Here is a 144,179-nt window from a genome sequence, read left to right as displayed (position 1 = left end):
TACTTAGTAACTCTGCAAATAGCACATCCTGGCTGACTTTACTTAATAATTTACTTAGTAACTCTGCAAATAGCACATCCTGGCTGACTTTACTTAATAATTTAATTAGTAACTCTGCAAATAGCACATCCTGGCTGACTTTACTTAATAATTTACTTAGTAACTCTGCAAATAGCACATCCTGGCTGACTTTACTTAATAATTTACTTAGTAACTCTGCAAATAGCACATCCTGGCTGACTTTACTTAATGACGTAAGACAAGGAAAAGTGAACAAACACACTGTAGCACAGCGAACGCAAAAATTGAACATGCGACATGCGCGAAGCAACGAATGAAGGAGTAAATTAAGTTAGGCTGTTGGCAAAAGGAATCCGTGGTGACCTGAAAGCAGAGGCATGTCAGTGCTGAAATGTAGAACATAATTATGAATAAGGGCAAGGCATGTCGCGAGATGTCTGCAAGTACAAAATAAGAAACCTTCCACATAAAGTGTGTGAAAATCTTAATTTACATTGTCTTAGAAAGGCAAAGAATGGGATATCATTAAATATACGACGTTCCCGACGACGCTTCGACGCCGCCATCTGCTGGAGGGTACTGTGCCCCAGGCAACTTGGGGGCCACCCCCCTGTCCAGGGCACTGCCCCTGGAACTGTACGCCGAGGACTTAACGAACACCGAGGGAGACGAGTCATCCTGGATTGCCGGCGGCAACGCCGAACCCAGGGCCTGTGGTGCGTACCGTTAGACGTAAACCTGCAGACGTCGTCGTGCTGATCTCGGGTCCGTGCTTACAACGCCAGCGTCTCCCTCCGACGTTGAAGAACAACCGACGACACAAGGCGGACGGGCAGGCGGACGAACGCTGAACTTGCAACGTAGGAGGAATCCCTGCTACAACGGACGGGCAGGGCGCTTAAGACAAACACACCGGGCTACACCGGCCAGGCGGGAACGCCTGGGAATCAACCTGCCGGGCAACACCGGCCAGACGGAGTACATGGAGTAACGGTCCTGGCTACCCCCCAGGCAAGCAGGACACGTGCCTGAGGGCCTGGGCGACGGAAAGCTTTAAATAACACACCGGGCTACACCGGCCAGACGAACGTCTGGGTACAACATGCCGGTCTTACACCAGGCAGATGGACGTCTGGGGACAACTTGTTCGGCGACAACTCCGGGGAAGACGTACCTGGGGACTCCGGGACTCCAAAGGGGCCTGGGACTAACTCCCCGGGCAACACGGCCGGGCGAGACGTCCGAGGGCGACGTGCCTAGCTGAGAACACACCACACACGCCAAGGACCCCGCGGCCTACCAACCAAGCGCTGCCACACGGCATGCTCAGGGCCTAGACGAAAGGGAGGGGAGGGGGGGGGCCGCACACAGGCGCGCCTGTACGGGCGCAAGGCAGCCCGAGCCCCGATGTGGGGAAGCCGTGGCGCAAAGCCACGTGGATTAGCACCCAAATAAGGGAACAGGAAGGGCAGAACACAGCCCAGCCGTGCGCTCCACGGAGCGCCGTGCCACGTGGCAGCACGACCAGGCGTGTGCCCCATAGCAGGCCCGGGCGAAGGGCCGGAACCTGGCCACGAGTCGTCGCCAGCGGCGACGCTTGTCCGCACAGGGAGACCCGACCCCTGGGGACAGCCCAGGGAACCCGGCAGACCGGCAACAGGGAACACCCAAGGGAAAACAGGAAAGTCGCAGAAGCACGCCCTGCCGGCAAGGCACGTGACGCCCCAGCAAGGCATGGGCCCCAAGGCGGGGCCCGCCAGAGGGCCGCCCACGCCTGGCCACGTGTCGCCGCCGCCAAGAACATGCGCCCCGGGCGTAGGACCGAACCTGGCCACAAGCCGTCGCCGACGGCGACACATGTCCTCGGACAAGGAGAAAACCTGGCCCCCTGGGCCGGCCCAGGGAACCCGGCGGGCCGGCAGCGGGGAGCCCCGAAGGAAAGGCGGGAAGGACGCCGACGCACGCCCAAACGACCAGACACGTGGTCGATGGCGGCGAGGCATGGGCCCCAAGGCAGAGCACGAAGGGCGTAGGGCCCTTCACGCCTGGCCACGTGGCGACGCCGGCAAGGGCACGCCTGGCCGCCGACGGGGCCCCGGCAGGGCGCGCGCCTGGGCACGCCACGCTGCGGGGGCCCCTGGACACGTACGGGCGCGGCTGGACGGTGCCCCACCTGAGAGGAGACCGAACGCAGGCCCCTAGGGACGCGGCCCGGCGCACGCCGACCCTAAGCCAGCCACGCGACCTGCACGGCACGGGGGCGCCAGACACGGGGCCAAGAAGGGCGCCCCAGCTCTCCCGGGAACTAGCAGCAGAGAGCCCAAAGGACTAACTAAGTCGGCACACACGTACCGCGAGGGGATGGCGCTTGGCACACGCCGCACTGGGGAGGTCCTGACTAGAATTGAACAGAAAACCTCACCTTGGGGTTAAAAGTGTAGGGCAGGAGGCCCCTGCCGGATCGGTCTGGGGTGTCGAGGGCCCCAAGATGTCCGTGAGAGAGAGGCCAGGTACCGAGGCAGCTGGCGTGATGTCCATCTCGTGCGAAGTCGGGCGGCCGGGGAGTGGTTGCGAGGGCAGCGGCGGGGGCAGGCGGAGTGAGGGCAGAGCCCCTCTGTGCCCCCGTATTTATACGGCCCCAGACTGCCCGCGCAACGCCGCGGGACGCGCTGCGCAAATGTTTCTTTCTCCCCCATCAGAAACATCCCCGCTTTGCAAAGCAGTGGCCATTTCTCTCTCCTACATAATGTAACTTAACCTAAGAATCATCTTATTCTCTCTGAAACATAATTTTTTCATTTATTTTCCCAGAAATTCATACAACTCTGACAAAAACACGAGCAACCTTACACAAACTTTATCAATAATCCTTTATATACAACCTCTCTCTCTCCCCCCCCCCCACCGCCACAACAACCACCTCTCCCACCACCACCACCACCACTACTCCCCACTACTGAGAGGTTATGGTGGAGGCCAGATGTGGACAAACTCAGGCACCATGCAGGGAGGTCAGATGTGGACTCCCCTAGGCACCATGCTGGGAGGCCAGATGTGGACACACCCCAGGCACCATGCTGGGAGGCCAGATGTGGACACACCCCAGGCACCATGCAGGGAGGCCAGATGTGGACACACCCAGGCACCATGCAGGGAGGCCAGATGTGGACTCCCCTAGGCACCATGCTGGGAGGCCAGATGTGGACACACCCAGGCACCATGCTGGGAGGCCAGATGTGGACACACCCCAGGCACCATGCAGGGAGGCCAGATGTGGACACACCCAGACACCATGCTGGGAGGCCAGATGTGGACACACTCAGGCACAATGCTGGGAGGCCAGATGTGGACACACCCAGGCACCATGCAGGGAGGCCAGATGTGGACATACCCCAGGCACCATGCTGGGAGGCCAGATGTGGACACACCCAGGCACCATGCTGGGAGGCCAGATGTGGACACACCCAGGCACCATGCTGGGAGGCCAGATGTGGACACACCCCAGGCACCATGCTGGGAGGCCAGATGTGGACACACCCCAGGCTCCATGCTGGGAGGCCAGATGTGGACACACCCCAGGCACCATGCTGGGAGGCCAGATGTGGACACACCCCAGGCTCCATGCTGGGAGGCCAGATGTGGACACACCCCAGGCACCATGCTGGGAGGCCAGATGTGGACACACCCAGGCGCCATGCTGGGAGGCCAGATGTGGACACACCCAGGCACCATGCTGGGAGGCCAGATGTGGACACACCCAGGCATCATGCTGGGAGGCCAGATGTGGACACACCCAGGCACCATGCTGGGAGGCCAGATGTGGACACACCCAGGCACCATGCAGGGAGGCCAGATGTGGACACACCCAGGCACCATGCTGGGAGGCCAGATGTGGACACACCCCAGGCACCATGCTGGGAGGCCAGATGTGGACACACCCAGGCACCATGCTGGGAGGCCAGATGTGGACACACCCAGGCACCATGCTGGGAGGCCAGATGTGGACACACCCAGGCACCATGCTGGGAGGCCAGATGTGGACACACCCCAGGCACCATGCTGGGAGGCCAGATGTGGACACACCCAGGCACCATGCTGGGAGGCCAGATGTGGACACACCCCAGGCACCATGCTGGGAGGCCAGATGTGGACACACCCCAGGCACCATGCTGGGAGGCCAGATGTGGACACACCCCAGGCACCATGCTGGGAGGCCAGATGTGGACACACCCAGGCACCATGCTGGGAGGCCAGATGTGGACACACCCAGGCACCATGCTGGGAGGCCAGATGTGGACACACCCAGGCACCATGCTAGGAGGCCAGATGTGGACACACCCAGGCACCATGCTGGGAGGCCAGATGTGGACACACCCCAGGCTCCATGCTGGGAGGCCAGATGTGGACACACCCAGACACCATGCTGGGAGGCCAGATGTGGACACACCCAGGCACCATGCTGGGAGGCCAGATGTGGACACACCCCAGGCTCCATGCTGGGAGGCCAGATGTGGACACACCCCAGGCACCATGCTGGGAGGCCAGATGTGGAATGAGCAATCCGAAAGAAGAGAGGCGAGACCAACCGCCGAAGATCCCGTAGTACAGGAGATACTAATATATACACACATATATATATATATATATATATATATATATATATATATATATATGTATATATATATATATATATATATATATATATATATATATATATATATATCGTTCTCTGTGCAACTCGGTGGCAGCGAATATAACAGGTAGAGGACGGGTTCTCACACCAATAATTTATAATTACAGGTGACTGGAGTTACGGGATGGAACCTGAGCCAACTCAAGCCAACATAGAATGATTAAGTACCAAACTAAATAAGGGGAGCGGGGCGGTACTGGAGAATGACATAAAGGCTTGTGTAAACAACATGACAATTTATTCAACAAACTTATTGTCTACTTCACAGTCCCACACTTTACGTTAAGCCAAGAGTGTCACTTTACCTCTGACAAACACCACTGTTGTAGCAGGTGTCCTTGACCCACCACCTGACAGGTGTGTAGTGACACAAGGCCTCGACCCACTGTTGTAGCAGGTGTCCTTGTTCCACCACCTGACAGGTGTGTAGTGACACAAGGCCTCGACCCACTGTTGTAGCAGGTGTCCTTGACCCACCACCTGACAGGTGTGTAGTGACACAAGGTCTCGACCCACTGTTGTAGCAGGTGTCCTTGACCCACCACCTGACAGGTGTGTAGTGACACAAGGCCTCGACCCACTGTTGTAGCAGGTGTCCTTGACCCACCACCTGACAGGTGTGTAGTGACACAAGGCCTCGACCCACTGTTGTAGCAGGTGTCCTTGACCCACCACCTGACAGATGTGTAGTGACACAAGGCCTCGACCCACTGTTGTAGCAGGTGTCCTTGACCCACCACTTGACAGGTGTGTAGTGACACAAGGCCTCGACCCACTGTTGCAGCAGGTGTCCTTGACCCACCACCTGACAGGTGTATACAGACACAAGGCCTCGACCCACTGTTGTAGCAGGTGTCCTTGACCCACCACCTGACAGGTGTGTAGTGACACAAGGCCTCGACCCACTGTTGTAGCAGGTGACCTTGACCCACCACCTGACAGATGTATACAGACACAAGGCCTCGACCCACTGTTGTAGCAGGTGTCCTTGACCCACCACCTGACAGATGTATACAGATACAAGGCCTCGACCCACTGTTGTAGCAGGTGACCTTGACCCACCACCTGACAGATGTATACAGACACAAGGCCTCGACCCACTGTTGTAGCAGGTGTCCTTGACCCACCACCTGACAGGTGTGTAGTGACACAAGGCCTCGACCCACTGTTGTAGCAGATGTCCTTGACCCACCACCTGACAGATGTATACAGACACAAGGCCTCGACCCACTGTTGTAGCAGGTGACCTTGACCCACCACCTGACAGGTGTGTAGTGACACAAGGCCTCGACGCACTGTTGTAGCAGGTGACCTTGACCCACCACCTGACAGATGTATACAGACACAAGGCCTCGACCCACTGTTGTAGCAGGTGACCTTGACCCACCACCTGACAGATGTATACAGACACAAGGCCTCGACCCACTGTTGTAGCAGGTGACCTTGACCCACCACCTGACAGATGTATACAGACACAAGGCCTCGACCCACTGTTGTAGCAGGTGACCTTGACCCACCACCTGACAGGTGTGTAGTGACACAAGGCCTCGACCCACTGTTGTAGCAGGTGACCTTGACCCACCACCTGACAGATGTATACAGACACAAGGCCTCGACCCACTGTTGTAGCAGGTGACCTTGACCCACCACCTGACAGGTGTGTAGTGACACAAGGCCTCGACGCACTGTTGTAGCAGGTGACCTTGACCCACCACCTGACAGATGTATACAGACACAAGGCCTCGACCCACTGTTGTAGCAGGTGACCTTGACCCACCACCTGACAGATGTATACAGACACAAGGCCTCGACCCACTGTTGTAGCAGGTGACCTTGACCCACCACCTGACAGGTGTGTAGTGACACAAGGCCTCGACCCACTGTTGTAGCAGGTGTCCTTGACCCACCACCTGACAGGTGTGTAGTGACACAAGGCCTCGACCCACTGTTGTAGCAGGTGACCTTGACCCACCACCTGACAGATGTATACAGACACAAGGCCTCGACCCACTGTTGTAGCAGGTGACCTTGACCCACCACCTGACAGGTGTATACAGACACGAGGCCTCGACCCACTGTTGTAGCAGGTGTCCTTGACCCACCACCTGACAGATGTATACAGACACAAGGCCTCGACCCACTGTTGTAGCAGGTGACCTTGACCCACCACCTGACAGGTGTGTAGTGACACAAGGCCTCGACCCACTGTTGTAGCAGGTGTCCTTGACCCACCACCTGACAGGTGTGTAGTGACACAAGGCCTCGACCCACTGTTGTAGCAGGTGTCCTTGACCCACCACCTGACAGGTGTGTAGTGACACAAGGTCTCGACCCACTGTTGTAGCAGGTGTCCTTGACCCACCACCTGACAGATGTATACAGACACAAGGCCTCGACCCACTGCTGTAGCAGGTGACCTTGACCCACCACCTGACAGATGTATACAGACACAAGGCCTCGACCCACTGTTGTAGCAGGTGACCTTGACCCACCACCTGACAGATGTATACAGACACAAGGCCTCGACCCACTGTTGTAGCAGGTAACCTTGACCCACCACCTGACAGATGTATACAGACACAAGGCCTCGACCCACTGTTGTAGCAGGTGACTTTGACCCACCACCTGACAGGTGTGTAGTGACACAAGGCCTCGACCCACTGTTGTAGTAGGTGACCTTGACCCACCACCTGACAGATGTATACAGACACAAGGCCTCGACCCACTGTTGTAGCAGGTGACCTTGACCCACCACCTGACAGATGTATACAGACACAAGGCCTCGACCCACTGTTGTAGCAGGTGACCTTGACCCACCACCTGACAGGTGTGTAGTGACACAAGGCCTCGACCCACTGTTGTAGCAGGTGACCTTGACCCACCACCTGACAGATGTATACAGACACAAGGCCTCGACCCACTGTTGTAGCAGGTGACCTTGACCCACCACCTGACAGGTGTGTAGTGACACAAGGCCTCGACCCACTGTTGTAGCAGGTGACCTTGACCCACCACCTGACAGGTGTGTAGTGACACAAGGCCTCGACCCACTGTTGTAGCAGGTGACCTTGACCCACCACCTGACAGATGTATACAGACACAAGGCCTCGACCCACTGTTGTAGCAGGTGACCTTGACCCACCACCTGACAGATGTATACAGACACAAGGCCTCGACCCACTGTTGTAGCAGGTGACTTTGACCCACCACCTGACAGGTGTGTAGTGACACAAGGCCTCGACCCACTGTTGTAGCAGGTGACCTTGACCCACCACCTGACAGATGTATACAGACACAAGGCCTCGACCCACTGTTGTAGCAGGTGACCTTGACCCACCACCTGACAGATGTATACAGACACAAGGCCTCGACCCACTGTTGTAGCAGGTTACCTTGACCCACCACCTGACAGATGTATACAGACACAAGGCCTCGACCCACTGTTGTAGCAGGTTACCTTGACCCACCACCTGACAGATGTATACAGACACAAGGCCTCGACCCACTGTTGTAGCAGGTGACCTTGACCCACCACCTGACAGGTGTGTAGTGACACAAGGCCTCGACCCACTGTTGTAGCAGGTGACTTTGACCCACCACCTGACAGATGTGTAGTGACACAAGGCCTCGACCCACTGTTGTAGCAGGTGACCTTGACCCACCACCTGACAGATGTATACAGACACAAGGCCTCGACCCACTGTTGTAGCAGGTGACCTTGACCCACCACCTGACAGGTGTGTAGTGACACAAGGCCTCGACCCACTGTTGTAGCAGGTGTCCTTGACCCACCACCTGACAGGTGTGTAGTGACACAAGGCCTCGACCCACTGTTGTAGCAGATGTCCTTGACCCACCACCTGACAGGTGTGTAGTGACACAAGGCCTCGACCCACTGTTGTAGCAGGTGTCCTTGACCCACCACCTGACAGGTGTGTAGTGACACAAGGCCTCGACCCACTGTTGTAGCAGGTGACCTTGACCCACCACCTGACAGATGTATACAGACACAAGGCCTCGACCCACTGTTGTAGCAGGTGACCTTGACCCACCACCTGACAGATGTATACAGACACAAGGCCTCGACCCACTGTTGTAGCAGGTGACCTTGACCCACCACCTGACAGATGTATACAGACACAAGGCCTCGACCCACTGGACAGGTCATCAACAACAATGAACTAACCTGAGACACTTGGTGTACACTCTGGTCAGGTCAAACACCAACACATGACAGGAACACGTGAAATAAAACAACAATGTCACCAGGACAATTACCTCAGTAATTACTTTATTATCTCAAATGTCACTAAGACACTCGCCACAGTTACTTTAACACTCAATGTCACCAAGACAATCAACTACGTTACTGCACCTCACTTGGACGCCATTCAAACATAATTAACAAGTTAATTACTCAATTAATTTACGTTAATAACACACTGCCCCACAGTGGTGAATCATAGAGTTACGCTAATAAACAAATCCACAAGGGCCGTGACGAGGATTCGAACCTACGTCTGAGAGCATCCCAGACGCTGCCTTAATCGACTGAGCTACGACATGGTCAAGAGACCATGACATAGCTCGAGTGCATGGGGGGAGTTGTGTAAAATCCTGGTTTGTGTCTCGGGGAGGCTGCAGGATCCCAGTAAGTTCAGTAGTACTTCTGGTTTCAACTCTTTTGACCATGTCGTAGCTCAGTCGATTAAGGCAGCGTCTGGGATGCTCTTAGACGTAGGTTCGAATCCTCGTCACGGCCCTTGTGGATTTGTTCACTGATGCATCACGCTATTGTGATTTCTGTGTGTAGTTACGCTAATACACTGTCACCCTGACAATTAGCAGTCACTTCAATACGTTAAATTATTGTTTATCACAATAGATGAAACAATCAATTAACAACTCAATACAGTGTCAAACTGATAGCTAACAATCAATGACAATAACGACTTCATTAAATACGTTAGATGGCTTTAAATAATTAATCTGAAGGATTAATTATCTGGTGTCAGCAGACAATTAAGCCACTAACAAGAGTATCGCTCTATACCACAACACAATCAGCACACACACACATGAGAAATAATCTAAAGAGAAACAATGAACAATCAATGACTTAGTCTTACTGGTCCTCTGGAATGAGATAGAAACACAGTGTCACACGGACATTAATGATCAATCAAGTCATTAACTACACTTAGACGTTAACAGCCTAATTGTCAATGTGTTATAGTTCACTTGTACACACACACAACACGTCACCTGTCCCTCTCACTAGTGACAGGTCAAGGACGGTTAAGAGCTGTCACCAGACACATTAACAACCCCATAATCCCTTTGGACTACTGACACAGAGGTCACGTTACGAGCACACTCTCATAAATCCCAGATTGAGTGCTTTACTGTACCACCAAAACGATTGTGCACAATAGAATATGAGGAATAGAGGAATCTTATCATAAACAACAACCTCAACAAAAATCCCATAGTTCTGGGAGGTGACTTCAGTATTGACCTCAGGCAACAAAATAGCCCTCAAGTAGACTATTTCCTTAACAGCATGAATTCCTGTATGCTCATCCCCACAATCACCAGGACCACCCGAGTCACTCAACCATCGGCCACTACCCTGGATCACTTATGGACCAACATAACAGCTCCCCTTACATCTGGTATAATCACTGACACAACAACTGACCACTATCATACCTTCCTTGTAGCCGACGTGGACATAACACCTCCAGCCAACAAGAAACTTACCTTTAGGTTACACAGTGAAGCAGCAATAGGTAATCTCACAAATGCCCTCCACAATATAAACTGGGAATATGAATTTAACAATACACAGGATATAAATTCGTTAACTAGCCTCTTCCTTTCCAAAATACTAAGCCTTTACAATACTTATTGTCCTCTCCTCACCAAGCAAGCAACTGGCAAAAGGTTAAATAATCCCTGGCTCACTAATGGCATACTCAATGCAATCGACAAGAAACATGAATATGAAATAAACTTAGGATTGGCCTAGTTACAAAGGAAGTAGTTAAGAGGTACTCGTCAGTGCTTACCAGTATAATAAGAAGAGCAAAGCGTTCCTATTACGAGAATAGATTCAAATAAGCAAAAGGCAACATGAAAAGCACATGGAGAGCCATCTCTAACATCCTAGGAGCTAAACAACATTCACATAACAAGATAAAAATCTCCAAGGATGGTTATACACCTGCAACACATCTTGAAATAGCAACTGAATTTAATATCTTCTTTTCGTCGATTGGTGCTAACCTTGCCCGTAAAATCCATAGACTCAGACACGTGTTACCACATATCTTTCCAGACAGCTACCCAAACTCTCGTCTCCTCTTACCGGTCAGCCCTACAGATGTTGTGTCCATCATTCACTCACTAAAAACCAAAGCTGGGAACATTAATGAAATACCGTCGATGGTATACAAGAGTGCCTCCCATACCCTTGCACCGCCCATAGCTTTGCTGTTCAATAAATCTCTAGAGTGTCATACCTTCCCTGACATCCTTAAAAAAACAAAAGTATCGCCAGTTCATAAAGAAGGTACCACGGCAGACATAAATAATTACAGACCATTACCAAATCTACCTATATTATCAAAAATATTTGAAAAAGTTATTTACAAACATCTCTACTCCTATCTCGTAAAATTCAATATGCTAAGTCTCTGTCAGTTTGGCTTCCGCTCCCAAAAGAGTACCAGTGATGCAATTGTTAGTCTGCTTGACTTAATCTACTCAGCCCTTGACAAAAGTGAGCTTCCGATTGGACTCTTCATCGACCTGAGCTTTTGATACTGTTAATCATGACTACCTCTTACTTAAACTCCACCATTATGGAATCCGTGGCCTTGCCCTGAACTATATCCGATCCTATCTTAGTGACACACCAATATGTAGCCATCAATGATATAACCTCTCTTACTCTACCACTAACGGTAGGGGTGCCACAGGGCAGCATCCTAGGACCCTCCTGTTTCTTATATGCATTAATGATCTGCCTAATTTCTCTAACATGTTTAAACCAATATTGTTTGCTGATGATACTACTCTCATTTACTCTGACCCCCAACCCACACACATTAATTAATGTTGTAAACAATGAATTAAAAAAGTCCAATGTGGATGTCAACCAACAAACTCACACTAAAAATAAAAGACTTACTACATCTTATTTTGATGCAAATCAACAAATGCAATTCAGCTTCAGATAGATAATGTAAACATTAGCAATAAAAATGATGGTAAGTTCCTTGGCCTCCACTTTGACAAGAGACTAAACTTTAGCACCCACATTCAACATATAACTAAAAAGGTTTCTAAAACAATTGGTATACTCTCTAAGATCAGATATTATGTACCCTACTCTGTTCTCCTCTCACTCTATTATACACTTATCTATCCCTATCTTACTTATGGTATCTGTGCTTGGGGTTCAACCTCTGCAAACCACCTCAAGCTCATCATCACCCAACAAAAATCTGCTATCAGGACAATAACAAACTCTGCTTTCAGACAACACACAGTTCCCCTGTTTAAACCCCTAAACATGCTAAACATAAATTCACTCCATACATTCTCTTGTGCCAATTACATTTATAAAACCCTTTTCTTAAGTGCAAACCCTGTTCTGAAACTCTTCCTGGACAGATGAACACATACTCACCACACCAGACATAAATATGTCTTTGACAACCCCAGAGTCAAACTTAATCTTTGTAAACACTCTATGCAAATAAAAAGACCCAGTCTGTGGAACTCACTCTTTAATGAATTGAAGAGCTGTCCAACTTTTGTGTCATTCAAAAATAAAACCAAAAAGTACCTAATTTCATCTTCATAGTTTCCTACCTAGTGCTGTAACTCGCTCTGTATCTAGTGCTACCAAATCCCCCAATATATGTACCTAAGCCATATTACTTTAACACTGTAATCTTTGATATCATCTGATATCATGATTGTTATATTGAGTGCAAATTCTACTGCATTAGTTCCTGAAATGATGCTCAAATTCTGCTACAGTGAACCAATGTATAACCCAAAATTTTACCGTAATGTACCTGGTAATCCTTGTTCATTATAGTGTATTGTTATTATTGTGTACTAATCTAATCTTGGTTTATTTGTGTCAACATTTCTTACAGTGTACTTGTAAACATTTTTTTTGTCAATTTTACTGTAAATTATCTACTTAAAATTACCTATACCTGTACCTGTATCATGAGATGATTTCGGGGCTTCAGCGTCCCCGCGGCCCGGTCCTCGACCAGGCCTCCTTCTTGTTACACACACCCAGGAAGCAGTCCGTTGCAACTGTCTAACTCCCAGGTACCAATATACTGCTAGGTAACAAGGGCATCAGGGTGAAAGAAACATTTTGCCCATTTGTCTCCGCCTCCACCGGGGATCGAACCCGGGACCTCAGGACTACGAATCCGAAACGCTGTCCATCCAGCTGTCAGGCGCAAAGTAAAGCTGTAAAGTACCTGTAATTTTTTGTTTTCAATTTTACCGTAAATTATCTACTCCAAATGATGTGTTAGTTTAAGGACTTGCCAGAAACGCTAAGCGTGCTAGTGGCTTTATAAGAATGTGTTAGTTTAAGGACTTGCCAGAAACGCTAAGCGTGCTAGTGGCTTTATAAGAATGTGTTAGTTTAAGGACTTGCCAGAAACGCTAAGCGTGCTAGTGGCTTTATAAGAATGTGTTAGTTTAAGGACTTGCCAGAAACGCTAAGCGTGCTAGTGGCTTTACAAGAATGTGTTAGTTTAAGGACTTGCCAGAAACGCTAAGCGTGCTAGTGGCTTTACAAGAATGTGTTAGTTTAAGGACTTGCCAGAAACGCTAAGCGTGCTAGTGGCTTTACAAGAATGTGTTAGTTTAAGGACTTGCCAGAAACGCTAAGCGTGCTAGTGGCTTTACAAGAATGTGTTAGTTTAAGGACTTGCCAGAAACGCTAAGCGTGCTAGTGGCTTTACAAGAATGTGTTAGTTTAAGGACTTGCCAGAAACGCTAAGCGTGCAAGTGGCTTTACAAGAATGTGTTAGTTTAAGGACTTGCCAGAAACGCTAAGCGTGCTAGTGGCTTTACAAGAATGTGTTAGTTTAAGGACTTGCCAGAAACGCTAAGCGTGCTAGTGGCTTTACAAGAATGTGTTAGTTTAAGGACTTGCCAGAAACGCTAAGCGTGCTAGTGGCTTTACAAGAATGTGTTAGTTTAAGGACTTGCCAGAAACGCTAAGCGTGCTAGTGGCTTTACAAGAATGTGTTAGTTTAAGGACTTGCCAGAAACGCTAAGCGTGCTAGTGGCTTTACAAGAATGTGTTAGTTTAAGGACTTGCCAGAAACGCTAAGCGTGCAAGTGGCTTTACAAGAATGTGTTAGTTTAAGGACTTGCCAGAAACGCTAAGCGTGCTAGTGGCTTTACAAGAATGTGTTAGTTTAAGGACTTGCCAGAAACGCTAAGCGTGCTAGTGGCTTTACAAGAATGTGTTAGTTTAAGGACTTGCCAGAAACGCTAAGCGTGCTAGTGGCTTTACAAGAATGTGTTAGTTTAAGGACTTGCCAGAAACGCTAAGCGTGCTAGTGGCTTTACAAGAATGTGTTAGTTTAAGGACTTGCCAGAAACGCTAAGCGTGCAAGTGGCTTTACAAGAATGTGTTAGTTTAAGGACTTGCCAGAAACGCTAAGCGTGCTAGTGGCTTTACAAGAATGTGTTAGTTTAAGGACTTGCCAGAAACGCTAAGCGTGCTAGTGGCTTTACAAGAATGTGTTAGTTTAAGGACTTGCCAGAAACGCTAAGCGTGCTAGTGGCTTTACAAGAATGTGTTAGTTTAAGGACTTGCCAGAAACGCTAAGCGTGCTAGTGGCTTTACAAGAATGTGCTAGTTTAAGGACTTGCCAGAAACGCTAAGCGTGCTAGTGGCTTTACAAGAATGTGTTAGTTTAAGGACTTGCCAGAAACGCTAAGCGTGCTAGTGGCTTTACAAGAATGTGTTAGTTTAAGGACTTGCCAGAAACGCTAAGCGTGCTAGTGGCTTTACAAGAATGTGTTAGTTTAAGGACTTGCCAGAAACGCTAAGCGTGCTAGTGGCTTTACAAGAATGTGTTAGTTTAAGGACTTGCCAGAAACGCTAAGCGTGCAAGTGGCTTTACAAGAATGTGTTAGTTTAAGGACTTGCCAGAAACGCTAAGCGTGCTAGTGGCTTTACAAGAATGTGTTAGTTTAAGGACTTGCCAGAAACGCTAAGCGTGCTAGTGGCTTTACAAGAATGTGTTAGTTTAAGGACTTGCCAGAAACGCTAAGCGTGCTAGTGGCTTTACAAGAATGTGTTAGTTTAAGGACTTGCCAGAAACGCTAAGCGTGCTAGTGGCTTTACAAGAATGTGTTAGTTTAAGGACTTGCCAGAAACGCTAAGCGTGCTAGTGGCTTTACAAGAATGTGTTAGTTTAAGGACTTGCCAGAAACGCTAAGCGTGCTAGTGGCTTTACAAGAATGTGTTAGTTTAAGGACTTGCCAGAAACGCTAAGCGTGCTAAGTGGCTTTACAAGAATGTGTTAGTTTAAGGACTTGCCAGAAACGCTAAGCGTGCTAGTGGCTTTACAAGAATGTGTTAGTTTAAGGACTTGCCAGAAACGCTAAGCGTGCTAGTGGCTTTACAAGAATGTGTTAGTTTAAGGACTTGCCAGAAACGCTAAGCGTGCTAGTGGCTTTACAAGAATGTGTTAGTTTAAGGACTTGCCAGAAACGCTAAGCGTGCTAGTGGCTTTACAAGAATGTGTTAGTTTAAGGACTTGCCAGAAACGCTAAGCGTGCTAGTGGCTTTACAAGAATGTGTTAGTTTAAGGACTTGCCAGAAACGCTAAGCGTGCTAGTGGCTTTACAAGAATGTGTTAGTTTAAGGACTTGCCAGAAACGCTAAGCGTGCTAGTGGCTTTACAAGAATGTGTTAGTTTAAGGACTTGCCAGAAACGCTAAGCGTGCTAGTGGCTTTACAAGAATGTGTTAGTTTAAGGACTTGCCAGAAACGCTAAGCGTGCTAGTGGCTTTACAAGAATGTGTTAGTTTAAGGACTTGCCAGAAACGCTAAGCGTGCTAGTGGCTTTACAAGAATGTGTTAGTTTAAGGACTTGCCAGAAACGCTAAGCGTGCTAGTGGCTTTACAAGAATGTGTTAGTTTAAGGACTTGCCAGAAACGCTAAGCGTGCTAGTGGCTTTACAAGAATGTGTTAGTTTAAGGACTTGCCAGAAACGCTAAGCGTGCTAGTGGCTTTACAAGAATGTGTTAGTTTAAGGACTTGCCAGAAACGCTAAGCGTGCTAGTGGCTTTACAAGAATGTGTTAGTTTAAGGACTTGCCAGAAACGCTAAGCGTGCTAGTGGCTTTACAAGAATGTGTTAGTTTAAGGACTTGCCAGAAACGCTAAGCGTGCTAGTGGCTTTACAAGAATGTGCTAGTTTAAGGACTTGCCAGAAACGCTAAGCGTGCTAGTGGCTTTACAAGAATGTGTTAGTTTAAGGACTTGCCAGAAACGCTAAGCGTGCTAGTGGCTTTACAAGAATGTGTTAGTTTAAGGACTTGCCAGAAACGCTAAGCGTGCTAGTGGCTTTACAAGAATGTGTTAGTTTAAGGACTTGCCAGAAACGCTAAGCGTGCTAGTGGCTTTACAAGAATGTGTTAGTTTAAGGACTTGCCAGAAACGCTAAGCGTGCTAGTGGCTTTACAAGAATGTGTTAGTTTAAGGACTTGCCAGAAACGCTAAGCGTGCTAGTGGCTTTACAAGAATGTGTTAGTTTAAGGACTTGCCAGAAACACTAAGCGTGCTAGTGGCTTTACAAGAATGTGTTAGTTTAAGGACTTGCCAGAAACGCTAAGCTTGCTAGTGGCTTTACAAGAATGTGTTAGTTTAAGGACTTGCCAGAAACGCTAAGCGTGCTAGTGGCTTTACAAGAATGTGTTAGTTTAAGGACTTGCCAGAAACGCTAAGCTTGCTAGTGGCTTTACAAGAATGTGTTAGTTTAAGGACTTGCCAGAAACGCTAAGCGTGCTAGTGGCTTTACAAGAATGTGCTAGTTTAAGGACTTGCCAGAAACACTAAGCGTGCTAGTGGCTTTACAAGAATGTGTTAGTTTAAGGACTTGCCAGAAACGCTAAGCGTGCTAGTGGCTTTACAAGAATGTGTTAGTTTAAGGACTTGCCAGAAACGCTAAGCGTGCTAGTGGCTTTACAAGAATGTGTTAGTTTAAGGACTTGCCAGAAACGCTAAGCGTGCTAGTGCCTTTACAAGAATGTGTTAGTTTAAGGACTTGCCAGAAACGCTAAGCGTGCTAGTGGCTTTACAAGAATGTGTTAGTTTAAGGACTTGCCAGAAACGCTAAGCGTGCTAGTGGCTTTATAAGAATGTGTTAGTTTAAGGACTTGCCAGAAACGCTAAGCGTGCTAGTGGCTTTACAAGAATGAGTTAGTTTAAGGACTTGAGTAACGTGTGAGGAAGCTACGGTAGTAACGTGTGAGGAAGCTACGTGAGTAACGTGTGATGACCCTACGTGAGTAACGTGTGAGGACCCTACGTGAGTAACGTGTGAGGAATCTACATGAGTAACGTGTGAGGACCCTACGTGAGTAACGTGTGAGGACCCTACGTGAGTAACGTGTCAGGACCCTACGTGAGAAACGTGTGAGGACCCTACGTGAGTAACGTGTGAGGAAGGTACGTGATTAATGTGTGAGGACCCTACGTGAGTAACGTGTGAGGACCCTACATGAGTAACGTGTGAGGACCCTACGTGAGTAACGTGTGAGGACCCTACGTGAGTAACGTGTGAGGACCCTACGTGAGTAACGTGTGAGGACCCTACGTGATTAACGTGTGAGGACCCTACGTGAGTAACGTGTGAGGACCCTACGTGAGTAACGTGTGAGGACCCTATGTGAGTAACGTGTGAGGACCCTACGTGAGTAACGTGTGAGGACCCTACGTGAGTAACGTGTGAGGACCCTACGTGAGTAACGTGTGAGGAAGCTACGTGAGTAACGTTTGAGGACCCTACGTTAGTAACGTGTGAGGAAGCTACGTGAGTAACGTGTGAGGAAGCTACGTGAGTAACGTGTGAGGACCCTACGTGAGTAACGTGTGAGGACCCTACGTGAGTAACGTGTGAGGACCCTACGTGAGTAACGTGTGAGGACCCTACGTGAGTAACGTGTGAGGACCCTACGTGAGTAACGTGTGAGGACACTACGTGAGTAACGTGTGAGGACCCTACGTGAGTAACGTGTGAGGACACTACGTGAGTAACGTGTGAGGAAGCTACGTGAGTAACGTGTGTCTGGGAACCGACCTGTGAGATTTATATGAATTTATATAGAATTTATATTTACATTAATTTATATATTTCGATGGCAATTTGTATGATGTTAAGTGACGGTATTTCTGCAATATTTCTCACAAATCGTTCCTTACACATTAGGGGGTTTATATTAAATTTATATATATGCAGCCAATCAAACTACAGTATTAAACTACATATATTAGTATATAAATTGAGGAGGTGTCTTATGTTATTGTAGAGCAGGCTTAGTCCACCAGGTATAACTAGGATGTAGACACCAAATTATCCTCGTGAGAGGCGAGCTTCCATCACCCAAGTAACTGATGTACCAAGATTAATTCTTGCTTCCTCTTCCTCTTCCTGTCAAAGGGCACTAGCTGTAAAGCCGGAATCCTAATATATGACAGCTATATCAGAGAAAACACTGTATATTATTAGATAACGACCAAGGCTTAATTACCTGTGTTGAGTCCATCGTTTGTGTTCTAACAGGAAATAATGCTATCTAACATAACATTACTGGCCAATAATGACTTAGATAAGATTTCTGAAAGACAGTTCCCTTGTGGTTGTTGACAGCGTGTTGATGATGGTAGAACACTTTGATCTCCATAACACTTCGTCCAAGGGAAATAAAGGAGCAGAATTTGCTGCAGACGACTCTGGTCTTAACAAACAATGGGTGAACTCCTTCACCACTCTGACGCTACTCCTGGCTCACTTTGTCCACATGTCAATATGTGCTACATGGCTCACATTTACTCTATTTTGCTACTGATAATTAACTTAATTCAAATAAGATGTTTTTATGATATTATAAATCCAAAGACTACAGTATTTAAGAATAATTCCCAACAAAATAGCTGGTGAATTTATAGTACTATGTGGCAATGATATCCCGTTTTCTATTGACGGAAAATTCCACTACAAGCAACATTTTCTATGGATTAACTTGTGTATACAACACAGCAGCAATATTATCTGACTATTGTATGTAATATTAGTAAATGGTGTCGCATTTTCCGACAGTGTGAGGAAGCTACGGTAGTAACGTGTGAGGAAGCTATGGTAGTAACGTGTGAGGAAGCTATGGTAGTAACGTGTGAGGAAGCTATGGTAGTAACGTGTGAGGAAGCTATGGTAGTAACGTGTGAGGAAGCTACGGTAGTAACGTGTGAGGAAGCTATGGTAGTAACGTGTGAGGAAGCTATGGTAGTAACGTGTGAGGAAGCTACGGTAGTAACGTGTGAGGAAGCTACGGTAGTAACGTGTGAGGAAGCTATGGTAGTAACGTGTGAGGAAGCTATGGTAGTAACGTGTGAGGAAGCTATGGTAGTAACGTGTGAGGAAGCTACGGTAGTAACGTGTGAGGAAGCTATGGTAGTAACGTGTGAGGAAGCTATGGTAGTAACGTGTGAGGAAGCTACGGTAGTAACGTGTGAGGAAGCTATGGTAGTAACGTGTGAGGAAGCTATGGTAGTAACGTGTGAGGAAGCTATGGTAGTAACGTGTGAGGAAGCTATGGTAGTAACGTGTGAGGGAGCTATGGTAGTAACGTGTGAGGAAGCTATGGTAGTAACGTGTGAGGAAGCTATGGTAGTAACGTGTGAGGAAGCTATGGTAGTAACGTGTGAGGAAGCTATGGTAGTAACGTGTGAGGAAGCTATGGTAGTAACGTGTGAGGGAGCTATGGTAGTAACGTGTGAGGAAGCTACGGTAGTAACGTGTGAGGAAGCTACGGTAGTAACGTGTGAGGAAGCTACAGTAGTAACGTGTGAGGAAGCTACAGTAGTAACGTGTGAGGAAGCTACGTGAGTAGCGTGTGAGGAAGCTATGGTAGTAACGTGTGAGGAAGCTACGGTAGTAACGTGTGAGGAAGCTACGTGAGTAGCGTGTGAGGAAGCTATGGTAGTAACGTGTGAGGAAGCTACAGTAGTAACGTGTGAGGAAGCTACGTGAGTAGCGTGTGAGGAAGCTATGGTAGTAACGTGTGAGGAAGCTACAGTAGTAACGTGTGAGGAAGCTACAGTAGTAACGTGTGAGGAAGCTACAGTAGTAACGTGTGAGGAAGCTACAGTAGTAACGTGTGAGGAAGCTACAGTAGTAACGTGTGAGGAAGCTATAGTAGTAACGTGTGAGGAAGCTACGGTAGTAACGTGTGAGGAAGCTACAGTAGTAACGTGTGAGGAAGCTACAGTAGTAACGTGTGAGGAAGCTACAGTAGTAACGTGTGAGGAAGCTACAGTAGTAACGTGTGAGGAAGCTATAGTAGTAACGTGTGAGGAAGCTACAGTAGTAACGTGTGAGGAAGCTATGGTAGTAACGTGTGAGGAAGCTACGGTAGTAACGTGTGAGGAAGCTACAGTAGTAACGTGTGAGGAAGCTACGGTAGTAACGTGTGAGGAAGCTACAGTAGTAACGTGTGAGGAAGCTATGGTAGTAACGTGTGAGGAAGCTACAGTAGTAACGTGTGAGGAAGCTACGGTAGTAACGTGTGAGGAAGCTATGGTAGTAACGTGTGAGGAAGCTGCGGTAGTAACGTGTGAGGAAGCTATGGTAGTAACGTGTGAGGAAGCTACGTGAGTAACGTGTGAGGAAGCTATGGTAGTAACGTGTGAGGAAGCTACGATAGTAACGTGTGAGGAAGCTACGTGAGTAACGTGTGAGGAAGCTATGGTAGTAACGTGTGAGGAAGCTACGTGAGTAACGTGTGAGGAAGCTACGTGAGTAGCGTGTGAGGAAGCTATGGTAGTAACGTGTGAGGAAGCTACGATAGTAACGTGTGAGGAAGCTACGTGAGTAACGTGTGAGGAAGCTATGGTAGTAACGTGTGAGGAAGCTACGATAGTAACGTGTGAGGAAGCTACGGTAGTAACGTGTGAGGAAGCTATGGTAGTAACGTGTGAGGAAGCTATGGTAGTAACGTGTGAGGAAGCTACGTGAGTAGCGTGTGAGGAAGCTATGGTAGTAACGTGTGAGGAAGCTATGGTAGTAACGTGTGAGGAAGCTATGGTAGTAACGTGTGAGGAAGCTACAGTAGTAATGTGTGAGGAAGCTATGGTAGTAACGTGTGAGGAAGCTATGGTAGTAACGTGTGAGGAAGGTATGGTAGTAACGTGTGAGGAAGCTACGTGAGTAACGTGTGAGGAAGCTATGGTAGTAAGGTGTGAGGAAGCTACGATAGTAACGTGTGAGGAAGCTACGATAGTAACGTGTGAGGAAGGTATGGTAGTAACGTGTGAGGAAGCTACGTGAGTAACGTGTGAGGAAGCTACGTGAGTAACGTGTGAGGAAGCTACGGTAGTAACGTGTGAGGAAGCTACGTGAGTAACGTGTGAGGAAGCTACGTGAGTAACGTGTGAGGAAGCTACGTGAGTAACGTGTGAGGAAGCTACGGTAGTAACGTGTGAGGAAGCTACGTGAGTAACGTGTGAGGAAGCTACGTGAGTAACGTGTGAGGAAGCTACTTGAGTAACGTGTGAGGAAGCTACGGTAGTAACATGTGAGGAAGCTACGGTAGTAACATGTGAGGAAGCTACGTGAGTAACGTGTGAGGAAGCTACGTGAGTAACGTGTGAGGAAGCTACGTGAGTAACGTGTGAGGAAGTGTTGGAGGAGGAATTGTGATGGTCTCGTAAATAGTGGCAAGGATATAGGGGCGACCTGAAGGCAGTTGGGCGTCTGTGGATAGTTAGCTGTAAGACTGTGGATAGTTAGCTGTAAGACTGTGGATAGTTAGCTGTAAGACTGTGGATAGTTACCTGTAAGACTGTGGATAGTTACCTGTAAGACTGTGGATAGTTACCTGTAAGACTGTGGATAGTTACCTGTAAGACTGAGGATAGTTACCTGTAAGACTGTGGATAGTTACCTGTAAGACTGAGGATAGTTACCTGTAAGACTGTGGATAGTTACCTGTAAGACTGAGGATAGTTACCTGTAAGACTGTGGATAGTTACCTGTAAGACTGTGGATAGTTACCTGTAAGACTGTGGATAGTTACCTGTAAGACTGAGGATAGTTACCTGTAAGACTGTGGATAGTTACCTGTAAGACTGTGGATAGTTACCTGTAAGACTGTGGATAGTTACCTGTAAGACTGTGGATAGTTACCTGTAAGACTGTGGATAGTTACCTGTAAGACTGAGGATAGTTACCTGTAAGACTGTGGATAGTTACCTGTAAGACTGAGGATAGTTACCTGTAAGACTGTGGATAGTTACCTGTAACACTGTGGATAGTTACCTGTAAGACTGAGGATAGTTACCTGTAAGACTGAGGATAGTTACCTGTAAGACTGAGGATAGTTACCTGTAAGACTGTCGATAGTTACCTGTAAGACTGTGGATAGTTACCTGTAAGACTGTGGATAGTTACCTGTAAGACTGTGGATAGTTACCTGTAAGACTGAGGATAGTTACCTGTAAGACTGTGGATAGTTACCTGTAAGACTGTGGATAGTTACCTGTAAGACTGTGGATAGTTACCTGTAAGACTGTGGATAGTTACCTGTAAGACTGAGGATAGTTACCTGTAAGACGGAGGATAGTTACCTGTAAGACTTAGGATAGTTACCTGTAAGACTGAGGATAGTTACCTGTAAGACTGTGGATAGTTACCTGTAAGACTGAGGATAGTTACCTGTAAGACTGAGGATAGTTACCTGTAAGACTGAGGATAGTTACCTGTAAGACTGTGGATAGTTACCTGTAAGACTGAGGATAGTTACCTGTAAGACTGAGGATAGTTACCTGTAAGACTGAGGATAGTTACCTGTAAGACTGTGGATAGTTAGCTGTAAGACTGAGGATAGTTAGCTGTAAGACTGTGGATAGTTACCTGTAAGACTGAGGATAGTTACCTGTAAGACTGAGGATAGTTACCTGTAAGACTGAGGATAGTTACCTGTAAGACTGTGGATAGTTACCTGTAAGACTGAGGATAGTTACCTGTAAGACTGAGGATAGTTACCTGTAAGACTGAGGATAGTTACCTGTAAGACTGTGGATAGTTAGCTGTAAGACTGAGGATAGTTAGCTGTAAGACTGTGGATAGTTAGCTGTAAGACTGTGGATAGTTACCTGTAAGACTGTGGATAGTTACCTGTAAGACTGAGGATAGTTACCTGTAAGACTGAGGATAGTTACCTGTAAGACTGTGGATAGTTACCTGTAAGACTGAGGATAGTTACCTGTAAGACTGAGGATAGTTACCTGTAAGACTGCGGATAGTTACCTGTAAGACTGAGGATAGTTACCTGTAAGACTGAGGATAGTTACCTGTAAGACTGAGGATAGTTACCTGTAAGACTGAGGATAGTTAGCTGTAAGACTGAGGATAGTTACCTGTAAGACTGAGGATAGTTACCTGTAAGACTGAGGATAGTTACCTGTAAGACTGAGGATAGTTAGCTGTAAGACTGAGGATAGTTACCTGTAAGACTAAGGATAGTTACCTGTAAGACTGAGGATAGTTAGCTGTAAGATAGTCCTTAACATCAGTACTGGAAGATGGAATATCATTTGCAAGGGATGACCCAATGGAAGAGAAGAACTTCAAAAGGTCAGATATAACAACAACAAGGAGCAGCGGTTTCAAGCTCAACATGCCACAATGTAGGACTTAGAACAGGAGATGCTTGTTCACCCATAGAGTTGTAAACCCGAGGACATGCATACCCACCAAAGCCACAAACGCCTAAACTCTGCCGGGTTTTATAATACACCTGGAAAACATCAACAGGATAAATGGGGGGACATTTGACAAGCCGCCAGCTTCCTGTCCTCATCGAGGCCACTAGTATTAGTGGTCACTAGTATTAGTGGTCACTAGTATTAGTGGTCACTAGTAATAGTGGTCACTAGTATTAGTGGTCACTAGTATTAGTGACCACTAGTATTAGTGGTCACTAGTATTAGTGGTCACTAGTATTAGTGGTCACTAGTATTAGTGGCCACTAGTATTAGTGGTCACTAGTATTAGTGGCCACTAGTATTAGTGGTCACTAGTATTAGTGGTCACTAGTATTAGTGGTCACTAGTATTAGTGACCACTAGTATTAGTGGTCACTAGTATTAGTGGTCACTAGTATTAGTGGCCACTAGTATTAGTGGTCACTAGTATTAGTGGTCACTAGTATTAGTGGCCACTAGTATTAGTGGCCACTAGTATTAGTGGCCACTAGTATTAGTGGCCACTAGTATTAGTGGCCACTAGTATTAGTGGTCACTAGTATTAGTGGCCACTAGTATTAGTGGCCCTCAGGTAAATTCTGGTAAATATTGTGCCTCTTTACATGTTCAAAACGGCTGAATCTCTTCCCACACTTTGGACATTTTTTTTTTTTTTTTTTTTTTGGATATATAGAAGAGTTGTTACATTGTTGTAGAGCCACTAGTACGCGTAGAGAATTTCGGGCAGGTCCCTGGAATACGATCCCCGCCGCGAAGAATCGTTGTTACAACCAAGTACACATTTTACTGTTGAGTTAAACAGAGGCTACAGTTAAGGATTTGCGCCCAGTAAATCCTCCCCGGCCAGGATACGAACCCATGACAGAGCGCTCGCAGAACGCCAGGCGAGTGTCTTACCACTACACCACGGAGACTAATGACATTCATGAGGTTGGTCACCTGAAAGCACTAACATGTATGTGCTTTATTATATTTCCACATGCTCTAAATTTTTTGCCACACTTGGCATATTCAAAAGGTATTTCATCCACATGCACCTTCCTGTGAGTCTTCAGACTTCTATGTCAACTTATTTATTTATTTATTTATTTATTTATTTATATGCAAGAAGGTACATTGGGTTTGTGAGAATACATAGCATAGTATTTATAGTCTTGTAAAGCCACTAGCACTCGCAGCGTTTCGGGCAGGTCCTTAATCTAATATGTGCCTTCTCATATATCCAAAACTCTTGAATCTCTTCCTACACGCTGGACTCTCACAAGGTTTGCCACCTGAATGCACTAACATGAGTCTTCACATGTTCAAGCCGAGTGAAACTCATCCCACACTCTCGTCACTCATGACGTTTGTCACCAGAATGCACTATGTGCTTCAAATAATGATGGTCAGCTTTCAGCCTCTGACACTGCTTTTGCGTTCAATAGGTTCTTCTCTTCCATTGGGTCATCCCTTGCAAATGATATTCCATCTTCCAGTACTGATGTTAAGGACTATCTTACAGGTAACTATCCACAGTCTCTGTACCTAATGCCTACTAATTCCACTGATGTTACTGACATAATCCTTTCCCTTAAAACCAAGTCTAGTGCCCTTGAGGAGATACCAACTTTAATTTACAAAAAAACCTCCAGATTTTTAGCTCCTGCCATTGTATTGCTCTTCAACAAGTCACTTGAACTCCAAACCTTTCCAGATATTCTAAAAAAAAGCGAGAGTAACGCCTGTCTACAAATGTGGTGATCTCACTGATGTTAACAACTTCAGACCTATATCAATTCTGCCAAACTTGTCAAAAATATTTGAAAAACTAATCTACTAGCAGCTTTACTCTTATCTAGCCAAACTCAATATACTTAGCTCTTGTCAGTATGGCTTCAGACCCCCAAAAAGCACTAACGATGCACTTATTAGTATGATTAACTTGATACATGCAGCTCTTGATAAAAATGAGTTCCCTGTTGGGTTATTTGTGAACCTGCTTAAGGCTTTTGACACTGTCAACCACCAAAACCTTCTTCTTAAATTACAACATTATGGAGTCAGAGGTCACTCCCTGCAGTACATTAAGTCTTACCTTACTGACAGGCTCCAGTATGTTTCTGTGAATAATTCAATTTCTCCCACCCTACCCATCAACATTGGTGTTCCTCAAGGCAGCATACTTGGCCCTCTCCTCTTTCTCATCTACATTAATGACCTTCCAAATGCCTCCCAACACCTCAAACCAATTCTATTTGCTGACGACACGACCTTCATTTACTCCAACTGTGTAATTACTATATGAGTACTGGAACACTTGATGATATATTGGACTTGTACCCAAGATTAACCATGTAATGTATCAATTATACAATGTATGTATTTGATGTAACTATATAACCTGAGCTTGTAAAAAGCACCTTCAGTGATTAAGTGCTTAACTGCACACTAACCCTGTCAGAGTAAAAGAGACAAATGTATGTGAATGCATGTGTGTGTGTGTATATGTATGTATATATGTATATGTACATATACGTGTGTGTGTGTGTATGTATTTGTATGTGTATGAAGTATATATGGAAGCTGATCAGAATTACATTTCACCTTTGTAAATGCACATTAATGACACTATGTAAAAGACACATCGAACACTTTATGTAGGGCATACGTAAATCTGCATATCTATGTATTTACGTATGTAGGTTAGCTTAGCATTTTAAAAGCACCAAATCACCTTTCGTGGTTGATTGTTCAATAAACCCTTGAACTATATGTTTAACACATCTCTAACCCTGTCCATGGAGGACAGAAGAAAATGTATATATGTTGGTTAGCATTGTAAATGTGTGGCCACGTCTGTGGTAGAAAATAATAATAATAATAAAAAAAACTCCAGTCCTGACCCCCTTGCTCTAAATGTCACAGTGAATACTGAGCTAAATAAAATCCATCTTTGGCTAACTGCCAACAAACTCACCCTCAATATTGACAAAACTTTCTATATTTTGTTTGACAATAAATTCTCAAATCAAATAAATCTCAGGATTAACAATACCCAAATTTGTAACAAATTAGATGGCAAATTCCTTGGCGTTCTCATTGACCAGAACGCTGAGTTTCCAGGGACATATTCTAAATATATCAAAAAAAGTTTCAAAAACTGTTGGCATTCTTTCTAAGACCAGATATTATGTACCTCGCCCTGCCCTGGTGAATCTCTATTACTCTCTCATCTATCCTTATCTCAACTATGGTATTTGTGCTTGGGGTTCTACTACCCAAAATCATTTACGTCCTCTAATTACTCAACACAAAGCTGCTATTAGGACAATATCCAACTCTGGCCCCAGACATCACTCGGTACCCTTACTCAAATCTCTGAATATGTTAGATATTAAGTCACTGCACATCCTCTCAATTGTATTTTATATATATAAAACGTTGAACTGTAATGTCAGTCCTGACCTTAAAAGCTTCCTTGAAGGTTGTAACAGATCCCATGAGCACCACACCAGAAACAAATACCTATTTGATATTCCAAGAGTACGACTTAGTCAAACTAGAAATGCTTTACAAATCAAGGGACCTCGAATGTGGAATGACCTTCCCAACCATGTTAAAGACTGTACCTCTCTCAACCAGTTTAAGATAAAAACTAAGTACCACCTAATTAACTCAATGTAACCTACCTCGCCCCCAAAATGTCAACCCATGTCTTCTATTTTAAACAATGCTGTTTGTTGACCAAATTGTATTTTTGCTTTTTTTCTGCCATGTTTCCCCCCTTTTTTCATTTTTTTTTCTTATTTTTTCTCAACACAATTTATACTTTAATCTCAATTAGTATGAAGTTTTAGTCTTAGTGTTTTTCTTGCCCGAAACTCGGGCAGGAAAGGAAATTAATACACTTTCAGCCTCCCGGCGAACAAGGAAAAATGTTAGCGCAAAGTGCTCTCAGCGTTTCGGGCCATCGAGCGGAAACACTGAAAAGTGTTAACTCTTTTCACTGTCCTGATCTTAATTTTCGATGTACACATTTCATTTTTGTACCAATGTGTTCGCAATAGAATATTCTAGAAGAACATATGTATAAAATGTCCCCAAACTGTGATTTAAACCACTACCAATAAAGAAACTACCTGGATCACTAGCCGTGAGCTCCAAACACCGACGAGATGTTTCCATTCTTTTCACGGTTGTCAACTCCACACTTGTCCTACAGCGTTAAATTTGGTATCTTTGAGATTGCAATAAAATTCCCTACACGGACACATGCATATAAATGAAGAATGATGATCACGGCCCATCCGCAAGAGTGTGGGAAGTGGGTGAAGTGTTATCTGTTACTGCACATCGGCGATCTACAATAGTCTTACCACGAAGATACAAGACAATGCCGTCCTCCCAAATAGGCTATATGGCTACAAAAGAAAACGTAAATTTTATGGCAAACATGTTCATACTATCCGCAAGTCGATCGGATAAGAATTGAATTTTATAGAAATATTTGTTCGTCGGACATAAAAATATGTCCAACAGTAAAATATGGGCAACTTCAAGTGACCCCCGGCGGACACGCTCTTGTGTCCACGGGGGAGGAAAGTGGCAAACAACAGCCGTGTCCGGGATCCAGTATAACAACAACTCCATAGTGAACGTCCTTCACGCAGCAGCTGGGGACGAAGGATTGCACAGTTCTCTCCGTCAACGGACACGCGGCTCGGCAACTATTATTTCCTTTATCTTTTTATGTGGCCACAGTTAACATTTAGGCTAGTTGTCATTACACCGAATGAAAAATAACAAAATCTAGTATGTTTCTTCTCTAGCAGTTTTTATAATTTATTTAGGAAATTATATTCATTATTTTCTGTAGAAGAATTATACAGTGCTGGATATATATCAATTATTTTCTTGGGGAAGAATTCTGCAGTATTGTATAAATCTATTGTTCATCACGTAGAAGAATTCTACATTGTAATTGCCTTCCAGGTCCCGAGTCGACGTCAACCGAGGTGTTAGGCTTCCTCACCGACATGTGCAACAATTTGCCCGATGGAACACGTCGTCGGTGGAGCCTGGCAACTGATTATACCTCTCTAAGTTTTACAGCTAAGTTGGTAATGTTTATTTGCAGAAATAACCATATAGTTATATTAATGATCTCCCAATGAGATCAATATTACTAACCCATTGCTATAGTAATATTAGTCTATATTACAGTAGTATATTGAGGTACAATTGCCTCTAATTAGTCTTATATAATCAATTTAATTTACATTTATATTATAATTACTCTAGCGAGGGCCAGCGCTAGAATAATGCTAGGGATGTATTAATCTTTTAGCATGTAACCCCCTATTTTGGGTGAGTGAATTTGACTCATAATACAGTCCCTTTAATATTCAATGTAATATTAATTAAGAACATCCATAGGACTAGTTCATGGATTTAATTTCAATACACTTGCTCGCCTTAGTTTTCCACTTTTTCACAAAAAGTGGTGGTCCTTCGTAGCTATGGAAATATTATCAATTTATATGATTTACATGAGTCAAGTTTTTCCCACAGCATTGGCCTCTGGGAGTCGGGTCGGGGAGCTTCATGCTCTCCTCCGGCACACGGGTTTCTGCTCCTTAATAATTTGTAATTGTATTTGTGCTGCTTTTTCAAAAAATGTTCCCCCCTCTTTTACCTCTATTTTTTATATGTACTCATCACATCTTTTCTTTTTACCCATTAGTTTTAAGCTTTAGTCATTAATGTTTTTCCTGCCCGAAACGCTTTGCGTAATAGTGGCTTTAGGCATTGTATGTACTAGCTCTATCTATAAAGCCAACAAACTTTGTAAAATCTCTTTATGTATGTACCTTACCTAAATAAAAATTATTATTATTATTATTATTATTTGGGCCTGGGGGTCGTTTTGTTCCCTTGCAGCCGTCTCCTTCTTTTCTGGCGAAGAATGAGACGGCGTCGTTCCGGAGGGAGGCCTTGAAATTGAAATTGAAATAAGTTTATTGAGGTAAAATACACACAAAGGGATGAGGTAGCTCAAGCTATTCTCACCCCATTCAGTACAACGTGTTAATATATACATAGACACACATCACAAATAAACACATTACCAAACATTCTGAGAGGTAAACATATACATTTCCTCCTTCACAAGTAGTATGTTATCAGACGTACACACAAATACTTTTATGACCTAGGTATACTGTATAGACAATTTGCAAGAGACATGCAGATAATTCAACAAAATATTACAATCTTGGTGCAAAATTCTTATATCTCTCAAGAATATCATCAACCTTTCCTTTGTGACACATCCAGGCTATTTGTTCAGGTACAGTCCTTATCTCAGTGTTTCTATATACACTAATCAACGGACAATCAAGAACATAATGGGCCAGGGTGTGAGACCTTAACATACCACATAGTTTACACTTCGTGTCATTATCATGAACACCTATCCCATATTCCCAGTAATATTTGTACCCAAGCCTGAGCCGCATGTACACAGAGTCACTCCAAGCATTTCTCCTTTTACCATAAGTGAAATGGGTGTTTTGACTCACATACATGTAGTGTTGCATGGTTAGACTTCTCTCATACATTATCTCTCTCCTCTCCACTCCCGCCTGTGCCTGAATATTTCTGATTTTGCTTCTTATTTGCCTCATCGTGAATTCACATTCAATGTCAACTTGTGGTTTTGATGTGGCACGTTTGGCCAAGTCATCCGCCACCTCGTTGAGCACTATTCCAACATGAGATGGAATCCACATGAATTTCACACTATGACCTTTCAGCTGTATCTCAGTTATTCTTCTCTTACAGTCCTCAACTATAGACATGAAGACTGGGTTTCGACTGTTTAAGGACTCCAGTGCTCCTCGGCTATCGACAAATACAAAAACATTTTTGTCGTCATGACGTACTTCCTCCAAACACGCCAGAATGGCCTGCAGTTCAGCTTGTGTGGATGATATATAATTACTAAGTCGGAGTTCAATTATCCTGTCCACAGTCCCAAACTCCGTATATTCTCTTATTAGGACACCACACCCGGCCCTGCCATCCTCCGCCACCGACCCGTCACAATATACATGTAAACTGTTGCCTCTTGGTAACCGAGATATCATGCTTCCATACAAACACCGTAATTGTCCCGGTTCATGATGAATCTTTTTCACCTTGAGGGGTACAATTTCGACGTCTATTTTCTGTACTTTCCAGGGAGCAGACATATTACACTGTCGAGAGGGTTTACAGCAGTCAAGTACGTCGTATTCCCTGAGGTCATGAGCTAATCCCCTCGTGTAGCGTGTCTCCCTCAGTTTCCTGGAAGTGTGTACGTCACTCAAACAGGTCTGAACACTCTCAAACAGCTTATCCCCTCCTTTTCTCCGCATGAAACGAATAGATACTCTAGTGTTAATGTCACGGACTCTATCACACATACTCTGTAAATTTAATTTCATTCTCATTATTTCAATCATTGCATTTCTTTGACATCCAAGAATAATCCTCATAGCCTCGTTCTGTATCAGCTCTATTTTTTTAATTCTGCCTTGGCCTGTGTAAGACAATACGGGTGCTGCGTAGTCTATCAGGGACCGAACAGTGCTTATGTATAACATCCGCAAGATAGGTACCCCAACACCTTTACCAGAAAAAGCCAGTGCTTTCAGAGGATGCAGACGGGCTTTACATAAGGTGCTGATATGATTTATTTCAGCATTTTTACTCTCACATTTGTATCCAACATACATGCCCAGATACTTGTACTTCTGAACACGGCTCAGTTCCACACCATTTAGAGTAAGTGTTATATTTCTTCGTTTCCTATACTCGTATTTGGTTTTATCTGCATTTATAACTAAGCCTAACTTGTGACAGGTTGTACCAAGTATGTTAAGAGCAGTTTGAATTTTGTTCCCAGAAGTGCCTTGTATAAGAATGTCATCAGCATATATGATCGTCGTGACCCCTGGAGGATACATCTCTGATGCTAATCTGTTCATTAATACATTGAATAAGGTGGGACTTAATACTCCCCCTTGTGGGGTACCTAACTGAAACATCCGTTCCTCAGACATGTATCCCTGGTAATACACCTGACCTTTTCTGCCCTGTAGATAATCCCTTATCCAGTGTAGCAATCTCCCTGTTATTCCCAGATTGGCTAATTCGTATAAGATTACTTCCCCATTGGCTTTATCAAATGCTTCTTGTAGATCAACAAAAACTCTACAATTGTCATCCACATTAGACAAACACTTTAAGAGACAATCCGCAGTACTTTTGCCTTTGATAAAACCAAAGAGATTACTGGACATGTTATCACCTACAAGGTAGAGTAGCCTATTTAACAAAATCCTTTCCATCATTTTACAAAAGCAGGATATTAAGGAGACAGGTCTGTAGCCTCCGTTTGACTTAGGGATAGGAATGATGACAGCCTCTTTCCATTTTCTTGGTAACTTTCCCTCTCTATAACTCATATTAAACAAATCAAGTAAGGGACTAGGTTTCATACCGGCTAAATAATTAAGTATGTCATACGTTACTCCATCTTTTCCCGGAGCAGTAGAGCTGCCACTTTTTATAGCATCCAGTAGCTCATCGTGAGTTATCTCAGTGCATGTTATAGATCTTGTATTTAAGGCACATAAAGTTACTCCATTTCTAATATTTTCCCATGACTCAATGGTGACCCTCGTGTCTGCAGGTAAGGACTCCATACCAGCAGCACTTGCCCATTTATCTACTAACTCATTAGCAACTTTCCCTGGATCTGAGTGAGCAATGAATTTGGTCTTACAACCCCTGACTTTATTTACTGCTCTCCATATGTCTTTAAGGTTCTTAGTATTACCAATGGACTGAGCAAAGTCTTGCCAGTATCTGTCCCGCGCCTCCTTCCTCACCTGACTGCATTCCCTAGCCACTTCCAACATTGTATTTTTCTCTTCATCCCTCATTCCATTTTTTAACCATTCTTTATGTGCACTCCGTAGCATTCTCTCCCACCCCTTGACTTGCTGATCATTGGAATATTTAAATTTCTTAGGTCCATGCGTCTTGCTTCCCCTGCCCCCATTATTTTCCCTCTGTATTAATTTCTCTATGTTCTCGACCATGTCCTCGTAAAAACTATCAACGCAGAGCGGCGTGTAATGTTAATACCAATCTCCCATATTTTGAATAAAATAATTGTTCATATCTTTATTAATATTTAGCCTTTTCCTTTGAAAGTGGACTTGTTTTTTCCCCAGTGGTAATTCAACGTTCAAGGCAAAGTGGTCACTAAGTAGGTCCCGAACAACCCGAGCCTCCCCCATAATCCCCTGAGAGTTTAAAAGGCAGGCATAGTCAAGCCGTCCTCCCCTGATGTGAGTTGGTTCATTGTTTCCCAAGAGACAGGTATCTGGATGATCTTGTAGAAACTGTAACCACTTGACCCCATTAACATTAATACTACCCACTGTCCCAAGGCTTGTGTGCCGAGCATTAAGGTCCCCAATGACCAGTGAAGGATTAGTATAAATGCAGTTAGGTAGATAGTGAGGGACGAAGCAGTTCCTGGATACATACAAATTAACTACAATAAATTCCCCTTCCCTTAATGATAATTTAACACAGACACTCTCTATACCTTGCGTTTTTGATGACGGCTCTACTAACTCTGCTGGTATGGAGTTCTTAACATAAATCGACGTCCCTCTGATGTTATTTGTGGCGAAGAGGTGAAACCCTTTATAGCCATTTAATTTCAATAATCCTTCATTCCTATCCCCTGTCTCCTGGAGAGCTACAACATCAATATAATTTCCCATCACATAACAATGAACATCTGTAACCCTGTTTCTTAAACCATTAACATTCCATGACAACACTTTCAGTCTAGGGTGATCCATTATTAATCAATTCACTGCCTAAGTCATCCCCAATAAGTTCACTAAATGATAGCCATACCTTGTATAACATCTCCCACCTCCTCCCAAGTTCACCAGTAAAAGCCACATTGCGTTTCTCAAGAGATTTTTTCAGTCCTGTGACGTCCATTATTGGCCCAATTGATTCCTTCATTTTATGTGTAATTATAGGGTTCTTCCTTTCACTACGACTATCATCATTCACACACACTTCACTTTCCTTCATTTCATCACTCAATATTTCATTATTGCCCTCAACCACTATATCCTGACTTTCCTTCACTGTTTTGTGATTTTCCTTGACCTCCTGAACGTTTAATTTCGCCTCGATGGACTCGATTCTCTGCCCAAGATTTCGGAGGAACTCACCAACTTTTCTTAGTTCAGCCCACACCTCCTTGACCATACCATTATGGCCCTCTTTCTGAGCCACAGTAGCCACTTCACTCACCGTTACACTGTCACTGCCGGAGTCCTGAGTGGTGGCGTGGCTGCCTGTTGCTTGAGCCTGCCTAAGTAAAGGTGACTCCTTTACCCACGCATTCGTCCGGTTCACTGGCACTGTTTGGGGCAGACTGTTTTGCTGTGCTCCCGGTGTCTGGGTAAGAGCTCTTGCTTGCTCTGTAACATTCACCGGCCGGGGAACACCCATACTCGGCCTCTTGCTACACACAGCCGAGCTGGCATTGTGAACACCTCCACAGTTGCAGCATCTGGGAACTATTTTCTCACCCAGATTAAGTCTGTTTCTACACACATTAGAGAGGTGAGACTTTCCGCAGAAACGACATCGTGGATCATGTTGACAGCTCCAGGATTTATGCCCCCATCTGCAGCATTTCAGGCATATTATGGGCTCTTCCACATACTTTGCTACATGCCTGTAGCCAGCCCCGGTGATGAACACTCTCTCGGGTACTTCACCTCTCACTAGAGCCACCACCTGACTCCTAGCTTCACCTTTAATAAGGTGACGCTTGGCCCACACAAATCGTTGATCGTCGAGGATGAATTTGGGGTCTAGAATCTGAGGGTATTTATAGATAATTACCTTCGTCAGCTTCTCGTTCCCCTCCGGTATTTCCATAACAATTCCTTCATATCCTTGCTGGGTAAGAAATACAACTGCCTCCATGGAACCTGCCGTTAAGAAAGGTCTGTTCACACCTTCCTTCAGCAGGGGCTCGAACTTGCGGTGTTCTCTTCCAAGTTTGACTGTCCACAGCAGCTTGTGATGATAGGCCAGCGTGCATGAGGCAGGGAAGAGAAGCCACCATCTCCGCTGACCCTCACCTTCCTCACATCGTTCCGTCCTTTCGTCGACATCAGTCTCGGCGTCGTTCTTCATTCTCTTGTCGTTTCCGTTATGTGTACTCTCACTGTCAACACTACGCCTTACATCCTGTCTTCTCCGTTTCTTCTGTTGCCTGGTTAGAGCTTCTTGAAACTCACCCTCCTTGGCTGACTGGCTGCTTTCTGAGTCCATGTGAATATTGCCGTGGGAAATAGCCAGTTCTTCTGATGACTGAGTCTCCATTTCAGTACCCAGCATGGGGGGAGATGTGTAGAAGACGATTAATACTAGTCAGTCTCCTGTGTGTAGACTGTTTTTTTTTATCTTAAACTGGTTGAGAGAGGTACAGCCTTTGATATCCTGGGAAGGTCATTCCACATTCTGGGTCCCTTGATTTGTAGAGCATTTCTAGTTTAGTTAAGTCGTACTCTTGGAATATCAAATAGGTATTTGTTTCTGGTGTGGTGCCCATGGGTTCTGTTACAACCTTCTAGGAAGGTTAGCTTCCTAGAAGTTGCTTAATTTAGTTGCTAATGTCAGTTGCTTAATTAAGAAACTGTACTTGTGTCAGTCTCGAGCCCATTGTCGATGTAACGATGTGCATTGAATTTTGTAACTAGATAATCAAGATTGTAACTTGCTTAGCTAAGTGAATTGTGGGGTTCAGTCCCTGAACCCATTATGTTCCTCTTTAACCCTTTCTACTACCGCCGATGAATGGGTATGAGGTGCATAATAAATGAACTAAACTAACTTTATTACTAAAGAAATGCAACTTTCTCAGTATAATTTATTCTATCAATTAATAATGAAGTTATTATGTAGAGTTCAAATGTTGTTACAATGGAGGTATTATTACATTTATTGGTTTGCTTAAGGCCGTGCTGGAGACCCTGCGCGTGCTGGGGCTTTACCAAGAATGTAACACTCAATCACCAATGTTGTGCTTTCACAACCCACTCTACCTTCTTCAATATAAATAAATAAATATAAATAAATACATACCGGTAAATAATAACTAAATAAAACACAACATTAGACATAAGTGTGGGCAAAGATCAGTAACCAAAGAAAATGGAAGAAGGAAGGTGGCGGGGAAGCGAGCGAGTGACGTCATCACAACAAAGGTTCCACTATTGGACGTGTACACGACCCGTGAGATAACACTGACGCTCCTCGCCTATCTTAAAGACGGTCTCCTGTGTCCAAAATACCCGCCAAATTGTCCCTCCCACAATACTCACAAGACAGTTGTGGCAGTGTAAGTGTGTGGTGAGGGCACACCACTGAAGACATTGAGGATATACCACGAGGAAGAGACAAAACTGTTGAAGAAAGGAGTCACTGGCTCCACCTGACCACCTTGGGCCACATTCACCAAGGTACTTACCAATGGTTTTCTTCTTAGCTACCAATGTTTTTCTTCTTAGCTACCAATGTTTTTCTTCTTAGCTACCAATGTTTTTCTTCTTAGCTACCAATGTTTTTCTTCTTAGCTACCAATGTTTTTCTTCTTAGCTACCAATGTTTTTCTTCTTAGCACCTTCGTGGCGACTACGTCGGTATTCAGGTAGCTACACTAAGAAGAAAAACCTTCGTAACTTTGGTCCGTCATCTAAGTGTACTGTCGACCACTCGTAACTGGATATAACTCAATTTTTCTCTACTACATAACACTGGGATCGATTTTAATATAAACAAAAGATTATTAGTTGGTGAATCTCGTGAAGAGGAGTCCTTCGTGTTAGTTATATATGCATTCTCTGCTTGAAACTTGAAGTAAATATGTCTTTTATGATAGGAGAATTAGTTTTATAATAGCAAGATATTATACCAGTAGTTATTAAGTAAATAAACACTGGTGAACATGAAATATGAGAGAAGGTTATGAGCCCTGCCTGATGGGAGCATTTACTATCACCAAATGCCCCTGTTCACCTAGTAATCAGTAAGGGTGTACCTTAGCTATACATACACAGTTTTAATTTATTTTGTTTGGTTTTATTTTGAAATTAAATCATGGGTGAGACAGAAGAAAAATATCCTGCACAAAGATGTTAGGTTAGGGTAAAAACTTCAAAAACGCTTCTCATTGAATAATTAAACCTATAATTATGACTATATGGACTATTAAAAAAAAGAGAGGGGGAAGTAGGGTTCCTCTTCCTGTTACACAATTTGGGTGTGTGGAACCAGTAATTATTGCCACTACCCTGGATCACCTATGGACTAATAAAACAGCTCCCTTTACATCTGGGGTAATTTATGACAGAACAACTGACAACTATCCTACCTTCCTCATAGCAAACATGGACACAACACCACCAGAAACCAAGAAACTCTCATTCAGGCTACACAGTGAATCAGCTTTAGGCAATCTCTCTAATGCACTTCACAATATTAACTGGGAATCTGAATTTAATAATACACAGGATATAAACTCATTAACTAACCTCTTTCTCTCCAAAACTCTAAGCCTTTACAACACTCACTGTCCCCTCCTTTCCAAACAAGTAACTGATAAAAGAAAAAATAACCCGTGGCTTACAAGTGGCATAATTAAATCAATCAACAAAAAACATGAATATGAAAAGAAATTTAGGAGTGGCCTAGTTACAAAGGAAGTAGTTAAAAGGTACTCATCAGTGCTTACCAGTATCATAAGAAAAGCTAAACTTTCATATTATGAGACTAGATTCAAAGAAGCAAAAGGCAACATGAAAAGCACATGGAATACCATCTCTAATATCCTGGGAACTAAACAACACTCCCACAACCAGATAACACTCTCTAAGGATGGCCTTACACCATCATCTGACCTAGAAATGGCGAATTAATTTAATAGCTTCTTTTCATCAATTGGTGCTAACCTTGCAAGTAAAATCCCACAGACTCAGACATATATCAACACATATCTCTCAGGCAGCTATCCAAACTCTCTTCTCCTCTCACCAGTCAGCCCGACAGATGTTGTGTCCATCATACACTCACTAAAAACCAAAGCTGGGAACATCAGTGAAATCCCATCCATTGTATACAAGAGCGCCTCCCATGCCCTTGCGCCACCTATAGCTCTGGTGTTCAACAAATCCCTTGAGTGTCATACCTTCCCTGATATCCTTAAAAAAGCAAGAGTAACGCCAGTTCATAAAGGAGGTAATCCGGCAGACATAACTATAGACCAATATCAAACCTACCCATACTATCAAAAATATTTAAAAAAATTATCTACAAACAGCTCTACTCCTATCTCGTAAAATTCGACATTCTTATCCCCTGTCAGTTTGGCTTTCGCTCCCAAAAGTGTACCAACGATGCAATTATTAGTTTCCTTTATATAATTTACTCAGCCCTTGACAAAAATGAGTTTCCGATTGGACTCTTCATTGAGCTGTGAAAGGCCTTTGATACTGTTAATCACGATTACCTCTTATGTAAACTACATCATTATGGAATCCGAGGCCATGCACTGGACTATATCCAATCCTATCTTAGTAATAGACACCAATGTGTAGCCATCAATAATATAACCTCTCCCACTCTACCAATAACCGTTGGAATGCCACAGGGCAGCATCTTGGGACCTCTTCTATTTCTTATATACATCAATGATCTGCCTAATGTCTCTAACATTCTGAAACCTATTTTGTTTGCTGATGATACTACCCTCATCTACTCCAACCCCAACCCACATACACTAAATAATGTTGTTAATAATGATCTAAAAAAAAGTCCATTTATGGATGTCAACCAACAAACTAACACTTAACATAGAAAAGATCTACAACATCTTATTTGGAAGCAAATCTACAAATGCAATTCAGCTTCAGATAGACAATGTAAACATTAGCAATAAAAATGATGGAAAGTTTCTTGGCCTATTCCTAGACAAGAGACTCAACTTCAGTACCTACATACAACACAAAACTAAGAAAGTCTCTAAAACAGTTGATATACTCTCCAAAATCAGATATTATGTACCTAACTCTGCTCTCATCTCTCTATATTATGCACTAATCTATCCCTATCTCAACTATGGTATCTGTGCATGGGGTTCAACCACTGCAAACCACCTCAAGTCCATCATCACCCAGCAAAAATCTGCTATCAGAATAATCTCAAATTTGCTTTCAGGCAACACTCAGCCCCCTTGTTTAACTCCCTAAATATGCTAAACATAATCTCACTCCATAAATTCTCTTGTGTCAACTACATTTACAAAACCCTGTTCTTAAATGCAAATCCTGCTCTGAAACTCTTCCTAGACAGATGTAATAGGACCCATTATCACCACACCAGAAATAAATATCTCTTTGATATCCCCAGAGTTAAACTTAATCTGTGTAAACACTCTATGCAAATAAAGGGACCCAGTTTATGGAACTCACTCCCTATTGAATTGAAAAGCTGTCCAACTTTTACATCATTCAAAATCAATACTAAAAAGTACCTAATTTCATCTTCATAGTTTTTCACCTTTTGCCTTAAAATTGCACTGTATCTATTGCTACCCAATCTCCCAACCTTTATGTTCCCAATTTGAACAACTTTACCATTGTGATCATTGCTGTCTTCTTATATGTGCTGCCAATCTGCTGTATGGTGTTTATTATTGTTTAACATCTTTACCATTGTGATCATTGCAGTCTTCTTATATGTGCTGCTAATCTGCTGTATGGTGTCTATTAATCTTGTTTATCTGTAGCTATTGCTACCCAGTCTCCCAATCTTTATGCACCCAATCTGAGCATCTTTACCATTGTGATCATTACTGTCTTATATGTGCTGTCAATCTGCTGTATGGTGTCTATTAATCTTGTTTAAATTACCAATCAAGCTGTCAATGTAACCAATCAGAGCTTTAATATAACAATGTGCTCTAATATACTTACTAAGCTCTCTCATCTCATTTTTCTCTTGCAATGTATTTGTTATCATTTATCAATTCTGATAGAAATTACCTACTTAAAATTATCCGTTAGATTAAGGACCTGCCCGAAACGCTGCGCGTACTAGTGGCTTTACAAGATTGTAAATACTGTACTATTCAATGTATTCTCACAAACCCAATGTACCTTCTTGTATATATATATAAATAAATAAATAAATAAATAAATAAAAGAAGGCACCATGTCGGGAAGGCTATGTAGCATTAAGGCAGTAAGGTGAGGCAGCTACTTATTTGAGGAATGCTTATTTTATTTATCTTACAAGTTGAGGCAGCCTATTTTATTTGAGGAATGCAGCTGATTCCTCTACATTTAGTATGGAACAAATTTGTGTCCAAGACCTCTTCCTGTTACACAATTTGGCTGTGTAACAATCAGTAAGTAATTATCAAAAGAAGGCACCAAGCTGGGAAGGCTATGTAGCACCATTGTGTGTAGCAATAAACCTAATTTTTTAACAAATAATGCACCTGTGAGAAACAAATCCTGTCAGCTGTAAAAATATTGATGCAGTTATTTAAATAAAAAATATAATGAAAGAAATATTACTGGTTATTTTTATTCTATCTTTTTGTACTATACAGTACAGTATATCCAAAGAAGTGAAATATTGAGACATAATGCATAATTTAATGAATGATTCAAAATAAATATGACTACTGTATTACATATCAACATGAGATCTTAATGATCCATGGTTAACATGATTTAATAAGGGTAATATTGGTAATAACACAAACTATAATTTAAAATCTTTATTACTGATATTTTTGTATTAAGAAGCTTAGGTATACATAGCAATATGCTGCTACCCTATTCTATATGGAAGATTACACAGTGTAGATAAAAAACTAGCTATAAGTTCATCTAATACTCCCATCTCACAGGATGGTTAGTCATACATGGAATCAGGGGAGAAAATACCTGCCTCAATACAAAAAACAAATCAGCTCTGACTAAACAATAACTTCACGATTTTCACAAGAGGTAAGCACTGAATCATGGAAACATTATATTATAACTACAGTACTCTTACTAGTTTCTACAAGACTCCTCTCAAACAATGTATTTTTTTAACATGCTTAGGCATACACAGCAATGTGCTGCTTCCCTATTCTGTATGAAGGACCATATAGTTCATTCTCTGAAACTCTCCCTGGACAGATGTAATAGGACCCATTATCACCACACCAGAAATAAATATCTCCTTGATATCCCTAGAGTCAAACTTAATCTGTGTAAACACTCTGTGCAAATAAAGGGACCTAGTCTATGGAACTCACTCCCTAATGAATTGAAAAGCTGTCAGACTTTTGCCTCATTCAAAAACAAAACCAAAAAGTACCTAATTTCATCTTCATAGTTTCCTACACTGTGCTTTAAATTTGGTCTGTATCTAGTGTTACCCAATCTCCCAATCTTTATGTACTTAATCCAAACAATATTACCTTTGTGATCATTGCTGTCTTCTTTTCAGTGCTAGCAATATGGTGTATTGTGCCTTGTAATTTTTGTTAAACTATCATTCAAGCTGTCAATGCAATCAATCTGAGCTACCTATGTGCTTTAATATACCTTCTAATTTCTCTCATCTTTTTTTCTTTGTTTTCTTACCATGTACATTACCTGTTATCATTTTTATAAATTTTGCTAGTATTTACTACTTAAAATTTTCTGTTAGATTAAGGACCTGCCCGAAACGCTGCACGTACTAGTGGCTTTACAAGAATGTAATCACTATGCTATGTATCCTCATAATCCCAATGTACCTTCTTGTATATATATATTAATAAATAATAATTAATAATAATAAATAAATAGTCTAGATAAAAAAACAGCTACAAACTCATCCAACATCCTCACCTCACAGGACGGCCAGTCATACATGGAATCAGGAGAGAACAAAATACTTCAGGCTGATCTATTAGCTCCCACTGACAAAATCTGGGTACAGCACAAGAATATCTTCCAATATTCCTGAGTGTATGAAGTAATTACAGAGCTCAAAGTGCCTCATATCATCTGGTATGAAGTCACTGATACTGTAACAGGGCAATCACAGATATAGTGTTGGAAAGTATGTCCTCTCAAGTAAGACTGAAAACAGATGTTTTTCTGTGGGGAGCCCCTACGGCTCCCTGGAGCTTATCGGGCTAATGTGTGTTATGTTAGACCGGGACATTAGCTAAGGAGTTCAGACCTACCAGGGACCAGCGCCAGAACCTGGCCCCTTCAGAGAGGTTTCAGGGAGCAATGGCCCTGGAAAACCCCATATGGTTGGGGGTTTTCCTTATCTGCCATCGACCGGGGTTAGGCACCCAGAAAGGTAGGCGTAACAAAACAAACCCCACATGGTAAGAAACTACAACAAAAACCGAACAGAGAGGTAGAAAACTCCCTACAATCCCAAGGAAACAAGCAAACAAGCAAACATCACTCTTTACTGCCGCGCCGATCGTCCGCGCAGCCCTCCCCACCCCGGGAGGGGGAGGGGGGAGCCCCGGACCTACCGCGCCGGCTGCCAAGCTCCAGTTCGTTCGCTAATGTCAACCGGGATTGACGCTTCTCTGGCCTCAGTTTCCTAGGCGGTGTTTGCCTTGTGTGGCGTTCACTGCCGTGTGTTGTGGTGTGCGGTGGCCAGGAGTACTTCATCAGTGCCGGGGCTGCATGTGCTTAGTGGCTGACTTCCCTAAGCGCCCTGTGAGTACTGCCCTTGCGTTACAGGGTTATCTTCCCTGGGGCGTTCGGGAACCATTCCCGTAGAGGTTCTTGCTGCTCGGCATTTGCCTCGCCCTTGGGGCCAGCTGGGGCTTGGGGCCCTTGTTTGGCCCTGGGTAGGGATTGGTATTGTGCTGGTTAGGGCGTCAAGGTGTTGCGCAGCCTGCCACCTAAGCGGCGGCCGGTTTCTGTTGCCTCTGGAGACGGCGTACTTTTGCGGGGTTTTTCTTTTGTTTTCATTTTCTTGCCTGGTGGGGGTCTGCCTAAGGTGGTTATAGTTCCACTGGTAGTGTTTGGCGGCCCTCTGCTAGGCCCCTGTGCTTGTACACGTCTCGGGGGTTTTCAGTGCTATAATCTACCCTCTTGTTATGTTTGGGTTTCTTAACCGGTTAGCAACACCTTGCCCGGGCTTCCCGTAGTTGTTACCCTACGGGCCCTGGAAACCCCTGTCTGGGCTCGGGGGACCATTGAATGTGTCTTCCGGGTTCCAACCCGTCTTGTACGGGATCGTTGGTTGCTGTTCCCTTGTCTCCGGGTGACAGTCGCCATTTTTACCTCCGTCATGCTGCCTGTTGGGTCCCTGATACCTTGACCCGGAGTCTTGCGAGTGATTCTCTGCTTGTTCTCCAGTACTCTCCTGATGTTATTACTGTTCAGAGTACAGGCGGCATCCGTGTTGCAAGCTAGGTTAGATTGCTGCAACATGCTAGGTTGGTTTCCCACTCGAATGCCCCGTGGCCGCCCCGTTTGGTTAGGTGCTGCTCGCCCCTTTCTCTCCATGTTCCCGGCTCCGGACCGTCTGCGTGTTTCTGGGTCGGGGCGGGGTTCAGTTGCGGCAGAGACTCGGGCGGTTTTCGGGGGATGCCCCGTTCGGGTTGGGGACGGAGGTTTGAGCCTGTGCCTCCTGCCAAGGCTTCTGGGTCTTACCAGCGGCCCTTTCTTGTTGCCTTTCCCATGGGCTCTTGCTTTTCTTTCAGGGCGGAGGGCTTGGAGGACGGCTCTGCCCCGGGGCCTCTGTTGTTGGTTCCCGGGGCTGTGGGGGATGCCTACTAGCAGTTCTGGGGCGGTTTTGCCCCTTCAGGGGTTTTTCTGCTTTTGGGCGTCGTTTTTCGCCCTTCCAGTCTGCTAGCTTCCCACATTTGCTGGCGTGTTTTTGTGTATTAAGCGTCAGTCACAGCCCCTGCTGGCGGCCATTTTCGTCTGCCGGTTTCCCGGCGTGGCCACCAGGGCGGCGTTGCGGTTTGTTTACATGCGTCTGGGTGTGCGAGCAAGCGTCTCTGGTGAGTTTTCAAAAAATTTGCAGGGTTTTTGTTCTCCTGTTGTCGTTTCTTTGTTTTTCTGGTGTTTTCTTGCCGTTTCCTGTTCCTCTGGGAACGTTTGGGTGTTGATTTTGGGTCTGAGCCTCTGGGTTTAGGCTCAGTGCCCCTGGCTGGTATGCTTGCTCCCACACCTTGCCCCTCGGTTTTCGGTCTGTTGGGACCGTTTTCCCAGGGCGTTCTGCTGGGGTCTGTGCTTTGCCTTTTAGTGGTGTTCTCCGCCGGCAAATGTGGTGGTTGGGCTCCCCCTGGTTCGATTCTGGGTTCCTTTGGGTTCCTTGGTTTCGTTCTGGAGGTTTCTTCCTCTTGGGCCCCCTTTTGTGGGTTCAGGGGATTTTGTTTCCTCGTGTGACCCGGTTCTGCCTTTTGGGGTTCCGGGGTCTTCCTGGCTTGCAGACTGCGCTTTTTGGGTCTTGGCACATGTTGTGGTTGTGCTGGGACTTTGTGGTTTTGCTGTCGAGGTGGGCCTTTTGATGCAGTTTTGTGCCTTCTTTGCCTGGCCGGCGTAGTGCTCTTTGCCACTAGTCGGCGGCTTGTGCTTTTACAATGTGTCCTCACCTAGTTGTGCTTGTGGGGGTTGAGCTCTGGCTCCTTGGTCCTGCCTCTCAACCGTCCGTCAACAGGTGTATCGGTTCCTGTGCCTCTTGGGCTCTGTCATGTCTACATGTGACATTGTATGGGGGTCAGCCTCGTTACTTGTGTGAGGAGTCGCCACATTACTTCTTAGTGCTTTCCCGTTCCCGTTCTGACACTCAAAAAAAAAAAAAAAAAAAAAAAAAAAAAACTAATTCTATCTGTGGCTCTTTTGGGTACTCAGTTTCCACCTGTGTCCCCTAGTGCGTGTGCCCCTTGTGTTACATATCCTGTCCTTCTCAACCCTGTCGATTCCCTTGGGTATCTTGTATGTGGTGATCAGGTCTCCCCTCACTTCCTCTTCCAGCGAAGTGTGGTTTCATTCCCGTAGTCTCTCCTCATGACTTCGGTAGTGTACTTTTTCTTTCTGAAGGGTTCTGTTCCCTTCTCTGTTGACTGGGCGCTGGGGGAGCAGCTTGCTCTGTTGCCTCTCGCTTGGTCCCGCTGTTGGTGGGCGCTTTGGGTTGTCTTCCGGCCTCTGCTGGCGTCGGAGGACGGCTTCTCCCCCTTGGGGGGGGTTCAGAGCTGGCGGGGTGGGCTTCTTCCCTGCGCTTCGTCATTTCCTCTTCGTGGGTGCGTGGGGCGTGGTCGATCCGCCCCATCCTTCTGGGCTTCCCGTCTGCTCTTTGCAGTCATGAGCTTTTCCAGTCTGCAGTTCTTCTGGACTACTACCGTCTGCGCCCTGGATCCTCTGCCCTGCTCGGAGGACTGTTGTCTCCTGTTCGGATTCTGTTAGGGCCGGGTGCATGGATGGTGGACCTGGACCTCCAGGTCACTTCTTGGCACGTTCCTCTCCAGTTTTTCTGGGGCTAGCACGGTTGGTAATTACCTATGTGTACTTACCTAAGTGTAGTTACAGGATGAGAGCTACTCTCGTGGTGTCCCGTCTTCCCAGCACTCTTTGTCATATAATGCTTTGATTATAATTGTCATATTGTCATATAATGATTGTCATATGTCATAATGTCTTCATATGATTGTCATACAATGCTTTGGTGGTGGGGCTTCAGGTTTGCTGTTTTTATTGAATTCCCTATTTTGTGAAGGGCACTTTGTATACTCTTTGCATCTTTACCGGATCTTAGTGCCCTGTCTGCGTCTGAGATTCGGTGTCTGGCCTACCTCGACGACTGGCTGGAGTGGGCTCCCAGTCAGTCCGCTTGTCTGCTCGCCAGGGGATGGTTCTTTCCAGATCGCTGGGTTTGGTTTCCTGGTGATCTGGAGGTTTTACCTTGTTTCCGTCCCGGGTTCGGACCTGGGCCTTGTTTCAGGCTCTTGGGCCCCTCATTGTCTTCCCTCCAGAAGTGTTCCTGTGGCTGTGGTCCCGCCTTTGGCTGTTCAGGAGGGGGTCCCGGGTTGCTCAGCGGTTGCTTGGGCGGTTGTGCGGGAGTTTGCACTTCGGCGTGCTTGTCTGCCCGCGGAGTCGGGTTTGGCTCCGGCGTCGGTTGGTTCCTACGGAGACTCCACTTCCGCCTCTTGCATTCCTTGGGTTCCTCTGGGGATCTGGTGTTGGTGCTGCGTCACCAGCTTCCTCTTTGGGGTTTTCGGGGTTCCGTGCCTTGGCGGCTCCCCGAGCCTTCGCTCAATGTGTTCACGGACGGGTCGTCTCTCGGCTGGGGCTTTGTGACCAGTGCTCACCAGGTCGGCCGAGGTTGATGGAGTCTGTCTGTCCGTCGGGCTCACAGCCCGGTTCAGGTGTTCATGGCTGTCTGGTTTGCGCTTCGGAGGGTTTGGGTCACTAGGTACTCTACCGTTCAGCTCTGTTTGGACTGTTCTCTGGTGGTTCTTGCCGGAACCACAGGGGGTTTGGTACCCCTACTCAAATCTCTTAATATGTTAGATATTAAGTCACTGCACATTCTCTCATGTGTATTATACATATATAAAACGCTAAACTATAATGCCAATCCTGATCTTAAAAGCTTCATAGAAGGTTGTAACAGAACCCATGAGCACCACACCAGAAATAAATACAGTTTTGATATTCCTAGAGTACGTCTTAATCAAACTAGAAATGCTCTGCAAATCAAGGGGCCCAGAATGTGGAATGACCTTCCCAACCATGTTAAAGACTGTACCTCTCTCAACCAGTTTAAGATAAAAACTAAACACTACCTAATAAATTCCCTGTAATCTACCTCACTCCTCTATTGTCAACCCATGTCTGTTATTTTCTTTTTTTTTTTCTTTTTTGTAATCTACACTGTTTGTCAACCTATTGTATTTGTGCTGCTTTTTCAGTCATGTTCCCCCTTTTTTTTATCTTTATTTGTATTTGTTCTCAACATCTTTTATTCTTTATGCTCAATTAGTATTAAGTTCTAGATATTAATGTTTTTCTTGCCCGAAACGCATTGCGTAATAGTGGCTTTAGGCATTGTATGTACTAGCTCTATCTATATATCAATCCATTAATGTAACATCACTTGTATGTATATACCTTACCTGAATAAACATCTGAATCTGAATCTGAACCGTGTGGTTCGTGTCCGGGGTGTGTCCTGCGTCCTGGTGGACAGCTGTCTCGGTTCATTCCTCTTCGTGGGTTGGCCAGTCGTCGCCGATTCGTTTTGTTGGCTCTGTTGGGCTTATGGACTCCTGGCCATGGACGTCTTCGGGTCGGCGTGGTCTAGGCGTCGCCCGTTTTGTGGCGCCCTTCCCACCTGCGAGGACTTCACGGTGGAGGCTTTCGGCAGGCCTGGTCGAGGTGGGGGGTACCTGTACCTCTTCTCCCGGTCCAGCTGTTGCTTCGGGTTCTGGCTCAGTTGCAGCCCATTCCCACGAGAACAATCCTTATGGTTCCACTGTGGCCGGCCCGGCCTTCTTTTCAGACGTTGCTTGATAGGTGTCCGTACCCGGGGCGTTTTTCCTGAGGCTTCGCCTCTTTCAGCAGGCCGAATCGGTCCTGTCCGTGACTGGTTCGGCCTTCTCTTTGGCTCTTCGCGTCTGGTATTTTGACGCAGGTATCGCCATCTCTATGGTGTTCAGGTGGTTTTGTTGACGGTGTCCCACCTGCGAGCTTCGTCTTGGAGACTGTATGACGTTTATTACGTCTTCTCGCGTTTTGTTTCCCCTCCGGCCTGCTCATGAGTCGCCTGAGCCATCCTGGTCCTTGTTCAGGGTGCCTTCTTCTCTTCCCCTCAGTTTGTGGTAGCCCCTTCGGTTTCAGTTTCCTCCTCTTTGGTACTGGTGGTAGCTTTATTGGTGTGCAGCCTTTCTCTGTCCTGGCGACGGTCGAGACGGCTGCTTTCCGGAGGGGTTCTTGGGGTATTGGTACTTGTTTGGTTTGGCCGGGGGGTGCGTCCTGTGTTGTCCAGTTGTGCTTTTTGCTGTTGCCGGCGTACCGTGCCTGGGGATGCGCTGTGGTTGATCCGGTTCCTTCGTTCCCTGTTTTCAGGGCTCGGGTCTCCCGGGTCGTCCGCAGTGTTTTCCTTCTTACTGCGGTCTGTCTTTGCGCCCGTGCTGTTCAGACGTTTACAGCAATTGCTGCTGTGTTGGTGACGTCTCGGGCTCATTTCGGGCGCAGGGAATTGTGGGTCGCACAGGTTTTTGGCCGCCCATCCATGTGTGCGTCTGTTCTTGGGCGTTCTTGTTGCCTTGGGTCGCAGGTTTGCGACCGGTTGTCTTGGCTTTGCGTTGCAGAGTTTGTGGCGGCCGCCTCCCGGGTTAGCCCTTTCTTTTCCTTCTCTTTGGGTATGAAGCTCCAGGGAGCCGTAGGGGCTCCCCACAGAAAACCAGCGTTGAATGTAATGAAACGCCATTTTCTGGGTGAGCCCCGGAGGCTCCCTGGAAACCCTCCCTCCCACCGGTCGGCGGTTTTTTCGCGTTGGTTGAAGCTTAGCTTCCGAACTGGAGCTTGGCAGCCGGCGCGGTAGGTCCGGGGCTCCCCCCTCCCCCTCCCGGGGTGGGGAGGGCTGCGCGGACGATCGGCGCGGCAGTAAAGAGTGATGTTTGCTTGTTTGCTTGTTTCCTTGGGATTGTAGGGAGTTTTCTACCTCTCTGTTCGGTTTTTGTTGTAGTTTCTTACCATGTGGGGTTTGTTTTGTTACGCCTACCTTTCTGGGTGCCTAACCCCGGTCGATGGCAGATAAGGAAAACCCCCAACCATATGGGGTTTTCCAGGGCCATTGCTCCCTGAAACCTCTCTGAAGGGGCCAGGTTCTGGCGCTGGTCCCTGGTAGGTCTGAACTCCTTAGCTAATGTCCCGGTCTAACATAACACACATTAGCCCGATAAGCTCCAGGGAGCCTCCGGGGCTCACCCAGAAAATGGCGTTTCATTACATTCAACGCTGGTTTTTTTTTACCCAGATGGTTAAAACCCATGGAACTGCCTACCCGCTGAAGCCGTACCTGCCAAAATCCAGCTAGAAAATATCATTAGGACAATTAGCGGGACTTAACAAGCCCCCGGCTTTTTGTCCTCGTCGAGGCCACTAGATAGATTGTGGCCCTTGGGTAAATTTAGGTAAATATATACGTAAATAGATACCATCGCTTCTCAAGTCTCGGGAGCGACAAGGGGAGTTATACACTATTTCTTAGAATTACGTAGGTAAACAAAAAATGTAACATATTTGTATACTACAATGTCGGTGCTGACTGTACAAGTTGAAAAAACATTGTTTTACTTCGAAATATACTAATTTTATAAGAAAATTTGACGTAAATGTGTCGCAAGTGGTTACGGATAAGCTCTGATATGGCAGCGTCGTGATTGACTACAGCTGTAAGATGAAAAATGTTACCTTCTCTCTGATTGGTCAAACTAAAAGCGTAGTGACATCTAGCGAGACCTAAGTGAACCGCTTAGAAATCTTCTTAAGTTTACTTCTCTGAATCGCCCTTTGGCGCGTTCTTAGCCGGCACTTGGGAACCTTCGTAGCAAACCTACTTACGAGGAAATACATGGAGCTTCGTGAATCTTGGTCCTTGTTCCTCACACTCTCATCATCCACCATAAGTACTTGAGTGCTGTATGCTCCACCATTGTCTTACATAGGCCTATGCAAGTGTTGGCGTATGGACATAGGCCTATGGAATTGTTGGGGCTTGGACATTGACTTATCGAATTGTTAGTGTTTGGACTATATTGATCTAATCATCGACCTGGAAAGTGAGGGTACTGCCTCTGCTGATTAACCGAGAAAGATACAGACAAATGTCCAAATACTGATGACCTTCCAGATATTGGTGACCATCCAAATACTGGCGACCGTCCGGATGCTGGCGGCTGGGTAGCGGTAACTGTCTGGATATTGGTGGCCATTCAGGTACTGGAAACCATCTGGATATTGGTGGCCATTCAGGTACTGGAAACCATCTGGATATTGGTGGCCATTCAGGTACTGGAAACCATCTGGATATTGGTGGCCATTCAGGTACTAGAAACCATCTGGATATTGGTGGCCATTCAGGTACTAGAAACCATCTGGATATTGGTGACCAATCAGGTACTGGAAACCATCTGGATATTGGTGGCCATCTAGTTATTGGTAACCGTCCTGATAGTGGCAACCATCCAGTTACTGGTAACCGTCCTGATAGTGGCAACCATCCAGTTACTGGTAACCGTCCTGATAGTGGCAACCATCCAGTTACTGGCAACTGTCTGGTTACTGGTGACTGTCCAGATAATGGTAACCTTTCAGATGCTAGCACCTGTCCAGATATGGCAACTGTCCGGATACTGGGACCTGTTCAGATATAGTAATTGTCTGGTGACAATTGACTGGTGACTGTCCAAATTGTGGCAATCTTTCAGTTACTGGCAACTGTTCAGTTACTGGCAACTGTTCAGTTACTGGCAGCTGTTCAGTTACTGGCAGCTGTTTAGTTACTGGCAGCTGTTCAGTTACTGGCAGCTGTTCAGTTACTGGCAGCTGTTCAGTTACTGGCAGCTGTTCAGTTACTGGCAGCTGTTTAGTTACTGGCAGCTGTTCAGTTACTGGCAGCTGTTCAGTTACTGGCAGCTGTTCAGTTACTGGCAGCTGTTCAGTTACTGGCAGCTGTTCAGTTACTGGCAGCTGTTCAGTTACTGGCAACTGTTCAGTTACTGGCAGCTGTTTAGTTACTGGCAACTGTTCAGTTACTGGCAGCTGCTCAGTTACTGGCAGCTGTCCAGATACTGACGACCTCTCTAGATACTGTGACCCTCTAGATACTGGTGACCCTCTAGATACTGTGACCCTCTAGATACTGTGACCCTCTAGATACTGTGACCCTCTAGATACTGTGACCCTCTAGATATTGGTGACCCTCTAGATACTGTGACCCTCTAGATATTGGTGACCCTCTAGATACTGTGACCCTCTAGATACTGTGACCCTCTAGATACTGTGACCCTCTAGATACTGTGACCCTCTAGATACTGTGACCCTCTAGATACTGGTGACCCTCTAGATACTGGTGACCCTCTAGATACTGTGACCCTCTAGATACTGTGACCCTCTAGATACTGTGACCCTCTAGATACTGTGACCCTCTAGATACTGTGACCCTCTAGATACTGTGACCCTCTAGATACTGGTGACCCTCTAGATACTGGTGACCCTCTAGATACTTGTGACCCTCTAGATACTGGTGACCCTCTAGATACTGTGACCCTCTAGATACTGTGGCCCTCTAGATACTGTGACCCTCTAGATACTGTGACCCTGTAGATAATGGTGACCCTCTAGATACTGGTGACCCTCTAGATACTGTGACCCTCTAGATATTGGTGACCCTCTAGATACTGTGACCCTCTAGATACTGTGACCCTCTAGATACTGTGACCCTCTAGATACTGTGACCCTCTAGATACTGTGACCCTCTAGATACTGTGACCCTCTAGATACTGGTGACCCTCTAGATAATGGTGACCCTCTAGATACTGGTGACCCTCTAGATACTGTGACCCTCTAGATACTGTGACCCTCTAGATACTGTGACCCTCTAGATACTGTGACCCTCTAGATACTGTGACCCTCTAGATACTGGTGACCCTCTAGATACTGGTGACCCTCTAGATACTGGTGACCCTCTAGATAATGGTGACCCTCTAGATACTGTGACCCTCTAGATACTGTGACCCTCTAGATACTGTGACCCTCTAGATACTGTGACCCTCTAGATACTGTGACCCTCTAGATACTGTGACCCTCTAGATACTGTGACCCTCTAGATACTGTGACCCTCTAGATACTGTGACCCTCTAGATACTGGTGACCCTCTAGATACTGGTGACCCTCTAGATATTGGTGACCCTCTAGATACTGGTGACCCTCTAGATACTGGTGACCCTCTAGATACTGGTGACCCTCTAGATACTGTGACCCTCTAGATACTGTGACCCTCTAGATACTGTGACCCTCTAGATACTGTGACCCTCTAGATACTGGTGACCCTCTAGATAATGGTGACCCTCTAGATACTGGTGACCCTCTAGATACTGGTGACCCTCTAGATACTGTGACCCTCTAGATACTGTGACCCTCTAGATACTGTGACCCTCTAGATAATGGTGACCCTCTAGATACTGGTGACCCTCTAGATAATGGTGATCCTCTAGATACTGGTGACCCTCTAGATACTGTGACCCTCTAGATACTGTGACCCTCTAGATACTGTAACCCTCTAGATACTGTGACCCTCTAGATACTGTGACCCTCTAGATACTGTGACCCTCTAGATATTGGTGACCCTCTAGATACTGTGACCCTCTAGATACTGTGACCCTCTAGATACTGTGACCCTCTAGATACTGTGACCCTCTAGATACTGTGACCCTCTAGATACTGGTGACCCTCTAGATAATGGTGACCCTCTAGATACTGGTGACCCTCTAGATAATGGTGACCCTCTAGATACTGGTGACCCTCTAGATACTGTGACCCTCTAGATACTGTAACCCTCTAGATACTGTGACCCTCTAGATACTGTGACCCTCTAGATACTGGTGACCCTCTAGATACTGTGACCCTCTAGATACTGTGACCCTCTAGATACTGTGACCCTCTAGATACTGTGACCCTCTAGATACTGTGACCCTCTAGATACTGGTGACCCTCTAGATACTGGTGACCCTCTAGATACTGTGACCCTCTAGATACTGTGACCCTCTAGATACTGGTGACCCTCTAGATACTGGTGACCCTCTAGATACTGGTGACCCTCTAGATACTGGTGACCCTCTAGATACTGTGACCCTCTAGATACTGTGACCCTCTAGATACTGTGACCCTCTAGATACTGGTGACCCTCTAGATACTGGTGACCCTCTAGATAATGGTGACCCTCTAGATACTGGTGACCCTCTAGATACTGTGACCCTCTAGATACTGTGACCCTCTAGATACTGTGACCCTCTAGATACTGTGACCCTCTAGATACTGTGACCCTCTAGATACTGTGACCCTCTAGATACTGGTGACCCTCTAGATACTGTGACCCTCTAGATACTGTGACCCTCTAGATACTGTGACCCTCTAGATACTGTGACCCTCTAGATACTGTGACCCTCTAGATACTGTGACCCTCTAGATACTGTGACCCTCTAGATACTGTGACCCTCTAGATACTGTGACCCTCTAGATACTGTGACCCTCTAGATACTGTGACCCTCTAGATACTGTGACCCTCTAGATACTGTGACCCTCTAGATACTGGTGACCCTCTAGATACTGGACCCTCTATGGACCCTCTAGATACTGGTGACCCTCTAGATACTGGTGACCCTCTAGATACTGTGACCCTCTAGATACTGGTGACCCTCTAGATACTGTGACCCTCTAGATACTGTGACCCTCTAGATACTGTGACCCTCTAGATACTGGTGACCCTCTAGATACTGTGACCCTCTAGATACTGTGACCCTCTAGATACTGGTGACCCTCTAGATACTGTGACCCTCTAGATACTGGTGACCCTCTAGATACTGTGACCCTCTAGATACTGTGACCCTCTAGATACTGGTGACCCTCTAGATACTGTGACCCTCTAGATACTGGTGACCCTCTAGATACTGTGACCCTCTAGATACTGGTGACCCTCTAGATACTGTGACCCTCTAGATACTGTGACCCTCTAGATACTGTGACCCTCTAGATACTGTGACCCTCTAGATACTGTGACCCTCTAGATACTGTGACCCTCTAGATAATAATAATTTATTTAGGAAAGTACATACATAGTTGCAGAGTTACAGTACAAACATTGTGTTTGATATAAAGATAGAGGTAGTACATACAATACCTAAAGCCACTAGTACGTATAGTGTTTCAGGCAAGGTGAGGTGGGGAAAACCACTTAGACTAAAACTTAATAGTAATTGAGCTTAAAGTATAAATTGCATTGAAAGAAAAAAAAATAAAAAAGATAAAAAAAGAGGGGGAAAATGGTAGAAAATAGCCAATATACAAGTTGATCAACAAACAGCATTTTTTTTTTTAACTAGTAAGACATGGGTTGACATTTAGAAGTAAGGTAGGTTACATGGAGTTAATTAGGTAGTACTTAGTTTTCATCTTAAACTGGTTGAGAGAGGTACAATCTTCGACATGATTGGGAAGGTCATTCCACGTTCTGGGTCCCTTGATTTATAGAGCATTCCTAGTTTGATTAAGTCTTACTCTTGGAATATCAAATAGGTATTTGTTTCTGGTGTGGTGCTCATGAGTTCTGTTACAACCTTCTAGGAAGCGTTGAAGGTCAGGATTGACATTACAATTCAGAGTTTTAAATATATAGAGTACACAAGAGAGGATGTGCAGTGACCTAATATCTAATATAATGGTGACCATCCAGGTACTGGTGACCATCCAGATATTGGTGACCATCCAGGTACTGGTGACCATCCAGATAATGGTGACCATCCAGGTACTGGTGACCATCCAGATATTGGTGACCATCCAGGTATTGGTGACCATCCAGGTACTGGTGACCATCCAGGTACTGGTGACCATCCAGATATTGGTGACCATCCAGGTACTGGTGACCATCCAGGTACTGGTGACCATCCAGATATTGGTGACCATCCAGATATTGGTGACCATCCAGGTATTGGTGACCATCCAGGTACTGGTGACCATCCAGGTACTGGTGACCATCCAGGTACTGGTGACCATCCAGGTATTGGTGACCATCCAGGTACTGGTGACCATCCAGGTACTGGTGACCATCCAGATATTGGTGACCATCCAGATATTGGTGACCATCCAGGTACTGGTGACCATCCAGGTACTGGTGACCATCCAGGTACTGGTGACCATCCAGGTACTGGTGACCATCCAGGTACTGGTGACCATCCAGATATTGGTGACCATCCAGGTACTGGTGACCATCCAGGTACTGGTGACCATCCAGGTACTGGTGACCATCCAGGTACTGGTGACCATCCAGATATTGGTGACCATCCAGGTACTGGTGACCATCCAGGTACTGGTGACCATCCAGGTACTGGTGACCATCCAGGTACTGGTGACCATCCAGGTACTGGTGACCATCCAGGTACTGGTGACCATCCAGGTACTGGTGACCCTCCAGATATTGGTGACCATCCAGGTACTGGTGACCATCCAGGTACTGGTGACCATCCAGGTACTGGTGACCATCCAGATATTGGTGACCATCCAGGTACTGGTGACCATCCAGGTACTGGTGACCCTCCAGATATTGGTGACCATCCAGGTACTGGTGACCATCCAGGTACTGGTGACCATCCAGATATTGGTGACCATCCAGGTACTGGTGACCATCCAGGTACTGGTGACCATCCAGATATTGGTGACCATCCAGGTACTGGTGACCATCCAGGTACTGGTGACCATCCAGGTACTGGTGACCATCCAGGTACTGGTGACCATCCAGGTACTGGTGACCATCCAGATATTGGTGACCATCCAGGTACTGGTGACCATCCAGATATTGGTGACCATCCAGATATTGGTGACCATCCAGGTACTGGTGACCATCCAGATATTGGTGACCATCCAGATATTGGTGACCATCCAGATGCTAGTAACCAGACATTGGTGACTGGTCACTGGCAATTGTCCAGTTACTGGTGACTATCCATATACTGGCAACCATCCAAAGATATTTTGTGTAGTGCATCCTGGGGTTCAGGGGCTTTCTTGTTTGACACTCAGACAATTGGGTATGGCTCGCAGCAGGTTTCTGGAGTTTTGTGTCTCATCCCATTTTGGGTGGATGGCCTGGCTCAGGTGCCTGGCCCGGTGTTGGGGTCCCATCATGGTGCCTGGCCCAGTGCCGGGGTCCTATCATGGTGCCTGGCCCGGTGTTGGGGTCCCATCGTGGTGCCTGGCCCAGTGCTGGGGTCCCATCATGGTGCCTGGCCCAGTGCTGGGGTCCCATCATGGTGCCTGGCCCAGTGCTGGGGTCCCATCATGGGGCCTGGCCCGGTGTTGGGGTCCTATCATGGTGCCTGGCCCGGTGTTGGGGTCCCATCATGGTGCCTGGCCCAGTGCTGGGGTCCCATCATGGTGCCTGGCCCGGTGTTGGGGTCCTATCATGGTGCCTGGCCCGGTGCTGGGGTCCCATCATGGTGCCTGGCCCGGTGCTGGGGTCCCATCGTGGTGCCTGGCCCAGTGCTGGGGTCCTATTGTGGTTCCTGGCCTGGTGCTGGGGGCACCATTGTGGTTTCTGTGTTTTTCTCGTGAGTTTTGTCTTCAGTTTTTTTGGAAGATTTTAATTTTGATTCAAAATGAAGATTCTTCATTTTGGAAGAAAATGCAGAATAGAACCAATGAAGAGCAGGGGTGCCATAGGCACAATCAGAGAACACTGTATAAACATCAGAGGTCCACGGTTGTTCAACATCCTCCCAGCGAGCATAAGAAATATTGCCGGAACAACCGTGGACACCTTCAAGAGAAAACTAGATCATTTTCTCCAAGGAGTGCTGGACCAACTGGGCTGTGGTGGATATGTGGGCCTGCTGCAAGCAACAGCCTAGTGGACCAAACTCTCACAAGTCAAGCCTGGTCTCGGGCCGGGCTTAGGGAGTAGAAGAACTCCCAGAACCCCATCAACCAGGTATCAACCAGTTCTGGGGTTTCTTCATACCTCTATTCCTTCAACAGAAAGGGTGGGGAAGAGGGTTGTATACTTTCCTCTTCCAGATAACTATGTGGGAATGCAGGCAGGAGACACTGACACTGTGGCAGAAAATTAGGGTTAATTTTGTCTCCACCCAACACTACATTGCCTAACTGCTGTCTAGCAAGAGATAAGTGCATGGAGACTTAATATGCCATAACTCACAGGAAACTTCAACAGTAATCAACCATAAATAACAAATTTTCATTGTGCATGTTTATTTATGACCCTGCTGCCAGGCGTACACTATATGCTTAACCCACCTCCACTACCAATCTCCATGTATCTACGTCTGTAAACATTACCAAGTATCTACTGTACCACCGTAAACATGTCCAAACTTGGCAACAAGCAAGGTAGAGGTGCCTCTCGCCCATTCAACTTGTTACCAAGAGACCCAAATGAAACAACGGCAACACTGGGATCATCGCCAGTGTTGGTAAACACAGCATCTGGCGTTACCAACCCTCTCTCCCAGCCGCTGCCAACGACTCAACTCAAAACCCAAGCTGTGGAATTCACTCAATCTATGCCTCCCTGTATAAATTTCAAACCATTGCGGGACAACCCATGGCTGAAGAAACTACACAATCTAGTGCTCCAGCAATTGGAAGCAATTGAGGCCCTCCAAGCCACGGTCTCCCATCAACAACAAACTATGTCTGCCTCCTTTAATCTTCGATGACCAACAATCAAGCAATTCACAAGTGACACAATGGAGCAAATAAACAAGATTATGACCAGGGGAAATGCAACCAGGATAAAGCGACATCCTTCAAAAGCTGGAAAAACAAATAAATCTCCAGATGCACCAGGCGGCCTCTGAAGACGCCTTAGAACAACAACAACTTCACGACTCTCTGATCATTAGCTCTGCGGATCTACCAGAGGAACTACAAGGTGAGAACAGCTGTAATGTAGCCCACGCCCCTAATTATTTCAAAGATCAAAGTCTACGTTGATATCAAATCGGCTGTCAGGAAAGATTAAAACAGTCCCCACAGCATTACGTGAATGCTCATCAAACTTGCAAATCAGGCTGCTAAGTATGACCTCATGCAAACAGCTGCAAAGCAAAAAACCAACCTCTATATAAATGAGTGCCTTACCAAGCAGCAGCATGGATCCCTCCTCTACAGACTGCATCAAATTCACCAACAAAACCCAGGTGTTATTAAGCAGTGCTACACTAGGAATGGAACGATCATTGTAAAGAAGGAAAGAGCAGGAAGAAGATATGAAATAAAGTGTGACCAACAACTACTGACCTTTAATGACTGTGGCATATCTGAAAACCAGAATCTTTCCAATGCCAATACTGAAAATATCTCATGAGTGTCTGAGCCTAACCTGGCCTAACCTTGTCCAAGGTGCTGTCTTTCACTCTATTGGTTAAATAATGCTCTCTCATCCATAAAAGTTCCTAACATCTCAGTAAAGTCTCCATGTACTTATGTAAGCATCTACCTCAGTATCTTAGTAAAATCTTACTCAAATGTATTATCTTACTCTGTTATCTTTAAATTTAATGGTATTTTGATTTATATTAGTCATTTATTGGATTTAATTAATTGAGTTCATATTTTTCTTAAGTTTATAATAATAATAATAATAATAATTTATTTAGGAACAGTACATACAAAGTTGCAGAGTTACAGTACAAACATTCTGTTAGATTTAAAGATAGAGCTAGTACATACAATACATTAATTTATATTAATTATTGGATCATAACTAAGCTAATTATAGTTAATTATCATTAAGATTATATTACTTTATGACTAAGTCAGTATTAATTAATTAAGATTAACCTTGTAATTTTTTTGTCTTTATTAATTCCATATTCTTATTGAACATTATTCTTGTCAATCTTTATTGATTTTTTTTACTTATGTATCCTTCTTGTCTAACTACAGTGATCTTTATTTTACTTTTCTGGGGGGAGCCCCGTCGGCTCCCCGGAGCTATCCAGGCTGAATGGATATGTATAACTTTCTGGCATCAAAGTGCTAGGAGGTCTTGCCTACAGGGGACCACGAGCCAGAACCTGGCCCCCTCAGAGAGGCACGAGGAGCAATGGCCTATAGAAACCCCCTTGTGATTGGGAGCATTCTATGTCTGCCATCGACCGGGACAGGCACCCAGAAAGGTAGGCGCCCCAAAACAAACCCCTATTCTGGTGAAATTATTGCTACCAAAAGCCGAACGAGTGGACAGAACTCCCCAAACAAAATTATCAAACTAGCATGATGTCATCAGGTCGCTGCGCCACCGTCTGCGCAACCCCCCCTCCCCGAGAGGGGGAAGGGGGAGCCCCAGACCCTCCACCCTGGCGATCCAACTGGCAGTTCTTGGCTGATGATATTACTGGCTGGTCGAGTGCCTCTGGCTCCGGTTTTTGTTTCAGTTCTGTGCCTTGTGGTGTGGACTGTCTCTACCAGTGGGGTGTGAGCCAGGAGTAATATTCCACGGTACTCGGGCTGCATGTGCCTAGGGCTATCTTCCCTAGGTGCCCTGTATACTGCCCTTGGGGCTTGGGGCCACCTTCCACAAGTTGCTTTGGGTTCTATCTCCGCTGTGCCCTTTACTGCTCGGTACTGGGCCGCCCTTGGAGTCGGCTGGGGTTTTGTTGCCCTGGTTTGTCTCTGGGTAGGTGGTAATTTTCGTCACTGGCAGGGGCGCGGGGTACTGCACAGCTAGTTTTCACCATTAACAGCGGCCGGCTCTGTTCCGCCTGGGTACGTTGTCCTCTTGCGGGGTTTTTCTTTTGTTTTTGCCTGGTGGGGGTCTGCCTTTACTATGGTCCCCCTTTCCTGTTCTAGGTGAATTTCTTTTGAATTCTTCTGTTTGCAGTACTCCCCGCTTGGCCCCTGTGAGTGGACACGTCCCGGGGTTCAGCTTTAGCGGTATGTTGGTAGATTTGGGCGCCGGTTCGCGGTACCCTGCCTGGGCTTCCCTTAGCGTGTACCAAAGGCTAAGGGCCCTGGGAAACCCCACGGGGGCTCCGTGGTTCTCTAGGTGTGTCCCCGGAGTCCCCCTCGCATCCTGCGAGTTTGACGGTTGATCTGTCCCCATGTCTCAGGGTGACACTCACCGGTTGTGCCTCCGCCATGCTGCCATTTGGGTCCTTGTTCTTGTGACCCGGAGTCGTCCAATGATTGTTGTCGGTACCCGCTCTCCTTCACCCAGGCCACTGGTCTTGATAATCGGGTGCAGGTGGCTGCGGCGTTGCTTGCTGGGTGTAGGTTGCTGCAACGCTCTTGGTTTGCGGCCCCGGATGCCCCGAGGCTGCCCCAGTTTGGTGGTTGGGGTCTGGACTTGGGGGTGGAGGTCGCTTTGGCTCTGGCTCCTTCCGCTTCTTGTTCCTCCCCTTCTGTTCTACTCACTTCCTCCCTTGCTTTCTGCTCCGAACCATAGGTGGGTTTCGGGGTTGGGGCGGGTTCTGGTTGGGTTGAGACTCGGACGGTCTCGGGGGTTTTCCTCTTCTGGGGTGGCGGCGGAGGCATTCGAGTCGGTTCCTCCAGCCGTGCCGTATGGGTCTGACCAGTGGGCTCCCTTCATTAGTGTTTGCATGGCTGCCCCAGCTTTTCCTTGTTAAGCTGGGGCTTTGGGGGTTCGGCTTGCCCCTGGGTCATGCCGTAGAGGTTCCCGGGGTTAGGGAGGGGTTGCCTGGGGGGCCTCGGACCCGTTTGCCCCTCTTGGGTCTTTGTACCTTTAGTGTGGGGCTGGCAGTTCCTCAGTGGGGTTGTTCCTTCCCTCTGTGTTCCTGTTGTTTTCGGGTATACCCCTCCCTGGGTCCGGTTCCATGTTCCTTTGGGTTCGTCGGTCCCGTCGTTCCTGGGGGTGTGGTTCACCCCCTTTTCCTTACCCTTTTCGCTCTTACGTTGCAATGCTGTTCACAAAAAAAAAAAAAAATGGTGTTCAGGTAAGGTACATCCATACAAGGTGTGAAACAAACATTGATGGATTTCTATATTTACCTAGTACATAGTGCCTAAACCGCTTCGTATCGTTGTCCCTGCATGTTCCTTGGTTAGGGATGCTTGTCGTGGTTCTCGTTGGTTTGCGAGTCTCTTCGTACCTTCCAATATTATTGGAACGTCTGTTGATTTTCGATGTGGTTTCCATCGGGTCTTTTGTCGACCTTGTTGGTTCCCTTCCATCATCTGTTTTCTTTTGCTTCGTTTTCGCCTTGTTTTGTTTTCGCGTCATCTCTACTTCTAGTTTCTTCGTTCTTTGTCTTCATTCCGCACGCCTTCCTGGTGTATGTACGATGTCTGTACGTTGTGTGTACGATTTGTGTATCCTCCTGGTGTACGAGCCACGCCTCCCGGTGGACAGGTGGTGCGTTTCGTACCTCGTGTAATTACCTAAGTGTGTAATTACCTAAGTGTAGTTACAGGATGAGAGCTACGCTCGTGGTGTCCCGTCTTCCCAGCACTCTTTGTCATATAACGCTTTGAAACTACTGACGGTCTTGGCCTCCACCACCTTCTCACTTAACTTGTTCCAACCGTCTACCACTCTATTTGCGAAGGTGAATTTTCTTATATTTCTTCGGCATCTGTGTTTAGCTAGTTTATATCTATGACCTCTTGTTCTTGAAATTCCAGGTCTCGGGAAGTCTTCCCTGTCGATTTTATCAATTCCTGTTACTATTTTGTATGTAGTGATCATATCACCTCTTTTTCTTCTGTCTTCTAGTTTTGGCATATTTAATGCTTCTAACCTCTCCTCGTAGCTCTTGCCCTTCAGTTCTGGGAGCCACTTAGTAGCATGTCTTTGCACCTTTTCCAGTTTGTTGATGTGCTTCTTAAGATATGGGCACCACACAACAGCTGCATATTCTAGCTTTGGCCTAACAAAAGTCATGAACAATTTCTTTAGTATATCGCCATCCATGTATTTAAATGCAATTCTGAAGTTAGAAAGCATAGCATAGGCTCCTTGCACAATATTCTTTATGTGGTCCTCAGGTGATAGTTTTCTATCTAGAACCACTCCTAGATCTCTTTCTTTATCAGAATTCTTTAAAGATTTCTCACATAATATATAGGTTGTGTGGGGTCTATGTTCTCCTATTCCACATTCCATAACATGACATTTATTAACATTAAATTCCATTTGCCAAGTGGTGCTCCATATACTTATTTTGTCCAGGTCTTCTTGAAGGGCATGACAGTCATCTAAATTTCTTATCCTTCCTATTATCTTAGCATCATCAGCAAACATGGCTGGGGCTGCGGTGTGCGTTTTGTTTACGGGCGGTATGCTCGTGTGTTCGTGTCGTTTCTTGTGGTTTTCTACGGCTTCTTGCTCGTTTCTCCCTCCAGTCGTGCCCCTCTGGGTGCTGAGGGTGTTTTGGATTTATATCTGGGGGTGTCACTTTGTTCTTCCTCTGTACTGCTTCTTCTGCAGGGAGCGCACCTCTGGCTGTATTTCTCCTTCGACTTCGCATTTTATTCATGTAACGGTACATACTATGCCTACTGCCTCGAGTATGCATGGCTTTCGGGCACACCTTTAGTGCTGCTCCTGGTATGTTACTTGACTCGCCTGTGTTGTGGCACGGTCTTGTGTCTGCTCTGCAGGTGAGGTTGTCTTGTCTGGCACTTCTGTCGGCCTAGTGCTGGTTCTCACTTTTGGTGGGGTGCTTGCTTAGTTGTGCTTGTGGGGGTTGGCTCTGGCTCTTGAGCCCCGCTTCTCCTGTCAGTTGACGTTTGTGCAGTTTCCTGAGCCTTTTGGGCTCTGTCTTCACGTTTGCTCCTGTGGGTGGCGTCTGCCTCCTCCACATGGCTTTTTGGTGCTTTTCGCTTCCTTTCCCCTGACATTAATCAGGTTCTTTTTAGTATCTGTGGCTCCTTTGGGTGCTCACTACCTCCTGTGTCCCCTTGTGCGTACAAACATACGGACATAAGTACAGTGGACCTGCGGAGGGCCTATTGGCCCGTGCGAGGCAGCTACTGTTTCTTACCATCCATTCCCACTCACATACATGTCCAACCCGCCCTTGCACCAATCGTGGGGCCCCACCACCACGTTACGTGGTAATTGGTTCCGCACGTCACCGGGGCTATTATAGTGCAGGTCATTCCTCCAGTCTTTCCTGATTCTGCGCTTATCCCTTTTATGCCCGTTGTTTCGTGCCCACAATGTGCCGCAAGGGTGACGTGTGCCACTATCCCAGTTTCTATTGTTTCGTGGGGATTGGTCAATAAACGCTTACACTAAGGAACTACTTATCTTTTGTTGCGTATTCAGTAGTTGCAGGTGATATTTTGGCGGGCAATGGTGCGGGTTGGGCGCTCTGAGTGTCGGTACGGTGTCTCGCATGTCTGTTCTAGACCACACTTGCAGGTAGTCTAGTTATTATTCGCTACTCTGCTGGTTATATGCTTGGGCGCCGCCTCACAGTTCTCCACAGGTTGGCAGGACTTTTCCTTGACGTACGGAACGGTTTGAGTTCCATCGTGGGTACTTTAGAGAGCTTTGCTTCTCTAGTTAGGCTCATGCATTTGGAGAGCGAGTTTCTTCTTGGGATACTCTACTCACTCCGCCACCCTTGTTCACTGTTCCATCCTTGTTTACTCTTCCCCGCTTGGCGAGATTGCATTGATGGTTCCTGACTGGGGTGTTTGGTCACCTTGCATGTGTCTAGTGCCTTTTTTGTCCATCTTTTGTTCTTTGTTGTCTTGTGGGGCTCTGCCCCGCATTTTGGTGCTTTTGTTTTCGTTGTCGACCCCTGGGTCTTTTCCCTGTCTGGACACTTTCCTTGCCTATCTTCGGTGCCTGACTGCACCCTGCTGTCCGTAAGGTCCCTCAGGTATGTACGCGCTCCTCTACACATTTTGTGGTTGGTCGTGTGCGTTACTTCCCGGCCGCTCCTTGGGCCGTATTCGTGGTTTCCTTACTTATTTCCGTTTTTCCTCCCCCCATGCTACACTTTTTTGTGTGTCTGGGTCAGTGCTTCTTGATTATCCTGTTTGGTGCTCCGGTGGGCCTCTGTCCATGTTCCACGTCTTGCTTTTAGACTTCTCCGGTGTTCCGTTTTGGTACCGAGTTCCTGCGATTTCTGTGTGGTTTTCTGCAGGCTTCGGGTTGCGCTGTCTGTGGGGGGGGGGTTGTGGACTTTTCGGTCTGCCGCTCCTGCTTTTCTGGTTCCTTTTCTTGGAACCGGGTTTGCTGGGTTCCGGTCCTGGTTTCGGTTTTTCTTTGTTCCTTTTCCGGACCGGGTGTGTTTGCTTTCCTGTGGTTCTCGTCCTCGGTAGTTCTCCTCTTGGATGCCTCGGGAATGCGTGTCTCATTCTTCCCTGCCGGAGCTGGTTATGTTGCTCCTTTGGGTTGCGGGGTCGCTGTTTTTAGATTCGCGTTTTGTGAATCTAAAAACAGGTTCCAGGTTATTGGTCTCCCACCTGCGTGTTTCGTCTCGGGGGCGGTGTGTGGTTTTCCTATCATTGCGAAGGGTCCTTCGGTCTTTGATAGGGTTGGCTTGTCTTCCCTTCGGGGTTGTTCTGGGACCATCGTCTGGGATTGTCCTGCCACCTCATGTTGGGTGGTGCTGGCAGAGCTGTTCCTGCTTGTGTTCAGTGTTGCGGTTCCTTCTGCTCCATTCCACTTGCTGTCCTAGGCATTGTTCCCCTCTGGCCTGCTCTTGAGTTTTGGGGCCATCCTGGTCGTTGGCCTGGGTGGTCTTTTTTTTTTCTTCTTGTTTTGGTCTTTGTTTTGTCACTGGTTTTGGTTGTTCAGTAAGGACGTGTGGTATCCGCCTCCCGGTTCCTTCCTTGTTTTACTTATCTTTGGTGAGGTAGCTCCGGGGAGCTGACGGGGCTCCCCCCCAGAAAACCAGCGTTGAATGTAATGAAACGCCATTTTCTGAGTGAGTCCCGGAGGCTCCCCGGCATCCCTCCTTACCTTCGGTTGGCGGCATTTTTCGCGTATTTTGACATCCAGCCTAAGAACTGCCAGTTGGATCGCCGGCGTGGAGGGTCTGGGGCTCCCCCTTCCCCCTCTCGGGGAGGGTGGGGGAGGTTGCGCACGGTGGCGTGGCGACGTGATGACGTCATGCTAGTTTGATAATTTTATTTCGGGAGTTCTGTCCACTCGTTCGGCTTTCGGTAGCAATAATTTCACCAGAATAGGGGTTTGTTTTGGGCGCCTACCTTTCTGGGTGCCTGTCTCGGTCGATGGCAGACATAGAATGCTCCCAATCACAAGGGGGTTTCTATAGGCCATTGCTCCTCGTGCCTCTCTGAGGGGGCCAGGTTCTGGCTCGTGGTCCCCGGTAGGCAAGAACTCCTAGCACTTTGATGCCAGAAAGTTATACATATCCATTCAGCCTGTGTAGACGGGCTGAAGCCCGTCTACACAAAGGTTCATGGGTTCGTATCCTGGCCGGGGAGGACTTACTGGGCGCAAATCCTTAACTATAGCCTCTGTTTAACGCAACAGTAAAATGTGTACTTGGATGAAAAAACGATTCTTCGCGGCAGGGGATCGTATTCCAGGGACCATAGGATTAAGGACTTGCCCGAAACGCTCCGCGTACTAGTGGCTCTACAAGAATGTAACAACTCTTGTATATATCTCAAAAAAAAAAAAAAAAAAAAAAGTACGGGTGCTACGCGAACATGAGGTAAAATCACGTGAACATGAGGGTCTTGGTTCCTCATGTGGTGCCATGCGGCGGCGCTTGGCTGGGCGAGATGCTGCTGACACGACAAAATCTTGCTTGGTAACACCACTGGCACTAGCGACAGGCATGGTAACACTATGCTCTGAATCCACCTCATTAAAACCAGAAAAAGAGTCACCTTCCTCTGACTCGTCGCCCAAAATATCCTCATACTCTAAATAAGTACAAGAACTGTGTGGTCGTGCACGAATTGGAGTAGACACTGGGCGAGGAGGCACTGGTGAGCGTGTAGGCCCCGCCATAGGAGGAGGCTGTATCTCAAATTCACTCTCTGTGCTACTATCATCGGTCAATTGTGTGTAGTGCTTATCAATGTCAGAGTTATCAATATCACATTCCTCACCATCAGAAAATAATTCACTAGTTATTTGCTCTTGAGTAAGTGATTGAGTGGTGTGTGCCCGGAAGGCGTTTGGCCGTGCGCTCACCATGGTGACTGCTAGGTAACTGAGGCTTTCCACGCGTTGGTGGCAGAGCTGGATTTTTTTAAAATGGCGACTGTTTACTATAGCCCCTAGGCAGCGTATGGGCGGTACTTCATCACGTCATATGACGTGATGCGCACTTTTGCGTAAGTTACTCAAAAGTCATATGACGTGTTGTTACGGCCCTCTCGGGACGCAACGGGGTTCTCACTCTGATGTTGTTAGAGGAAGATATAGGTATCCATTCCCAAGCCAGTAGTGGCTATCAAGGGATGAGATCCGTGACGCAAGTAACTTAAAAGGGAGTAGGGAAAGAAAGTTAAGAACTTAATATTATATAATGTTCACCATCACCATTTAAATATATAAAAGTAAAACGTACACAAGGGGGAGGGGTATTAACACTTTACAAAGGGGATCTACACTGTAGTCTTCTGCTGGAGACTATGGATCCTCGAAGCTAGGTGCTGAGTCCGCGGTGCTTTCTTCGTGGCCTCAAGACGTGTCCTCTGAGAACGCCGAGTCTACCCTGGCCACAGGTCAGCCACAACACAGGTCCACTGGGGGCACCGTCGTGGAGGCCGTCGACCACACGTCCAACAGGTCTGCTGGCAGGTACTGAGCCACCAAGGCTGGTACGGCCACTCCACGAACGATAAAAGGGGTACGCCCTAGACAGGAGTCTCGTGTGATATCACCAATCACCCTCCTGTCCTCAATACCCCAGTGGATTATCGTCTCCAACCGTCGGTCCCGGGTAAATCCTTTAACTGCCACTCCAATGGCAGGCTAACACACCACAGTGTTCTTCCGGGGGGACGACGTCACAAAAGCTGCAGCAAACTTCACTGTATGGAGACTGGCTGCCTCGGGTAGACTGACTTCACCTTCAACACAGTGGTCCCAGGTCGGCTCTGTAAGCAGACACGTCATCAATAACTGGGACACTAATACACCACACTCACAGGCTCAGATACTAACACCTGACGTATCCAGTCCATAGATGGCGCTGTCGTCGGAGCACCACCTCACCAGAGGTCAGGAGCGGCGGTGTCGAGCGCTGAACCAGACTGGAAACTGGTCCTCGAGGCCAGTACACGCTGTCCTCACTAGGTGTCGTCGTTCGTTTGGCGGGGGTTTCGGGAGCTGACCCACAGATGGCGTGTTTGTCACTGCTCCAGGCTCGGACGTTGGATCCGGGTTCGTAACACGTGTTTTGCAGCTTAAGGGTTAAGTGAATGAGTATTACCTGATGCTTGGACAAAGAGTGTTATTGTTCATATCCCCAAACCACACTCAAATAATTATAGGCCCATATCTCTAACATCATGTGTTTGTAAAGTGCTTGAACACATTGTCCTTAACAGACTCACGTATCGTATACAGGGGCACCTGTCTCCCCAACTGTTTGGATTTATGCCTGAGGCTCAGTACACAACACTGTTTTCCTGACTACTTCGCTCATATTGAAGCTTCCCCTCAAGCCGTCTTCATCAACCTAGCAGCAGCTTTTGATACAGCAAACAGGGAAATCATGCTAGAACAGCTTGCTGAGCTGGGAATACAAGGAAAATTACTGAAATGGATAATGGGCTGCTGAAATGGTCTAATCGAACAGCATGTTTTGTTTAACCACTGTACTGTTCTGCATTAAAATATGACAACCCCTTGGTGCACAGAAAATAAATTCTTTCCAAACAATTATTTTCTCTTCTTATATTGTTAAAAGAAGTCTCTGATCAATGAGAATAACTGGAAAAGTAGGACGCTGGATACTCAATTTCCTGTCGAACAGAACACAAAGAGTAACAGTCAATCAGATAAAATCGAGTCCACGCGATGTTAAAAGCTCTGTACCATACGGTACAGTCCTTGCACTGCTACTGTTCCTTATTCTCATATCTGATATAGACAAAAATACACGTCACAGCTTTGTGTCGTCCTTTGCAGTTGACACAAAAATCAGCATGAAAATTACCTCTGCTGAAGACATTGAAAAACTACAAGCAGATGTCAACAAAGTTTTCGATTGAGCAGGAGAAAATAATATGATGTTTAACAGTGATAAATTTCAGGTACTCGGGTACGGTAAAAATGAGGATCTGAAACATAATACATGCCTAATTAAACAGCTTGTCTTATATACTCGCATTTGGGTGAGGTGGCCCATACTTACTCTTGATGCTTCTGGTACTCCGTACCAATATAGAACCTGCTCTTAGCATAATACATAAAAAAAATTAATACATTTTTCTAAACATTTATTATGTTTTGATGGGAAAATTTAGTTATAGAAACCTTAAATGTTTTATTTCCCCTAATAGGTAATACGGCTTCCAGTCTCTGCTCGGCTACCAAGGACGATAGCAAACACAACTTCTGCCCATTAATGATGGTAAGGACAATTTTATTCTTACTGTACAAGAGGTGAGTGTGTGTGTCATGTTGATGTCATTAACCAGTTATGGTGAGCATATTAATCATGATGTTTACAGTAACTAGTGATAATGACTGTATTTATTATGTTTTCAATAACTAGTGATGGTGAGTGTATTTATTATAATGTTATTAACTAATGATGGTGAGTATTAATCTTGATGTCATTAACCAGTAATGGTGAATGTATTAATCATGGTGTTGTCATTAACCAGTGATGGCGAGTGTATTAATCATATTGTCATTAACCAGTGATGGTGAGTGTATTAATCATATTGTCATTAACCAGTGATGGTGAGTGTATTAATCATATTGTCATTAACCAGTGATGGTGAGTGTATTAATCATGGTGTTGTCATTAACCAGTGATGGTGAGTGTATTAATCATGGTGTTATTAACCAGTGCTAGCAAGTGTATTAATCATGGTGTCATTACCCTGTGATGGTGAGTGTATTATTGTTATCACCCAGTGATGGTGAGTGTATTATTGTTATCACCCAGTGATGGTGAGTGTATTATTGTTATCACCCAGTGATGGTGAGTGTATTATTGTTATCACCCAGTGATGGTGAGTGTATTATTGTTATCACCCAGTGATGGTGAGTGTATTATTGTTATCACCCAGTGATGGTGAGTGTATTATTGTTATCACCCAGTGATGGTGAGTGTATTATTGTTATCACCCAGTGATGGTGAGTGTATTATTGTTATCACCCAGTGATGGTGAGTGTATTATTGTTATCACCCAGTGATGGTGAGTGTATTATTGTTATCACCCAGTGATGGTGAGTGTATTATTGTTATCACCCAGTGATGGTGAGTGTATTATTGTTATCACCCTGTGATGGTGAGTGTATTATTGTTATCACCCAGTGATGGTGAGTGTATTATTGTTATCACCCAGTGATGGTGAGCGTATTATTGTTATCACCCAGTGATGGTGAATGTATTAATCATGGTGATATTAACTAGTTATGTTGAGTGTATTAACCCTCTGAACTGCACATAGTGCCTTAATGCACTCAATCGGGGGTGCGCATAACCCCTTAATGCACTCGTAGATATATTGTAGGATTCAAAACTTGGGTACAAGATGGAGGCCTCAGGCTTCCAGTGAGCATCCACCAGTTTGAAAAATATTCCAAGCATGCCCAACAGCCGTGGGCAGACTCATTTTCTGGCGGGAGCCCCTACGGCTCCCCGGAGCTATCCATGGCTGATATGGATACCCTAACTATTTTGCATCAGTCGATGTGGGTGGAGTTCTTGGCCTACTGGGGACCACGAGCCAGAACCTGGCCCCCTCAGAGAGGCACGAGGAGCAATGGCCCATAGAAATGCACTTATGATTTGGAGCATTCTATATCTGCCATCGACCGGGACAGGCACCCAGAAAGGTAAGCGCCACAAAACAAACCCCTATTCTGGTTAACAACAAAAATCGACAAACGAGTGGACAGAACTCCCCCAGGAAAACGAACTAACAAGCATGACGTCACACGAGCCGCGCCGCATGTCTGCGCAGCTCCCCCCTCCCCGGGAGGGGAAAGGGGAAGCCCCAGACCCCTGCGCCGGCGAACCCCCCTCCCCAGTTTCTCGGCTGATGGGATAATGCACGGTCATGTGGCTCCAGCTCCGGTCTTGTCTCAGTGCTGTAACTCGTTTTCAGTGCTGCTCTTACGGTGGTCGTGTGAGCTGGGAGTAGTATTCTCAGGTATTCGGGCTGCATGTGCTTAGGGTCACCCTCCCTGAGTGCCCTGTAAGTACCGCCCTTGGGGCTTGGGGTTGCCTTCCACAAGTCACCTTGGGTCTACCTCTTTTGGCTTTTCGCTGCTTGGCGTTTGGCCGCCTCGAGGGTTTGGGGGTTTTACTCCCGTGTTTACCTATGGGTAAGTGGTAGTTATAGCACTGGTGGGGCGCAGGGTACTGCGTAGCTAGTTTTCACCTATGACAGCAGCCGGCTCTGTTCCCTCTGGGTACGTTGTCCGCTTGTGTGGTTTTTCTTTTATATTTGTTTTTGCCTGGTAGGGGGGTCTGCCTTTTGTTTCTCCCCCCCCCTTATATTAGGTTCGTTTGTGTGGTGGCACCCCCTGCTTCACCCTCACGGGTGGACACGTCCCATGGGTTCAGCTTTAGCAGTTTGCTTGGTAGTTTGGGGCGCCGGTTAGCAGTGCCCTGCCTGGGATAACCCTTAGCAAACCCAGTCTAGGGGCCCTGGAAAACCCCGCGGGGGCTCCCGGGTCCGATAGTGGAGACCCTTGCGTCCCCTATCGTTTTGTGCGAGTTGAGGGTTGCTCTTTCCCTTTGTCTCAGGGTGACTCTCCTTGTTTTTGCCTCCGTCATGCTGCCTGTTGGGTCGGTGACACATTCGACCCTTGAGTCCTGCGAGCTTTGTTGCTTGTTCGTGACTCCATTTACACAGTCTGCTGATGAATTCCCATGGGTGCAGGCAGCTCGCACGTTGCTGGGTAGGATGTTGCAACACGCTCAGGTTTGTCGCTTCCCCGGACGCCCCGATGCTGCCCCGCTTGTGTAGGGACCCAGACTTGGGGGTTTTGGTCGCTTCGGCCTTGGTTCTTCCACGCCCCCCTTGTTTTTTCCCCTCCTGCTTCCGGCCCCTATGCATCTCCAGGCTTTGGGGTCGGGGCGGGGTTAGAGGTTCTGAGACTTGGGCAGTTTCGGGGGTTGCCCCGTCCGGGGTAGCTGCGGAGGCATTCGAGTCTGTTCCTCCGGCCGATGCTCCGAGGTCTGACCAGGGCCCCCTTCTCTTCCAGCTCTCTCGGCTGCCCCAGCTTTTTCTTGTGGGGCCGGGGCTTTGGAGGTCAACTCGGCCCCGGGGCCTGGTGTAGAGTCTCCTGGGGTTGGGGAGGAGCGGCCTTGGGGGCCTTGGGCTCCATTGCATCCCGTCTGGATTTCCGTCCTTCTGAGCGGGGCTTACTGTTGCGAGGAGTGGGGTTTTCTTTCCCCCCTCTGCTTACGATTTGGGCTTGGGTTCTGTTCTTCCCCGGGTTCGGTTCCGTGTCCCTGTGGTTTCTTCGGTTATGTCTTCCGGAGGTTTTCGGCTAACTGCATCTCTTCGCCTGCGGTGCAGTTGGCCTTTGCGGCTTGCCTCCTGTGTGTCCCGGAGTTTGCCTCCATACTGGTTCCTTCTGTTCTGGACAGGTTGGGCTCCTTGTAGCCGTTTGGGCTCCTTGTAGCCGTTTTGGGCTCCTTGTAGCCGTTTTGGGCTCCTTGTAGTCGTTTTGGGCTCCTTGTAGCCATTTTGGGCTCCTTGTAGCCGTTTGGGCTCTTTGTTGCAGTTTGGGCTGCTTGTCGCCGGTTGGGCTGCTTGTCGCCGGTTGGGCTACTTCTTGCCGGTTGGGCTACTTCTCGCCTTGTTGGGCTCCTTGTAGCCAGTTGGGCTACTGTCGCCAGTTGGGCTACTTCTCGACTGGTTTGGCTACTTCTCGCCTTGTTGGGCTACTTTTTTTTTTTGCGTCCTGCGCATATGCCGTGGGAGTTAGCTTTGGTTCCGGGCTGTGTGCACACGTGTTCTGCATCCATTTTCTGTCGGGGGGAGGGGGGGGGCTTCGCCTCTCGCTCTTTTCTTAATCCAATCCGTTCCCCGTTGCTTTGGGGGTGTTCTGGGGTGCCGCTGTGGGGAAGTCACGTGGTTTTTCCCTGCGTTCTAGGGTGGGGAGCCTCTTTTGCCGCTCCCCTCCTCTCCAGCATGGGCGCCCTGGCCGCCTCCGGCGGCTACGGACTCGAAAGCTTGCGTCATGGCCCTTCAGCGCCTATGTTCTGCAGGTGAGTTGGTGCGGTTTGGCGTCTCCTTCGTCCTGACGCTGTTTTTGTTTTTGGGAGTAGGAATGGGTGTACATACGTACTTGAGAACGTGGACCATACCACTCGAGGTGCCTACTGCAGGGCTATTAGCCCAAACTGGGCAGCTCTTGTTCTCTCCATCTGATTCCTTCCTCTGTTCACAGGTGTCTGCGGGGTGGCCTCTTGGCCCTTCCGAGGTGGCTCCTGCCTGTACTCCTGCCCCTCTCCTCTGATTGTCTAACCTTGCTTGAGTTCGGGGCCCCGCCTCCACCTTGTTCCGCAGTGCAACGGTGGGGGTGCCTGTTCGGTGGTACGTTTTCCTGTGTCGAGGGTGTTTTGTGCTCGCCTCCTTGTGCTTGCAGGATTGGGTTCTGGCTCTTTGGTTCCGCCTCTCCCCTGTCGTTTGCCTGTCGAGTGGATTCTGTGCTTCATGGGCGCTCTCGTCTCTGCTCTTGGGGCTGTGTATGGGGTCAGGCCAAGTTGAGCTGCCTAATGTGTTTCTTCGATTGCCTGTTACACTGCACACATTTCTTCTACCGTCCCTGTGGCTCAGTTGGGTGCTCGGTTTCCGCCTGTGTCCCCTTGTGTGCCACTCATGTACGATTTATCTATCTTCTGTCGCTTCCTCGGGGAGTGTGGTGACGTTTTGCTGCGGTTTTGGTACTGCAGCTGCGTGTCGGGGTTGGTTGTGGCATTATGTTCGGCCCTTCCGTGCTCCCTCTGGGGCCCTCCTTCCTTGCTGGTCTTGCTGTGCCGGGCCTGGTTTTTCCATGTTCCTTGTATTCTCTGTTTTGTCCTTGCCTCGTTGTGCTGGCTGGGGATGAGCTTGGGGTCTTCATCTCACCCCTCGCCTATCCTCCGGTTTTGGTTCAAGTTCCAGAGCCTAGTGGGCTCCTTTCCTTAGTGTTTTTCCCGGCTGCCCCGGGGTTTTTCTTGACGCTGGGGCTTTGAGGGACAGCTCGGCCCCGGGGCCTGCAGGGTGGTTTCCCGGGGCTGGGGTTGGGCTCACGTGAGGGGGCCTTAGGCCCCGTTGGTCCCCGCCGGGGTATATCTACCCCTCTGGGCGGGGCTTGCGGTTTTGTGGTGTGGGGTTTTTCCGTTCCCCCTCTCTGCACGTGCTTTGTGGGCGTCGCCTCTCCCTGGGCTCGGTTCCCTTGTCCATTGTGCCCGGTGTTTCCGTCCTGTCGGTGGGTGCTTTTCTATGGTCTTCACCCCTTTTTTCCGGGACGGGCCTTCTCCGTCATGTCCCCCTCTTCTTGGGGTTTCTGCATGACTTTTGGTCTCGGGTGCAACAGGGTTTTTGTGCCTTTGCCCTTTGTGTTTGCTTCTTTTTGTTCTCGAAGGTTCGGGACGGTTTTGCTACTTCCCTCTGGTCCTTTCTAGAGCTTGTGGGTCCTATTCCTGGCAGCTTCTGGGTGTTTGGCCTTCTTGTTCTTTTGTGCATATCTCTTCTCTTTGCGCTGTCTCGGCGCTACTTGTTTTCCTGGGGGCGATTTGCTCCTCTTAATGAGTTTTTTCGCTCCTGCCCTTCTGCGGGATGTTGGTGCGGGGCGGGTCTTTATGCGGGTTCCTTCCCTGTCGGCTGCACTTGTGGCGGTGGACTTGCACGCTTGTGGCATTTGGTTTTGGTCCTGCGTTTTCGTTTCCCTCCTGGGGCTGTCATAGGATTGGCCTGCGGAGGATGTAGAGGCGCTTGGGGCCGTTCCTGGGTCTGGTACCTAGGTTTCTGCTGCTAGCTTTCGGTATCGATGTTCCTTCTGCGCCGTTTCGCAGGCTGTCTCGTGCGTTGTTTCACCTCCGGCCTGCTTATGCACTGCCTGTGCCGTCCTGGTCTTTGGACAGGGTGCTCTCCTGTTTTTCTTCTCCATGGCGGTTGTGGTTCCTTGGGGTCAGGTTTGCTTTGCCTCTGCTCTCTTTTTATGTTGGCATTGGCCTCTGGGGGGTCGTGTGGCAGAGCTTCATGCTCTTCTCAGGCGCAGTGGTTTTTAGCTCCTATGGTCGTGGTCATAGGTTTCTTCGTCTGAGGCCGTTCTCCCTTTTTCTGGTGAATGATGTGCCTGCTGCTTCCCGGAGGGGTCCTTGGGTTGTTGTCTCGACTTTGTGTTGAGGAGTGGTTCACCGACCGCCTCCCGGGTATGTCCCCTTGTTTTTTTAGGTAGTCTTTGGTGAAGTAGCTCCGGGGAGCCGTAGGGGCTCCCCCCAGAAAACCAGCGTTGAATGTAATGAAAAGCCATTTTCTGGGTGAGTCCCGGAGGCTCCCCGGCACCCTCCTGCCCTCCGGTCGGCGTTTTTTTTCGCAATTTTGATATCCAGCCTCAGAACTGGGGCGGGGTTCGCCGGCGCGGGGGTCTGGGGCTCCCCCTTCCCCCTCCCGGGGAGGGGGGAGCTGCGCAAACATGCGGCGCGGCTCGTGTGACGTCATGCTTGTTAGTTTGTTTTCGTGGGGGAGTTCTATTCACTCGTTTGTCGATTTTTTTTATTAACATGAATAAGGGTTTGTTTTGTGGCGCTTACCTTTCTGGGTGCCTGTCCCGGTCGATGGCAGATATAGAATGCTCCAAACCACATGTGCATTTCTATGGGCCATTGCTCCTCGTGCCTCTCTGAGGGGGCCAGGTTCTGGCTCGTGGTCCCCAGTAGGCCAGAACTCCACCCACATCGACTGATGCAAAATAGTTAGGGTATCCATATCAGCCATGGATAGCTCCGGGGAGCCTCCGGGACTCACCCAGAAAATGGCGTTTCATTACATTCAACGCTGGTTTGTTTACTGTAGCAACCATGTCGGACACATCCACATTGAGCTCCCAGTCCCCATTCGGCCATGTTGAGAAAACACTCCGATGTTGAAATACAGGGCATATTGCTTGGAGATGACCATGCCAATGATATTGATAACTCGAATCTGGAAAAAGATCTAATACTGTACAGGTGTCTGATACTAGTGATACGGATATTGAAGTGGTCGATGTGAAGAGTGTGTACAGTACACAATTCTCTCACCAGCCTTGCCGTGCCAGTCTAGGTCAACACCATCAGTAGAACAACACAGATGAATATTTGTATATTCCACTGAACATTTAGTACCGAATGCAATTTATTCAAACCAGCTGGGAATTCGTTAGAGCGAGGTTCGTTAAGAGTGAGGATGCACTGTACAGTACAGTGGAACCTCGGTTGACGAATGCCCCTCTTTACTAACATTTTGGCTTACGAGCTCAGTTTCTTCATAAAAATTTGACTCGGTATGCGAGCTCTGCCTCGCTTGGCAAGTTTGTTGATACACGTATAGGTCGACCAAGCGCGTGGTTCCTGGTTTACCAGTGTCTCCTGCTTAGTGGCTTAGTGATGATCATGTCTGAATTCTTTGTGAAGAATTTAATTGTTTTTGTGCTTCTTTTGGGGGAGCCCTTGTCAGCTTCCCGGAGCTATTATGGCTGATATGGATATACAGTGGCACCTCGACTTACGATTGCCCCGACTTACAATAATTTCGAGTTACGATGTAAATTTCATCGAAAAATGCGACTCGACATACGATGGTGTTGTCGACTAACGATATTTGTTGGTACACGTTCGGGTCGACCGAGCGTGTGGTTCCCGGTCACGCGTTCCGACCTGCCTCAGTTTACTACAGCTGCCCACTTAGTGACGATCACGCCTATAAGAAATTCCGCGTTTGTGGTGATTTTTTGCATTTTGAACATTAAAGTAATTATTATATATCACGCCATGAGTCCCAGGAAAGTCAGTGGTAAGGCTCAACATATGAGATCCCATGTAAGGATGACCATAGATCAGAAACAAGAGATCATTCATAAATATGAAGATGGTGTGCGGGTTGTTGAATTGGCTAGGCTGTACAACAAATCCCAGTCAACGATATCCACCATACTGGCTAAGAAAAAGGACATTATGGGTGCTAAAGTGGCAAAAGGCGTATCAATAATCACAAAACATAGAACACAAACACTTGAAGATGTTGAACAGTTATTATTAATTTAGATACACAACAAGGAGTTAGCGGGTGATAGCGTTTAGGAGGCCATCATTTGTGAAAAGGCAAGAAAATTGCATGAAGACCTTTTGAAGAAAACCCCTGGAACGAGTGATGCAGAAGTGAAAGAGTTTAATGCGAGCAGGGAATGGTTTGAGAAATTTAGAAAAAGAAGTGGAATTCATAGTGTTGTTAGGCATGGGAAGGCTGCCAACTCAGACAAACCAGCGGCTGAAAGATTCATTGGCGAATTTAAAGATTTTGTGCAGAGTGAGGCATACCTACCACAACAAGTGTTTAATTGTGACGAGACAGGGCTATTTTGGAAAAGATTGCCAAAGAAAACATACATTACCAAGGAGGAGAAGTCATTGCCTGGACACAAGCCTATGAAAGATCGGTTTACTCTAGTGTTGTGTGGTAATGCGAATGGCGATTTGAAAATTAAACCCTTGCTTGTGTATCATTCTGAAAATCCAAGGGTTTTCAAAAAATATAATGTGCAGAAACACAAAATGTGTGTGATGTGGAAGGCTAATGATAAGGCATGGGTGACTAGGCAATTTTTTACGGAGTGGGTGAATGAAGTGGTGTGCCCTGCCATCAAAAAATATTTGCAGGAGAACAGTTTGCCACTCAAGGCCCTGCTTCTCCTCGATAATGCCCCTGCCCATCCTCCAGGCTTGGAGGATTCATTGATGGAGGAATTTAGTTTTGTTACAATAAAGTTCCTTCCTCCCAACACCACTCCTCTACTTTAGCCTATGGACCAGAAAATCATTGCCAATTTTAAGAAACTTTATGAGAGGGCTGTGAGATTTTTTTCTACGCCTACCTCCCTTAGGAGGTGGACCTCAAGTTTAAAGAACTGCACACGCCAGATAAGCATGAGTCCAATAGAAAAAGGAAAAGTGGGAGCAAACCGCCAGGCTTCCACCACTAGGGTGAAAACCTGTCCACATAGGCTGCTGATTCCTCCTAGTTAAACAGGACGTTAAAACCAATAAAGGGTAACCGACGGGTTCTCACAATCAAATATTTGTATTTGATGTGGTGCTATGAATTGGAATTCGAATTCCCAAGAAGAACCGTCATTTAAAACTTTGCAACAATCGTAATAAAGCAGAACATGGGTGGAAAAGAATGGTTGAAGGGTTGACATCAAAGACCGTTTCTATAACAACAAATAATTTATTAATAACAAGAGACTAAACTAATACAACATCAAGTTTATGTTACGTTAATGTCCATCCAGTGGCACTAAAACAAACAGCTAAATAGTAATGACTTCAGTCCATTGCTGTGCGGCTGCATACTGAACTAACCTGAACACAGGTGTGCCCACTGACGACGCAATATTGCAAAGCAAAAAATAGAAAAATAATTCACAAGCCTAGTTTACACCACAGTGAGTGATTCGTTACGTTATTGTCTATCCAGTGGCACTTGCAACACAGCTATTCAACAGCCCTTCGCACTGCGGGCTGATACATGAACTAACTGAACAATGATGCCCACTGATGACACAAGCTTGCAATCAATATTGTCACGGCTTCACGGTGAACAGATACTATAATCACAATCTTACGGGTCCTCCAACCCTACAGCTGAGATACCCACGTAACTAGGCGGGTAGTCCAACAGTGACTCCCCCTATCACAACCTAATGTGAACACTCTTTGCAACTCCCTGCAAGAAGTTGCACTGTAAACTGTAAACAAAGCCAGGCAAGGTGGGATTCTGAGACACTACTTCAGTAATCCCAAAGTTACTTTACTCTTGTCACCAGATGATAAACAAAAGAAATTGCCTTAATCAATTACAAAATTGATTATGTGATTAATTACATTAATTGACTGATCACAGCAGTCAGCAACAAGGTACTTCTACGTTAATCACAAACACGTGTCTCTCTTAACACAAGTCATCTTGTTAACAATAACTCAAAGTCTCTTACATTACATCACACTTGACTCCTTGCAAGTATCAATTAGTTGTCACACAGACAATTAATTGCACCGGAAACGTATTTCAACAAGCTCAGCACTGTTCCCCTTAACAGCTCTCACACTCATCAAGTAATGTGCAACCCCTTATAAAGTTAGTTCCCATTAATTAACTCACTGAATCCTTAAGTCCTCAACACAACTTAAAGAATACAAAGTAACCCCAGGTTACATAGGTCACACAGTGGCATGCATAACAACATAAATGCACAGGCCACATACGGTTGCAGCTTCTGCAACACGTTAATTACTGCACCCACACAGTAATAACACACGGTTTGGCAACAACAAAAGTATACCCACATTACTGCCCCCTCTAATCTTGCAACAGTTGCAAGGAACTACTGTGTGCAATCACAACTACTTCAGCAAGGCAATTTACGTTAATGTAAAACACCGTCACTATGCGGACAGCTGGCACTAATTCTTATAATTAGGCTATAACTAATCAATTTCTTGCTCGCATTAAGTACCGTGAATTCCCCTGAATAATCAAAGGGACCTCCTTACATCAACAACACAGCTCCTAGGGTGGATGTCACTTCTGCTCCGTTCCGCAAGCTTTCTCGGGCGTTCTTTCACCTCCGGCCTGCTCATGCGCCGCCTGAGCCATCCTGGTCATTGGACCGGGTGCTCTCTTTTCTCTCTTCTCCTCGACTTGTGGTGGCCCCCTCGGTTCAGGACTGTTTTTCTAAGGCTCTTTTCTTGTTGGCATTGGCCTCTGGGGTTCAGATCGGGGAGCTTCATGCTCTCCTCCGGAGAAGGGGTTTCTGCTCTTTCGGTCCTGGTGGTTGTTTCGTTCGTTTGCAGTCTTCTCCCTCTTTTCTGGCGAAGAATGAGTCTGCTGCTTTCCGAAGGGGTCCTTGGGTTGTTGATGCTTGGTTGGTTCAGCCGGGGGTGCATGATGTTTTGTGTCTGGTCGCAGTTCTTCACCGTTATCTGCGCGCCACAGCCTCTGTGGTAAGGGATGCTCTTTGGGTGGATCCGGGTTTCCCTTCTTTCCTGTTTCAGGGTCCTGTTCCAGGGCGCGGGTCTCCCAAGTCATCTGCAGGATTATTTGGTCCAGTCAGCCTGCAGTCTCTCCCCGTGCCCACGACGTTCGTAAGTTCACGACTTTGGCTGCTGTTTTGGGGAATATGTCCTGGGCTGACATTCGGGCATAGGGCTTTTGGAGGTCGAACATGGTCCTGGCCGCACGGTATCTTGTTAATGTTCCTGGCCCTTCTCGGGCGTGTGTATCCTTGGGTCGCAGGTTGCAGCCAGTTGTCTCGACTTTGAGTTGATGAGCGAGTGACGACTGCCTCCCGGGTAAGTCCCTCTTTTCTTTTTCTTTGGTTAGGTAGCTCCGGGGAGCTGAAGGGGTTTTCCACAGAAAACCACCGTTGAATGTAATGAAAAGTCATTTTTTGGGTGAGACCCGGAGGCTCCCCGGCATCCCTCCCTCCCTCCGGTTGGCGTTTTTTTAGCGTTTTTGATTCTCAGCCTCTGAACTGGGGAGAGTTGCCGGTGCGGAAGTCTGGGATCCCTCCATCCCTCTCTCAGGGAGGGGGGGGAGGGTGGGGGTTGTGCAGACGGATGCTCGGTGTTTGTGGTGACGTCATACTGTTGTCCTTGGTTTTGGTGTTTGTGGTGACGTCATACTGTTGTCCTTGGTTTTGGTGTTTGTGGTGACGTCATACTGTTGTCCTTGGTTTTGGTGTTTGTGGTGACGTCATACTGTTGTCCTTGGTTTTGGTGTTTGTGGTGACGTCATACTGTTGTCCTTGGTTTTGGTGTTTGTGGTGACGTCATACTGTTGTCCTTGGTTTTGGTGTTTGTGGTGACGTCATACTGTTGTCCTTGGTTTTGACTGGGGAAGTTCTGTTGCTAGTTAGGCTTTTGGTTTGCAATTTATTTGATCAGCATTTTTATTTCATATTTTTGCCTGTTCTTTCTTAGCAATGATCGTTCCATTCTTGGTGTAGCACTGCTTGATAAGATTTGGGTTTTGTTTGTGATTATGATGCAGTCTGTAGAGGATCAACACTGCTTGGTTAGGCACTCATTAACACTTGTGCTGCTCTGGGCCTTAACCACTGAACTGCGCCAACCGAGTATTCTCGGTCACTGGGAAACTTTGGCAAACGAGAAAACTTTTTTTTATTTTTTCTTACCTATTCTAAATGTGTGCACGGTTGGTTGTGTACAAAATGTACTCTTAGTTCCTCCAGTGAGAGGCAGTCATCTTAGAACAAATTCCCAGAATGCCCTAGGGCTGCTGGCTGGGTTAGTACTGAGTGTGCAACCATGGGTGGCGCACGCACCTCTGGCTCCCAAACACCTGTCTGACTCGGTGTTGAAAGATCGCGCTCTGTTGGTGAAATTCAAACCTTATTTGAAGAACATAAGGGTCATAATATTGGTGAAGCTAGGCGCAATAAGGACCTAACACAAAGGTCGAATGCAAGTGATACAGCACCTATGAGGACGATACAGCGAGCGTATCCCGTTGTAGCTCAGAGCGCCATCCTTGCTCACCTGTGCTATCTCCAATTTATATAGATGAATCGTTTTCTGTGTTCAGTGATGATGCATCTGATACAAGTAGCATAGATGAACAGTGTTAGCAGTTTCCATGGTGGTGTTTTCCATAGATATTTTCAAGAATAGCTGAATCTCTTCCTGACTGATGGACACTCTTTGAGGCTGGCTGAATCTCTTCCAGACTGATTGACACTCTTCGAGGCTGGCTGAATCTCTTCCTATGTGGGAACTTACAAAGCGATCTTTTCAAGACCATCTTACAAATTGATTTTTTCCCTATAATCTTTTCAAGACTACTTTACGCTTTACAAGCTTGGCTACATACCACCTACAGGTACTAAAGCTAAGGGTGTACATGAGTGCGTTATTTGCAAGCACACAGAACGGAAGTCTCGCTGTGTATCATGGACCACTTCGTTGATTATCGGACTCGCTTCCGAAGTACTGAGTGTGTAATACAGTGTGTTACTGTGTAAATAGTGTGTGAAACTGTACATATTGTAATTTTAGTGAATTTTTAACAAGTAATATTGTGACAATAAACATTTATTGTGGACACATTACTGACACGTGTATCACAGTTCTATGGAACATTATGAACGTTCTACTGTATACATATTGTATAGGACACAAATATGCATCATATACATTAAAAAAATAAAACAGCATTGGAAACACATAGAACAAATAATTGAAAATATATTTGTGGCAACACCCTGTACTTGAATGGCCTGTGCGACCGTGTCTGGGCGTGTCACGCACGGACGACCAGGCCCTGATGACGTCACAGCACACCTTGTCCACGTCCCCACAGCCAAAGTGAATGGAATTTGGTATTTATTTTTACATAGACATGTTCAGGGAAGGGAATTTATCATTTTACGAAGAAAAAAGGATTTTGGGGGAACACTTGATTTTATGTGGACAGGGAGAATTTCACAATAAACTCGGCGCATCACAGTGGTTAATGCCTTCAACACCGCCAGGCGCAAGAAAAAAAATCCAAAATATTTTTGCCTGATAAAAGTGTTAACTTTTGTTCCCTGAACACAAGACACATAAAAAAAAAAAAAAATTGTAGATGGCATATTTTGGCCTCAGTAGGGCAAGGAAGTCTGGCAAAAAAGAGGCGTTGACAGAGCAAGCATTGGAGGAGGTCTGCTCCGCCTGAGCTGTCAGGCGGGAGTTGCCACAAATATATTATTACCTATATATTTCAATGTTTTTGGTTTATTTTTTCTTAATTTTTTGCAGTAATATTATTCAATAGTGTGTAGTGTGATATATTTATATAATAAAATGTGTGAACCATTGCTATATACCATTGCATTGCCTGATATTATTACATATTTAAGTGATGCTGTGTTCACAAGCCAAACAGCAGTGCTGTTAGCTTATGCTGCATGCACCAGCCTTGGTTGCTCACTCATTACTGAGGCTCTCACAGGAATGTTATCCACAATTTTTTTCCAAGATGGAGTCTGTTTACTATCGATTCTGGCTGGACTATAATTGCCCCTATCCCTCGCGGGGCATTTAAAATCATGTGCTAGACCCTCAATCGTAAATGTACGATGTGTGCCATTCTGCGACAGTTACTCCCATCGTATATGTATGTATTGCCCCATTTAAGGGTTAATATAAGGGCTGGTTTTATATTTGCAGTTAACTGAATAAGGTCTTACTTATCATTGGGATAAGCTAGCTTAGTGAGCATCTGTCTGATGATATGGTGATTGTTCTTTGTCTATTCTGATAGATTTAATATTATCATTAAAGTTTGTTTCTGTTGTAATCAGTTCATGCACTACACTGGAGCAGTTCTCACCTTGTTCTTCAGGCAGATCAGCAGAACTGATGATGAGCAAATCATGGAGTTTTTGTTGATTCCTGTTGTCTTGAGAACATGAAACACTTAAGAATTCATTACTACCTACTTAACTTCACATGCTGTATTGCATATTAACTCTTAAACTGCGCAACACAACAATAGCTGTGGTGAGTAACTATCGCAGAATTGTGCACCACAGCTATTGATGTGTTGGATTACCGCGCAAGATTTAAAAGTCCCGCGGCTACACGGGGTTTATATCTGCTTCCTCAGGGCTCTTGTAAACAGACTCCATTTAAAAGAAAAATTGTGTGCAACATTGCAAGGTGTGAGAGCCTCAGTACTGACTGAGCAACCAAGGCTGGCGCATGCAGCATGAGCTAACACCATTGCTGTTCAGCTTGTAACTACAGCATCGCCTAAAAATGTAAAAATATACATGTAACTGGTATTATTTAGCAATGATAGTATTACAGAAGACCCCTGACTGATAAAAATGACCAGGATTCTGATAATAGCAGGATTGTTGTGATAATTAGCTCTGTGCGTAGTATTGTGGGAGGAGTAATGCTGAGGGAGGGAGATAACGTTGTTTGCTAACTGTGTGGCCACCTGTTATTGTCTGCACTCACCATACCAGCTCAGTGGTTCTCTGTGGTGAAGACAAATGTAGATACTTATATATAATGTGTGTATTAGTGTAATAACAACTAAAGGAGTATGTTGGGAGGAGTCATTTTGGTGAGGGAGAGGCATCATCTGCATGACTTGTCATGCTATGTAGGGTGGACACTATGCTCTTTGGGCACCATACCAGCTTAGTTGTACAGTTATGGTGAATAAAACATGTAGATACTTATATAGCGCACCACTTGGTTTCTGAACCCCTTGAGGACGAGACCCGTCAGTTATCATGTACGTTCGTAAATGAAAAATGGAGGAAAATGGAGAGAAAAACCAAAACCTGTGTTGGTGAGTGTATTAATATACCTGAGTCTTGTCTCCCTTTATTCGTAACCTTTGTGTACCTGAGTCTTGTCTCCCCTTACTCGTAACCTTTGTGTACCTGAGTCTTGTCTCCCCTTACTCGTAACCTTTGTGTACCTGAGTCTTGTCTCCCTTTATTCGTAACCTTTGTGTACCTGAGTCTTGTCTCCCTTTATTCGTAACCTTTGTGTACCTGAGTCTTGTCTCCCCTTACTCGTAACCTTTGTGTACCTGAGTCTTGTCTCCCCTTACTCGTAACCTTTGTGTACCTGAGTCTTGTCTCCCCCTACTCGTAACCTTTGTGTACCTGAGTCTTGTCTCCCCCTACTCGTAACCTTTGTGTACCTGAGTCTTGTCTTCCCTTACTCGTAACCTTTGTGTACCTGAGTCTTGTCTCCCCTTACTCGTAACCTTTGTGTACCTGAGTCTTGTCTCCCCTTACTCGTAACCTTTGTGTACCTAAGTCTTGTCTCCCCTTACTCGTAACCTTTGTGTACCTGAGTCTTGTCTCCCTTTACTTGTAACCTTTGTGTACCCGAGTCTTGTCTCTTCTTATTCTTAACCTTTGTATACCTGAGTCTTGTCTCTGCTTATTCTTAACCTTTGTATACATGAGTCTTGTCTCTTCTTATTCTTAACCTTTGTAAAGAACTCAAAGAAAGTTTTTAATGTCTTCATCAGCGACGTTCCTAATTCCCAGGATTGTCTTTGTCATTCTTCTCTGTTCATAAGTTTGTATGTTCAATACTGAACTGTTGTGCTCTGGGATGTTTGTCAGAATATTAACCCAGCTCTGTGATGTTTGTCAGAATATTAACCCAGCTCTGTGATGTTTGTCAGAATATTAACCCAGCCCTGTGATGTTTGTCAGAATATTAACCCAGCCCTGGGATGTTTGTCAGAATATTAACCCAGCTCTGTGATGTTTGTCAGGTTATTAACGTAGCTCTGGGATGTTTGTCAGGTTATTAACCCAGCTCTGTGATGTTTGTCAGAATATTAACCCAGCCCTGTGATGTTTGTCAGGTTATTAACCCAGCCCTGTGATGTTTGTCAGAATATTAACCCAGCTCTGTGATGTTTGTCAGGTTATTAACCCAGCTCTGTGATGTTTGTCAGAATATTAACCCAGCTCTGGGATGTTTGTCAGAATATTAACCCAGCTCTGTGATGTTTGTCAGAATATTAACCCAGCTCTGTGATGTTTGTCAGAATATTAACCCAGCCCTGTGATGTTTGTCAGAATATTAACCCAGCTCTGTGATGTTTGTCAGAATATTAACCCAGCTCTGGGATGTTTGTCAGGTTATTAACGTAGCTCTGGGATGTTTGTCAGGTTATTAACCCAGCTCTGTGATGTTTGTCAGAATATTAACCCAGCTCTGGGATGTTTGTCAGAATATTAACCCAGCTCTGTGATGTTTGTCAGAATATTAACCCAGCTCTGTGATGTTTGTCAGAATATTAACCCAGCCCTGTGATGTTTGTCAGAATATTAACCCAGCTCTGTGATGTTTGTCAGAATATTAACCCAGCTCTGGGATGTTTGTCAGGTTATTAACGTAGCTCTGGGATGTTTGTCAGGTTATTAACCCAGCTCTGTGATGTTTGTCAGAATATTAACCCAGCTCTGGGATGTTTGTCAGAATATTAACCCAGCCCTGTGATGTTTGTCAGGTTATTAACCCAGCTCTGTGATGTTTGTCAGAATATTAACCCAGCCCTGTGATGTTTGTCAGAATATTATCCCAGCTCTGGGATGTTTGTCAGAATATTATCCCAGCTCTGTGATGTTTGTCAGAATATTAACCCAGCTCTGGGATGTTTGTCAGAATATTAACCCAGCTCTGGGATGTTTGTCAGAATATTGACCCAGCTCTGGGATGTTTGTTTGAATGTTAACCCAACTCAGGTATATGTTAGTTTGTTAAACACATTAATCCAGCTTTGGGATATGTTAATTTATCAGAAATGGTAGCCTGCTTCTGGGATATTTTAATCTTGTCATAAATATTAGCCCTCCTCTGGGATATGTTAGTACAGTGGTACCTCAACTTACGAATTTAATCCATTCCCAGAGACGGCTCGTGAGCCGAATATTAGTAAACTGAAACAAATTTTCCCCGTAAGAAATAATGGAAATTGAATTAATCCGTTCCAGACTCCCCAAAAAATTTACTTCAAAGTAAATTTTATACCTAATTCACCCAAATCTTCAGTACTAATGTACAAGTTATTACCTATACTGATAACTCTTGCCGACTTCTCTGGGGTACACACTCTCTGGCACGTTTTGCTTGCATTCTACTAGGACCTGCTTTTGGCTCACAGCTTGCTTGTCTTACTAAGAATCTGTCTAAATACACTTGTTTTTCTCTACATTTTAACACTTGTCTGTAGTAAGACATCACATTGTCATGTAAGCACTGGGCTGTTCAGCCTCCAAATATGGCACCGTGCGTAGGAAATAAATGCTCGTGAATTTTGTATTTATTTTTAATCTGTTAAAAACCCTTCCCTGATTACAGAAATGTAAAAATAAACTCCAAATTGTATTTACTTTGGCCTCAATGGGATCCTCAAAATGGCCTGTAACATCATCAATTGGGGGTCACCCGCCAGGTTCAAGATGCGCGAGTTGCCACAAATATATTTTTGTTCATTTTTTGCACACAGTTCCAAATACATTTGTTTTGTTTTTTCTTGCCAATCCTATGTATAATTAACACGTACACAATTTTATGGTAGTAGAACATCCGTACTATCCCAAGACACTGTTACATGCATCACACATGTGTTCACATATATTGCTCATATATCCAATGTTTCATGTTCATTTATTTATATTTACACACTGTACACTGTCACACACTATATTCACTCACCATCAACACATTCAGAACTCCGAGAGTGTGAGCTGCCACACCCAGCCAGTCCTCCCTCACTCCTCCAACATCACACTCACCATCATTCCTCCTCCCACCATACTGTTATTGTTTTTATTACACTATTTACACATGTTATGTATACCTATCTACATGTTTTGTTCACCATAACTATACAACTAAGCTGGTATTGTGTCGAAACAGCACAGTGGTCGCCATACACTACATGACAATTGACAATTGTCACACAGCAGACGACGACGCTATGAGTACAATGCCAACTCCCTCACCAAAATGGCTCCTCCCAATATACTCCTGTTGCTGTTATTACACTATATGCACACATTGTATATACCCATGTACATATGTGTTCACCATAGCGCACTACTAAGCTAGTATGGTGAGCAAAACAAGAGTGGCTGCCACACAGTGAGGCTACCTCTATTCCCTCCCTCCCTCACCAAAATTCCTCCTCCCACAATACTAAGCACAACGCTAATTATCACCACAATCTTGCTATTATCACAATGCTAGACACTAAATCCTGTAAATGAATAATTGACCACAAGTTTATTTTGTAAAGGAACATAAGAAGTCGTTTGAAGATTCCTAGATGGACGAAATAATGCTGTGGTGCTGTGGTTAGCGCTGTGAACATCGTGAACAGCATTGATTCACTGATTTGATCATTGTACACAGTCATTATTACACTCAGGCTCTTCTGTAATACTATCATGGCTAAATAATACCAGTCACATATATATTTTGATATTATTAGGCAATGCTGTGGTCACAAGCTGAACAGCAGTGCTGTGAGCTCGTGCTGCGTGTGCCAGCCTTGGTTGCTCACTCAGTACTGAGGCTGTCACAACCAGGAATGTTGCCCACAATTTTTTTTTTAATGGCGTCTGTTTACAAGAGCCCTGAGGAAGATGATGTGAACCCCACATAGCCGCGTGAGTTTTGAATCATATGCTAAAAATATAAGATCCTAGATACGCGTTAACCCTCCCCCCCCTCCCCCCCCCTCCCCCCCCCCTCCCCCCCCTCCCCCCCTCCCCCCATCCCCCCCTCCCCCCCCCCCCTTCCGTCGAGTGCCTGCAGGCGAGTTGAGCAGTTCAGTGATTAAAAGGTAAATGCTACAGCTTTATCTGGGTGAGTTTTTTTAACAAAACCTTGCAGTTCTTCCCATACTTCACCACTTTCTTAACCACTGCACTGCGCAAAGCGCCTTTAGGCGCTCTAAGAGTTGTGAGGTTTGTTTTTTAATTAGACTCTATTTTTATGTTTTTAATGTTTTCATTACTCTTTGTGTTCTGAAAGGGAAATAGTTGACTTTGGAAACATTTTGACATTAACTTTACCTGAGCATTTATGAAAACAACAAAAAATATGTCCTTGACAATTGCACCAAGACGTTTTTGCCGAAAATGGGTGAGCAGTGCAGGGGTTAATGAGGAAGGGACATCCTCTACTCACAACTATTTTCTTAGGTTGAACCTTACCACTGACTTTCTTGGGACCCATGGGAAGATATATAATACTTACTTTTATGTTCAAATACCCAAAAATAAAAAAAACACTGAAATTCTTTACAAAGAATTCGGGCGGGATTGTCACTAGGCGGGAGCCACTGGTAAACTGAGGCACGACCGCTGTGCCACCGTGCGCTAGATTGGTCATACACGTATCAACAAACTCATTTCCCGATGCAAAGCCCGTAACCCGATTCGAATTTTCTGAAGAAATTGGGCTCTTAACCTGAAAAGTTTGTAAATAGGGGCATTTGTAAGCCGAGGTGTCACTGTATGTCAGAAATGTTAGCCCAGCTTTGGAATATGTTTAACCCTGTCAGAAATGTTAGCTCTGCTCTGGGATACGTTTGCCAGAAATATTAACTCTGTTCTAGAATAATTAATATAAAGAAATTATGTTAATATAATATAATTTGTATCGGTGAATAAAATACTGTAATATTTTCTGGGGGGAGCCCCGTCGGCTCCCCGGAGCTATCCCAGGCTGATATGCTAATGTCAGACTTTGGCATCAGTCATGTGTATGGAGTTCTTAGGCCTACCGGGGACCACGGCCAGAACCGGGCCCCCTCAGAGAGGCAAGGGGAGCAATGGCCTATAGAAGCCCCCGTGTAGTTGGAAGCATTCTATGTCTGCCATCGACCGGAACAGGCACCCAGAAAGGTAAGCGCCCCAAAACAAACCCCTATTCTGGTTAAAATTGCTACCTAAAACTGAACTAGTGGATAGAACTCCCCAACCGAAAACAAGCAAACTAGTGTGACGTCACACACTGCCGCGCCGCTGTCTGCGCAGCTCCCCCCTCCCCGGGAGGGGGAAGGGGGAGCCCCAGACCCCCCGCGCCGTCTACCTACACCTCAGTTCTTGAGGCTGATGCTATAGGCGATGGTCGTGTGCTCTGGCTCCGGTGTCGCTACTGCACTGTGCTTTGCGTGTGGTGTTAGTTTTGTGGGTGCGAGAGCCAGGAGTTATCTTCAGTACTCGGGCTGCATGCGCCTAGGGCTGCCTTCCCTAGGTGCCCTGTAAGTACTGCCCTTGGGGCTTGGGGCCACCTTCCACAGGCTCCTCGGGGTCTGCCTCTGCTGGTCCGTTTTACCTTTTGGTTTTTCGGCTGCCTGTTGGGCTCTTGGGTGTTCTGTTCTCCCTTGTTACCGGCAGGTAAGAGGCAGTTTGCACTGGTAGGGGCGCAGGGTGCTGCTCAGCTTGTATTTCCCGACATCGCGGCCGGCTCTGTTCCTTGGGGTTCGCTGTCCTCTTGCGGGGTTTTGTTTTTCTTTTAGTTTTTGCCTGGTGGGGGGTTCTGTCATTTTATTCAGTTTGTTTTTGCCCTTCCACTGTTCTCCTCGGTGGCGCCCCCTGCTAGGTCCCCGTGAGTGTACACGTCCCTGGGGTTCAGCTTTAGAAGTTTGCTTGGTAGTTTTGGGCGCCGGTTTGCAGCACCCTGCCTGGGATTACCTGAGCGCGAGTCCTCTTAAAGTAAACGCTCAGGACCCTGGGAATCCCCTAGGGGGCGCGTGGGTCCGATGGATGTGACCCCGGAGTCCTCACTCGCTGTGTGCGAGTTTGAGGGTTGCTCGGTCCCCTTGTCTCAGGGTGACCCTCATTGTTTTTGCCTCTGCCACGCTGCCTGTTGGGTCGGTGATACTTTCGACCCTGAGTCCTGTGAGTGTTGCTGCTTGCTTGTGACTCAATTTACCCAATCCTCTGATGATTCTATTCGGGTACGGGCGGCACGTGCGTTGCAGTCTAGGTTTCGTCTGTTGCAACGCGCTCGGTTGGTTGCTTCCCCGGATGCCCCGGGGCTGCCCCGCTTTGCTTTTCGAGACCCGGACTTGGGGGTGGCGGTCGCTTCGATCCTGGTTCAGTCCGCACCTCCTCGTCCTTCCCCTTCTGTTCGTTCTGGTCCCCCGCCCCTGCTTCCGGCCCCGAAGCGTCTGAGGGTTTCGGGGTCGGAGCAGGGGTTACTTGATCTCGAGACTCGGGCAGCTTCGGGGGTTGCCCCTTCCGGGGGGGCGGCAGAGGCATTCGAGTCTTGTCTCCCGGCCGAAGCTTCAGGGTCTGACCAGTGGGCCCCCCTTCCTCCAGCTTTTCCGGCTGCTCCGTCCTTGTCTTGTGGGGTCGGGGCTTGGGGAGAGGACTCGGCCTCGGGTCCTGTGGTGACGGACCTCGAGGCTGGGGAGGGGCTGACTTGGGGGCCTTGGGCCCCGCTGGACCCCGCCTGGGTTTTTCTTCCCACTGAGCGGGGCTTATTGTTACAGGGAGTGGGGTTTTCTTTTCCCCCCTCTGCGTACGAGTTGGATTTGGTGTCGGCCCCTCCCCGGGTTCGGTTCCGTGTTCCCCCGGGTACGTCGGTTCCGTCCTTCCGGAGGTTTTCGGCTTATCGCATCCAACCTGGTGTAGTGCGAGCGGCCTTTGCAGCTTACCTCCTGCGTGACCCGGATTATGCCTCGGAAATGGATCCGTCCACGTTCAGGTTTGGGACTTCGTTCCCTTTCTGGCTCCGTTACGAGGTTCCGGAGTCGTCCTGGCTAGCAGACTGCCCCTTGTTTGGTCTGGATTCCTGGCATTCCTTCTGTCGTTCCCGCACGCTGGAGTGGCGGGAAGCTTCCACGGTGCTTCAGGTTTTCCTGGGGGGTGAACTTGAGTACCTGAATGAGTGCTTGTTTGCCCCTGCCCTTCCCCGCGATGTGGGCGTTATTCAGCTCCATGTGCAGGTTCCCTCCCTTTCGGCGGCGCTCGTGGCGGAGGACTTGCGCGCCCGGGGCCTTTTGTGTTCGGCCTTGCGGTTCTTTTCCCTCCTGGAGCTGTCTTCGGATTGGCTCGTGGAGGATGTAGGGACGCTTGGGTCCGTCCCGGGGTCCGGCACCTTGTCCTCGGCTGCGCGTTCGTCGGCTGCCTTGTTGAAGCTGTTCACGCCGATTTTGCGGGATGCGGTTTCCCTGTTCTATGCTTCCCGTCTCGCGTGTCGGCAGGCGGTGCTGGGTTCCTCCGTGGAATCTGCTTGGGCTCTGGCTCTTAGGCGTTCTTCACCTTTTTGTCCTCTCCTGTTTGCGGAGTCGGCCGTGGCGCAGTTTATTCAGGCTGCGTCGGCGGCATGTCGTCAGATGTCGGACTTGTTGGTTTTCCGGGGGTCCCGGGGTGGGTCTTCCCGGAAAGGTCGTGCCAGGGCTCGGGGTTCCTCTCGTCGTGGTAGGCCTCTGGTGTCAGGTTTGGGGTTGGCTCCTCCTGCGGACCCTCCCTCGTCTGGTCGGCGCGGTGTTCGCGCTGTGCGGGGTTCTGGGTCTCGTAAGGGTCGCCGGCCCTTTCGCGGTTTGCCCCCTTGACGGGGCGATGGGGGGGCGGCTTGCGCTGTTCGCCCGCGCCTGGTCCCACGATTCGTGGGCCTTTCGGGTCATGTCTCGCGGCCTGCGGTGGCGTTGGGTTGCCCCTCCCCCCTTTGGGGGGTCGGGGCTGGCAGGGCAGGCTTCTTCCCCTGCGCTGTCGAGTCGTCTTGGAGTGGGTATGCTTGGGCGTTGTCGAAACGACGTCGTCCCTCAGATGGGTTTCCCGTCTGTTTCCGGTTCCGAAACGAGACTGCGCGGACCTGCGGTTCATTCTGGACTTGTCCCGTCTGAACCCCTGGGTTCATTGCCCCTCCTTTCGGATGACTACGCTGTCTCAGGTTCGGCTCCTCTTGGAGCCGGGAGCTTGGATGGTGTCCCTGGACCTCCGGGACGCTTATTGGCATGTCCCGATTCATCCGCGGTTCAGGGACTGGCTCGGTTTTGTAGTGGGGCGTCTGAGTTACCACTTTCGTTGTCTCCCGTTCGGGTTGAACCTGGCACCTCGCGTGTTCACACGCCTTACACGGGTTGTGGTGGCTCGTTTGTGTCTCCTAGGTGTTCGGGTGTTGGCCTACCTCGACGACTGGCTGGTTTGGGCTCCCAGCCAGTCAGCTTGCTTGCTAGCCAGGGATTTGGTTCTTTCCCAGCTCGCCGGGTTCGGGTTCTTGGTGAACTGGAGGAAGTCCCATCTGGTTCCCTCTCAGGTTCGGACTTGGCTGGGTCTCGTGTGGGACTCTCGAACTGCCTCCTTGTCTCTCCCTCCGGAGTCTCTCCTGCGGCTGCGGTCCCGCCTTCGTCTGTTTCTGGAGGGCCCTCGGGGTCACCCGGCGGTTGCTCGAGGGGCTGTGCGGGAGCCTGAACTTCGCGATGGTGGTCTACCCGCCGGGTCGGGTTTGGCTTCGACGGCTGTTCTGGTTCCTTCGGGGTTCCCCCTTCCGCCTCTCTCGCGATCGCAGAGTTCGACCCCCGGGGGACTTGCGTCGGTTGCTGCGTCACCGGCTTCCTCTTCGGGTTTTTCGGGGTTCAGTGCCTTGGCGCCTACCCGAGCCCTCGCTCGATGTGTACACGGATGCGTCGTCTCTCGGCTGGGGTTTTGTGACCAGTGCTCACCAGGCCGGCCAGGGGCGTTGGGATCCGTCCTTCCGTCAAGCTCACAGTACGGTGCAGGAGTTCGCGGCGGTTTGGTTTGCTCTGGGGAGGATTCGGGTGGCCCGCGGATCGACGATTCGGCTCCATTCGGACTGCTCTCCGGTGGTTCATTGCCTGAACCGCGGGGGTTCGATGCGGTCCTTGTCTCTTTGGGGTTGGTCGCTTCGGGTGACTCGTCTGCTGAGTTCTCGGGGTTTGGCTCTCCTGGCGGTTCACGTACGGGGCGTGTCCAACGTCTTGGCCGACGCCCTGTCTCGCTTCGTTCCCCTCTCCACGGAGTGGACGGTCGACGACGAGTCCTTCCGTTGGCTTTGCCAGACGTTCGGGCGCCCCGAAGTGGACCTCTTCGCGTCGGCGTGGTCGCAGCGTCTTCTCGTTTATGCGGCGCCCTTCCCCGATTGCGAGGCCGTCGGGGTCGATGCTTTTCGGCTAGACTGGTCGAGGTGGGGGTTCCTGTACCTCTTTCCCCCGGTTCGGCTGTTGCTCCAGGTCCTGACTCGCTTAGAGACTTACCGGGGGAGAGTTGTCCTTCTGGCCCCTTGGTGGCCGGCCCAGCCTTGGTTTCAGGCGCTGGTTGCTCGGTGTCCGAACCCGAGGGTTTTCCCGCGGCTCCGCCTCTTTCAGCAGATCGGGCCGGTACGTCACGTAGCTGGTTCGATCTTCTCCTCGAGTCTTCGCGTATGGTTTTTTTGACTCGAGTCTATCATCATCTCTATGGTGATCAGGTGGCCTCCTTGTTGGTGTCCCACCTGAGGGCTTCTTCTCGGCGGCAGTATGAAGTTTCCTGGCGGTCCTTCCATTTCTTTTTGCGTCTTCGTCGTGTTAGCTCCTTGTCTGTTCGGGTGGTCTTGTCCTTCCTCTCGTGGTTGTTTCAGGACCGTCATCTTATGCCTAAGACTGTCACTTCGTATCGTGCGGCGCTGGCGGAGCCGCGTCAGCTTGCTTTCGGTATCGATGTTACGTCTGCGCCGTTTCGCAAGCTGTCTCGTGCATTGTTTCACCTCCGGCCTGCTCATGCGTCGCCTGAGCCGTCCTGGTCTTTGGACAGAGTGCTCGCTTTCCTTTCATCTCCTCGTTTCGTTGTGGCCCCTTCGGTCCAGGATTGTTTTTCCAAGGCACTTTTCTTGTTGGCTTTGGCCTCTGGGGGTCGGGTAGGGGGGCTTCATGCTCTCCTCCGGCGCAGGGGTTTCTGCTCTTTTGGTCGTGGTGATAGTTTTGTTCGTTTGCAGCCGTCTACTTCTTTTCTGGCGAAGAATGAGACTGCTGCGTTCCGGAGGGGTCCATGGGTGGTTGATGCTTGGTTGGTCAGGCCGGGGGTGCATCATGTTTTGTGTCCGGTTGCAGCGCTTCGCCGTTATTTGCGCGCCACAGCTTCTGTGTCCGGGGACGCGCTGTGGGTTGATCCGGTTTCCCTTCTTCCCTGTTCGCGGGTTCGGGTCTCTCAGGTCGTCCGCAGGGTTATTAGGTCCAGCCAGCCTGCGGTCTATCCCCGTGCCCATGACGTTCGTAAATTCGCGGCTCTTGCTGCCGTCTTTGGGAATATGTCTTGGTCTGATATTCGGGCGCGGGGATTTTGGCGGTCGAACAGGGTCCTGGCTGCTCGTTACCTTGTGAATGTCCCTGGGCCTCGTCGGGCCTGTGTTGCTTTGGGTCGGCGGTTGCAGCCAGTTGTCTCGGCTTCGAGTTGAGAGGTGAGCGACGACCGCCTCCCGGGTAAGTCCCTCTTTTTCTGTCTGTGGGTAGTTAACTCCGGGGAGCCGACGGGGCTCCCCCCAGAAAACCAGCGTTGAATGTAATGAAACGCCATTTTCTGGGTGAGTCCCGGAGGCTCCCCGGCATCCCTCCCTCCCTCCGGTCAGCGGTTTTTCGCGTTTTTGACATCCAGCCTCAAGAACTGAGGTGTGGGTAGCCGGCGCGGGGTGTCTGGGGCTCCCCCTTCCCCCTCCCGGGGAGGGGGGAGCTGCGCAGACAGCGGCGCGGCAGTGTGTGACGTCACACTAGTTTGCTTGTTTTCGGTTGGGGAGTTCTATTCACTAGTTCGGTTTTAGGTAGCAATTTTAACCAGAATAGGGGTTTGTTTTGGGGCGCTTACCTTTCTGGGTGCCTGTTCCCGTCGATGGCAGACATAGAATGCTTCCAACTACACGGGGGCTTCTATAGGCCATTGCTCCCCTTGCCTCTCTGAGGGGGCCCGGTTCTGGCCGTGGTCCCCGGTAGGCCTAAGAACTCCATACACATGACTGATGCCAAAGTCTGACATTAGCATATCAGCCTGGGATAGCTCCGGGGAGCCTCCGGGACTCACCCAGAAAATGGCGTTTCATTACATTCAACGCTGGTTTTTTTCTGTGTAGAGTCATCTGGCTCCCTGGAGCTATCGGACTGATATGTGCATATTAGTCCGGAGTTCATCAGTCAATTGGAGTTCATCCTACCGAGGACCATGAGCTAGAACCTGGCCCCCTCAGAAAGGCAAAGGGAGCAATGGCCTATGGAAACCCCCATGTATTTGGGGGCATTCCATGTCTGCCATTGACCGGAGTTAGCACCCAGAAAGGTAGGCATAACAAAACAAACCCCACATGGTAAGAAAAATTGCAACCGAAGCCCAAACAGTGAGGCAGAACTCCCCCTATCTATAGAAACAAGCAAGCAAACAAACAATTGTCATACACCGCCGCCATGCCACTTGTCCACACAGCCCTCGCCTCCTCGGGAGTGGAAAGGGGGAGCTCATGACCCCAGTTCGTTGGCTGATGCTCTCCTGGGTGGTCATCGACTCTGACCTCATTCTTTGGCAGTATTTGTACCTTCGTGGTGTATCTGCTGTTTGTGGTGTGGTGGCTAGGTGTAATTAGTGTACTTGGGTCTGCTGTTTGTGGTGTGGTGGCTAGGTGTAATTAGTGTACTTGGGTCTGCTGTTTGTGGTGTGGTGGCTAGGTGTAATTAGTGTACTTGGGTCTGCTGTTTGTGGTGTGGTGGCTAGGTGTAATTAGTGTACTTGGGTCTGCTGTTTGTGGTGTGGTGGCTAGGTGTAATTAGTGTACTTGGGTCTGCTGTTTGTGGTGTGGTGGCTAGGTGTAATTAGTGTACTTGGGTCTGCTGTTTGTGGTGTGGTGGCTAGGTGTAATTAGTGTACTAGGGTCTGCTGTTTGTGGTGTGGTGGCTAGGTGTAATTAGTGTACTAGGGTCTGCTTTTTGTGGTGTGGTGGCTAGGTGTAATTAGTGTACTAGGGCTGCTGTTTGTGGTGTGGTGGTTAGGTGTAATTAGTGTACTGGGGCTGCATGGGCATAACCCTTAAGCTGCGCAAAACTTTATATGAAGTGAGACATTGAACTCGGTTTTTAAAATTTGCTGAAACTCTTTCAAATGTTTTTTGCATAATATACTAGGCAAATGCTCCAACTTTGTCTAAATGATACAAGTGTAACTTGAAAAGCAAGAAAAATACAAAATAATTATAAAATTGAATATTGAAAACTTCAAAATTTTAAATCGGCTGCAAAATATAAAATATCACCAGTTGTTCATTTGGTGTTGTTATGCTCTCACAATAACATATGATCTTCATTTTCATATATTTAGAATATAGGTTTTCAGTATAGTTTACTGTAAAAAAAAATTGTCAATATGGCATTTGAAATATGCGCAAATTTAGACAACAAAATTTTTTAACTCCAAACGTTTAGAGTTTATGAAAAATCAATTCTATAGGGATTGTAGAACAGACAGCTGTGCACACTATATTTAAAAATGGTGAAAATTGGTCAGAAACTAGATTTTTGGATACTGAAGTAAGTTGAAATTCTAGTTATAGATATAATTGAAGTTGAAGTTATCTACAATGAATAAGGCAGTTTTAATTCTTGAATTTACTTGTATGTTTTAATAAACATTGTTTGGCATTCGTACTCGAATATGTGAAAGTTGTAGGTCAATATGTGTTGAAATGAAGTCAAGAAAAAATACCTCCCCCTCCCCCCCAAAAAACAAAAACAAAATATAGGGATAATTGTAATGATTTAGGGAATATATTTAGGGTATAATATATATAAGTAAAAAATCCCTAATCTGGTCCCTAATCGTCAAAACAACCTAAAAAAATAAGGAAAATAGAGTTTGAAATTTGTGAAAAAAAAATCAGTCAACAAAAATTCAAATTTGCAAGTTGTGAGAGTTGTGAGTGATTTATTTGTTGACCAATATAATTGTGTCTTCACATAATTAGGGACGGGTAAGCACTCTGCACCATGTAAACATTACAACAAATTCAAATAATAAACAAAGAAGAAAAAACTAAAAACCTAAAAAAAAAAAAATTCCCCTTAAAAAAAATATTTTTTTGGCATTGTTTACAGTAAGTGATAATAAGATTGGTCAATGTATTTATATGATATATAGCAAAATAGAGCATAATAAGATAGTTACTCATTATTATTTATGTTATTATGTGTTAGTGAGCAATGCTATAAAGGCACCAGCTGCATATCCACTTTGTGAACACTTCTTACTACTATTATTCTTCTTTATGTGTGGGACAGGTGCTTGCATCTCTTTATTATTGTATTATCCATCACTTCCAGTTAACACCACCTCTTCTCCTTATCAACATCAATGTTGCTTTTTTTTTTAATATTCGCCTAAAATCAATTTGTGAAAATATTTTTATAAAAGTTTCACAACGCTGAAGCCAATAAGTTGGAGATTTGTTTAACATTTTTAAGTAATTTTTACATAATTTGAATATTTTTTGCTTCCCTGCCCCCTTATGCTGGGCAGTTTAGCCCCTAAGCTTCTCTGGGTTATTTGGCTTTCAACACCCACAGGTGGAAAAAAAAAAATAAAAAATAAAAAATTATTTTGTCTTATAAAAGTGTTCATTTGTGTTTCCTGATCATGGGAGAAAATAATAAAAAAATGGTAAGTGGCACATTTTGGCTGCAATAGGGCGGGAAAGTCTGTCAAAAAAGAGGCGTTGACAGCAAGCGCCAGAGGCTGTCTGCTTCGCCCCAGCTGTCAGGCGGGAGTTGCCCCAAAGATATTTTTACCTAATTATTTCAATGTCTCTGATTGATTTGTTCTTACATTTTTGTTTGCAGTAATATTATTCAATAGTGTGTATTGTGATATATTTATATAATAAAATGTGTGAATAATCACTGTACTGAAAATTACAGTGTGCATATTATTGATTCAATTATGTCAATTATAACATCCTCCTCCCACCATACTTTTTTCTGGGGGGAGCCCCGTCAGCTCCCCGGAGCTATCCCAGGCTGATATGCTAATGTCAGACTTTGGCATCAGTCATGTGTATGGAGTTCTTAGGCCTACCGGGGACCACGGCCAGAACCGGGCCCCCTCAGAGAGGCAAGGGGAGCAATGGCCTATAGAAGCCCCCGTGTAGTTGGAAGCATTCTATGTCTGCCATCGACCGGAACAGGCACCCAGAAAGGTAAGCGCCCCAAAACAAACCCCTATTCTGGTTAAAATTGCTACCTAAAACCGAACTAGTGGATAGAACTCCCCAACCGAAAACAAGCAAACTAGTGTGACGTCACACACTGCCGCGCCGCTGTCTGCGCAGCTCCCCCCTCCCCGGGAGGGGGAAGGGGGAGCCCCAGACCCCCCGCGCCGGCTACCCACACCTCAGTTCTTGAGGCTGATGCTCTAGGCGATGGTCGTGTGCTCTGGCTCCGGTGTCGCTACTGCACTGTGCTTTGCGTGTGGTGTTAGTTTTGTGGGTGCGAGAGCCAGGAGTTATCTTCAGTACTCGGGCTGCATGCGCCTAGGGCTGCCTTCCCTAGGTGCCCTGTAAGTACTGCCCTTGGGGCTTGGGGCCACCTTCCACAGGCTCCTCGGGGTCTGCCTCTGCTGGTCCGTTTTACCTTTCGGTTTCTCGGCCGCCTGTTGGGCTCTTGGGTGTTCTGTTCTCCCTTGTTACCGGCAGGTAAGAGGCAGTTTGCACTGGTAGGGGCGCAGGGTGCTGCTCAGCTTGTATTTCCCGACATCGCGGCCGGCTCTGTTCCTTGGGGTTCGCTGTCCTCTTGCGGGGTTTTGTTTTTCTTTTTGTTTTTGCCTGGTGGGGGGTTCTGTCATTTTATTCAGTTTGTTTGCCCTTCCATTGTTCTCCTCGGTGGCGCCCCCTGCTAGGTCCCCGTGAGTGTACACGTCCCTGGGGTTCAGCTTTAGAAGTTTGCTTGGTAGTTTTGGGCGCCGGTTTGCGGCACCCTGCCTGGGACTACCTGAGCGCGAGTCCTCTTGAAGTAAACGCTCAGGACCCTGGGAATCCCCTAGGGGGCGTGTGGGTCCGATGGATGTGACCCCGGAGTCCCCACTTGCTGTGTGCGAGTTTGAGGGTTGCTCGGTCCCCTTGTCTGAGGGTGACCCTCATTGTTTTTGCCTCTGCCACGCTGCCTGTTGGGTCGGTGATACTTTCGACCCTGAGTCCTGTGAGTGTTGCTGCTTGCTTGTGACTCAATTTACCCAATCCTCTGATGATTCTATTCGGGTACAGGCGGCACGGGCGTTGCAGTCTAGGTTTCGTCTGTTGCAACGCGCTCGGTTGGTTGCTTCCCCGGATGCCCCGGGGCTGCCCCGCTTTGCTTTTCGAGACCCGGACTTGGGGGTGGGGGTCGCTTCGATCCTGGGTCAGTCCGCACCTCCTCGTCCTTCCCCTTCTGTTCGTTCTGGTCCCCCGCCCCTGCTTCCGGCCCCGAAGCGTCTGAGGGTTTCGGGGTCGGAGCAGGGGTTACTTGATCTCGAGACTCGGGCAGCTTCGGGGGTTGCCCCTTCCGGGGGGGCGGCAGAGGCATTCGAGTCTTGTCTCCCGGCCGAAGCTTCAGGGTCTGACCAGTGGGCCCCCCTTCCTCCAGCTTTTCCGGCTGCTCCGTCCTTGTCTTGTGGGGTCGGGGCTTGGGGAGAGGACTCGGCCTCGGGTCCTGTGGTGACGGACCTCGAGGCTGGGGAGGGGCTGACTTGGGGGCCTTGGGCCCCGCTGGACCCCGCCTGGGTTTTTCTTCCCACTGAGCGGGGCTTATTGTTACAAGGAGTGGGGTTTTCTTTCCCCCCCTCTGCGTACGAGTTGGATTTGGTATCGGCCCCTCCCCGGGTACGGTTCCTTGTTCCCCCGGGTACGTCGGTTCCGTCCTTCCGGAGGTTTTCGGCGTATCGCATCCAACCTGGTGTGGTGCGAGCGGCCTTTGCAGCTTACCTCCTGCGTGACCCGGATTATGCCTCGGAAATGGATCCGTCCACGTTCAGGTTTGGGACTTCGTTCCCTTTCTGGCTCCGTTACGAGGTTCCGGAGTCGTCCTGGCTAGCAGACTGCCCCTTGTTTGGTCTGGATTCCTGGCATTCCTTCTGTCGTTCCCGCACGCTGGAGTGGCGGGAAGCTTCCACGGTGCTTCAGGTTTTCCTGGGGGGTGATCTTGAGTACCTGAATGAGTGCTTGTTTGCCCCTGCCCTTCCCCGCGATGTGGGCGTTATTCAGCTCCATGTGCAGGTTCCCTCCCTTTCGGCGGCGCTCGTGGCGGAGGACTTGCGCGCTCGGGGCCTTTTGTGTTCGGCCTTGCGGTTCTTTTCCCTCCTGGAGCTGTCTTCGGATTGGCTCATGGAGGATGTGGGGTCGCTTGGGTCCGTCCCGGGGTCCGGCACCTTGTCCTCGGCTGCGCGTTCGTCGGCTGCCTTGTTGAAGCTGTTCACGCCGATTTTGCGGGATGCGGTTTCCCTGTTCTATGCTTCCCGTCTCGCGTGTCGGCAGGCGGTGCTGGGTTCCTCCGTGGAATCTGCTTGGGCTCTGGCTCTTAGGCGTTCTTCACCTTTTTGTCCTCTCCTGTTTGGGGAGTCGGCCGTGGCGCAGTTTATTCAGGCTGCGTCGGCGGCTTGTCGTCCGATGTCGGACTTGTTGGTTTTCCGGGGGTCCCGGGGTGGGTCTTCCCGGAAAGGTCGTGCCAGGGCTCGGGGTTCCTCTCGTCGTGGTAGGCCTCTGGTGTCAGGTTTGGGGTTGGCTCCTCCTGCGGACCCTCCCTCGTCTGGTCAGCACTGTGTTCGCGCTGTGCGGGGTTCTGGGTCTCGTAAGGGTCGCCGGCCCTTTCACGGTTTGCCCCTTTGACGGGGCGATGGGGGGGCGGCTTGCGCTGTTCGCTCGCGCCTGGTCCCACGATTCGTGGGCCTTTCGGGTCGTGTCTCGCGGCCTGCGGTGGCGTTGGGTGGCCCCTCCCCCCTTTGGGGGGTCGGGGCTGGCAGGGCAGGCTTCTTACCCTGCGCTCTGTCGCGTAGTCTTGGAGTGGGTACGCTTGGGCGTCGTCGAAACGACGTCGTCCCTCAGATGGGTTTCCCGTCTGTTTCCGGTTCCGAAACGGGACTGCGCGGACCTGCGGTTCATTCTGGACTTGTCCCGTCTGAACCCCTGGGTTCATTGCCCCTCCTTTCGGATGACTACGCTGTCTCAGGTTCGGCTCCTCTTGGAGCCGGGAGCTTGGATGGTGTCCCTGGACCTCCGGGACGCTTATTGGCATGTCCCGATTCATCCGCGGTTCAGGGACTGGCTCGGTTTTGTAGTGGGGCGTCTGAGTTACCGCTTTCGTTGTCTCCCGTTCGGGTTGAACCTGGCACCTCGTGTGTTCACACGCCTTACACGGGTTGTGGTGGCTCGTTTGCGTCTCCTAGGTGTTCGGGTGTTGGCCTACCTCGACAACTGGCTGGTTTGGGCTCCCAGCCAGTCAGCTTGCTTGCTAGCCAGGGATTTGGTTCTTTCCCAGCTCGCCGGGTTCGGGTTCTTGGTGAACTGGAGGAAGTCCCATCTGGTTCCCTCTCAGGTTCGGACTTGGCTGGGTCTCGTGTGGGACTCTCGAACCGCCTCCTTGTCTCTCCCTCTGGAGTCTCTCCTGCGGCTGCGGTCCCGCCTTCGTCTGTTTCTGGAGGGCCCTCGGGTCACCCGGCGGTTGCTCGAGGGGCTGTGCGGGAGCCTGAACTTCGCGATGGTGGTCTACCCGCCGGGTCGGGTTTGGCTTCGACGGCTGTTCTGGTTCCTTCGGGGTTCCCCCTTCCGCCTCTCTCGCGATCGCAGAGTTCGACCCCCGGGGGACTTGCGTCGGTTGCTGCGTCACCGGCTTCCTCTTCGGGTTTTTCGGGGTTCAGTGCCTTGGCGCCTACCCGAGCCCTCGCTCGATGTGTACACGGATGCGTCGTCTCTCGGCTGGGGTTTTGTGACCAGTGCTCACCAGGCCGGCCAGGGGCGTTGGGATCCGTCCTTCCGTCGAGCTCACAGTACGGTGCGGGAGTTCGCGGCAGTGTGGTTTGCTCTGGGGAGGATTCGGGTGGCCCGCGGATCGACGATTCGGCTCCATTCGGACTGCTCTCCGGTGGTTCATTGCCTGAACCGCGGGGGTTCGATGCGGTCCTTGTCTCTTTGGGGTTGGTCGCTTCGGGTGACTCGTCTGCTGAGTTCTCGGGGTTTGGCTCTCCTGGCGGTTCACGTACGGGGCGTGTCCAACGTCTTGGCCGATGCCCTATCTCGCTTCGTTCCCCTCTCCACGGAGTGGACGGTCGACGACGAGTCCTTCCGTTGGCTTTGCCAGACGTTCGGGCGCCCCGAGGTGGACCTCTTCGCGTCGGCGTGGTCGCGGCGTCTTCCCGTTTATGCGGCGCCCTTCCCCGATTGCGAGGCCGTCGGGGTCGATGCCTTTCGGCTCGACTGGTCGAGGTGGGGGTTCCTGTACCTCTTTCCCCCGGTTCGGCTGTTGCTCCAGGTCCTGACTCGCTTAGAGACTTACCGGGGGAGAGTTGTCCTTCTGGCCCCTTGGTGGCCGGCCCAGCCTTGGTTTCAGGCGCTGGTTACTCGGTGTCCGAACCCGAGGGTTTTCCCGCGGCTCCGCCTCTTTCAGCAGATCGAGCCGGTACGTCACGTAGCTGGTTCGATCTTCTCCTCGAGTCTTCGCGTATGGTTTTTTTGACTCGAGTCTATCATCATCTCTATGGTGATCAGGTGGCCTCCTTGTTGGTGTCCCACCTGAGGGCTTCTTCTCGGCGGCAGTATGAAGTTTCCTGGCGGTCCTTCCGTTTCTTTTTGCGTCTTCGTCGTGTTAGCTCCTTGTCTGTTCGGGTGGTCTTGTCCTTCCTCTCGTGGTTGTTTCAGGACCGTCATCTTATGCCTAACACTGTCGCTTCGTATCGTGCGGCGCTGGCGGAGCCGCTTCAGCTTGCTTTCGGTATCGATGTTACGTCTGCTCCGTTTCGCAAGCTGTCTCGTGCATTGTTTCACCTCCGGCCTGCTCATGCGTCGCCTGAGCCGTCCTGGTCTTTGGACAGAGTGCTCGCTTTCCTTTCATCTCCTCGTTTCGTTGTGGCCCCTTCGGTCCAGGATTGTTTTTCCAAGGCACTTTTCTTGTTGGCTTTGGCCTCTGGGGGTCGGGTAGGGGAGCTTCATGCTCTCCTCCGGCGCAGGGGTTTCTGCTCTTTTGGTCGTGGTGATAGTTTTGTTCGTTTGCAGCCGTCTCCTTCTTTTCTGGCAAAGAATGAGACTGCTGCGTTCTGGAGGGGTCCATGGGTGGTTGATGCTTGGTTGGTCAGGCCAGGGGTGCATCATGTTTTGTGTCTGGTTGCGGCGCTTCGCCGTTATTTGCGCGCCACAGCTTCTGTGTCCGGGGACGTGCTGTGGGTTGATCCGGTTTCCCTTCTTCCCTGTTCGCGGGTTCGGGTCTCTCAGGTCGTCCGCAGGGTTATTAGGTCCAGCCAGCCTGCGGTCTATCCCCGTGCCCATGACGTTCGTAAGTTCGCGGCTCTTGCTGCCGCGAACCGCTCTTGCTTTCTTTGGGAATATGTCTTGGTCTGATATTCGGGGATTTTGGCGGTCGAACAGGGTCCTGGCTGCTCGTTACCTTGTGAATGTCCCTGGGCCTCGTCGGGCCTGTGTTGCTTTGGGTCGGCGGTTGCAGCCAGTTGTCTCGGCTTCGAGTTGAGGGGTGAGCGACGACCGCCTCCCGGGTAAGTCCCTCTTTTTCTGTCTGTGGGTAGTTAGCTCCGGGGAGCCGACGGGGCTCCCCCCAGAAAACCAGCGTTGAATGTAATGAAACGCCATTTTCTGGGTGAGTCCCGGAGGCTCCCCGGCATCCCTCCCTCCCTCCGGTCGGCGGTTTTTCGCGTTTTTGACATCCAGCCTCAAGAACTGAGGTGTGGGTAGCCGGCGCGGGGGGTCTGGGGCTCCCCCTTCCCCCTCCCGGGGAGGGGGGAGCTGCGCAGACAGCGGCGCGGCAGTGTGTGACGTCACACTAGTTTGCTTGTTTTCGGTTGGGGAGTTCTATCCACTAGTTCGGTTTTAGGTAGCAATTTTAACCAGAATAGGGGTTTGTTTTGGGGCGCTTACCTTTCTGGGTGCCTGTTCCGGTCGATGGCAGACATAGAATGCTTCCAACTACACGGGGGCTTCTATAGGCCATTGCTCCCCTTGCCTCTCTGAGGGGGCCCGGTTCTGGCCGTGGTCCCCGGTAGGCCTAAGAACTCCATACACATGACTGATGCCAAAGTCTGACATTAGCATATCAGCCTGGGATAGCTCCGGGGAGCCTCCGGGACTCACCCAGAAAATGGCGTTTCATTACATTCAACGCTGGTTTTTTTACCTTTATTCACTATATACAGACATTATATATAAGTATCTACATGCTTTGTTCACCATAACTGTTCATCTAAACTGGTATAGTGCACAAAGAGCATAGTGGCCACCCTTGCACAGCATGACAAGTCAGGAATGTGATGCCCCCACCCTCACCAAAATGGCTTCTCCCAACACCCCTTTTGCTGTTATATATAACGTGTATATATAGTGTAATAAGTATCTACATTTGTGTTCACCATAACGAAGCACTAAGTTGGTATGATGAGTCTAAAAGTAGCAAGGAGTGGCCGGTACACCAGCTAGCCAGCCAGTCATTGGCCACCACTCCCTCCCTCACCTCACCTGACTTGCCAACATTCTCCTCCCACCATACTGTTTTTGCTTTTTTCACTATATACAGACATTATATGTAAGTATCTGCATGTTTTGTTCACTATAGCAAACCACTAAGCTGGTATAGTAAGTGCTGACAGCAACACGTGACCACACAGATTCGGCAGACGACGCTACAGCCCTCCCACCCTCAACATTACTCCTCCCACAGCACAGCACAAATTATCACAACAATCCTGCTATTATCAGAATCCTGGTCATTATTATCACAGTCAGGGGTCTTCTGTAATACTATCATCACTAAATAATACCAGTTACATATATTTTTTACATTTTTAGGCGATGCTGTGGTCACAAGCTGAACAGCAGTGCTGTGAGCTCATGGTGAATGCGCCAGCCTTAGTGGCTTACTCAGTACTGAGGCCCCTCACTCCCGGGAATATTGCCCATGATATTTTTTTTTTAAATGTCGTCTGTTTACAAAAGCCCTGAGGAAGGTAATGTGAACCCCGTGTATCTGCGGGTCGTTTAAATCTTGTGTAGTACTCCAAAATGTCATATGACGTGATATGCACTTTTGCATAAGTTACTCAACACGTCATATGACGTGTTGAACAGTTTAATGGTTAAGGGTTAAGGCTCCCTTTCCTATTTGCCCTGTAAGTACTACCCATGAGTTCTAGGGGTTATCTTCCATAGAGCTTTCAGGATTCCACTTCCGTAGGAGTTCTTGCTGCTCAGTTTTTGCCCCGCCCTTGGGGCCAGCTGTGGTTTTTGTGGCCTTTGTTTGGCCTTGGGTAGGAAGTAGTGTTGTCTTGCTGGTTGGGATGCAAGATACTGCCCAGCTTGCCTACCTACGTAGTGGCTGTGTTCTGTTCCTTTGGTGATGCTGTACTCTTGCGTGTTTTTTTTTCCTTCCTTGGAGGGGCGGTCTTCCTTATTTGGCAATTCGTCTACATTAAGGTATTTGGGTGGCCCTTCACTATGCCCCCGTGATTGTACACATCACAGGGGTTCAGCTTTTAACAGTTTTCCCCTTGGTAGTTTTGGGTTTAACTGGTTTTGGCAGTGCCTTGCCTGGGTTTCACGTAGCAGTCAGCCTGGGGGCCCTGGAAATCCCCGTCGGGGCTCAGTTGACCAGTGGATGCGTCTTCTGAGTTCCACCTCGCCTTGTGCGAGTTTGAGGGTTGTTCTGTGCCCTTGTCTCAGGGTGACAGTCACCTTTTATGCCTTTATCATGCTGCTTGTTAGGTCAACGACACCTTTGATCCAGAATCTTGTGAGACATGTTCTCTGCTTCTGCTCTAATTTCTCACACTCTTGACACTGATGTTCGAGTACAGGCATCTTCAGCGTTGCAAGGGATCCAGACTTGGAGGTGTTTGTTGCTTCGACTCTGGTTCCATCTGCACTTCTCAGTCCTTTCCCTGTTGTTTGCTCGGCCCTTTTCCCCCCCTCCCTGCTCCTGAGTCTGGCGGCTTCGGGGGTTGCCCCATTCGGGTCGGTGACGGAGGCATTTGAGCCTGTTCCTCCTGCCGAGGCTTCTGGGTCCTACCAGCAGACCCCTTTTTTTTCTGCTTTTTTCCTAGACTTTACCTTTTCTGCAGGGGTAGTGGGCATTGAGGACGGCTCTGGCCTAGGAGCCCCTGTTGTGGGTTCTCGGGTCTTTGTGGGAGCCCGATTGCAGCGCTTGGGCTCTTTGCCTCTTCTTGAGCCTTTTGTGCCTTCTGTGTAGGGGGTTTTCATCCCTTTCTGGGGGGGGGGGGAATATACACGTCACAGGGGTTAAGCTTTTATCAGTTTTCCCCTTGGTAGTTATCCTCTTTTCCCCTATCCAGGCTGATAGCCGTCCCCCCAGCACTCTTTGTCATATAACGCTTTGAAATTACTGACGGTTTTGGCCTCCACCACCTTCTCACCTAACTTGTTCCAACTGTCTACCACTCTGTTTACAAAAGGAAATTTTCTTATATTTCTCCGGGAGCTTTGTTTCATTAGTTTAAATCTATTAGTTTAGTTCATTAGTTTAAATCTATGACCTCTTGTTCTTGTAGTTCCGGGTGTCAGGAATTCTTCCCTATCAATTTTATCGATTCCTGTTACTATTTTGTATGTAGTGATCATATCGCCTCTTTTTCTTCTATCTTCTAATTTTTGCATATTTAATGCCTCGAAACAGGGGAGCCAGTCGGCCGAGCGGACAGCACTCTGGACTTGTGATCCTGTGGTCCTGGGTTCGATCCCAGGCGCCGGCGAGAAACAATGGGCAGAGTTTCTTTCACCCTATGCCCCTGTTACCTAGCAGTAAAATAGGTACCTGGGTAGGCGATGAGTCACAATAACGTGGCTGAAGTATGTTGACCAGACCACACACTCTGTTCATTGTCTTCTCCTACGCTCCCTTGCTATCCCCTTCTTATTCCTGTTACTATCTCCTTCGGTGGTTATAATAGGAGCTGCCTCGTATGGGCCAATAGGCCTTCTGCAGTTCTCATTATTACTATCCCCTACACCTGACTTTCCTCCTCAGCTCTCTCTTGCCTATTTATTGCCTGACCCTACCTCCTCATCACAATCGACTTGAGAATGGTCCAGGACGGACCAAAACGTCATCGTCCCTTCAACTTCTAGTGTGTGGTCTGGTCAACAAGGTACCTGGGTGTTAGTCAGCTGTCACGGGCTGCTTCCTGGGGGTGGAGGCCTGGTCGAGGACCGGGCCGCGGGGACACTAAAAGCCCCGAAATCATCTCAAGATAACCTCAAGATATAACCTCTCCTCGTAGCTCTTGTCCTTCAGTTCTGGGAGCCACTTAGTGGCATGTCGTTGCACCTTTTCCAGTTTGTTGATGATATGGGCACCATACAACCGCTGCATATTCCAGCTTTGGTCTAACAAAAGTCGTGAACAATTTCTTTAGTATTTCAACATCCATGTATTTAAAAGCAATTCTGAAGTTAGAAAGTGTAGCAAAGGCTCCTTGCACAATGTTCTTAATGTGGTCCTCAGGTGACAGTTTTCTATCTAGAACCACCCCTAGATCCCTTTGCAGGCGATGAGTCACAATAACATGGCTAACGTATGTTGACCAGACCACACACTAGAAGGTGAAGGGACGACGACGTTTCGGTCCGTCCTGGACCAGTCTCAAGTCCATCCCTTTCTTTGTCAGAATTCTTTAAAGATTTCTCACATAATTTATAGGTTGTGTGGGGTCTGTGTTCTCCTATTCCACATTCCATAACATGATATTTATTCACATTAAATTCTATTTGCCAAGTGTTGCTCCATATACTTATTTTGTCCAGGTTTTCTTGAAGAGCATGACAATCATCTAGGTTTCTTATCTTCCCTATTATCTTAGCATCATCAGCAAACATGTTCATATAATTCTTTATTCCAACTGGTAGATCGTTTATGTAGGCAATGAACATTACCGGTGCAAGAACTGAACCCTGTGGTACTACACTCATGACATTCTTCCAATCTGATACCTTGTCTCTGATTACGGCCTTCATTTTTCTGTCAGTTAGGAAATTTTTCATCCATGTTAGAAGCTTACCTGTCACCCCACCAATATGTTCCAGTTTCCAAAACAACCTCTTATGTGGAACTCTGTCGAAATCCTTTTTTTAGGTCCAGATAGATGCAGTCAACCCAACTATCTCTTTCCTGTAAAATCTCTGTGGCTCGGTCATAGAAACTGAGTAAGTTCGTTATACAGGATTTTCCAGGTCGAAAACCATACTGTCTGTCTGATATTATATCGTTTTTCTCCAGGTGTTCTACCCATTTAGTTTTATTTATTTTTTCCAATATTTTGACTATGTATTACACTTGTCAATGATACAGGACTATAATATATACAGGTCAGGGTGCCAGGCACGATTCAAATGGCCCGCGGCTACACAGGGTTAACATTAGCTTCCTCAGGGCTCTTGTAAAGAGATGCCATGTATAAAAAAAAATCGTGGGCAATATTCTCCGGTGTGAGAGCCACAGTACTGTGGGAGCAACCAAGGCTGGTGCACACAGCATGAGATAACAGCATTACTGTTCAGCTTGTGACCACAGCATCACCTAAAAATATCAAAATAAATATGTAACTTCTATTATTTAGCAATGACAGTATTACAGATGACCCCCTGACTGTGATAAAAATGACCAGGATTGTGATAATAGCAGGATTGTTGTGATAATTAGCGCTGTGAGAAGAGTAGTGCTGAGGGACGGAAGGAGATAGCATCGTTTACTGACTGTGTGGTCACCTGTTATTGTCTGCATTCACTATACCAGCTCAGTGGTTCTCTATGGTGAACACAAATGTATATACTTATACATTTATAAGAGAGTGTATATAGTGTAACAACACTGCAAACAGTACTGTTGGGGGAGAAATTTTAGTGCACCTGACCTTGAATGAGTGAGGGAGGTAGCCGCCAGCTGACTTTGTGTAGCGACATCTCTTGGTGCCTGAACTAACTATATCAGCTTAGTTGCACAGTTGTGTTGAACAAAACATGTAGATCCTTATATATAACGTCTGTATATAGTAAATTAAATAAATAACAGGACGGTGGGAGGAGAAAGTAGACAAGTGAGGCGTTGTTGAGGGAGTGGCTGGCTGGTGTGTGGCGGTCACTCCTCGTTGCTTTTCGACTCATAATACTAACGTACCCTTAGTGGTTCATTATGGTGAATAAAACATGCAGATACTTATATATAACCTACGTATAGAGTGTAATAACAGTAAAACTATTTGTTTATTGTTTTATGAACATAATAATTGAATCACTAATATGCACACCATACTTTTGAGTATAGCGATGATTCACCCCATTTATTATATAAATCTATCACACTACACACTATTGAATAATATTACTGCAAAAAAACTAAACAAATCAATTACATAGAAATAATTAGGTAATAATATCTTTGTGGCAACTCCCACCTGTCAGCTCGGGTGACGCTGACGGTCTCTGACGACCGCTCTGTCAACGCCCACATTTTACCAGACTTCCTCGGCCTATTGCGGCCAAAATATGTGACCTACGATTTTTTTTCCCCATGCTCAGGGAACACAAATTAACATTTTTAGAAGACAAAATAATTTTTTAGAATTTTTTTTTCTTGCGCACAGGGGTGTAAATCTCCTCAGGACTCCTTAGCAGCTTAAGGGTTAAGGGGGCCTTCCCTGCTGCCACTTTTGTAGATTGGAACTATGTTAGCCTTTTTCCACACATCAGCTACAACTCCTGTAAACAGGGATGCCTGAAAAATCAGTTGAAGTGGAATGCTGAGCTCAGGTGCACATTCTCTCAGAACCCATGGTGAAACTCCATCTGGACCAACTGCTTTGTTCTTACTTAGCTCCTTGAGCATTTTTTCCACTTCGTCTCTAGACACGTCTATGTGCTCTATGTTGTTCTCTGGAATTCATATTGTGTCTGGTTCCCTGAAGATTTCATTTTGTACAAACTCACTTTGGAAATTTTCATTTAATGTTTCACACATTTCCTTTTCATTTTCCGTGAATTTTTTTCCCATTTTCAACCTCTGAATATTATCCTTTACCTGCAATTTGTTGTTTATGAATTTATAGAATAGACCTGGTTTTGTGTTTTACATTTGTCTGCAATCCCTTTTTCAAAATTTCTTTCTGCCTCTCTCCTCACTGCCGTGTAGTTGTTTCTTGCATCTTTGTATCGCTGGTATGTTTGGGGGTTTGGCCTCTTCCTTTATTGATTCCATTTTTGTGTCTTTTGGTCTCTGGTCCTCTCGCAATATCTGTTGAACCAGTCCTGTTTCTAGTTCTGCATCTCTGTTTTGATATAAATTTTTTTGTGCCTTTGTCATATATTTCACAAAACTTGACATACATCTCATTTACTTCCTTGCCTAGCAACAAGTCTGTCCAATTATACTCACTAAAAAAAATTCTAAGGTCGCCATAATGTCCTCTCCTGAAGTCAGGTTTTTCAACTGCTTCAACCTCCTTATTTTCTTCCAGATTATAACGCATTGCATACTTTATTCCCAAGTTTACTTTATTTTACTTTATTTTATTTTATTATTTTATTTTACATACTTTATTTATTGTGTGGAGCATTCTATGTCTGCCATCAACCGGGCCGGGCACCCAGAAAGGTAGGCACCCCAACACAAACCCCTAATCTGGTTAAAACAACTACAGAAAACTAACAAGTAAACAGAACTCCCCAATTGAAAAACAAGCATGACGTCACACTTGCTGCGCCACTTTTCTACGCAGCTTCCCCCCCCCCCTCCCAGAAGGAGGGGGAAGGGGGAGCCCCAGACCCATCGCGCCGGTTATCCACCTGTCAGTTCTCGGCTGATGTGATTGTGGCTCGGTCGTGTGGCTCCAGCTCCAGATTCTCTCATGTGTTGTGCTGTGCCTTGTGTCCAGTACTGCTCTTATGGTGGCGTGCGAGCTGGGAGTAATATTCACAGGTACTCAAGCTACATGTGCTTAGGGTTCCCTTCCCTGAGTGTTCTGTAAGTACTGCCCTTGGGGCTTGGGTTTATCTTCCACTAGTCACCTTGGGGTCTACCTCTGTTGGTCTTTTGCTGCTCGGTGATTGACCGCCCCGAGTGTGTTGGGGAGTTTCCTCCCTTGTTTACCTTGGGGGTAAGTGGTAGTTTTTGCACTGGCAAGGGCGCAGGTTACTGCGCAGCTAGTTTTCACCTATTACAGTGGCCAGTTTTTTTCCTTCTGGTTACTTTGTCCTCTTGAAGGGGTTTTCTTTTCATTTTTGTTTGTGCCTGGTGGGGGTGTCTACTTTTGTTCCCCTATCCCCAGTTATCTTAGGGTTTTGACCTCCTATGTTCAGTGGTACCCCCTTGCTTGGTACCCGTGAGTGGACACGTCCCGGGGGGGGGGGGTCAGTTTTAGACGTTTGTTTGATAGACATGGGCGCCGGTTAGCAGTACCCTGCCTGGGCTTGCCCTTCGCGATAACAGTCTAAGGCCCCTGGGAAATCCCGCGGGGGCGCAAGGGGTTCAATGGATGTGACCCCTGGGTCCCTTCTCGCCTTGTGCGAGCTTGAGGGTTACTCTGTTCCCTTGTCTCAGGGTGACACTCATTGTTTCTTCCTCCGTTATGCTGCCTGTTGGGTCGGTGACACTTTCAACCTGGAGTCTTGCGAGCATTTTTGCTTGTTTGTGATTCACTTTACCCAATCCACTGATGACACTATCCGGGTGCAGGCGGCTCAGGCGTTGCATGCTATCTTGAGGTTATCTTGAGAGGATTTTGGGACTTAGTGTCCCCGTGGCCCGGTCCTCGACCAGGCCTCCACCCCCAGGAAGCAGCCCATAGCAGCTGTCTAACTCCCAGGTTACCTATTTACTGCTAGGTAACAGAGGCATCAGGGTGAAAGAAACATTTTGCCCATTTGTCTCCGCCTCTACTGGGGATTGAACCCGAAATCTCAGGACTACGAATCTGAAGTGCTGTCCACCCAGCTGTCAGGCGTCAGGTGCTAGGTTGATTGCTACCCCGGATGCCCCGAGGCTACCCTGCTTTGCTTGTAGAGACCCGGATTTGGGGGTATTGGGCGTTTCGACCTTGGTTCAGTCAGCACCTCCTCGTTCTTCCCCTGCTGTGGTTCATTCTGGTCCCCCCCCCCCCCCTCTCCTTGCTTCCGGCACTGGAGTGTCTGTGGACTTCATGGTCGGGGAGGTGGGGGGGGGGGGGGGGAAAGTTTAGAGGATTCTGAGACTCGGGAAGTTTCGGGGGTTGCCCCTTCTGAGGTGGCGATGGAGGCATTTGATTCGGTTCCTCCAGTTGTTGCATATGAGTCTGACCAGTGCCCCCCCCCCCCTCCTTAGTGTTTTACGGCTGGCCCGGCTTCTGATTTTGAGGCCGGGGCTTTGGAGGACAATTCGGCCCCGGGACCTGGTATAGAGGTTCCCGGGGTTGGGGGGGGGGGGGCTGGCTGGCTTGGGGACCTTAAGCCCCATTGGACCCAACTGGGTTTTCCTACCCTTTGAGTGGGGCTTACTTTTACAGGGAGTGGGGGTTTTCCTTCCCTTCCCTTCCCTCTCTACATACGAGTTGGTTTTGGTGATGGTCCTTCCCCGGTTCAGTTCCGTGTCCCTTCGGGTCCTTCAGTTCCATCCTTCCTGTGGATAATTTTAACAACATTCTTATCTGGGACATGTATTCTGCGTCATGTCACATTCATGTAAGAATCGTATCGGGATCCTGCATGACTCTTGGTCAAGTATACCAATGGGCCCATATGTGCCTCTGTGATTTAGTGCTTGATTATCTAGGGTCTCGAAGGTTTGAGAAGAACTTCAATAATTCACATATTATTGGAACGTCTGTCAGTTTCTGGTGAGGATTACCTCCAGTCCTTTCTTGAACTCGTTGGTCCACTTACATACTACTTATCATCTTTCAATACTATATCTAATTATTTTCTAATCACATCTCATTTCCGTAATCTGTCTCGGCAATAAAAATAATTGTTAAATAAACATTGTCGGCTATCCTCTCCGAAAGAAGGGTGGAGTCAGCTTGGACCTCATGCATTCTGAACGTGGCCCGAGGGAGATAGTTTTGTTTCTAGGCAGTATAACATGTGTTGGTGTTCTGCGACCTTTCTCAAGGGTAATACACCGCACTAGCTACTCTCTCTCTCCAGTCATAGCCCCCTTGATACTGGGGGAGTTCTGGATTTTCTATATAAGGAAACTTCCTAGTTTTTCTCTGAATGCAGGAGTAGGGTGGCTCGGAGTGATGCCCTCTCCACCTCTACTCTATGCCTACTCTTATCCTAATGCATATGCAATGTAGGACATAATCCACTACCGATGCTCCCAGAATATTCCATGGCTGAGCTGTGTCATGCCACTATAGTGTCTACACTCTACATGCGAGATTATACGGTCTGGCTGCACTGTCAGCCAGGCACTGGCTGTCGATTTTTGGATAAGTGTTGGGTATTGTTTGTGTTATGTTGATTGGACACTTTGTGTGCATTTTAACGTTGCTTTAATATGTCCGTATATCTTGTTGTTCATTACACTGTGGGGCATAGCCCAAAATTTTGGTAACTTTTTATTTACTTTTTCAGCGACTGAATCTTTTTTTGACTCTGGGCACTCATTCATTGACCGTCATTCAATTCCTGGCCTTATATATATATTGGAATCTCTCTGTATATATAGTTTATCTTGTACATTACATTAGCAATTGCTAATTAAGTCGTGTTAGTTCACCATATTGATTATATACGTGTATTCTCTTGTCCCTAGCTACCGGTGTGTTGACCATATTTACAGTCATTTCATTGCATATTTATGTATTTCCTACCTCTGTGCTACACATTCTTGTGTATATTAGTATGTGCATAATGGCTATACTGATGATAGTGCTAGGCTGGACTATGTACATGTTCAGTGCCCTGATTTTGAACTGACCCGTGTTCAGTTATAGCGCAGAGTTCTTTCCTCTTCTTGTATCACACTACTGACTGCCGGGTATGCAATGTCTGCAGATGGATGTCGATTTCCATTCAACCACTCCTGCCCTCTGCAGTTAATTTTCATTGGGACAGGGGGAGCTTGGAATTACAGCCCTGGCTACGAACTTTTCTTTGAGTTAGTTTTCCATACGGGAATTTTTATTTTAGTGCAGTACATATCCTAAGTAGTTTTCCTCATACATTACTCAGCGACACGTGCGTCGTTCTGCCCTACTGGAGCTGGTTGCACCATTCCTGCAGGATGCGGTGTCACTGTTTTCGCTTCACGTCTCGCATGTTGGCTCGTGGTGCTCGCTTCCTCGTAGGCCTCTGCCTGGGCCTCTGGCTCTTCGGTTTTCATCCCCATTTTGTCCTTGCTGTTTGCGGGGTCTGCTGTTGGGCTGTTTCTGCAAGCGGTTTCTTCTCGTCATCCGTTGTCGGTCTTGTTGGTCTTTCAATGGTCCCAGGGGGTGGGGATCCTCCAGGATGGGGCGTGTCTGCTCGCCCGGGTTGGTTCTTTCCCGGCTCGCTGGGTTTGGTGCCTGGTGCCCTGATGGACATTCCATCTGGTTCCCTGACAACCTTGGTTTCAGGCACTGCTTGCTCGGTGTCCGTACCAAGGGATTGTTTAGACGTACTCAGACGATTGTTACGGGGCTGGTATGGTCTTCTCGAGGCTTTGCGTCTGGTACTCTACTTTTGACTAAAGTCTATCACCATCTGTTCATTTTCGTTGGGACAGGGGAAGCTCGGTGGATATCAGGTGGCTTCGTTGATGGTGTCCCACCTGCGTGCTTCGTCTTGGTGGCTGTATGGGGCTTCCTGGCGATCCTTCCTTTTTCTTTTTTTGTCTCTTCGTAGGTATACTTCGCTTTTTGTTGAGGTGGTCTTGTCCTTTCTCTAGTGGCTGTTTCAGGACCGTCTTCGTATGCCGCATTCTGTCGCCTCGTATCATGTGGTGCTGGCGAAGCAGCTACGGCTTGCTTTCAGTTTTGATGTTCCTTCTGCACCATTTCACAATCTGTCTAGGGCATTGTTTCACCTTCGGCCTGCTCTTGCGCCGCCTGAGCTGTCCTGTTCTTTGGACATGATGCTCTTTTATCTCTTCCCCCTGGTTGGTTGTGGCCCCTTTGGTTCCGGATTGTTTCTCAGAGGTTTCTACTCCTTTAGGTTCTGGTGTTAAGTTTGTTTGTTGCAACCATTCTTCTTTTTCTGGTGAGGTTGGGTTGGCTGTTTTTCTGGAGGAGGTCCATGGGGTTGTTGTTGCTTGGTATTTTTGGCCAGGGGGTGCATCTTCTTGTGTCTGGTTGTGGCTCTCAGCAATTGCCTGCATGTCGTGGCCTCTGTGGCCCCTGGACATGCTTTAAGTTGCCCGGGGTTCCCTTGTCCCCTGTTCTGGGGTTTTGGTCTCCCGGGTTGTCTGCGGGGTCCTGTCGGTGTTGCCTGTTGTCTTGCTTTCGGGTTTTAGGCACATGGTTTCTGCCTTCCAGGTTTGTCCCTCTTTTGTCCTTAGCTTTGGGTAGATAGCTCTTGGGAGCCGAAGGGGGCTCCCCCCAGAACTCCTTTGCCATTCTCTGGGTGAGACCAGGAAGCTTCTTGGCAGCCCTCCCTTTCCCCAGTTGGCTGGTTTTTTCGCGTGTTATGTCATCCACTCTTGAACTGACAAGTGGATAGCCAGTGCGATGGGTCGAGGGGCTCCCCCTTCCCCCTCTAAGGGAGGGTGAAGCTGCGCAGACAAGCAGCGCGGAAAGTGTGACGTCATGCTCGTTTTTCAATTGGGGAGTTCTGTTTACTTGATAGTTTTCTGTAGTACAGTAATTTTAACCAGATTAGGGGTGTTTAGGCCACGAAATTGTTTTTGATTTCTGTGCGCTTTCCCGGCTGGCCAGCAAGGCGGTGCTGTGTCTTGTTTACATGTGACTGTGTGTGGCTCAAGTTTTGGAGGAGTTTTTGCCTCCATCTGGAGGTACTGTGGTACCTGAGTTTACGTATTTAATCCGTTCCCAAAGATGGTTCATAACCCAAAATTTTTTAAACCAAAGCGAATTTTCCCATAAGAAATAATGTAAATTGAATTAATCATTCCACACTCCCATAAATATTAACTTCAAAGTAAATTTTATATCTAAGTCACCCTAATCTTTAGTACTAAAGTATGTACAGGTTATTGCTTAAATTTACTGATGACTCTTGTTGGTGCATGGAAGACGGTGAGGAGGGGAGAGAGGAGGAGAGGTGTTAGTGGTTGGAAGGGGAGGCCCCTTCCATTATAACATCAGGCGGTGATGACTTCTATGGGGTAATCCCTCTCCTACGTTTTGCAGGAGCACTACTAGGATCTGGTTGTGGCTCACTGCTTGCTTGTCTTACTGAGAATCTGTCTAAGCACACCGACTCTCCCCCCGTCAACAATAACAAACAATCTCAGCTGGGCGCAGCGCAGTCTCTGACACGGGCCATGCAACTATTAGGTAGCCATATGGACCATCTTAAACGAGCTGCTGCCCCTTGTTCTGACTTCAAGCGCCTTGCTGATAACCCTTGGCTCAAGTTATTAACTCAAGTACATGAAGATCAAATGACAGTAATCAAAGAGCAGTCGGCCCTAATAATGAACCTGCAAGGCTCATTATTATCTTTGCAGAATGAAGCTTGTGACTTACTCAAGAACAATCAAGATCTATCTACCAAAGTCGTCAACCTCGAACAGGAATTAAACCTCCTCAAGAACACAGTTACTAACTTTAATCCAGATGAAACCACTAAAAAACAGGATGAAATATTGCAACAGTTTGAGAACCATCTGAACAACCTACAACAACAACACACTGTTACCCAAGATGAGACAAACCAACATAAACTACTTAAGTCTGTAATTATCTCTACACGTGATTTTCCCCAAGAAACTGATGGTGAAGACTGTGCTGCCATCGTGATCAAGGTATTGCAGGATAAGTTAAGGTATTCGATCCAAAAAAATGACATCAAAGCAGCTTATAGAGTGGGTACCAAATCATCTGGTACTAATAACAGGAGAATTCGTTTAAAACTAGATAACTGCTCCCGCAAGTCTGATCTTATCTCATCTGCAGTCGTTAGTAAATCCACTGTTTATGTGAATGAATGTCTGACCAGGTTCAGGCAAAATCCCTTTTCTGGGGGGAGCCCCGTCGGCTCCCCGGAGCTATCCCAGGCTGATATGCTAATGTCAGACTTTGGCATCAGTCATGTGTATGGAGTTCTTAGGCCTACCGGGGACCACGGCCAGAACCGGGCCCCCTCAGAGAGGCAAGGGGAGCAATGGCCTATAAAAGCCCCCGTGTAGTTGGAAGCATTCTATGTCTGCCATCGACCGGAACAGGCACCCAGAAAGGTAAGCGCCCCAAAACAAACCCCTATCCTGGTTAAAATTGCTACCTAAAACCGAACTAGTGGATAGAACTCTCCAACCGAAAACAAGCAAACTAGTGTGACGTCACACAATGCCGCGCCGCTGTCTGCGCAGCTCCCCCCTCCCCGGGAGGGGGAAGGGGGAGCCCCAGACCCCCCGCGCCGGCTACCCACACCTCAGTTCTTGAGGCTGATGCTATAGGCGATGGTCGTGTGCTCTGGCTCCGGTGTCGCTACTGCACTGTGCTTTGCGTGTGGTGTTAGTTTTGTGGGTGCGAGAGCCAGGAGTTATCTTCAGTACTCGGGCTGCATGCGCCTAGGGCTGCCTTCCCTAGGTGCCCTGTAAGTACTGCCCTTGGGGCTTGGGGCCACCTTCCACAGGCTCCTCGGGGCCTGCCTCTGCTGGTCCGTTTTACCTTTCGGTTTTTCGGCCGCCTGTTGGGCTCTTGGGTGTTCTGTTCTCCCTTGTTACCGGCAGGTAAGAGGCAGTTTGCACTGGTAGGGGCGCAGGGTGCTGCTCAGCTTGTATTTCCCGACATCGCGGCCGGCTCTGTTCCTTGGGGTTCGCTGTCCTCTTGCGGGGTTTTGTTTTTCTTTTTCTTTTTGCCTGGTGGGGGGTTCTGTCCTTTTATTCAGTTTGTTTTTGCCCTTCCACTGTTCTCCTCGGTGGCACCCCCTGCTAGGTCCCCGTGAGTGTACACGTCCCTGGGGTTCAGCTTTAGAAGTTTGCTTGGTAGTTTTGGGCGCCGGTTTGCAGCACCCTGCCTGGGACTACCTGTGCGCGAGTCCTCTTAAAGTAAACGCTCAGGACCCTGGGAATCCCCTAGGGGGCGCGTGGGTCCGATGGATGTGACCCCGGAGTCCCCACTCGCTGTGTGCGAGTTTGAGGGTTGCTCGGTCCCCTTGTCTCAGGGTGACCCTCATTGTTTTTGCCTCTGCCACGCTGCCTGTTGGGTCGGTGATACTTTCGACCCTGAGTCCTGTGAGTGTTGCTGCTTGCTTGTGACTCAATTTACCCAATCCTCTGATGATTCTATTCGGGTACGGGCGGCACGTGCGTTGCAGTCTAGGTTTCGTCTGTTGCAACGCGCTCGGTTGGTTGCTTCCCCGGATGCCCCGGGGCTGCCCCGCTTTGCTTTTCGAGACCCGGACTTGGGGGTGGGGGTCGCTTCGTTCCTGGTTCAGTCCGCACCTCCTCGTCCTTCCCCTTCTGTTCGTTCTGGTCCCCCGCCCCTGCTTCCGGCCCCGAAGCGTCTGAGGGTTTCGGGGTCGGAGCAGGGGTTACTTGATCTCGAGACTCTGGCAGCTTCGGGGGTTGCCCCTTCCGGGGGGGGCGGCAGAGGCATTCGAGTCTTGTCTCCCGGCCGAAGCTTCAGGGTCTGACCAGTGGGCCCCCCTTCCTCCAGCTTTCACGGCTGCTCCGTCCTTGTCTTGTGGGGTCGGGGCTTGGGGAGAGGACTCGGCCTCGGGTCCTGTGGTGACGGACCTCGAGGCTGGGGAGGGGCTGACTTGGGGGCCTTGGGCCCCGCTGGACCCCGCCTGGGTTTTTCTTCCCACTGAGCGGGGCTTCTTGTTACAAGGAGTGGGGTTTTCTTTTCCCCCCTCTGCGTACGAGTTGGATTTGGTGTCGGCCCCTCCCCGGGTTCGGTTCCGTGTTCCCCCGGGTACGTCGGTTCCGTCCTTCCGGAGGTTTTCGGCTTATCGCATCCAACCTGGTGTCATGCGAGCGGCCTTTGCAGCTTACCTCCTGCGTGACCCGGATTATGCCTCGGAAATGGATCCGTCCACGTTCAGGTTTGGGACTTCGTTCCCTTTCTGGCTCCGTTACGAGGTTCCGGAGTCGTCCTGGCTAGCAGACTGCCTCTTGTTTGGTCTGGATTCCTGGCATTCCTTCTGTCGTTCCCGCACGCTGGAGTGGCGGGAAGCTTCCACGGTGCTTCAGGTTTTCCTGGGGGGTGAACTTGAGTACCTGAATGAGTGCTTGTTTGCCCCTGCCCTTCCCCGCGATGTGGGCGTTATTCAGCTCCATGTGCAGGTTCCCTCCCTTTCGGCGGCGCTCGTGGCGGAGGACTTGCGTGCCCGGGGCCTTTTGTGTTCGGCCTTGCGGTTCTTTTCCCTCCTGGAGCTGTCTTCGGATTGGCTCGTGGAGGATGTGGGGACGCTTGGGTCCGTCCCGGGGTCCGGCACCTTGTCCTCAGCTGCGCGTTCGTCGGCTGCCTTGTTGAAGCTGTTCACGCCGATTTTGCGGGATGCGGTTTCCCTGTTCTTTGCTTCCCGTCTCGCGTGTCGGCAGGCGGTGCTGGGTTCCTCCGTGGAATCTGCTTGGGCTCTGGCTTTTAGGCGTTCTTCACCTTTTTGTCCTCTCCTGTTTGGGGAGTCGGCCGTGGCGCAGTTTATTCAGGCTGCGTCGGCGGCTTGTCGTCCGATGTCGGACTTGTTGGTTTTCCGGGGGTCCCGGGGTGGGTCTTCCCGGAAAGGTTGTGCCAGGGCTCGGGGTTCCTCTCGTCGTGGTAGGCCTCTGGTGTCAGGTTTGGGGTTGGCTCCTCCTGCGGACCCTCCCTCGTCTGGTCGGCGCGGTGTTCGCGCTGTGCGGGGTTCTGGGTCTCGTAAGGGTCGCCGGCCCTTTCGCGGTTTGCCCCCTTGACGGGGCGATGGGGGGGCGGCTTGCGCTGTTCGCCCGCGCCTGGTCCCACGATTCGTGGGCCTTTCGGGTCGTGTCTCGCGGCCTGCGGTGGCGTTGGGTGGCCCCTCCCCCCTTTGGGGGGTCGGGGCTGGCAGGGCAGGCTTCTTCCCCTGCGCTCTGTCGAGTCGTCTTGGAGTGGGTACGCTTGGGCGTCGTCGAAACGACGTTGTCCCTCAGATGGGTTTCCCGTCTGTTTCCGGTTCCGAAACGGGACTGCGCGGACCTGCGGTTCATTCTGGACTTGTCCCGTCTGAACCCCTGGGTTCATTGCCCTTCCTTTCGGATGACTACGCTGTCTCAGGTTCGGCTCCTCTTGGAGCCGGGAGCTTGGATGGTGTCCCTGGACCTCCGGGACGCTTATTGGCATGTCCCGATTCATCCGCGGTTCAGGGACTGGCTCGGTTTTGTAGTGGGGCGTCTGAGTTACAGCTTTCGTTGTCTCCCGTTCGGGTTGAACCTGGCACCTCGCGTGTTCACACGCCTTACACGGGTTGTGGTGGCTCGTTTGCGTCTCCTAGGTGTTCGGGTGTTGGCCTACCTCGACGACTGGCTGGTTTTGGCTCCCAGCCAGTCAGCTTGCTTGCTAGCCAGGGATTTGGTTCTTTCCCAGCTCGCCGGGTTCGGGTTCTTGGTGAACTGGAGGAAGTCCCATCTGGTTCCCTCTCAGGTTCGGACTTGGCTGGGTCTCGTGTGGGACTCTCGAACCGCCTCTTTGTCTCTCCCTCCGGAGTCTCTCCTGCGGCTGCGGTCCCGCCTTCGTCTGTTTCTGGAGGGCCCTCGGGTCACCCGGCGGTTGCTCGAGGGGCTGTGCGGGAGCCTGAACTTCGCGATGGTGGTCTACCCACCGGGTCGGGTTTGGCTTCGACGGCTGTTCTGGTTCCTTTGGGGTTCCCCCCTTCCGCCTCTCTCGCGATCGCAGAGTTCGACCCCCGGGGGACTTGAGTCGGTTGCTGGGTCACCGGCTTCCTCTTCGGGTTTTTCGGGGTTCAGTGCCTTGGCGCCTACCCGAGCCCTCGCTCGATGTGTACACGGATGCGTCGTCTCTCGGCTGGGGTTTTGTGACCAGTGCTCACCAGGCCGGCCAGGGGCGTTGGGATCCGTCCTGCCGTCGAGCTCACAGTACGGTGCGGGAGTTCGCGGCGGTGTGGTTTGCTCTGGGGAGGATTCGGGTGGCCCGCGGATCGACGATTCGGCTCCATTCGGACTGCTCTCCGGTGGTTCATTGCCTGAACCGCGGGGGTTCGATGCGGTCCTTGTCTCTTTGGGGTTGGTCGCTTCGGGTGACTCGTCTGCTGAGTTCTCGGGGTTTGGCTCTCCTGGCGGTTCACGTACGGGGCGTGTCCAACGTCTTGGCCGACGCCCTGTCTCGCTTCGTTCCCCTCTCCACGGAGTGGACGGTCGACGACGAGTCCTTCCGTTGGCTTTGCCAGACGTTCGGGCGCCCCGAAGTGGACCTCTTCGCGTCGGCGTGGTCGCGGCGTCTTCCCGTTTATGCGGCGCCCTTCCCCGATTGCGAGGCCGTCGGGGTCGATGCCTTTCGGCTAGACTGGTCGAGGTGGGGGTTCCTGTACCTCTTTTCCCCGGTTCGGCTGTTGCTCCAGGTCCTGACTCGCTTATAGAGACTTACCGGGGGAGAGTTGTCCTTCTGGCCCCTTGGTGGCCGGCGCAGCCTTGGTTTCAGGCGCTGGTTGCTCGGTGTCCGAACCCGAGGGTTTTCCTGCGGCTCCGCCTCTTTCAGCAGATCGGGCCGGTATGTCACGTAGCTGGTTCGATCTTCTCCTCGAGTCTTCGCGTATGGTTGTTTTGACTCGAGTCTATCATCATCTCTATGGTGATCAGGTGGCCTCCTTGTTGGTGTCCCACCTGAGGGCTTCTTCTCGGCGGCAGTATGAAGTTTCCTGGCGGTCCTTCCGTTTCTTTTTGCGTCTTCGTCATGTTAGCTCCTTGTCTGTTCGGGTGGTCTTGTCCTTCCTCTCGTGGTTGTTTCAGGACCGTCATCTTATGCCTAACACTGTCGCTTCGTATCGTGCGGTGCTGGCGGAGCCGCTTCAGCTTGCTTTCGGTATCGATGTTACGTCTGCGCCGTTTCGCAAGCTGTCTCGTGCATTGTTTCACCTCCGGCCTGCTCATGCGTCGCCTGAGCCGTCCTGGTCTTTGGACAGAGTGCTTGCTTTCCTTTCATCTCCTCGTTTTGTTGTGGCCCCTTCGGTCCAGGATTGTTTTTCCAAGGCACTTTTCTTGTTGGCTTTGGCCTCTGGGGGTCGGGTAGGGGAGCTTCATGCTCTCCTCCGGCGCAGGGGTTTCTGCTCTTTTGGTCGTGGTGATAGTTTTGTTCGTTTGCAGCCGTCTCCTTCTTTTCTGGCGAAGAATGAGACTGCTGCGTTCCGGAGGGGTCCATGGGTGGTTGATGCTTGGTTGGTCAGGCCGGGGGTGCATCATGTTTTGTGTCCGGTTGCGGCGCTTCGCCGTTATTTGCGCGCCACAGCTTCTGTGTCCGGGGACGCGCTGTGGGTTGATCCGGTTTCCCTTCTTCACTGTTCGCGGGTTCGGGTCTCTCAGGTCGTCCGCAGGGTTATTAGGTCCAGCCAGCCTGCGGTCTATCCCCGTGCCCATGACGTTCGTAAGTTCGCGGCTCTTGCTGCCGTCTTTGGGAATATGTCTTGGTCTGATATTCGGGCGCGGGGATTTTGGCGGTCGAACAGGGTCCTGGCTGCTCGTTACCTTGTGAATGTCCCTGGGCCTCGTCGGGCCTGTGTTGCTTTGGGTCGGCGGTTACAGCCAGTTGTCTCAGCTTCGAGTTGAGGGGTGAGCGACGACCGCCTCCCGGGTAAGTCCCTCTTTTTCTGTCTGTGGGTAGTTAGCTCCGGGGAGCCGACGGGGCTCCCCCCCAGAAAACCAGCGTTGAATGTAATGAAACGCCATTTTCTGGGTGAGTCCCGGAGGCTCCCCGGCATCCCTCCCTCCCTCCGGTCGGCGGTTTTTCGTGTTTTTGACATCCAGCCTCAAGAACTGAGGTGTGGGTAGCCGGCGCGGGGGGTCTGGGGCTCCCCCTTCCCCCTCCCGGGGAGGGGGGAGCTGCGCAGACAGCGGCGCGGCATTGTGTGACGTCACACTAGTTTGCTTGTTTTCGGTTGGAGAGTTCTATCCTCTAGTTCGGTTTTAGGTAGCAATTTTAACCAGAATAGGGGTTTGTTTTGGGGCGCTTACCTTTCTGGGTGCCTGTTCCGGTCGATGGCAGACATAGAATGCTTCCAACTACACGGGGGCTTCTATAGGCCATTGCTCCCCTTGCCTCTCTGAGGGGGCCCGGTTCTGGCCGTGGTCCCCGGTAGGCCTAAGAACTCCATACACATGACTGATGCCAAAGTCTGACATTAGCATATCAGCCTCCGGGACTCACCCAGAAAATGGCGTTTCATTACATTCAACGCTGGTTTTTTAAACTGCATGGCTTCTGCAAAAATTCCCCGACAATTAAACACTGTTTTGTGCGAGATGGTAAAATTATAGCTAGGAGGACTGACACTGGAAAAACCTATTCAATAACCACTGAAGCTCACCTTAATTCTTTTCTCAGTGACTGGGATAACTGCTGTATAGCCTGAATTCAAATTATAATCTCATTTAACTACCTTTGTGTACTTTAGCTCAGCCTTTCCTTTCAAAAAGTTTTAACTTTAAAAAAAAAAAAAAAATAATAATATTGTCATCTTTATTATTGTCTTTTTTTTCTTTTTACTCCCATGTACCATAGTACACTGGCTTCGCCTGTGTCCTCTAGTATTAACTTCATTATCCAGTGTTCCTGAGTGTATCTCTATTTAAACTACCTCAGTTTGTTTTAGTGTAACTTTAGTATTCAACTATAGTGTACTTATAATAGTATAGTAAGCAAGCTTTTCATTTTATTGATGTCATAATTGCTTTTTTACTTTTTTGGTCATCAATTGTTATTAATTATTCTAGTTCATTTTTTACATTCCTAGTTCCCATTAAGTTTTTTTCTTTTTACTTAAAATTACCATTAAGTTTATATTACTTTATAATTTTTAATCTACTTTTTTCTTTGTTTTCTATTTTGTAATTTGCCATTCTTACCTTGTTTTCCTTCAACCAGCCTTTTTATGTAGACAAGTATAGACCCAGAACTAAACCTCTTATCCACTATCTATGACAATCATCACTTCAATGATCAAAATTGCAGATATTTTACAGCACATGATGTAAACAATGTATTAACAGATAATCTCAATATCTCTGTAATCAACTTGAACGTTAGATCCCTAGGTAAATACTTCGATGATGTTAGTGCCTTGATTGAAACTATTGACAACAAATTCTCTTTTATTATACTTACTGAAACGTGGTTGAAAGAGGATAATACTCAACTCTTTAACATGTCTAACTACTCGGCAATTCACAACTGTCGTCAAATTCAGAGAGGTGGTGGTACTGCTCTTTACTACCACCAAGAACTAACATGCTTAAAAGTAATTAGAACTAGAGACTGCTGTGGGGAGTATATCTTCGCCAGTTTCAGAGTCAAGGGTGCCGAGTCTGTCCTGTCTGTGGGTGTAGTCTATAGAATTCCTAACACTGATGTGTCTGAATTCAATTCAAACCTTAGAAATCTAATACTAGATAACAGACTGAACAAAAACTATCTAATTATCGCAGGGGACTTTAATATTGACCTCTGCGAGCCTGAACACCCTACTGCTGTTAGCTTCCTCAACTGTATAAATTCCTGCTTCCTCATACCCTTAATCACTAGACCAACTAGAATCACTGATAGTACTGCTACGACTCTAGATCACATCTGGACCAACATAACCTCTCCTATACCTGATTATACCTTGCTCTTCAGGTATAATCACCGATAGCACTACAGACCATTACCCCACATTTCTCTTAACAAACATCAAACCACCTCTTGAGTCAAGGGAGTTAAGCTTTAGGCTGCACAATGAAACTGCTTTAAACAATTTCATAACTGCTGCTGATAATGTCAACTGGGAGTCCGAGTTAGGTAACATAGGGGACATCAACCTAGCAGTGCAATCTTTTCTACAAACAACTCTTAGCCTTTATAACACCCACTGTCCTATGCTTACAAAACAAGTCACAAACAAAAGGCTTAACAATCCTTGGCTTACAAAGGGAATACTTAAATCCATTAACAAAAAACACGACCTTGAGAAGAAGTATAGGTTAGGAACCGTCTCCAAAGAATTCTCAAAAAATTACTCGTTATTGCTATCTAAAATAATTAGACGAGCCAAAACTAAATACTATGAAGATAAATTTACCCAAATAAAGAGCAACATTAAAAAAACTTGGAGCACAATTTCACAAATATTGGGATCAAAGAAGATTTTAAATAACAAACCAACACTCCTGTCCAATAACGTTGGTCAGCTTTCAGCCTCTGATTCTGCTATTGAGTTCAATAGGTTCTTCTCTTCCATTGGGTCATCCCTTGAAAATGATATTCCATTTTCCAGTACTGATGTTAATGACTATCTTACAGGTAACTATCCACAGTCTCTGTACCTAAAGCCTACTAATTCCACTGATGTCAATGAGATAATCCTTTCCCTTAAAACCAAGTCTAGTGCCCTCGAGGAGATACCAACTTTAATTTACAAAAAAGCCTCCAGATCTTTAGCCCCTGCTATTGCATTGCTCTTCAACAAGTTACTTGAACTCCAAACCTTTCCAGACATTCTAAAAAAAGCAAGAGTAACCCCTGTCCACAAATGTGGTGATCACACAGATGTTAACAACTACAGACCTATATCAATCCTGCCTAACTTGTCAAAAATATTCGAAAAACTAATCTACAAGCAGCTTTACTCTTTTCTAGCCTAACACAATATACTTAGCTCTTGTCAGTATGGCTTTAGACCCAAAAAAAGCACTAACGATGCACTTATTAGTATGATTAACTTGATTCATGCAGCTCTTGATAAAAAGGAGTTCCCTGTTGGGTTATTTGTGGACCTGCATAAGGCTTTTGACACTGTCAACCACCAGAACCTTCTTCTTAAATTACATCATTATGGAGTCAGAGGACACTCCCTGCAATACCTCAAATCTTATCCTACTGACAGGCTCCAGTATGTTTCTGTGAATAATACAATTTCTCCCACCCTACCCATCAACATTGGTGTTCCTCAGGGCAGCATACTTGGACCTCTCCTCTTTCTCATCTACATTAATGACCTTCCAAATGCCTCCCAACACCTCAAACCAATTCTATTTGCTGACGACACAACCTTTATTTACTCCAGTCCTGACCCCCTTGCTCTAAATGCCACAGTAAATACTGAGCTAGAGAAAGTCCATCTTTGGCTAACTGCCAACAAACTCACCCTTAACATTGACAAAACGTTTTATATTCTGTTTGGCAATAAATCCTCTAATCATATAAATCTCAAAATAAACAATACCCAAATTTGCAACAAATTAGATGGCAAATTCCTTGGCGTTCTCATCGACCACAAGCTGAATATCCAGGGACATTCTAAATATATAAAAAAAAGTTTCAAAAACTGTTGGCATTCTTTCTAAGATCAGATATTATGTACCCCGCCCTGCCCTGGTGACTCTCTATTACTCCCTCATCTATCCATATCTCAACTATGGCATTTGTGCTTGGGGTTCTACTACCCAAAATCATTTACGTCCTCTAATTACTCAACACAAAGCTGCTATTAGGACAATATCCAACTCTAGCCCCAGACATCACTCGGTACCTCTACTCAAATCTCTGAATATGTTAGATATTAAGTCATTGCACATTCTCTCATGTGTATTATACATATATAAAACGCTGAACTGTAATGCCAATCCTGACCTCAAAAGATTCATTGAAGGTTGTAACAGAACCCATGAGCACCACACCAGAAATAAATACAGTTTTGATATTCCTAGAGTACGACTTAATCATACTAGAAATGCTCTTCAAATCAAGGGACCCAGAATGTGGAATGATCTTCCCAACCATGTTAAAGACAGTACCTCTCTCAACCAGTTTAAGATAAAAACGAAGCACTACCTAATAAATTCCCTGTAACCTACCTTACCCCTCTGTTGTCAACCCATGTATGTTTTTTGTTTTTGTTTTCAAAACAACGCTGTTTGAATGTAATTTTCTGTAATTGTAATTGTATTTGTGCTGCTTTTTCAACCATGTTCCCCCCTCTTTTACCTCTATTTTTATTTGTTCTCAACACATTTTATTCTTTTTACCCATTAGTTTTAAGCTTTAGTCATTAATGTTTTTCCTGCCCGAAACGCTTTGCGTAATAGTGGCTTTAGGCATTGTATGTTATGGCATTGTAGCTCTATCTATTAACCCAACAAACTTTGTAAAATCTCTTTATGTATGTACCTTACCTGAATAAAAATTATTATTATTATTATTATTATTATTATTATTATTATTATTATTATTACTTGTTTTTCCCTATATTTTAACACTTGTCTGTAGTGAGATATCATTTAGCCATTTAAAAGGTCAATGCAATGGCCTGCTACAGCTTTATCTGGGTGAGTTTTTTGAAGAAAACTTTGCAGTTCTTCCCATACTTCACACATTTTCTTAACCCCTAAGCTGCTCGGGACTATTAGGCCTTCAACACCCACAGGTGCAAAAAAAAAAAAAAAAAAAAAAAAAAAAAAAAAAAAAAAAAAAAAAAAAATCCCCTTGTAAGTGTTCATTTGTGTTCCCTGATCACAGGAAAAATAAAAAATAAATCCTAACTGGCATATTTTGGCTGTAATATGGTGGGGGAAGTCTACCAAAAAAGAAGCGTTGACAGAGCAGGCGCCAAAGAAGGTCTGCTCCGCCCCAGCTGTCAGGCATGAGTTGCCACAAAGATATTATTACCTAATTATTTCAATGTCTGATTGATTTGTTCTAATTTTTTTTGCAGTAATATTTTTCAATAGTGTGTAATGTGATATATTTATATAATAAAATGTGTGAATCATTGCTGTACTCAAAATTATGTTGTGCATATTAGTGATTCAATTATTATGTTCATAAAACAATTAACAAATAGTTTTGCTGTTATTACACTATATACACAGGTTATATATAAGTATCTGCATGTTTTATTCATCATAACGAACCACTAAGTTGGTATTGTGAGTCAAAAAGTAACAAGGAGTGACCGCCACACCAGCCAGCCACTCACCACCACTCACTCCCTCGCCAACATCCTCTTCCCACCATATTGTTTTTGTTTTTATTCACTATATACAGATGTTATATATAAGTATCTACATGTTTTGTTCACCATAACTGTTCAACTAAGCTGGTATAGTGCCCAAAGAGCATAGTGGCCACCTTTACACAGCATGACATGTCATGCAGATGATGCCACCACCCTCACCAAAATGGCTTCTCCCAACACTTCTTTTGCTGTTATTACACTATATATATACACAGTATATATAAGTATCTACATTTGTGTTCACCATAACGAACTACTAAGTTGGTATGCTGAGTCAAAAAGCAACAAGGAGTGGCCACCACACCAGCCAACCACTCACCACCACTCCTTCCCTCGCTATCATCCTCCTCCCACCATACTGTCTTTGCTTTTATTCTCTATATACAGACGTTATATATATAAGTATCTACACATTTTGTTCACCATAGCAAACCACTAAGCCGGTATAGTAAGTGCAGACAGCAACACGTGACCACACAGATTCGGCAGACGACGCTACAGCCCTCCCTCCCTCAACATTACTCCTCCCACAGCACAGCGCAAATTATCACAACAATCCTGCTATTATCAGAATCCTGGTCATTTATATCACAGTCAGGAGTCTTCTGTAATACTATCATCGCTAAATAATAGCATGTACACATATATATTTTGACATTTTTAGGCGATGCTGTGGTCACAAGCTGAACAGCAGTGCTGTGAGCTCATGTTGCGTGCACCAGCCTTGGTGGTTCACTCAGTACTGAGGCCCCTCACTCCTGGTAATGTTGCCCACGATTTTTATTTAAAATGGCATCTGTTTACAAGAGCCCTGAGGAAGGTGATGTGAACCCTGTGTATCCACGGGCCGTTTAAATCTTGCATATTACTCCAAAACTACATATGCAGTGATGCACACTTTTGCGTCAGTTACTCAAAAGTTCATATGCAGTATTGGGCAGTTTAAGGGTTAATGAGGAAGGGACATCCTCTAGTGCCTCTACTCATAACTATTTTCTTAGATTGAACCTTACCACTGACTTTCTTGGGACCATGGCAAGATACATAATAATTGCCTTTATGTTCAAATACCCAAAAATCCCAAAACACTGAAATTCTTTACAAAGAATTCAGGCGCGATTGTCACTAGGCGGGAGGCACTGTTAAACTGAGGCGCGGTCTCTGTGCCACCACACGCTAGGTCGGCCATACGTGTATCAACAAACTACTTTACCCTAGGCAAAGTTCGTAACGCAATTTGGATTTTACGAAGAAATTGGGCTCGTAACCTGAAAATTCGTAAAGAGGGTCATTTGTGAGCTGAGGTATCACTTTACTTCTCCTGGAGCCGTGTGTATATGTAAATGTGTGTTTGATTATTTGTATATGAGTAATAGTATGTTTTATGGCCGCCTGTTGTTTCTTTTCCAGGGTACGTTTTCCGCCAAAAGTTGTGGTGCTTCGGGCTCCGTTTTGGGTTCAGGTTCATTTCCAGTTTCCTTTGGGTTCTTCGGTTTCATCTCCCGGAGATTTTTTCTCTCAAATTTCTCTTGTACAGGTTTGGGTGGCCCTTGGTGGTTTCCTCCGATGTGGCCCAGTCTTGGCCTCTAATCTGGCCCCGACCTCTATTGAGGGGCGGTCCCTGGGTCTTCCTGGCTTGCAGACCCACTGTCTTGCTTTGGCCTGGGCCCTAGCTCTGGGGTTTTCTCCACTCTTTTGTCTGTTTTGTTTGCAGTCTAGGTTGTTCCTCAGTTCCTGGCAGCTTCTGCTGCTGCCATCCTCTTTCTGCTTTGTTGGTGATCCGGGGTCAGCGTTCTCGTGCTCCCGGCTGGATCGTGCCAGGGTTCTGGTCTCTGCAGGTCGAGGTAGGCCTTGTTGTAAGTTTTTGAACTGGCGCCACTTTCTCGTACGGGGTGTTGGCCCTTTCGTGGGTTGCCCCCACAGGAGCCAGGGACACTAAAGCCCCGAAATCATCTCAAGATAACCTCAAGATATTGCCCCGTTACCAGGATGCTGGGGGGGGGGGGGGCAGGGACTCGTGCTGTTTGCTCATGCCTGATCCCATGATTTGTGGGTTTTTCGGGTTGTGTCATCCGGCCTGTGGTGGCATTGGGCGGCTCCTCTTCCTACTGGGGGATTCGTGGCTGACTTTTCATTCACTCTGTCAGGTCATCTTGGTGTGGGTGAGCTTGGGAGTGATCGGAAAGACCTTGTCCCACAGGTGGGTTTCCCGCCTGTTTCCAGTACCGAAATGGGACTGTGCGGATATGTGGTTCATTCTGGACTTGTCCTGCTGAACCTCTGGATTCCTTGCCCCTCCTTTCGGATAACTACTCTGTCCCTGGTTTGGCTTCTGTTAGAGCCGGGTTGTTGGTTGGTGATTCTGGATCTCCGGGATGTATATTGGCACCTCCCTATTCATCTGGAGTTCAGGGACTGGTTAGGTTTTGTGGTGGAGGGGCAGGCTTACCGCTTTCGTTGCCTTCCTTTTGGGTTGAATCTGGTGCCTCGCATATTCACTTGTCTTCCCGGTTCGTGGTGGCCCTTCTGCGTCTGCTAGTGGTTCAGGTGTAGGCCTATCTCGACAACTGGTTGGTGTGGGCTCCCAGCCGGTCTGCTTGTCTGCTCACCAGGGGGGGGGGGTGGTTCTTTCCCAGTTCACCGGATTCTGGTTCCTGGTGAGCTGGTGGAAGTCTCATCTGGTTCTATCCAAAGGTTCGGACCCACCTGGGCCTCATGAGGGACTCTCGGAACACTTCCTTGTGTCTCCCTCTGGAGGCATTGCTGCTGCTGCAGTCCTGCCTTCTGCTGTTTTTTTTTTTGGGGGGGGGGATTCCCGAGACATGTGGTGGTTGCTTGAGCAGTTGTGCAGGAGTCTGACCTTCCCCGTGCCGGTTTACTCACTGGGTCGGATCTGGCTTCAGCGTCGAGGCCGTCCCTTTCACCTCTCTTGCGATGGGTGGGTTCTGCCTCCAGGGGTTCATGTCCAAAGTTCACAGATGCCTCGATTCTAGGCTGGAGCTTTGTGACCAGTGCTCAGCAGGCCGACCAGGGGCAGTGGGCTCCGTCCTTCTGTTGGGCTCACAGCATGGTGTGGGAATTCGCAGAGGTTTGGCTGTCGCTTTGGAGGGTTCGGGTCACTCGGGGTTCAACGATCCAGCTCCATTTGGACTGCTCTCTGGTGGTACATTGTCTGAACTGCGGGGATTCTCTTTGGTCCTTGGCTCTTTGGGGCTGATCCCTTGTGAGTAACTCATCCGCTGGATTCTTGGGATTTGGCTTTCTGTGCGGCTAATATATCCGTGGAGTGTCCGACGTCCTGGCAGATGGCCTGTCTCGGTTTATTCCCTTGTCCATGGAATGGATGGTCGACGCCGACTCCTTCAGTTGGCTCTGCCAGACGTACGGGCTCCCGGAGGTGGATCTCTTTGTGTCGACGTGGTCTCAGTGTCTCCCGATATATGTGGCACTGTTCTCCAACTGCAGAGCTGTTGCGGTTGACACCTTTCAGCAGGACTGGTCAAGGTGGGGCTACTTGTACCTCTTCCCTCCAGTCCAGCTATTGCTGCAGGTTCTGGTTCATTTGGAGTCTTACCGTGGGAGAGTCGGGCCTCTTCTGGCCCTTTGGTAGCCTTCCCAGCCTTGGTTTCAAGCACTGCTTGCTCGGTGTCTGAACCAGGGGCATTTTCTGTGGTTCCGCCACTTTCAGCAAATTGGACCGGTCAAGTACACAGCTGGTTCGATCTATTCCTCTGCTTTTTGCGTCTGGTCTTTTTGACAGGGGTTTATCACCACTTATATGGTGATCAGGTAGCTTCTTTGATGGTGTCCCACATGTGAGCTTCATCTCGGTGACAGTATGAAGTTTCCTGGCATTCTTTTCGCCGTATTCGTTCTCTTTGTAGATTGTCTTCTGTTTTGGATCGGATCAGGACTGTCGCCTCTTATTGTGCGGTGCTGGCGGAGCTGCTCCAGCTTGCATTCAGGATGTCACTTCTGCCCCATTCCGTCAGCTTTCTCGTGCTGTGTTTCACCTCCAGTCTGCTCATGCGCCGCTTGAGCCATGCTGTTCCTTGGACTGGGTGCTCTCTTTTCCCCTCGGTTTGTGGTGGCCCCTTCGGTTCAGGACTGTTTTTCTAAGGCGCTGTTTCTGTTGGCATTGGCCTCTGGGGGTCTGGTGGGGGAGCTTCCTGCTCTTCTCTGGTGCAGGGGTTTCTGATCTTTCGGTCCTGGTGGTCGATTTGTGCGGTTGCAGCCGTCTCCTTCTTTTATGGCAAAGAACAAGATGACAGCTTTTCAGAGGGGCCTTGGGTCATTGATGCTTGGCTGACCGGGGGTGCATCAGGTGTTGTGTCTTGTGGCGGCTCTTTGCCATTATCTGCGTGCTTCGGCTTCTGTGGCTGGGGGATGCGCTTTGGGTTGATCCGGTTTCCCTCGTTCCCTGTTCCAGGGCTCGGGTCTCCCAGGTCGTCTGCAGGGTTATTAAGTCTAGCCAGCCTGTGGTCTACCCTCGTGCCTATGATGTTCATAAGTTTGTTGCTTTGGCTGCCGTGCTTGGTAACATGTCTTGGGCTGACATTCGGATGTGGGGGGTTTTGCAGGTCGGACAGGGTCCTGGCCACTCATTACTTGGTCATTGTTCCTGGTACTGGTCTTTCGTGTGTGGCTTTGGGTCGCAGGTTCCAGCCAGTTGTTTCGACTTCGAGTTGAGGGGCGAGTGGCAGCCACCTCCTGCGTTAGGCCCTCTTTTCTTTTACTTCTCCTTGGTTTGGTAGCTCCAGGGAGCCAGAGGAACTCTACACAGAAAACCAGCGTTGAATGTAATGAAACGCCATTTTCTGGGCGAGTCTCGGAGGCTTCCTGGCACCCTCGCTCCCTCCGGTCGGTGGTTTCCATTTTGTTTTTGATTCTCAGCCTCTGAATTGAGGTGTGAGTAACCGGCACAGGAGTTTCCTTCACCCTCCCAGGGGGGGGGGGGGGGAAGGCTGCGTGAACTAGTTGTGTGGCGGTGTGTATGATGTTTGGTTGTTTCTTTAGATGGGGGGGGGGATGGAATCTGCCTCTCTCTTCGGTCTCTGGTAGCAATTTTTCTTACCATGTGGGGTCTGTTTTGTTATGTCTACCTTTCTGGGTGCTAACCCCAGTTGATGGCAGATATGGAATGTCCCCAAATACATGGGGTTTCCATAGACCATTGCTCCCTTTGCCTTTTTGAGGCGGCCAGGTTCTGGCTTGTGGTCCTCGGTAGGCTGAACTCCAGATGACTGATGACCCCGGACTAATATGCGCATATCAATCCGATAGCTCCAGAGAGCCGGAGGGACTAACACAGAAAATAATTTTTTTCGTTGTAAATACATGTAACTTAACCAAATATTCTTTTTCCACAGGATAACAACCCAGAGGAATGTTCAGTGTGTTTTAACAATTATGATGACACACTGCTACGGCCTCGTACTCTGCCTTGTGGCCACACATTCTGCTCCCAGTGTATTGACAATGCTATCAAGAATGGTCAGCTGAGCTGCCCCAGCTGCCGTGCCCAGCACACTGCCACAGCTGCTACTCAGTTCCTAATCAATTATGGTATGGAGGCCCTTATCAGAAAACTAAAAGGTATGGAGGTTGTGCCAGTGACAACGGTACCCACAAAACCCAATAAAGCTCCGACCAGAGGCATCAGTAAGAAGTTACGTTCCCTGGTGGAGGAGCAGAAGAGCAGCATCAGCAGCCTCATTACCAGCTGTGAAGAGGTACTGTCCCAGCTGGGTGAGTACCAGGGGCAGCTGGGGGACTGGAAGACTCAACACCTCCAGCTCCAGGACAGACTCTATGCTCTGGTAGAGCAGAACAAGTCAGCAATGAAGCTCTTGGAACTGGAGGATACCAGTGTGGTGGATATGACAACACAAGGAGAGGAAGGGAAGACTCAGCTGCAGGCCATGTTGGGGAGCCTCGACACAGTCAACACAGCACAGGAGGTTGACACAACCATAGACACAGCTGATGAGTGCAGCATGAAGGTAGAAGATTGGCTCCAGAAGTGCCAGGAACTCTTCCCAGATGTCAACACTGTCCACACCTCAGTGAAGGTATGCTGCTGAAGGTCACATTGTTCTCACCCAACTGAGTGTAGTATTGCCTCTATATAAACACTTTTGATATGGAGACACATCAAGATGAGAGTAAACTTTATATATATAGGATGATATGGAGACACATCAAGATGAGAGTAAACTTTATATATATAGGATGATATGGAGACACATCAAGATGAGAGTAAACTTTATATATATAGGATGATATGGAGACACATCAAGATGAGAGTAAACTTTATATATATAGGATGATATGGAGACACATCAAGATGAGAGTAAACTTTATATATATAGGATGATATGGAGACACATCAAGATGAGAGTAAACTTTATATATATAGGATGATATGGAGACACATCAAGATGAGAGTAAACTTTATATATATAGGATGATATGGAGACACATCAAGATGAGAGTAAACTTTATATATATAGGATGATATGGAGACACATTAAGATGAGAGTAAACTTTATATATATAGGATGATATGGAGACACATTAAGATGAGAGTAAACTTTATATATATAGGAAACTGCATGAGACATTTTTATTAATAAAGTCAACTGTCATCTTGGTGTTTCTCTACACTGTGGTCAGCACTCAGTGTACACTACACTGTGGTCAGCACTCAGTGTACACTACACTGTGGTCAGCACTCAGTGTACACTACACTGTGGTCAGCACTCAGTGTTCACTACACTGTGGTTAGCACTCAGTGTTCACTACACTGTGGTCAGCACTCAGTGTACACTACACTGTGGTCAGCACTCAGTGTTCACTACACTGTGGTCAGCACTCAGTGTACACTACACGGTATTAACCTAGTTTTGCTTGCGGGGGTTGAGCTCTGGTCTTTCGGCCCACCTCTCAACTGTCAATCACTCAACTGTTACTAACTACTAATTTTTTTCTTGGAGCGCCCCTATGGCCCCGGAGCTATCCAGGCTGACATGAATATCCTTAACTTTGGCATCAGTTGATGTGGGTGGAGTTCTAGGCCTACCGGTGACCACGACCCAGAACCTGGCCCCCTCAGAGAGGCACGAGGAGCAATGGCCTATAGAAATGCACATGTGGTTTTGGAGCATTCTATATCTGCCATCAACCGGGACAGGCACCCAGAAAGGTAAACACCCCAAAACAAACCCCTGTTCTGGTTAAAACGGCAAAAATAGACAAACGAGTGGACAGAACTCCCCAAATAAAAACTAGCAAACGAGCATGACGTCACCGGAGCTATGCCTCATGTCTGCACAGCTCCCCCCCCCTCCCCGGGAGGGGGAAAGGGAAGCCCCAGACCCTCGTGCCAACGATCCACACCCCAGTTCTTCGGCTGGTGTGATGCATCGCTGCCATGTGGCTCCAGCTCCAGACTCTTGTGTTGTGTTGTGCTATGCTTTGGTTCAGTGCTGCTCTTACGGTGGCGTCAGAGCAGGGAGTATTATTTCAAGGTACTCGTGCTGCATGCGCTTAGGGTTCCCTTCCCTAAGTACCCTGTAAGTACCGCCCTTGAAGCTTGGGTTGTCATCCAGAAGTCACCTTGGGTCTACCTCTGTTGGTCTTTTGCTGCTCAGCGACTGACTGCCCCGAGTGTTGGGGGGAGGGGTTCCAGCCCTTGTTTACCTTGGGGTAAGTGGTAGAATTTGCACTTGTAGGGGTGCAGGGTACTGCACAGCTAGTTTTCACCTATAACAACAGCTGGCTCTGTTCCCTTTGGGTACGTTGCCATCTTACGAGGATTTTTTGTTTTTAATTGGTGGGGGGGGAGGGGTCTGCCTTGGTATTACTTTCCCGTTTTACTAGGGTTGCTTTTGTTTGGTGGTACCCCCTGCTTTGCCCTCGTGAGTGGACACGTCCCGAGGGTTCTGCTTTAGCAGTGTTGTTTGGTAGCTTAGGCGCCGCTTAGCAATACACTGCCTTAGCAGACCCAGTCTAGAGGCCCTGGGAAACTCCGCGGGGGCACTCGGGTCCGATGGATGTGACCCCTGAGTCTCCTCTTGCTTTGTGCAAGTTTGAGGGTTGCTCTGTCCCCTTGTCTCAAGGCGACGCTTATTGTTTTTGCTTCCGTCATGCTGCCTGTTGGGTCGGTGACACATTCGACTCGGAGTCCTTCGAGATTTGTTACTTGTTTGTGACTCAATTCACCCAATCTACAGATGACATTGTTCGGGGTGCAGGCGGCTCGCACGTTGCAGGATAGGTTTAGGTTGTTGCAACGTGTTCGGTTGGTTGCTTCCCCAGATGCCCTGAGGCTGCCCCGTTTTGCTTATAGGAACCCAGACTTTGGGGTGTTGGTCACTTCGGCCTTGGTTCAGTCTGCGCGCCCCCTTGTTCTTTCCCTGCTGTAATTCATTCAGTTTCTCCCCCCTCCCCCCCTGCTTCCGGCTCATAACTGTCTGAGGGCTTCGGGGTCGTGGCAGGGTTTAGAGGTTTGTAAGATTAGGGCGGTTTTGGGGGTTGTCCCTTCCAGGGTGGAGATAGAGGCATTCAAGTCTGTTCCTCCAGCCGTAGCTCCAGGGTCTGACCATTGGACCCATTCTCTTTCTGCCATTCTGGCCGCCCCGGCTTTTTCTTGTGAGACCGGGGCTTTGAAGGACGACTCGCTCCCGAGGCCTGACGTGGAGTCTCCTGGGGTTGGGGAGGAGCTGGCTTGGGGGCCTTGTGCCCCGTTGGACCCTTGGAGAGTTGGAAGACTCTCTGAGCGAGGCTTACTGTTACAAGGAGTGGGGTTTTCCTTTCCCTCCTCTGCGAACGAGTTGGATTTGGGTTCGGCTCCTCCCCGGGTTCGGTTCCGTGTCCTTGCTGGTCCTTCAGTTCCGTCCTTCCAGAGGTTTTCAGCTTCCCGCGTCTCGCCTACTGAGGTGCGGGCGGCCATTGCGGCTTACCTCCTGCACGACCCGAAGTATGCCTCCATAATGGATCCATCTTCTTTCAGGTTTGGGGCTTCGTCTCTGTGCCGGGTTTGTTATGAGGTTCAGGGTTCGTCCTGGCTTATGGACTGCCCTTTGTTCTCGCTGGATGCTTGGGAAGCTTTCTGTCGTACCGACACGCTTGAGTGGCGCGAGGCGTTGACTGTGATCCAGGTTTACCTGGGGGGGGGGGACTTTGAGTACTTTAATGAGTGCCTTTTTGCTCCGGCCCTTCTGCTGGATGTTGACACGGTTCAGCTTCACGTGCAGGTTCCTTCCCTGTTGGCTGCACTTGTGGCTGAGGACTTGTGCACACGTGGCCTGTTGGCTGCGCTTGTGGCTGAGGACTTGTGCACACGTGGCCTGTTGGCTGCGCTTGTGGCTGAGGACTTGCACACACGTGGCCTGTTGGCTGCGCTTGTGGCTGAGGACTTGCACACACGTGGCCTGTTGGCTGCGCTTGTGGCTGAGGACTTACGCACACGTGGCCTGTTGGCTGCACTTGTGGCTGAGGACTTGCGCACACGTGGCCTGTTGGCTGCGCTTGTGGCCGAGGACTTGCGCACACGTGGCCTGTTGGCTGCGCTTGTGGCCGAGGACTTGCGCACACGTGGCCTGTTGGCTGCGCTTGTGGCTGAGGACTTGCGCACACGTTGCCTGTTGACTTCAGTCCTGCATTTCTTTTCCCTCCTGGAGCTGTCTTCGGATTGGCTTGAGGATGTGGTGGAGGTGCTTGGGGCCGTTCCTTGGGTCTGGTGCTTTGGTCTCGGCTGGTCATGCGTTGTCTGCACTTTTGAAGTTGTTTACGACGATCCTGCGGGATGCACTGTCGTGGTTTTTCGCTGCACGTCTCTTGTGTCGACAGGTGGTTTTTGCTGCACGTTTCGTGTCGACAGGTGGTTTTCGCTGCACGTCTCGTGTCGACAGGTGGTTTTCGCTTCCTCCTTGGAATCCGCTTGGGCCCTGGCTCTTAGACTGTCTTTGCCCTTTTGTCTTTTGATGTTTGCGGCCTCTGCGGTCGAGCAGTATATGCGAGCAGCTTCTTCCAGCTGTTGCCCAATGTCTGACTTGTTGGTTCTCCGGGGTTTCCGGGTGGGTTCTTCCCGGAGGGGTCGTGCCAGGGCTCGTGGTTCTGCTCGTCGGGTAGGCCACAGGTGCCAGTTTTGGAGCAGTGCCACCTTCGGTCCCAGCTGCACCTGGTGCAGCCTGGTGATCTTTTTGCAGTGATCGCTCTGTGCGCAGGTCGGATTCTCATAAGGGGCATCGGCCATTTTGCATTTTTTCTCGTGGCTTGTGGTGACGTTGGGTGGCTCCTCCTCCTTAGGGGGGGGGTTAGGGGCTGACAGGGCAGGCCTCTTCTCCTGGGCTTTGTCAGGTCGTCTTGGAGTGAGTGAGCTTGGGTGTGGTCGAAATGACGACATCTCAGGTGGGTTTCCTGCCGTTTCTGGTTCCGAAATGGGACTGTGTGGACCTGCGGTTCATTCTGGACTTGTCATGTCTGAACCCCTGGGTTTCCTGCCCCTCCTTTTGGATGACCACTCTGCCCCAGGTCCGGCTGCTGGTGGAGCCGGGTGCTTTGATGGTGTCCTTGGACCACAAGGACGCGTATTGGCATGTCCAGATTCATCCTGGGTTCAGGGACTGGCTTGGTTTTGTTGTGGGGCGTCGGAGTTACTGCTTTCGTTGTCTCTCGTTCGGGTTGAATCTGGGGTCTCTCATGTTCACACTCTTTACCTGAGTCGTGGTGACCTATATGCGTCTGTTAGGTGTTCAGGTGTTGGCCTACCTTGACGACTGGCTGGTTTGGGCTCCCAGTTGGTCCGTGTGTCTGCTCGCCAGGGGTTTAGTACTTTTCCAGCTAGCTGGGTTCGGGTTCCTGGTGAACTGGCAGAAGTCCCATCTGGTTCCCTCCCAGGTTCAGACCTGGCTGGGTCTTGTATGGGATTCTCAGACCATTTCCTTGTCTCTCCCTCTAGAGTCTCTCCTTCGGCTGCAGTCCCGTGTGTGTTTGTTTCTGGCGGGTTCCCGGGTCACTCTGAGGTTGCTCGAGGGTTTGTGTGGGAGTCTGAACTCTGCGATGATGGTCTACTCACTGGTCGGGTTTGGCTTCGTCGGCTGTTCTGGTTCCTTTGGGGACGTCCCTTTCGCCTCTCATGGGATCGCTGGGTTCAACCCCCGGGGGGGCCTTACGTCAGCTGCTGCATTGCCAGGTTCCTCTTGGGTTTTTCCGAGTTCATTGCCTTGGCGCCTATCCAAGCCATCGCTCGATGTGTTCATGGAAGCGTCATCTCTCGGCTGGGGCTTTGTGACCAGTGCTCACCAGGCCAGCCAGGAACAGTGGGGTCCGTCCTTCCGTCAGGCCCACAGCACGATGCGGGGTGTTCGCTGCGGTGTGGTTCGCGCTTCGGAGGGTTCGGGTCGCCCGCGGATCGACAATCCGGCTCCATTCGGACTGCTCCCTGGTGGTTCATTGTCTGAATTGAGGGGGTTCAATGCAGTCCATGGCTCTGTGGGGCTGGTCGCTTCGGGTGACTCGTCTGCTGAGTTCTCGGAGTTTGGCTCTCCTGGGGGTTCACTTCTGGGGGGGGTCCAATGTCCTGGTGAACGGCCTATCCCGGTTCGTTCCCCTGTCCACGGAATGGACGGTCGATGCTGACTCATTCAGTTGGCTCTGCCAGAAGTTCAGGTGCCCATTCAGGTGGACCTCATCGTGTTGGTGTGGTCGAGGCATCTTCCGGTATATGTGGCGCCCTTCCCCAACCATGAGGCCATCGGGATCGACACCTTCCACCAGGACTGGTCGAGGTGGTGGTTCCTGTACCTCTTTGTCCCGGTTCAGCTGTTGCTCCAGGTTCTGGCTTGCTTAGAAACTTAACAGGGGCGAGTAGTCTTCTTGGCCCTGTGGTGGCTGGCCCAGGCGTAGTTTCAGGCGCTGCTTGCCAGGTGTCCGAACCCGGAAGTTTTCCGTGGCTCCGCCTCTTTCAATAGATCGGCCTGGTCCGTTACGAGACTGGTTCACTCCTCTCCTCAAGTCTTCGCATTTGGTGTTTTTGACTCGGGGTTTATCACCCTGTGTATGGTGATCAAGTGGCTTCTTTGATGGTTTCCCACCTAAGGGCTTCATCTCGGAGGCAGTATGAAGTTTCCTGGCGATCCTTCCGATTCTTTTTGACTCTTCGTCTCTGTACTTTCCTTTCTGTTTGGGTGGTGTTGTTCTTTCTCTCGTGGTTGTTCCAGGACCGTCCTCTTATGCCGAATACTGTCGCCTCGTATCGTGCGTCGTTGGCGGAGCCGCTGCAGCTTGCTTTCGGTATAGATGTAACTTCTGCACAGTTCCGCAAGCTGTTTCGCACGTTGTTTCACCTCCGGCCTGCTCATGTGCAGCCTGAGCGGTCCTGGTCTTTGGACAGAGTACTCTCCTATCTCTCTTCTCCTCGGTTTTTTGTGGGCCCCTTCAGTTCAGGATTGTTTTTCTAAGGCTCTTTTCCTGTTGGCATTGGCCTCTGGGGGTCAGGTTGGAGAGCTTCATGCTCTCCTACGGCGCAGGGGTTTCTGCTCTTTTGGTCATGGTGATAGGTTTGTTCGTTTGCAGCTGTCTCCTTCTTTTCTGGTGAACAATGAGACTGCAGGTTTCTGGAGGAGTCCTTGGGTTGTTGATGCTTGGTTGGTCAGGCCGGGGGTGCATCATGTTTTGTGTCCAGGGACGCGCTTTGGGTTGATCCAGTTTCCCTTCTTCCCTGTTCGCGGGTACGGGTCTCTCAGGTTGTACGCATTGTTATTAAGTCTAGCCAGCCTGTGGTCTATCCCTGTGCCCATGACGTTCGTAAGTTTGCTGCTCTTGTTGCCGTCTCTGGGAACATGTCCTAGGCTGACATTCGGGTACTGGGTTTTTGGTGGTTGAACAGGGTCCTGGCTGCATGCTACCTCATTAACATTCCTGGGCCTTGTCGGGCCTGTGTCACTTGGGTCAGTAGCTACAGCCTGTCTCGACTTTGAGTTGAGATGTGAGCACCGACCGCCTCCTAGGTAAGTCCCTTTTCTTTTTTCGTCTTTGGTGAAGTAGCTCTGGGGAGCCGTAGGGGCTACCCCCAGAAAACCAGCGTTGAATGTAATGAAAAGCCATTTTCTGAGCGAGTCCCAGAGGCTCCCCACCAACCCTCCCTCCCTATGGTCGGAGGTTTTTGCGTATGTTGATATCTAGCCTCAGAACTGGGGTGTGGATCGCCGGCGTGGAGGGTCTAGGGGTCCTGCTTTTCCCTCCTGAGGAGGGGGGAACTGCGCAGACATGCGGCACGGCTCGTGTGATGTCATGCTCATTTGCTCATTATCATTTGGGAAGTTCTGTCCACTTGTTTGTTTATTTTCGTTGTTTTAACCAGAATAGGGGTTTGTTTTGGGGCGCTTACCTTTCTGTCTTTCTTACCGTTCTTACCTTTGCCTGTCCCAGTCGATGGCAGATATAGAATTCTCCAAAATCACATGTGTATTTCTACAGGCCTTTACTGCTTGTGCCTCTCTGAGGGGGGCCAGGTTCTGGCTCGTGGCCACCGGTAGGCCTAGAACTCCACCCACATTGACTGATGCCAAAGTTAAGGATATTCATGTCAGCCTGGATAAGTCTGGGGAGCCTCCAGGACTCACCCAGAAAATGGCATTTCATTACATTCAAAGCTGTGTCTTTTTCACACACACACACACACACACACACACACACACACACACACACACACACACACACACACACACACACACACACACACACACACACACACACACACACACATTGTATGTGTGTATGTGTGGGGAGTGTATGAGCTGGAGGAGGCAGAAGTCACACTGCAGCAAGCTCCTGGAAATATCGAATTACCTAAGTATTGGGCACAGGTTGAGGGCTACAGTGGTGTCCCAGGTTACATAAAGGTTCAGGGAAGAGTAAAAGCAAATAAAATACAATAAACAAGTACAGGCATACCTCAGAATAAGAGTTTAATCCGTTCCTGGAGACGCCTCGCCTTCCGAAAACTCGCATTCCGAAGTTAATTTCCCCATAAGAAATAAAGGGAAATGAATTAATCCGTTCCTGACTACCCCAAAAACCCCACATCAAACTAAATTTTTATACCTAATTCATCTAAATAAACCTACAAAACTGTGTTCCAGTTATTACTTACCTTGCTGTCGAGTGCTGTAGGCGTATGGAAGATGGTGAGGAGGGGGGAGGAGGAGAGGAGTTACTGTTTGGAAGGGGAGTCCCCTTCCATAATCACATCACATAACCCCATGCCTTGTAACACTATGGATACCACTTCTCTTTCTAAATTTTTCAAACCAGCCCCTGCTTGCCTTAAACTCTTTCTTATCTGCATCACTCGTTGCAGGGGTATTCTTTAGAAGGTCTTCGTGCAACACCCTGGCTTTCTCACAAATAATGGCCTCCGAAACACTATCACCCCTCAACTCCTTGTCGTGCATCCAAATTAATAACAACTTTTCCACTTCTTCAAGTATTTGTGGTCTTTGTGCCGTTAATGTTCTTACTCCTTTTGCCACTTTAGCACCCATAATCTTATTTTTCTTCTTAAGTATAGTGCATATTGTTGATGTGGCTTTGTTGTACTGCCTACAAAGTTCAACAACACGTGTACCGTTCTCATGCTTCCGAATGATCTCTTGTTTCTCCTCTATTGTCATCCTCACATGAGCTTTCTGGCCTTTATCCTTACCACTGGCTTTCTTGGGACCCATGGTGAGATATATAATAACAAATTGTATAGACAAATCACCAAAAATCAAACAAAACACTGAAAATCCGCGAGAAGAATTGATGTGGGGGTAGTCACTGAGCGCGAGACAATGGTAAACTGAGGGGCGGAGGGGCGACGATCGCCGAACCACCACGCGCTAGGTCGGCCTGTACGCGTATCAACAAACTCGCGTCCCGAAGTAACCCTCGCCTTCTGAGACAAATTTTTGGAGTAAATACTGCTCGCCTTCCGAAAACCTCGCATACAGGGACAATCGCATTCCGAGGTACCACTGTAAAAGTGAGTGAAAATAGCCGAGTGGAAAAGTTTGTTTTGGTCTAGAACAAAAACTAAGATGGCCGCCGCCACCACCACCACTGAGAATGTAGACACACCAACAGATGATGGTTTCAAAGGATTCTCACCACAAGATATAAGGAAAGGAGGTGTTCTTGGCAGGTTAGAGATAATTGAGGATATGCAAAAGAAGTATGAAGAAAAAGTGCTTAAATTGGAAGAGGACAATGGGGCTCTTAGGAGTGAGCTTTGCACTCTAAAAGGGAGTATGCTTCAGCAAGGTAAGATTATTACTGCATTAACAGACAAGGTAACAAATCAGGAGGAGCAAATCAAGGAACTAGTGAAAGAAAATGAGGTGTGGAAAGTGAAGTGTGGTGACTTTGAAGAAATAAACAAGAAAATAGACTCATATGGTGAACAACTCCAAGCGAGCCTAAGGGCCAACATAGTTAGGTAAGGATCTCCAACTGGAAACTTCACTGACAACTCACATAGAGGAGGTGAATAAAGAACCAGAAAAGTATAAAGAAGAAATAAAAGCGACATATGCTCAAGTTGTAAAAGAGAAAGAGACTATCAAAGAAGTGTGTTCGGAAGTCAAAACCAGAAATGACCAACAAGAAGCAGAAATTAAGCAAGCAATTAGGAAAGAACTGGTTACCAATAGTAAACTGGTACAAAACACTGCAGATAGAACTAAGTCCATAATCATTTTTGGATGTTTAGAGAAGGAAATTTCATCTAGGGTGGACCGAGCGGAAAATCATAGAGATGAAAATCATAGAGAAAATAGTAGGTTTAGGAGAAGGCTCAAAGGAAAATGTCAGTGATTTTAGAAGAATAGGAAAATATGAGAAAGAAAAGAACCGCCCCTTAAGGGTGACGTTTAATGGAGTGAAAAACATGATGGAAGTGCTAAGAAATGCCTGGAAACTGCAAAGTGATGAGGTTGGCAAACTTTGGTCAATAAGATAAGACCTCTCCAAGGAAGACAGATAAAAGCTGAAAATGAACCTAATTGAGGCAAAATGTCTAAATGGGGATAGAAATGAAGAAGACAGAAATTCTTTTTTTTACAAAGTGACAGGGA

General features: G+C 47.7%; 2 protein-coding genes across 2 annotated transcripts; both read left to right on the top strand.

Moving 5' to 3' along the window:
• Positions 1 to 36,049: 36,049 nt before the first annotated feature.
• Positions 36,050 to 134,334, top strand: LOC138364618 (tripartite motif-containing protein 59-like). The gene is made up of 4 exons (XM_069324567.1): positions 36,050 to 36,370; positions 66,816 to 67,019; positions 68,144 to 68,214; positions 133,428 to 134,334. Exons 2-4 carry the CDS (start codon positions 66,977 to 66,979, stop codon positions 134,139 to 134,141), a joined length of 828 nt encoding a protein of 275 aa, XP_069180668.1. The 5' UTR covers positions 36,050 to 36,370; positions 66,816 to 66,976; the 3' UTR covers positions 134,142 to 134,334.
• On the top strand, positions 49,512 to 55,651 carry LOC138364810 (uncharacterized). The gene is made up of 4 exons (XM_069324792.1): positions 49,512 to 49,566; positions 49,877 to 50,242; positions 54,390 to 54,533; positions 55,542 to 55,651. The coding sequence occupies exons 1-4, from the start codon at positions 49,512 to 49,514 to the stop codon at positions 55,649 to 55,651; spliced, it is 675 nt and encodes a 224-aa protein (XP_069180893.1).
• Positions 134,335 to 144,179: the final 9,845 nt, after the last annotated feature.

The sequence above is a fragment of the Procambarus clarkii genome, chromosome 14, assembly GCF_040958095.1.
Source record: "Procambarus clarkii isolate CNS0578487 chromosome 14, FALCON_Pclarkii_2.0, whole genome shotgun sequence".
NCBI classification, from domain to species: Eukaryota; Metazoa; Arthropoda; class Malacostraca; order Decapoda; family Cambaridae; genus Procambarus; species Procambarus clarkii.
Note: the sequence above shows the minus strand (reverse complement) of the source record. Positions and strands in the feature narration are given on the sequence as shown.

Excerpts from the sequence above, each read along its gene's own strand:
- LOC138364810 (XM_069324792.1), top strand. The coding sequence starts at position 49,512 with ATGGAGCTTCGTGAATCTTGGTCCTTGTTCCTCACACTCTCATCATCC. Across the intron at positions 49,567-49,876 it reads ACTCTCATCATCCACCATAA|GTACTGGAAACCATCTGGAT; the intron begins GTACTTGAGTGC and ends GTGGCCATTCAG. Across the intron at positions 54,534-55,541 it reads AGGTACTGGTGACCATCCAG|GTACTGGTGACCATCCAGAT; the intron begins GTACTGGTGACC and ends GTGACCATCCAG.
- LOC138364618 (XM_069324567.1), top strand. The coding sequence starts at position 66,977 with ATGGCGTGTTTGTCACTGCTCCAGGCTCGGACGTTGGATCCGG. Across the intron at positions 67,020-68,143 it reads GGCTCGGACGTTGGATCCGG|GTAATACGGCTTCCAGTCTC; the intron begins GTTCGTAACACG and ends TTCCCCTAATAG. Across the intron at positions 68,215-133,427 it reads ACTTCTGCCCATTAATGATG|GATAACAACCCAGAGGAATG; the intron begins GTAAGGACAATT and ends CTTTTTCCACAG.